The 144,179-nt window shown below is 43.3% G+C and overlaps 1 protein-coding gene across 1 annotated transcript; it reads right to left on the reverse strand.

Annotated features, from left to right (window-relative positions):
- Positions 1-9,351: 9,351 nt before the first annotated feature.
- On the reverse strand, positions 9,352-119,700 carry LOC126089288 (glutamate receptor ionotropic, delta-2-like). The gene is made up of 10 exons (XM_049906938.1): positions 119,488-119,700; positions 105,521-105,796; positions 85,446-85,570; positions 85,194-85,349; positions 70,897-71,096; positions 68,682-68,685; positions 53,475-53,634; positions 36,001-36,278; positions 14,871-15,065; positions 9,352-9,361 (listed from the first exon to the last, which is right to left on the reverse strand). Exons 1-10 carry the CDS (start codon positions 119,698-119,700, stop codon positions 9,352-9,354), a joined length of 1,617 nt encoding a protein of 538 aa, XP_049762895.1.
- Positions 119,701-144,179: the final 24,479 nt, after the last annotated feature.

A 144,179-nucleotide genomic window follows, 5' to 3' on the forward strand; every position in this document is an offset into this window, starting at 1 on the left:
CACTTTTCATGAAAAGTGCACTCTAATAATGCGCGACATTTTTTCAAACTTTTGTTCTACACCTTTGCTGTTCAGGCAAGTCATAGAAACATTCTCAGCGCTTGTATTCTAATTTTATTCAACCTGTTTCTCCAAGTCGAGGTCGCCCTGTCGTATCTCTCTCTCCGTAGATGTCTGCCACACTTGACTTTCATCTGAAGCAAGAGTGTCAATCTCAAAAACTGACATCGGCCAGATGAACATCTTCTCTGTTTTGGGAGAAGAATGTACTAATTACTTTCAAAATTGACCCATAGTGAATGTCTGAAATTCTGTATCTGACACATTTATACCCTTCTATAATTGGAAATAGATGCACGCATCTTCCAAACATGGAAACTAATTTCATCGCATCTTCCAAACAAGGAACGTAATTTCAGATGCAAATTTTCGTTTATTTTCTAACGGGGTACGCAAAAATTTGCAAAATGAGGGTATTCAAATTCCACTACATTTTGTCTTCAGATGTGAATCACCCTGGATCTCAGTTACCTACATTTGCATTTGATAGGGTGCAGATTCTTCATTTATTACATAAATCCAAGAGAACAATGAAAACTTCTTTTCCAATAATTTGAGATCTGCAAACTCATTTGTGACACTCAAGACTTTTTCTACAAATGTTTTGTGTCATGTTTATCCACTATAAATAAATCCGTTCATGTTTCCTGTCTCGCCGGCCGGGAGTTGGACAGCCTTGGTCTGAGCTATTATACACTGAGGTGGTAAAAGTCATGGATAGCGATGTGCGCATATACAGACGGCAGTAGTATCGCCTTGACAAGGTATACAAGGCCAGTGCCTTAAAGGAACAGTCATTTGTACTTAGCTGATTCATGTGAAAATATTTCCAACGTGACTATGGCCATACGACTGTAATTAACTGTTCAAATGTGTGTGAAATCTTAAGGGACTTAACTGCTAAAGAGCTTACACACTACTTAACCTAAATTATCCTAAGGACAAACACACACACCCATGCCCGAGGGAGGACTCGAACCTCCGCCGGGACCAGCCGCACAGTACATGACTGCAGCGCCTTAAACCGCTCGGCTAATCCCGCACGGCTGTAATTAACTAACTTTGAAAGCGGGATGATAGTTGGTGATGGAGGCAAGGGATATTCCACTTCGCAAATCGTTAAGGAATTCAATATTACGAGACCCACAGTGTCAAGAGTGTACTGAGAATACAAAATTTCAGGCATTATCTCTCACCACCGACAAAGCAGTGGCCGACGGCCTTCACTTTACGACCGAAAGCAGCGGCTTTTGCGTAGAGTTGTCAGTGCTAACATACAAGCGACACAGCTTGAAATAACAGCAGAAAACAATGTGGGACGTACGATGAGTGTATCTATATTAGAACGGTGGAGCGCAATTTAGCGTTAATGAGCTATGACAGCAGACGATCGACGGGAGTGCCCCTGAAACAGCGCGACATCGCTAACAGCACCTCCCTTGGGCTCCTGACTACATCGGTTGGACCCTTGACGCCTGGTCAGACGAGTCCCGATTTCAGTTGTTACGAGCTAATGGTACGATTCGAGTGTGGCGCAGACCCCACGAAGCCGTGGATCCAAGGTGCCAACAAGGCACTGCGCGAGCTGGTGGTGGTTCCGTAATACTATGGTTTGTGTTAACATAGAATGGACTAGGTGGAATGGGTTGAACCGTCTGGTCTACTTAAGCGATCCTTGACCATGTGCAGCCATTCATGGACTTCATGTTCCCATACAACGATGGAAGTTTTATTGTTACGAGCTAATGGTACGATTCGAGTGTGGCGCAGACCCCACGAAGCCGTGGATCCAAGGTGCCAACAAGGCACTGCGCGAGCTGGTGGTGGTTCCGTAATACTATGGTTTGTGTTAACATAGAATGGACTAGGTGGAATGGGTTGAACCGTCTGGTCTACTGAAGCGATCCTTGACCATGTTCAGCCATTCATGCACTTCATGTTCCCATACAACGATGGAAGTTTTATTGTTACGAGCTAATGGTACGATTCGAGTGTGGCGCAGACCCCACGAAGCCGTGGATCCAAGGTGCCAACAAGGCACTGCGCGAGCTGGTGGTGGTTCCGTAATACTATGGTTTGTGTTAACATAGAATGGACTAGGTGGAATGGGTTGAACCGTCTGGTCTACTGAAGCGATCCTTGACCATGTTCAGCCATTCATGCACTTCATGTTCCCATACAACGATGGAAGTTTTATTGTTACGAGCTAGTGGTACGATTCGAGTGTGGCGCAGACCCCATGAAGCCGTGGATCCAAGGTGCCAACAAGGCACTGCGCGAGCTGGTGGTGGTTCCGTAATACTATGGTTTGTGTTAACATAGAATGGACTAGGTGGAATGGGTTGAACCGTCTGGTCTACTTAAGCGATCCTTGACCATGTGCAGCCATTCATGGACTTCATGTTCCCATACAACGATGGAAGTTTTATTGTTACGAGCTAATGGTACGATTCGAGTGTGGCGCAGACCCCACGAAGCCGTGGATCCAAGGTGCCAACAAGGCACTGCGCGAGCTGGTGGTGCTTCCGTAATACTATGGTTTGTGTTAACATAGAATGGACTAGGTGGAATGGGTTGAACCGTCTGGTCTACTGAAGCGATCCTTGACCATGTTCAGCCATTCATGCACTTCATGTTCCCATACAACGATGGAAGTTTTATTGTTACGAGCTAATGGTACGATTCGATTGTGGCGCAGACCCCACGAAGCCGTGGATCCAAGGTGCCAACAAGGCACTGCGCGAGCTGGTGGTGGTTCCGTAATACTATGGTTTGTGTTAACATAGAATGGACTAGGTGGAATGGGTTGAACCGTCTGGTCTACTGAAGCGATCCTTGACCATGTTCAGCCATTCATGCACTTCATGTTCCCATACAACGATGGAAGTTTTATTGTTACGAGCTAGTGGTACGATTCGAGTGTGGCGCAGACCCCATGAAGCTGTGGATCCAAGGTGCCAACAAGGCACTGCGCGAGCTGGTGGTGGTTCCGTAATACTATGGTTTGTGTTAACATAGAATGGACTAGGTGGAATGGGTTGAACCGTCTGGTCTACTTAAGCGATCCTTGACCATGTGCAGCCATTCATGGACTTCATGTTCCCATACAACGATGGAAGTTTTATTGTTACGAGCTAATGGTACGATTCGAGTGTGGCGCAGACCCCACGAAGCCGTGGATCCAAGGTGCCAACAAGGCACTGCGCGAGCTGGTGGTGGTTCCGTAATACTATGGTTTGTGTTAACATAGAATGGACTAGGTGGAATGGGTTGAGCCGTCTGGTCTACTGAAGCGATCCTTGACCATGTTCAGCCATTCATGCACTTCATGTTCCCATACAACGATGGAAGTTTTATTGTTACGAGCTAATGGTACGATTCGAGTGTGGCGCAGACCCCACGAAGCCGTGGATCCAAGGTGCCAACAAGGCACTGCGCGAGCTGGTGGTGGTTCCGTAATACTATGGTTTGTGTTAACATAGAATGGACTAGGTGGAATGGGTTGAACCGTCTGGTCTACTGAAGCGATCCTTGACCATGTGCAGCCATTCATGGACCTCATGTTCCCATACAACGATGGAAGTTTTATTGTTACGAGCTAATGGTACGATTCGAGTGTGGCACAGACCCCACGAAGCCGTGGATCCAAGGTGCCAACAAGACACTGCGCGAGCTGGTGGTGGTTCCGTAATACTATGGTTTGTGTTAACATAGAATGGACTAGGTGGAATGGGTTGAACCGTCTGGTCTACTGAAGCGATCCTTGACCATGTGCAGCCATTCATGGACCTCATGTTCCCATACAACGATGGAAGTTTTATTGTTACGAGCTAATGGTACGATTCGAGTGTGGCACAGACCCCACGAAGCCGTGGATCCAAGGTGCCAACAAGACACTGCGCGAGCTGGTGGTGGTTCCGTAATACTATGGTTTGTGTTAACATAGAATGGACTAGGTGGAATGGGTTGAACCGTCTGGTCTACTGAAGCGATCCTTGACCATGTGCAGCCATTCATGGACTTCATGTTCCCATACAACGATGGAAGTTTTATGGATGACAATGCGTCAAGTTACTGGGCCACTATTAGTGTCTGGTTTGAGGAATCTCCTGAACAATTACAGCGAATTATTTGGCTTCCCAGATCGCCCGACATGAATCCCATAAAAGTCAGTTCGTGAAAAGATCCTGTACTGGCATCACTTTTGCAATTATGTATGGGTATAGAGGCAGCACGGCTCAATATTTCTGTAGGGAACTTCCAACGGCTTTTGAGTCCATGCCACGTCGAGTTGCTGCATTACGCCGGCTGGTAAAAGGAGGTACGACACGAAATTAGGAGTTATCCCATGAGTTTTGTCACCTCAGTGTAGCGTTGCTGTGTTGTGAGAACGATACAGTGCCAAACATTCACAGGAGATGGAAGTAGGTGTGTCGACGTGACGCGGTGGTAAAGCGGGTACGCCGATACTCAGGACCTTCCGCACCGCAGCAAACCGAACCCTGCAGAGCCCCCCTGTCAATGCGTGGTATATACACGTTGTGATTCTGTCTGACAGATGCATAAACGTGAATGCACTGTCAGGCCGGGTGGGTGCTGGAGCAGCGAGTGTGTTCAGAATACTGATACAGCTGAAAAGCTTTGCACCAGGTGGGTTCCCAGAATTCTGATGGATGCCCACAAAGAAACGCGGAAGACGTCCGGCCATGTGTCAACGAGAAAACCACCACCGAGACCACAATGACAACAATGAAATGCACATCTACCAGACCTGATTTGCCAGCTTGCGTACCGCAACTTCGGTAAACTGAAAGAATCCCTTCACGGCACGATATTTGATGATGATGTCTCCCTTGTGAACGCTCTAATACGCAGTCGTACTTGTACCGAGCTGGTATACCGGCCTTAGATCCACGGTAGCGGAAGGCAGTTAAAAGGGACGGAGATCACGTGAAAAACTGACGTACTGTAAAACATTTTGCACTTCCTTTGTTGTGATCCTCGTAATGTGAGTGCAACAGTATCATTGTGATCAAATGTAATATTTCTGGAGCCCAATTATCTTCAAGAGACCGGTCACCGTACTGAAAACTAATCTGTGTGAGTGGAAATGAAACCTTTTTGTTTTAATTCTGTTCAGTACTACGTGTTCCAGAAATGGGCTGTACGTTGCTCCAGAAGCAAGGTAGCATTTATTTCACGTAACATAAGACGCCAGCTTAACCCCAAAGACTCATCCAGAAGTTACAAAATCATCTCTTTTAAGGCGATTCGAATTAGACAAAGGAATGTACAATTAGTAGCTGGAAACCTGATGCATGCTACCTTAAAGAGAAGGGCCAAAATCTGTATTGCTGTTAGAAGCTGACTGAAGGAGAAAAGTGTGTTTATAATGTCGTTTTCAAGCTTCCATATCACCACCATCACCATCACCAATACCACCACTTCCTTTTGCCATTCCCTTCTGCATGAAGGTCTCTTCCAGAATTTTTCATATATTACGATCTTCACCTTTGATGTCATGTTCGACGTTGTTCCTGGGTGCAGTACGCGTTCCCATCTCTCGCCATATGAGGGTATGTCTAGCATAGTCGAACATGATCGTTTTCGTGGCCAAAGGGGTTACGATGTGGGGAGGCATAATGTTGCATGGATCTTTTTTTTTTTGTTTTTGTATCATCAGTCTGCTGACTGCTTTGACGTGGTCGCGCCACGATTTCTCTCCTCTGCCATGCTTTTCTCCTCAGAGTAGCACGTCCTAAATTATTTGCTGGATGTATTCCAATCTATGCCTTCCTTTACACTTTTGCGCTCTACAGCTCCCTCTAGTACCATGGTGGTCACTACCTGTTGTTTTAATAGGTGTCCTACTATCCTGTCCCTACTTCTTTTCAATGTTTTCCATACATCCCTTTTTTCGCCGGTGCTGCGGAGAACCTCCTCATTCATTACCTTATCACTCACCCTAATTTTCAATATTCGTCTTTAGCACCACATTTCAAATCCTTCGGCTCTCTTCTGTTTCGATTTTCCCGTAGCCCATGTTTCACTACCACATAATGCTGTGCTCCACCGTACATTCTCTTACACTTCTTCCTCAAATTAAGGCCTGTGTTTGATGATATAGTGAAGCGCCAAAGAAACTGGTATAGGCATGCGCATTCAAACACAGAGATATGCAAACAAGTAGAATACAGTGCTGCGGTCGACAACGGCTATGTAAGACAACAAGTTGGCAACGTCTATGTAAGACAACAAGTATCTGGCGCAGTTGTTACATCGGTTACTGCTGCTACAATGGTAGGTTATCAGGATTTAAGTGATTTTTAATGTGGTGTTATAGTCGGCGCACGAGCGATGGGAAACAGCATCCCTGAGGTAGTGATGAAGTGGGGATTTCCTGTCCGACGATTTCACGAGTGTACCGTGAATATCAGGAATCCGGTAAAACACCAAATCTCCGACATCTCTGCGGGCGGAAAAAGATGCTCCAAGAACGGGACCAACGACGACTGAAGAGAATCGTTCGACCTGACAGAAGTGCAACCTTTCCGCAAATTGCTGCAGATTCAGTGCTGGGCCATGAGCAAGTGTCAGCGTGCGAACCATTCAGCGAAACATCATCGATATGGGTTCTCGAAGCCGAAGGTCCAGTCGTGTACCCTTAACGTCTGCACGACACAAAGCCTTACGCCTCGCCTGGACTTGCCAATACCGACATTGGACTGTTGATGACTAGAAACATGTTGGCTGGTCGGATGAGTCTCGTTTCAAATTCTATCGAGCGAATGGACGCGTACGGGTATGGACCCTGCGTGTCAGCAGGGGACTGTTAAAGCTGGGGGAGGCTCTGTAATGATGTCGGGCGTGTGCAGTTGAAGTGATATGGGACCCCTGATACATCTAGATATGACTCTGAGAGGTGACACATACGTAAGCATCCTGTCTGATCACCTTCCTCCATTCATGCTCATTGAGCATTCCGACGGGCAATTCCAGCAGGATAATGCGACACCTCACACGTCCAGAACTGCTACAGAGTGCCTCCAGGAACACTCTTCTGAGTTTAATCGCTTTCGCTGGCCACCAAACTCCCCAGAAATGAACGTTATTGAGGGTATCTGGAATGCCTAGCAATGTGCTATGCTACACCCCCTCTTACGGATTTATGGACAGCCCTGCAGGATTCATGGCGTCAGTTCCCTCCAGCACTATATTCAGACATCAGTTGAGTCCATGCCAAGTCGTGTTGCGACACTTCTGCGTGCTCGCGGGGGCTCTATACGATATTAGGCAGGCGTACCAGTTTCTTTGGCTCTTCAATTGTAGTGGACGTCTCCTGGTAAGTGGTACTCTGCATTTCATGCCCTCCTCGCTCCGTCCATCAAGAGTTGCTGTCTAGGTAGCAGAATTCCTGAACATCGTCCACTTCGTGATCCCCAATTCAGATGTTAAGTTTCTCGCTGTTCTCATCTCTGCCACTTCTCATTACTTTCGTCTGCCTTCGATTTACTCACAATCCATACGCTGTCCATGGCCCCACTGATCTCTGAACACGATACACTCACCGGTCAACATTATTGTGTGCCTCGTATCAGTCATTCAGCTCTGAGTTCATTTTTAAAACTGACGATTCGCGACTGCATCGAACTGAGCAGGTGTAGGGGCTCTTGTAATGAGAGAATATTCGGCGAACTGACTGGACTGTCTGTTCCTCCAACTTCAGTTCCATATAGGACGTGTGGGCAGACGTACTGCAGGACATCCACGTGCACTGACGACCATCCAACAGTTCTCATCCGCGCTTGAAGGAATGGAACATCCAAACTCAAGAAGTCCTTGCTACCCTTACGGCCTGTATGGGATCATGTTGAATATGGCTCCGTGGTGATCAAACACCCCATTAAAAACAATGTCTTCTCTTTTGTGTGTCCAGTGAAGCATCACAAACCGCGGTGACTTGGGTATAATTATAGTCTTTGAATAAAAATATCATTTCTGTTCATCTCACTACATATTCCCTTCAGTTGCTTTCCGTACTATACTGTAGCAGTCATTTCTATATGTGATCCAAGTTTCATTGAGGTATGTTCACTGGTAGCGGCTCATCATGCCAAAGCAACTTCCTTTCTCAAGTCCTGCAAATCAGCGTATCTCGGAAAGAATCAGAGGTAAACGTATATTGCACCGGTCCGCCACGAGTCCTTGTGAACAGGCACTGTCGTCTCCCTACCAGGCCTGTGCAAGCCGAAAATTTGGTCACAGATTGACTTGTTCCACGACGAACAGTTTCTCGCCCATGGGAAGAGGACAAAACAGCCCCTGAACGCGCAAAAGTTTTCGTTTCCAACCCCCACGTAACTTGCCTGGTTGATATTTTCAAACCGTAAATCAGCGTCCACTTTGTTTTGAGGGAAGCCCAGCACTAAACAATTATACTTGTCGTCTGCTTTGTACATGTTTTGTTCAATTTCAATTACTAACAAGGATATTTGCAAACGTTTTCTATACCATTGACAAAATAGTTATAGCCTGTTGTTCCTGAGATATCGCCTTCTCCATGTTTTTGTGAAACTGATAAATTTAAGGAAAGCGGCAGTTTCAGCAGAAGCGAAGAAAGGTATTTTTTCCAGGCACTGTGCTTGTGATGTTATACCCTGCAAAGTTTGCTGTAAGACTTTACCATTGTTTTGATTAAAATGTATATGAAACTTGAGTACTTAATGAGTAAGCGAATATGCAAATTATTTTTGTGTGTGGTGCGAGAGCAGCTAGAAAATGAGAAACACAGAATGTGGATACAAAGATAGGTTTTTTCTCTTGATTTTCGCAGGTCGTTATCTAGTTGCATAAAAAACTTATTTACCGAAATGGCAATTCCTGTTGAAACCAAGTCTTTGTGGGACCATGTAGAGATACACCAGCAGGGTGAAGTGGGCCGTTTGAATACGCCATTGCCTGGCATATTAACGTCTCAGAGTGGTCCTTAGAGAACTGTTGCAAAAGAGCGAGTTAGGGAGTTAGGTTGGGCAAGAAGATTGTGCCATTTTAGTCTGTCAGCTGTTTTACTTTGGAGCCGAGGTTTTAAAAAGCGCCGAAAGTTAGTAGTCTGGACCACTTTGAAGAAGGAGAAACACGTTTCCGCGACAGGTTCAGTCAGCCTCCGACAGCTGAGGTGCCATGTTGAGCTTATGAGTGCTGCAGCCTCCGGCGGCTAGCGAAGGCTGCTGGTTTTCCAAGAGCGAGCAGTTTAAGCATCTTGTCCTTCGCTCGGTCGTGACAAATCAGTTACTATATACTCCTGGAAATTGAAAAAAGAACACATTGACACCGGTGTGTCAGACCCACCATACTTGCTCCGGACACTGCGAGAGGGCTGTACAAGCAATGATCACACGCACGGCACAGCGGACACACCAGGAACCGCGGTGTTGGCCGTCGAATGGCGCTAGCTGCGCAGCATTTGTGCACCGCCGCCGTCAGTGTCAGCCAGTTTGCCGTGGCATACGGAGCTCCATCGCAGTCTTTAACACTGGTAGCATGCCGCGACAGCGTGGACGTGAACCGTATGTGCAGTTGACGGACTTTCAGCGAGGGCGTATAGTGGGCATGCGGGAGGCCGGGTGGACGTACCGCCGAATTGCTCAACACGTGGGGCGTGAGGTCTCCACAGTACATCGATGTTGTCGCCAGTGGTCGGCGGAAGGTGCACGTGCCCGTCGACCTGGGACCGGACCGCAGCGACGCACGGATGCACGCCAAGACCGTAGGATCCAACGCAATGCCGTAGGGGACCGCACCGCCACTTCCCAGCAAATTAGGGACACTGTTGCTCCTGGGGTATCGGCGAGGACCATTCGCAACCGTCTCCATGAAGCTGGGCTACGGTCCCGCACACCGTTAGGCCGTCTTCCGCTCACGCCCCAACATCGTGCAGCCCGCCTCCAGTGGTGTCGCGACAGGCGTGAATGGAGGGACGAATGGAGACGTGTCGTCTTCAGCGATGAGAGTCGCTTCTGCCTTGGTGCCAATGATGGTCGTATGCGTGTTTGGCGCCGTGCATGTGAGCGCCACAATCAGGACTGCATACGACCGAGGCACACAGGGCCAACACCCGGCATCATGGTGTGGGGAGCGATCTCCTACACTGGCCGTACACCACTGGTGATTGTCGAGGGGACACTGAATAGTGCACGGTACATCCAAACCGTCATCGAACCCATCGTTCTACTATTCCTAGACCGGCAAGGGAACTTGCTGTTCCAACAGGACAATGCACGTCCGCATGTATCCCGTGCCACCCAACGTGGTCTAGAAGGTGTAAGTCAACTACCCTGGCCAGCAAGATCTCCGGATCTGTCCCCCATTGAGCATGTTTGGGACTGGATGAAGCGTCGTCTCACGCGGTCTGCACGTCCAGCACGAACGCTGGTCCAACTGAGGCGCCAGGTGGAAATGGCATGGCAAGCCGTTCCACAGGACTACATCCAGCATCTCTACGATCGTCTCCATGGGAGAATAGCAGCCTGCATTGCTGCGAAAGGTGGATATACACTGTACTAGTGCCGACATTGTGCATGCTCTGTTGCCTGTGTCTATGTGCCTGTGGTTCTGTCAGTGTAATCATGTGATGTATCTGACCCCAGGAATGTGTCAATAAAGTTTCCCCTTCCTGGGACAATGAATTCACGGTGTTCTTATTTCAATTTCCAGGAGTGTATATTGCAATGACAGCTGTATTCACTAAAGTATTTTGTATATTTATCTTTAATTACTACTATAGCACTAGATTGTTTACGTTGTGCGATGCCATTGTAAGTCATGCACTAGTCTGTCAGTTGTCGAGCTAATTAAATTTAGAGGCTTATCACTAGATAACAGACTTCGACAATTAATAATTGAATTTGGCAAGAACTGTGAGATGCCATATCCTTGGTATATTACAGAGATAAGCTCTCTCTTCGAAAAGCTGAAGATAAGTGTTTTTTAAGCACTGGCAATAAGCTATAATTTACTCAAGTATAGTCAGTAAAAGCACAAAAAATATCACAGAAGCCGTTATTTCCGAGGCACAAAATCCATTTAATCAGGTTGTTCGTGCACAGGCAATGTTTTTGTAATTAAGAACATTGTAGTAAAACAGAAAATTTAATCTAGAAACCTATACGGCCTTTATCGGCCATGAGGAGGTTTTCGATCACGTAAGCTGTGATAACCTGTGGGAGATTATGTCAGGCGGTAGTTGTGCTTATCAACTAGCAGAGGCGCTTCAGTCCGCAACAGCGCGACTGCTGCGGTCGCAGGTTCGAATCTTGCCTCGGGCATGGATGTGTGTGATGTCTTTAGGTTTAAGCAGTTCTATGTCTATGGGACTGATGACCTCATATGTTAAGTCCAATAGTGCTCAGAGCCATTTGAATCATTTTTTTAACTAGCAGAGGCAACAGTCTTCATAAGTGTAATAATCAAAGGTAGAAATCAATTAGAAGAAATATTTAGCAAGGACAGTGTAGGACAAGAAAGTGGACGATCGTCTGTTCTTTTTAATGTTTACATTGAGATCAATCTTCGTAAATGGAAATGTAAAGTAAACAAATGAATTAAGATGGCCAACGGTGAGTACCTGAGTGTCACTCTGTTTGCAGCTGATATCGTTATAAACGACCTCCGAAGATCAGTATGACAGCTGAATGAAATATTCAAAGAATACAACTTAAAAGTGTCCAGTAATAAAACCAAAATATGACATTCCAAGGAATATATTCAGTCAGATCAAAATTTCAGTTTTAGAAGAAATATCTCGTATCTCTTACTGAAGCTTTGATATAAGTTTTCTTTTGAATCCGATATTGAAAATAAAATACATAAATTCGTTGTACCAGTAGCGATACAAGCAGGCCACTAAGTACAAAAAGAGGACGCCATAAAACTTAAAATTTCATAAGGTAATGGTGGCTCCTGTCTTATCCTATGGAAACGAAAGCCGGGTTATTGTAAGGACAAAAAATGAAAGTTCAAATTTTCAACGTAAGTATTGAAAAAACTGGAGACAACATCTCACAGCAATGCGAGGTCATATAAATTCCCAGACCATTCTGAACTACAAGCCCAATGAGAAAAGAGAGAAATTGGAAGACCTTGGAAAAGATGGGAATGATTTTGTTTGTGAGTTTAAAACTTGCCATAGACGGACCCTTCAAAGGAAGACGAGGAAAACTCGAAAATACGATTACAACTCAAGTACAAAGTCACCGAGCTGCCACTCAGATAACGCTAAATGTTTTGCTGCCGTCGTGGCATTATTTGACAAAATCTCGCTCTTTTCCTCCTTCCGTTTCTCATATAGTATAGTAATAATCGCGTGTGATTTTCTCTTGTTGATTGAGCAGTTATTACCGATGCAGTAACTTGTGAAAGTTGGACCGTTTAAGCAAGCTTTCTCTGCCATTTGAGAGGTACCACAATCATTCATTGCGTTAGCTTCTTGTATCTGTATCAGAGGGTTTTATTTAATGCTGCTATGAGGTTTATTTACAGGGGTTGGACAAAAATATAGAAACAACCCGAGAAGTACTAGCCTGAACATCAGTGTAGATGCAAGACAAGCCTGCAAGTTACGCGGTTGTATTTGACCATGAATAGTACCTGTGAAATGTCCTCAATTTTTTTTATTTTATTTTATTTGCACGTCAAGTTCCGTAGGACGATATTGAGGAGCAAATCTCCGAGGTCATGGAACAGTACATGAAATTACAACATAAAAGTAATAACAAATAAAAATAAATGTTTATGAACACGAAAAAGGTCACTCCATAAGTTTAAGTAAACGCAATCAACAATTCAATAAGAATCAGCTTAATTTTTCAAGGAACTCATCGACAGAATAGAAGGAGTGACCCATGAGAAACTCTTCAGTTTTGGGTTTGAAAGCGTGTGGATTACTGCTAAGATTTTTGAATTCGAGTGGTAGCTTATTGAAAATGGATGCAGCAGTATACTGCACACCGGTCCAAAAGCAAGTTTGATTTCTGCCGAGTATTAACAGAGTGAAAGCTGCTTATACTTGGGAATAAGCTAATACTGTTAACTAGAAATGACAGGAATATTTATATTGAGGGGCCAATGTCAAAATAACCGTGAACTTACACCACATATTGCCAGAACCGCCCGTTTCTGAGCCAAAAATATCCCTTTCGAATGTGAAGAGTTACCCCGAAATCTAATACCATGCGATATAAGCGAATTAAAATAAGCAAATTAGAATAATTTTCGTGTCGAACGATCACTCACTTTTTACGCCGTTCGAATAGTAAAAATGGCAGTATTAAGTCCTTGAACATGATCCCTTTTCATGACAGCTTACTATCTGACCACCTAGGAATTTGAACTATTCAGTTTCACTAATAATATGCCCGTTCTGTGAAATTACAACGTCAGGTTTTGTTGAATCGTGTGTCAGAAACTGTAAAAACTGAGTCTTACTGTGATTTAGCATTAGTTTATTTTCTACAAGCCATAAACTTAGGTCACGTACTGCACTATTTGAAACCGAAGCATTGTTGCACACAACATCCTTAACTACCAAGCTTTTGTCATCAGCAAACAGAAATATTTTAGAGTTACCCAGAATACTGGAGGGCACATGATTTATATAAATAAAGAACAGGAGTGGTCCCAACACTGATCCCTGGGGCACCCCCCATTTGACAGTATCCCACTCAGACCCCACATCACAGCCATTATCAAAATTGTGAATAATGACCTTTAGCTGCCTGTTGCTGAAATAAGAGGTGAACCAATTGTGAGCTACTCCCCATATTCCGTAATGGTCCAACTTCTGGAGCAATATTTTGTGATCAACACAATCAAATGCCTTAGTTAAATCAAAAAATATGCCAAGCGTTCTAAACCTTTTTGCACCTCAAAGAAAAAAGAGAATACAGCATTTTCAATTGTTAAACGACTTCTAAAACCGAACTGTACATTTGATAGCAAATCGTGTGATATGAAATGATCAATTATCCTTATATACACAGCCTTTTCAATAACTTTTGCAAACACTGATGGCATAAAAATAGGTCTAAAATTATCTACGTTGTCCATTTCCCCGTTATGAAAGGGCTTTACTACTGAGTAATCACTCAGGAAACTGACCATTCCTAAGGGAAAATTGCAAATGTGATCAGAACAGTGCTCTGTGTAGTTGTGAGCGCACTATGTGGAAGCTAAGTGAATTCGAACGAGCGGATATTATTGGTGCTGGTATGGTGGGTGCTTCCTAAACCAAGTTAGTCGAAGTGTTTGGTGTTCCATGAGGCACCGTGTCGAAGATTCATACCGCAAACAGCGAAAGCGGGAGTTACGTGATGGTAACAGACGGTCATTGAAGAAGATTGTGACAATAAGCAAAAGAATGACAATTGCAAAAATCATTGAAGAACTGAATGTTGCTGTGGCGAACACTGTCAGCACCGAAACAAAATGAAGATGTTAATCTCTGTAAGAGGAAAGTTTAGTACCGAAGCCATTCCTTATTTTTGTTCCCCCCTGTATGTGCCTCTCTGATCTCCGCCATGTGTTCGTAGTGCCGTTTAATAGCTCTATCATCACGAGGATTAAGCTAGTAGTCAAGGGTAATCGCATCTGGAAATACTAGAGGAAGCTTATCTTTGCGTGATATTCAGGACAGAAAGCTGTGTGGCAAGTCCCCATTTAAGTAAGAGCAGACAACACATGGAGTACATCTGGTACAGGATATCGCTACCAACTGGTCGTTAGATGAAGACAGGAGGAGCGACACGGACACGTACCTGCGTGTAGAGAGGACCTCGCAGAGCAAGAGCAGTGGCGCCACCAGCAGCGCGGCGATGAGCAGCAGGAAAGCTGGCGCCAGTGTGTCGAGGCGCGCGCTGGCGAACTGCCCGTCCACCAGGCAAGATGGCCGCCGCGAGTGCCACTTGGTGCGCCAGTAGGCCACGTGGCCCGTCTCCCACAGCTTGCGCAGTCTGCAAGGGCGTCCCCTCCGTCACTCTAATTCTGCTGCAGACTGAACTCTGCTGCGAATCAATTTAAATGGCAGTAGCACTTAGTCTAACCTGATAATGACCACAACGTATAAATGACCAAATTAACTGCTACACAAGAGAAATGGAAAGTATATTGACGAAGTACATAATTTGCAAAGTTATTTGTTACAAAAAGTGATAACCCCCTTAAGAATTTGTGTCTCATCTGGAAGATTAGAAGACGGAATATCCAGAATCTACACACACCAAAGAAGTTTTGCATCACCGCGGTTCCGAGAGCTCCAGAACCTGTACAGGAAATTGGAATAGACATCAACATAAACATCATTTCCGCCATTTTTATTGCTCGTGAAAACCACACATTGCATGTTGTACCACCATACAGCCAGACCTGTACCCAGTTGCACGTCCTCTTGCATTCATGCATGCCTGTATGCGTTGTGGCATACTATCCACAAGTTCATCAACGCACTGTTGGTCCAGATTGTCCCACTCCTCAACGGCGATGCGGTGTAGATCACTCAGAGTGGTTAGTGGGTCACGTCGTCCATAAACAGCCCTTTCCAGTCTATCCCAGGCATGTTCGATAGGGTTCGTGTCAGGAGAACATGGTGGCCACTCTAGTCCAGCTACGTCGTTATGCTGAAGGAAGTCTTTACAAGAAGTCCACGATGGGGGCGCAAATTGTCGTCCATGAAGACGGATGCCTCGCCAATATGCTGCCGATATGGTTGCATTATCGGTCGGAGGAAGGCATTCACGTCTCGTGCAGCCGTTACTGCACCTTCCATAACCACCAGCGGCGTACGTCGGCCCCACGTAATGCCATCCCAAAATGCACTCGCTGGACAGTGTATCTGAGGCGTTCAGACTGACCGAGCTGCCTCCAAACACATCTCCGACTATTGTCTGGTTGAAGGCATATGCGACACTCATCGGTGAAGAGAACGTGATGCCAATCCTGAACGGTCCATTAGGCATGTTGTTGGGCCCATCTGTACCGCAGTGCATGGTGTAATGGTTGCAAAGATGGACCTCGCCATGGATTTCGGGAGGGAAGCTGTGCGTGACGCATTGCGAACAGTTTGGGTCGTAACACGACGTCCTGTGGCTGCACGAAAAACATTATTCAACATGGTGGCGTTGCTGTTAGGTTTCCATCGAGCCATAATCCGTAGGTAGCGGTCATCCACTGCGGTAGTAGCCCTTGGGCGGCCTGAGCGAGGCATGTCATCGATAGTTTTTGTCTGTATCTCCTCCATGTCAGAACAATATCGTTTGGTTCATTTCGAGACGGCTGGACACTTCCTTTGTTGAGAGTCCTTCCTAGCACAAAGTAACAATGCGGACGCGATCGAACCGCGGTATTGACCGTCTAGGCATAGTTGAACTACAGACAACACGAGCCGTGTACCTGCTCCCTGGTGGAATGACTGGAACTGATCGGCTGTCGAACCTCCTCCTTCTAACAGGCGCTGCTCGTGCATGGTTGGTTACATCTTTGGGCGGGTTTAGTGACATCTCTGAACAGTCAAACTGAATGTGTCTGTGATACAATATCTACAGTCAACGTCTGTCTTCAGGAGTTCCGGGAACTGGGGTGCTCCTAAACTTTCTTGATGTGTGTATTTCATGTCTTGTCCAATTCGCTGGAATGAGTTAATACTGAAACACGAAACATTTAATTTGCTTTGTAATTCTTTACTTCAAAAACACACTCCAGTTGCAAAAGAGTTAACACCAGGAATAAAACGCAACTCAAACAATCTTTGTTAGAGAAAAACATACCTTAAAATATAAATATGGCATAGAATTGCTGAAACAACTACTGATTTCAAATTAACTGTATTTGTAAAAACAAAAAGTATAAATCAAGCTTCCACATAAAAATGTTAATTACATAAAAACTGAATTAGTTCGCAGAAAGTACCATTATCTGATACGTTTTTGCCACAAATATTGTACTTTTCAGTTCGTGTAAGGATGGCAAAATGTAAGCACATAATTGATAACTTTGATATTCCGCAATTGTTTGACGTTTCGTCTCAACAAGGCAGAAGCTATTTGGATGTGTTAATAAACAAACGTGATTGGCACTCTATGTGTCTAAATATTGTGCAACGTTATCATGAATTATGAAGTGTATGACCACACTGTCCAAATGTTAATTTCCGAATAAGTGAATGAATATGTCTGATAAAATTTTATGGTCAGTACTTTTATTTCAAGTCAGCAGAGGTTATTAAATATTTCATATACAGAATAGAGGACGACTCCGGAAAAACTCATAATGGAGTTTCAATATGGATACTGAGAAGATCGACAAAACACGAAATAAATGATGTTTTATTTGGACCCTTTGGTCTTTCTCGTAACTCCTGAGCTATCATCACGTTTAATTTGACTGCATGTTCAGACTCTTGTCAAGACTGCCAAAGGCTGTCTCATCGTGAAGGTTATCGCCATCTTTCAGACTTTTTTTTGTCATCAGTCTACTGACTGGTTTGATGCGGCCCGCCACGAATTCCTTTCCTGTGCTAACCTCGTCATCTCAGAGTAGCACTTGCAACCTACGTCCTCAATTATTTGCTTGACGTATTCCAATCTCTGTCTTCCTCTACAGTTTTTGCCTCTAGTACCATGGACGTCATTACCTCATGTCTTAGCAGATGTCCTATCATCTTGTCCCTTCTCCTTATCAGTGTTTTCCACATATTCCTTTCCTCTCCGATTCTGCGTAGAACCTCCTCATTCCTTACCTTATCAGTCCACCTAATTTTCAACATTTGTCTATAGCACCACATCTCAAACGCTTCGATTCTCTTCTGTTCCGGTTTTCCCACAGTCCATGTTTCACTACCATACAATGCTGTACTCCAGACGTACATCCTCAGAAATTTCTTCCTCAAATTAAGGCCGGTATTTGATATTAGTAGACTTCTCTTGGCCAGAAATGCCTTTTTTGCCATAGTGAGTCTGCTTTTGATGTCCTCCTTGCTCTGTCCGTCATTGGTTATTTTACTGCCTAGGTAGCAGAATTCCTTAACTTCATTGACTTCGTGACCATCTATCCTGATGTTAAGTTTTTCGCTGTTCTCATTTCTACTACTTCTCATTACCTTCGTCTTTCTCCGATTTACTCTCAAACCATACTGTGTACTCATTAGACCATTCCGTTCGGCAGATCATTTAATTCTTCTTCACTTTCATTCAGGATAGCAATGTCATCAGCGAATCGTATCATTGATATCCTTTCACCTTGTATTTTAATTCCACTCCTGAACCTTTCTTTTATTTCCATCATTGCTTCCTCGATGTACAGATTGAAGAGTAGGGGCGAAAGGCTACAGCCTTGTCTTACACCCTTCTTAATACGAGCACTTCGTTCTTGATCGTCCACTCTTATTATTCCCTCTTGGTTGTTGTACATATTGTATATGACCCGTCTCTCCCTATAGCTTACCCCTACTTTTTTCAGACTCTCGAATAGCTTTTTCCAGGTCGACAAATCCTGTGAAAGTGTCTTGATCTTTCTTTAGCCTTGCTTCCATTATTAGCCGTAACGCAGAATTTCCTCTCTCGTCCCTTTACTTTTCCTAAAGCCAAACTGATCGTCACCTAGCGCATTCTCAATTCTCTTTCCCATTCTTCTGCATATTATTCTTGTAAGCAGCTTCGATGCATGAGCTGTTAAGCTGATTGTGCGATATTTCGCGCCCTTGTCAGCTCTTGCCGTCTTCGGAATTGTGTGGATGATGCTTTTCCGAAAGTCAGATGGTATATCGCCAGACTCATATATTCTACACACCAACGTGAATAGTCGTTTAGTTGCCACTTCCCCCAATGATTTTAGAAATTCTGATGGAATGTTATCTATCCCTTCTGCCTTATTTGACCGTAAGTCTTCCAAAGCTCTTTTAATTTCCGATTCTAATACTGGATCCCCTAGCTCTTCTAAATCGACTTCTGTTTCTTCTTCTATCACATCAGACAAATCTTCACCCTCATAGAGGCTTTCAATGTATTCTTTCCACCTATCTGCTCTCTCCTCTGCATTTAACAGTGGAATTCCCGTTCCACTCTTAATGTTACCACCGTTGTTTTTAATGTCACCAAAGGTTGTTTTGACTTTCCTGTATGCTGAGTCTGTCCTTCCGACAATCATATCTTTGTCGATGTCTTCACATTTTTCCTGCAACTTCCCTGCAGTTCGTATTTATTTCATTTCTCAGCGACTTGTATTTCTGTATTCCTGATTTTCCCGGAACATGTTTGTACTTCCTCCTTTCATCAATCAATTTCTTCTGTTACCCATGGTTTCTTCGCAGCTACCTTCTTTGTACCTATGTTTTCCTTCCCAACTTCTGTGATGGCCCTTTTTAGAGATGTCCATTCCTCTTCAGCTGTACTGCCTATTGCGCTATTCTTTATTGCTGTATCTATAGCGTTAGAGAACTTCAATCGTAACTCGTCATTCCTTAGTACTTCCGTATCCCACTTCTTTGCGTATTGATTCTTCCTGACTAATGTCTTGAACTTCAGCCTACTCTTCATCACTCCTATATTGTGATCCGAGTCTATATCTGCTCCTGGGTACGCCTTACAAAACAGTATCTGATTTCGGAATCTCTGTCTGACTTTGTTGTAATCTAATTGAAATCTTCCCGTATCTCCCGGCCTTTTCCAAGTATACCTCCTCCTCTTGTGATTCTTGAACAGGGTATTCGCTATTACTAGCTGAAACTTGTTACAGAACTCAATTAGTCTATCTCCTCTTTCATTCCTTGTCCCAAGCCCATATTTTCCTGTAACCTTTTCTTCTACTCCTTCCCCTACAACTGCATTCCAGTCGCCCATGACTATTAGATTTTCGTCCCCCTTTACATACTGCATTACCCTTTCAATATCCTCATACACTTTCTCTATCTGTTCATTTTCAGCTTGCGACGTCGGCATGTATACCTGAACTATCGTTGTCAGTGTTGGTCTGCTGTCGATTCTGATTAGAACAACCCAGTCACTGAACTGTTCACAGTAACACACCCTCTGCCCTACCTTCCTATTCATAACGAATCCTACACCAGTTATACCATTTTCTGCTGCTGTTGATATTACCCGATACTCATCTGACCAGAAATCCTTGTCTTCCTTCCACTTCACTTCACTGACTCCCACTATATCTAGATTGAGCCTTTGCATTTCCCTTTTCAGATTTTCTAGTTTCCCTACTGCGTCCAAGCTTCTGACATTCCACGCCCCGACTCCTAGAACGTTATCATTTCGTTGATTATTCAATCTTTTTCTCATGGTAACCTCCCACTTGGCAGTCTCCTCCCAGAGATCCGAATGGGTTGAGTATTCCGGAATCTTTTGCCAATGGAGAGATCATCATGACATAGACATAGAAAATTCTAATCATTGCCATGAGAGACATGAGAGCGTCATACCAAAAGGTCATACAGACAACTGGGTCTGGTGCAGCTGGTATAGAACTAATGTTGGCGAGGTGGACTCAGGACCACAGTATGGGAAGGAGAGTATGTTCAGATCCCTCCAGAAGACCTACACAACCAGGAGATCTGCGGCTTGTTCGACTGGATCTGACTAGACAGACAGATCACAATAGCTGATATTCATGTCACCATAAACTGTTGGGGACCGATTACTGGAAGCTGGGTTGAGATCTCGAGCTATCATGCTTCATTTACCACTGACATCAAACCACAGAAAAGAGAGACCTGTATGATGTAAGGCCAGAGTCAGCTGGGATACAGAGTAATATTTTGTGGGTTTGAATCTTAATTCTGTTGTGGCGTTCAGACTGACTCCATTGTGTCCATGGATAACCTTGTGAGAGATCATAGGAGGCATCGAGCTTTGAGGTCCTTATCTCTCCAGCTCCTGGAAACGTGGTGTACTTTAAATATGATAAAATAATTGATTTGGTAATTGTTTATAGACTAAATGCTCGTCCTTGTGCGTCAAGAATGGTATACCCTGTGTGTCTTAACTTTCACAACCAGGCCTCCAAATTGCATATTTCAGTAGGGTAATGCATCATCCTCATTGTAGTTCACAGTAAAAATACCATGGGGAATGTAATAATACTCGACTGACCTGCTGTAGGGAAGCAGCCTACTCACGCTGTAGTAAATTCACATCAGTTTCCATTGTGTGCCAGCCAGTCTGCTGTAACTAGCTCTGACGTCATAAATGTTGCGCAATACCTTAAAAATCAAGCAAATGACCTAAAACTTTTCTAGCATGTCAGGAATAATACTAAATTAATGTGTGTTAAATATCAGTTCGATAACTTCAGCCATTTTCGAAATTTGGACGTTTTTCTAAAAAAATCATTGGCGCAACAGAAAAGAGCTAGAGACTTCAAAGTTTATATTTAGATTCATCTTTCATAATGATTTAATAAAAACAGTACTTTGGATTTCACAGATTAAGACTTTAGTGGAAATTCATGATTTTCTGGTTTTCGTCTCAAAACTGAAGGAAGCAAGATAGATTAAGTAGGCTAATACATAAGGCTAGGATGTTTAGATTTAAATAGGTTGGAGGTCCGCTATGACTATGAAGATGTGAAAAGTTTCTTTTGAATACCTATAAAATTATAGCGATAGCGGATCTCAAAAGGGCCAGTTCAGAGCTCATCTGCTGCGTGCAGCGTAATTTAATTAATTCTCTCGCCCAAAATAGTTAACTTAGCCACGTCAAAATTTTATTATCAATACTTACCTGCGTGCTGAATGCACGTTGAAATTAAGAGCTTCATCGGCCATCAGCAAAAGAAGCTATAAATTATTATGTAACTTGAAGTGGTGCATTACTAGCCCAGCGGCTAGTCGGGAGAGCCGATTTGAACAGGCGTTCTCTTAGCCGTCCGCACCGCGGCTATATATATAAGAGCGCTGCGCGAGGAAGGAAAGCCCCAGTTCTCTCCAGACGCTGAATAGCACGTCAGCTGTGTCGGGAGTCGCGTCGCCTCGGTATCACTGCTACAAACAGCCTCGGGTGCCGTATTAAGTTACTAGAGATACGCGGAACCGTGAAAGCATTTCAAGTAAAGGATTAATTCTAAGATGATTTGCATTATCTAGCTTCAGTTAGCGTATTGTCGTATTTTCACGTGCCGTCGCGGGACAGACATTCTACCAATTATTTTAGCGTGGCGTTTGATGAAATATTCTCATCAAATTTTGGCGAGCATTCTTTTAACATTTAATTCGGACATTTATAGTTGCATCAGTGCATTAGACTCTGAACTGCTCTGTTAGTTAGGTTGTGGGGATACTTGTGTTTGTTATCAGTGAATTTCAGAATATACTCAACTATTTTGGAAAATCGTTTTGATTAGAAATCCCGAACAATCTCCTAATTCCTCAGAGCTATAAGCTGCAGCTATAATGGTATTCTCAGATGAAGTGGGCACTAGGAACTCTCTTTACAGGCTCCACGTTTTATTAAATCACTTTCTGGGTGCTAAAAGGTAAATAGAGAGCCAGTGTTGAGAACGGCGAAAGACAACATTAACAACATTTTAAAAGCCTGAAACTGATTCAAACATTTTGAATTGCAAGCATTTATACAGCAAAGGTATTTTTGCAACTCACTCGCCGCCCCACATATGGTGCATCGGCCGGGAAATAACTAAGTGAAAGTGATTTTTAACTATTCGGATTCGCGAGTGGAATGCGACACGCAGCTGAGTAATAGAACAGTGAAAGTGTTACGTGGGCATGTGGACAACGCAGTTGGATTAACAACGCATCTGGATTGACGGAGCTGGCACTGAGTCTAGCGGTGCTGCCGGCATCGCGAGAAGCCAGTTTCGCCGTACCGCAGTCGTCCGCCGCAGCAGCCGGAGTCGCGCCTGCAGTTACGGGCCACGCAAACACACAACAGCCGTCGGAGTGCCGTCTGCAGTTCAACGTGCCACGTCGCATCAGTAATCCTGGTACGCCGCACCGACAACGTCTTGCAGAAGGAACTAAGTTAAGTGAAAAACTGTTAAAAATTTTACTAACCTGCACTAAAAGACTGTCTGCGATGGAACCGCCAAAAGAAACTGAGGTTAAACTTAAATCAGAATCTATGTCTGTTGAAGGAGCTGTAAATCCAGACAGCGGTTCAAGTGTAAATATGCATGAAAGTAGTAATGTTAAAGTGAAATATGAAGTATTGTCTCCTGACAGTAGTGTGCGAAGGGGCAATGATTCAATAATAGAGACCCCGGTAGTAAAGCAGAAAGTAGAAATTGTAAATTTATTGGATGATAGTTTCTCTGATGAATTAAAAATGAAACACTCTTCAGAGATGGTAGAGTTTAAGAAGGAGAAGTTAAATATGACTAATCAATCAGAAGTTTCATTTAGTTTTAATGATTCTGGTGTTGGAGCTAGTTTTTCGTCACCAGAGTGTGATAAAAAGCCAGCTAGTGAGCAACCCAAGGATACTGGGGCTATTGATTTAAATGTTATATTACAAGCAATAGCTGCCGGTAATGCAAAAATAGCTGCCAGTAATGCTGAATTAAAATCTGATATAATTGAGGTAAATAACAGGATTGTGGCCAGTCAAACTAATTTTAATAAACGATTGGAGGTAATGGACGATACCTTCAAGGCTGGTTGCAATAAGTTGAAAGAGGATCTAGACAGTTTGAATTATAAAATTGACTACAACCATGAGGATATTAAGAAAAAGGTTGCTCAACAGTTTTCTGAAATGTATAAAACAGTTAAATCCGAAGTTGCTGAGGTTCGCAAAGACTTCCAAATGGAAGATGCGAAGCTGGAGCACAAGTTAACAGAAAAGATCGAGGCGGAATCTGAACTGTGCTCAGATAGATTTAAAGATGTTAATATTAAAGTAAACATATGTCAAGCAGACGTAGATGCAATTAAAACTGATACTACTCATATTGTACAAAGAGTATATAATGTTGAAATGAAAGTAGAAAATATCAGTACTAACATTGCTAACATTGAGAGTAAAGTAGCTTCAGTAACTTCTGGTAATGGTAGTATACAACAAGTTGTAGCTGCAAACGCCGCTTTTATCGGGTGTCGGCAGTTCTTGCTGTTTGATCCAGATAAAAATATCCACCCGCTAGATTTCTGGAACGATTTTGAAGATGTGATTCCACCAACTTGGTCTGAACGAGAGAAAATCTCATTTATTAAAAGCCATTTAGCAGGTGACGCCATGCGTTGGTCAGCTGATGTTATGTTGAAGTGTAAAACATTAGCGGAGTTTAAAACAGCTTTCATTAATGAATATTGGTCTAGCAATAAGCAAAATGAAGTGTTGAGAGAATTTTGGAGTGGAAAACGCTTCAATGCAGGCAAGGAATCAATTAAAGAGTTTGCTAGGTCATGGATTTCACGTTTGTCACATTTGGCGGAAAAGCTAAAACCAGAAATGATTATACTAGGTCTTGAAGCCAAACTGCCATGGTATTGGCAAACTAGAATTATATCTGCCCCTAGAGACAATCTGGATCGTTTCATTGAGTATCTGGAACGTGTGGAACGTGTTGCTGCCAATGAGGAGCAAGCACGTAATAACAGAAATGCCAGTAATAATAATAGTAATTTTATGAACGAGCAAAATGGCAATGTAAACATCAGAACAGTAGGTATTCGCCATCCTAAGAGAGGTAGGAATTGGGGAAATAATTATCAGAACCAACAATGGCGTCCAAGGGATAATAATTTTGTTCCAAACAGAAATATGCATGTAAACAACAGTACAGAAAGTAATGCTGTGCCAGTCAACTATAATGAAACTAAAGGAAACAGCAGTAGGCCGAGGCAGGAAAACTAGTTCCCGTCTATGAGGACACTGGCGCTCACCAGGCGGTTACTTTTCCTAAGCCAGTAGTTAAGGGAATTGATAAGACAGATCAGAATACTCAAACTGAACATGTGGATGAAGAGTCGGTAGCATCTAAGGATACAACAGAAAAATTAGATCACTCACAGGATTTGATAGATACCGTGTTAGAGACGCTTTCTAAGTGGGAAGAGAAAGAGAAGGCGCAGCAGTGTAACAATAGGGAGGAGCTACAAAATACTGAATTGACAGGTGAAGAAGCAGAAGAAATTCATGCTTATATTTACGATGAGGATGATATGCTCTTATCTAAAGTGCCTGTGCAGGATGTTAATAATGTACTAATAAATTTAGGACAGGAGATAAGTGAGAATGTAGAGGGTAGGCTGTTGAGGGTCGATGAACCCAGTAGCTGTGACCAGTTGTCACTTGAGAAGGAAACCGACGATAATGGTGAAAGTGGTTTAGCTGTAACTAGTGTTATGCCCGGTCTGGAGACGCAGAATCGCTCAGACTGCAGTAATTTGGGTTATGTTCAGCAAACTAAATGTAATGAAGTCGTGCGGTGTTTCGATTCAAAATTAATAGACCGACTGGAAAAGGCAGCTGAAAATGTAATTCAGGAAACCCCTACACACTGTGACCTAAATGTAATGAAGACAGATGTCAATCACTTTAGTTGGAGACAAATCCAAAAGGAATTACTAGATGAATTTGAGAAACCACCTGTACTACCTAGAATAAGCCACCCTATAATAATAGTGAATATGTTGGGTATCAATGTACGATGTCTCTTAGACAGTGGAAGTGAGGTGAGTGCAATATCTCAGTCCTTCTTTGATGCATTACCTGGTAAAGACAAGCTTACAGTAATGAGGGTATCAGGACTAAGAATAATTGGTGCTACTGGCAAGGTGTCAAAAACGGTAAAGCAAGAAGCTTTGCTGCCCTTTAACATTAATGGTAATTTAGTTGATCATCCATGTTTAATTGTAAACAATCTCAGTATTGAGGTTTTAATTGGCATAGATTTCTTGTCAAAATATCAGAGTGTTGTGGACTTTGAAAGAAGCCAGTTAAAAATGGTCTTACCAATAACCGGAGTAATTATAGTACCTTTTAGTAATAAACATGTAGTAACTGATGATGAAACTTGGGAGCTGCCTATACGAGTTCTGAAAAATAGGAGGTATTGGAACGAAGGTGTTAATCTTAGTAACAGTAAGTTGAACACAGAAGAAGAAGAAGCAATTATTTTAGACAAAATAGAAGCTAAATTGCAGGAAATCGATAAAATTTCCGCCAATCAAAAGGAAGAACTGAGACAGGTTTTAAAAAGGCATCATAAGGTATTTTCAGATCGACCTGGCATAGTCAAAGGTTATGAATGTCAACTAAAAGTGAAACCCGGCGAAGTGTTCTTCAGGAAGCCATACCAAATACATGTAGCTAGGAAGGAGGCGGTTCGAAAGGAAGTACAGAGAATGATGGAGTGGGGTGTGATTGAGAAAGCGGTCAGTGAGTACAATAATCCTCTTGTTGTTGTACCAAAAAGAGACGGGAGTGTCAGATTGGTCTTGGACGCTCGTTGGTTAAATGAAATAGTGGTTAGGGAAAGTGATAGACCGCAGAACATGGACGAGTTATTACAAAAATTCCGGGGAGTAAAATTCTTAACTTCTATGGACATCACGTGTGGATATTGGAATTTGCCACTGGCGGAAAGTTCGAGGAAGTACACAGCTTTCTTGTACGAAGGAGTTTGTTACCAATACCGTGTGGTACCTTTCGGAATTAATATCTCTGTTTGTGCCTTCGTACGTGTGATGTGCCATGTTTTAGGACCAGCTTTAAGTAATAAAATAACAGTCTACGTAGATGATCTGTTAATAGCAACTCCTACCTGGGAAGAACACATAGCTTTATTAGAGGAAGTGTTAGAAGCTATTGAGAGAGGGGGCATGAAACTAAAGATTGAAAAGACAGAGTGCGTTAAAGAGGAAATAGGTTTCTTGGAATATAGGATAAGTGGAAAAGGTATTCTGCCTGACCCAGGCAAGCTAGCAGTCATTGAAAAATTTGAGGCTCCCAGAAACAAGAAGCAGTTGAGATCAATGTTCGGTCTGTTCGGCTTCTATAGGCGTTTTGTTAGTGACCAGGCTTTTAATGCTCCCTGTCTTCACCTCCTGCTGAAAAAGAATACCCCTTGGGTTTGGACAGCAGAATGTCAACAGGCGTTTGAGGTGCTTAAACAATCTTTAATTAATAGTCCAATTTTACATCATCCGGATTTTGAAAAACCATTCTGTATGTCTGTTGATGCTAGTGGCTATGGTATAGCTGTGGAAAATTTCCAGGTAGAAATAGAGAACGAACAAGAAGTGCACAAGACTATAGCTTTCGCAAGTCGATCTTTACAGGCAGCAGAGAGAAATTATGGCATCTCAGAACTGGAAGCATTAGCAATTGTATTTGGGGTACAGAAGTTTGAGCAGTATTTATTAGGGCACAAAATAATTGTTTACAGTGACCATGAGGCGTTGACCTTTTTAAAGACCTGTAAGTTGAGGAATTCTCGTTTGGTAAGATGGTCATTGTATCTCCAGCAGTTTCACCTTGAGGTTAAATATATTCAAGGGAAAGACAATCTGGTATCTGATGGGTTATCTAGAAGTGCGGAGCTCTGTGATGACGCGGGAATTACAGCAACAGACCTAAATGAAGTTCGAATGTTTGCATTGCACGAAGTAAAGGAAGAAAGTGCATTAAAGAGAGTGATTAAGAACTTGAGACGTGAGCAGAATGAAGATGACCAACTGAAATTAGTGAAGAGCTATTTAGGAAATGCGAACTATCCTAAGGTTTCGCAATACTATTGTTTGCATAAAGGTATTCTGTTTAGGAGGAAAAAGATAGGTGTTTCTGAGTGGAAGCTGTGCTTTCCCTCACAACATGTAGACTTACTAATCGACTATGTACACCTGAGGTATGGGCACTACGGTGCAAAGAAGTGTATTGCAAAATTAAAAGAGAAGGTTGTGTTTGACAACATGTACCGCCGTGTGGCTAAGCGTCTAGCATCGTGTGTAGTGTGCCAGAAAGTCCGTGCTGCTAACACCAGAATACAAGGAGATATGCATTCAGTAGAGCCCACTGAAACCCTAGAATTACTGGCTTGTGATTTGTTTGGCCCTCTTCCTGTTTCGAGAGGTGGTTGTACCCATGTTTTTGTTGTTGTGGATGGATTCAGTAAATATGTTAAGCTATACCCAATTAAAAGAGCAAATGCAAAAACATTGGTTGAAAAGTTGGAAAAAGATTTCTTCGTGAACGTTGGCGTTCCGAAGAATTTGCTGTCAGACAATGGGCCTCAATTTACTTCTGATAGATTTAAGGAATGTCTAGATAAGGCCGGCGTGAAACATCTGAAAATATCTGCGTATTTCCCCCAAGGAAATATGAGTGAACGTATTATGAGGGAATTGAATAGGCTTTGCAGAAATTATTGTGCTCGAAAACACTCAAGTTGGGCAGAGCACATTAAGTATTTTGAGAATGTAATTAACAACTTAAGACATGATGCAACTGGTTTTGCACCTTGCGAATTGATGTTTGGCCAAGAACCTCACAATGTGATTGCAGATATGGTAGAATTCCCTATTCTAACGCAAATATCCACAGACGAGAAGAAACTAAAGGCTAGGGTTAATATCAGAAAAAGAGCGTTGGAAAGGAAGAAGCGGCATGACGCAAAAGCTGTACCTACTAGCTTTGAAATAGGTCAATTAGTCCTTGTTAAAACCAAAGAAAAATCAAAGAAAGTAAATGCAGAAACAAAGAAATTCATGTTCGTATACCAAGGACCTTTCAAGATCATAGGAAAACCACATGCCAATGCATATAGGCTAGAGTACCCTAAAAGTAAGAAGCTATTAGGTCTCAGGAACGTGATCGACCTAAAGAAATTCATAGGTAGTGAATGAATGCTGTAGGGAGGAGGTTGTTCTGTAACCTCTACACAGTGTGGCAGCTGTGCAGTCCCAGCTGTGTGAGATCTTCTTTCCCTTTCAGGTCTCACTCATTCTTCCTCTTTTCTATCCACTAAAGTTTCGACTACTTCTTTGCAATACTAAAATTTTCCGTCATGACTATCAAGTCAGCATTCAGCCAATGAATGCTGTAGGGAGGAGGTTGTTCTGTAACCTCTACACAGTGTGGCAGCTGTGCAGTTCCAGCTGTGTGAGATCTTCTTTCCCTTTCAGGTCTCACTCATTCTTCCTCTTTTCTATCCACTAAAGTTTCGACTACTTCTTTGCAATACTAAAATTTTCCGTCATGACTATCAAGTCAGCATTCAGCCAATGAATGCTGTAGGGAGGAGGTTGGTCTGTAACCTCTACACAGTGTGGCAGCTGTGCAGTCCCAGCTGTGTGAGATCTTCTTTCCATTTCAGGTCTCACTCATTCTTCCTCTTTTCTATCCACTAAAGTTTCGACTACTTCTTTGCAATACTAAAATTTTCCGTCATGACTATCAAGTCAGCATTCAGCCAATGAATGCTGTAGGGAGGAGGTTGGTCTGTAACCTCTACACAGTGTGGCAGCTGTGCAGTCCCAGCTGTGTGAGATCTTCTTTCCATTTCAGGTCTCACTCATTCTTCATCTTTCCTATCCACAAAAATTTCGACCTCTTCTTTCCAGACATGAAATTTTTCTGTCATGGCTATCAAGCCATGAGTTCTGTAACCATTCTATCCACCGATTAGTGAAGAAAAATACCTAATGTAACAAACCTAATAGTGACAAACAATAGAGGAGTATGATGTAATTAAGATACAATGTATTTGAGTAGCAAGTATGTATAGAACCCTGGTAATATAGTAAGTACAAAGTGTTGTTTTATTGGAAATGGTCCACCAACAGTAATTTAAAAAGATATATGAATTCATATACAAGCAGGATCTGAAGTGGTACTGAAACCTAATGTATGCATTAGAGCTAACTAAGAAATAGTAAAAGAGATTGCTTAGTGTTAGGAAAAATATGCAGATAAGTTGTAAGATTAAACTCACCTGGTGTAGCAAGGAAAGGCAGTGTAATAGAATTGAGCAGTGTTTGTGGTTGAGACGTGGACACGTCCCTGAAGTATTTATAAGGTTGGAGCTGGCCATTATTTTAGAGTAGTGTGTGACAGGATACACCTACACGTATTGAGGTTATGAGTTGGAGGCGTGAATGGGACCATAGGTACCCTTATGTTAGATGAGACAGAGCAGCTCATGGTGTCCTATAGGTTTAAGGAATTTAGCATTACGCTCGTCCATAATTACTTGATGCACTTTAGTGGTAGTTCTGAGAGAGACTACCTGAGGTTTCAGCGTCCGATCAAGTGGAAATGGATTGCCACGTGAGCAAACTAATCAGCTGCAATACACTATGAATATGAAATAAACGTGCTATCCTATGCCTTAAAAATTAATAGAGTGAGTGTTAAATAAGTACATACACTAGCAAAATAAGTAACATACTGACAGATGTGAAACATTAATTTTAGCTCAACATAAATACACTTCAAAGTAAGTAATTACCTAATTGCAGATGTGGAACTAACACAACAGCAGAGGACCAATAAGTGGATTTTGTAGTCAACTAAACGTAGTGTGTTTTGAATACTCAGAACTGTACTATTACCAAAAGTTACTCACATGTACAAAGAAGCTGAGAAAACAACCACTAATCATACTCATACTATCTCTAAGAATAAGGTAATCTAAGATGAGTCAGTTAAGTGCTTAATATACAAATGTGTCAGGAATGTACCGAGCATTGGTTCAGTGTTCCGGCCCAGAAATAATAAATTGATGTTAAATAGGATTCCTGATTGTATGCCTTGAACATAAATTTTCTCTAGTAAATGACTAACGGCGTTCTGAGCCATTTATTTACCGATTTTATGACATTTAAGTAACCGCGAGAGTAATGTTGAAAAAGTTCTGTTAACTTTGTTCCAGCAAAATATTGAAGGATAAAATGTATATATACCCATTTCATTGTGACCCACCCTTAGATATTAAGTGAACAGCGTCTGAGGCACTCTTTTTGTTTGTTCTACAGGACAAACCAGATAATGGCAGCCTGGTAGCTGCGTGAAAGCGTGGAGTGACTTGGACACAACTCACAGTGACCCCTCCCCTTTCCCCCATGTAATTTAGAGTAATAATCGAGCTTTGAGGTCCTTATCTCTCCAGCTCCTGGAAACGTGGTGTACTTTAAATATGATAAAAGAATTGATTTAGTAATTGTTTATAGACTAAATGCTCGTCCTTGTGCGTCAAGAATGGTATACCCTGTGTGTCTTAACTTTCACAACCAGGCCTCCAAATTGCATATTTCAGTAGGGTAATGCATCATCCTCATTGTAGTTCACAGTAAAAATACCATGGGGAATGTAATAATACTCGACTGACCTGCTGTAGGGAAGCAGCCTACTCACGCTGTAGTAAATTCACATCAGTTTCCATTGTGTGCCAGCCAGTCTGCTGTAACTAGCTCTGACGTCATAAATGTTGCGCAATACCTTAAAAATCAAGCAAATGACCTAAAACTTTTCTAGCATGTCAGGAATAATACTAAATTAATGTGTGTTAAATATCAGTTCGATAACTTCAGCCATTTTCGAAATTTGGACGTTTTTCTAAAAAAATCATTGGCGCAACAGAAAAGAGCTAGAGACTTCAAAGTTTATATTTAGATTCATCTTTCATAATGATTTAATAAAAACAGTACTTTGGATTTCACAGATTAAGACTTTAGTGGAAATTCATGATTTTCTGGTTTTCGTCTCAAAACTGAAGGAAGCAAGATAGATTAAGTAGGCTAATACATAAGGCTAGGATGTTTAGATTTAAATAGGTTGGAGGTCCGCTATGACTATGAAGATGTGAAAAGTTTCTTTTGAATACCTATAAAATTATAGCGATAGCGGATCTCAAAAGGGCCAGTTCAGAGCTCATCTGCTGCGTGCAGCGTAATTTAATTAATTCTCTCGCCCAAAATAGTTAACTTAGCCACGTCAAAATTTTATTATCAATACTTACCTGCGTGCTGAATGCACGTTGAAATTAAGAGCTTCATCGGCCATCAGCAAAAGAAGCTATAAATTATTATGTAACTTGAAGTGGTGCATTACTAGCCCAGCGGCTAGTCGGGAGAGCCGATTTGAACAGGCGTTCTCTTAGCCGTCCGCACCGCGGCTATATATATAAGAGCGCTGCGCGAGGAAGGAAAGCCCCAGTTCTCTCCAGACGCTGAATAGCACGTCAGCTGTGTCGGGAGTCGCGTCGCCTCGGTATCACTGCTACAAACAGCCTCGGGTGCCGTATTAAGTTACTAGAGATACGCGGAACCGTGAAAGCATTTCAAGTAAAGGATTAATTCTAAGATGATTTGCATTATCTAGCTTCAGTTAGCGTATTGTCGTATTTTCACGTGCCGTCGCGGGACAGACATTCTACCAATTATTTTAGCGTGGCGTTTGATGAAATATTCTCATCAAATTTTGGCGAGCATTCTTTTAACATTTAATTCGGACATTTATAGTTGCATCAGCGCATTAGACTCTGAACTGCTCTGTTAGTTAGGTTGTAGGGATACTTGTGTTTGTTATCAGTGAATTTCAGAATATACTCAACTATTTTGGAAAATCGTTTTGATTAGAAATCCCGAACAATCTCCTAATTCCTCAGAGCTATAAGCTGCAGCTATAATGGTATTCTCAGATGAAGTGGGCACTAGGAACTCTCTTTACAGGCTCCACGTTTTATTAAATCACTTTCTGGGTGCTAAAAGGTAAATAGAGAGCCAGTGTTGAGAACGGCGAAAGACAGCATTAACAACATTTTAAAAGCCTGAAACTGATTCAAACATTTTGAATTGCAAGCATTTATACAGCAAAGGTATTTTTGCAACTCACTCGCCGCCCCACACTGCCCATTCCCCTATAGACCAAGCCTGGTATCCTATGGGAAAATGTATACTTTGGAGACAGAAGTCTGACACACCATGTCAAGCAATTTTTCCAGTTGACAGCTGAAGGATGCTTGCGTTCATGTCCAGCTGAATACAAGAGTGCATTTGTGCTACAGGGGCCACACTCATACAGATGTTTAGTGGATATCACTACCGAATGTAACGAATGTTTGATGATTTCTGTCAAGGACATAATAAATTTCATATAACCAGTTACACTGCTGTCAGTACTATTTTTAATTGCAACTGTAGGCCTATTTGAGCTATACAGCCATCATCAGGTTATCTGTAATAGAACATCTTATAAATTTTGGTACATTTGTTGTATGACATGTAAGTTACTTATTGATAATATGACGTTACATACGTTTTTAACTTCTTACTTTCATGAAATATCGTTGATTCTGTTGCGGTCTGTTTGTTTACTGACTATATTTTTTCGTTGTTATTTGAGCAGTAATCAGTTGTGCATTTCTACATATTCTGAAACTTCATTAATTATGGTCAAAATTAAACTCTATTTGCAGTTGAAATTTCATGACAGCATTTGTGTCAGATGATCAGCGATGTTGTATGGTTATGTCAGCTTGTTTACAATTCTATCAGCAATGTCATTGGTTAGGTTGAATGGATATCTGTGGTGATGTGTTACTTAAATATTTTCTCTGATTGTATTATGATTTATCCAAGATATTTGTGGATAATGTCAATAAAGTTTTCGATGTTTATATTTTAGGTCAGTTTCTTTGTAGGGTTTGAATGTGGATACTCATGTTTCATATACTACTGATACCTCGATTCCCTTCATCATATTCACTATCCATCCTTCTGGTGTTATGTGTTAAATATTCACAGCGGTATTAAGTCTGTTGTATGTTGCTCATTTTTATGTGGTGGAGTATGGTGGATAGGTTGGTAACAGTCTAACATGCCGCATCCAGTGGCGAAGTTTCTACCTCTCTGTCAGACATTGAATTTTTCACAGTCTTTGCAGCGAATTTAAATATACCTGGTTTGGAGTGTATAAATGGTTTCCAGTTGCCTGACTCTATTTTCGTTTTTATATTATGTCAAGTGTGGTAAGCTAAAGGTGTGATGGTGTTTTTCAGTAAAACATTCATTTTGTTTGATATGTTTCCCAAGTATGTGGTAGATACATATGTAATTTTCTGTTTTCTTGGTGTATTTCTGATGACTGTTATTTCTTTATGTATAGAAAATCAGGAGTGTTTCGTGTATTTTTAGATCACTCTGTGATTATTTGTGAATTGTATTCATTATATTGAACCATATATTGCAGGGTTTTAATTTATTTTTGTATAGAGTCCTGTTTTAGAGGCAGGTTAATCATTCTACTGATCATGGTGTGGAAGCACACATATTTGTGTGTTGTTGGGTGGCAGAAATTTGCGTTGATAATGTTATCAGTTGCTGTTGGCTTTCGAATTTACAAGTGGTGTAACTATTACTTATGGTCAAATTGAGGAAGTTTATTGATTTTCTTTTTTCTGGTTGCATTGCAAATTTCATTTTGAGATAGAGTGTTGAGTGTTGTGAGTATGTGTTCCACATGCTTCATATTTCCAGCCATAAGCATTATTGTGTTGTCATCATGTCTGTAGTAATATATTACTTTATTTTGTGGTTCTAAAGGATTTTTCTTCTATTGTATTTAAAAAAATATCTGCTATGTGCCAGAAATGCTACATTCCATTGCTACATTACTGCTTTAACTGTTATCTGTTTTTGTTGTTTGAGTGGTACTTTAGTTCTCTCTATAGCTGTCTCAGTTGTTGCTGTAAGTTTTATTAATTTGTTTTTTTAAATTTAGGTTCTACATTATGTGTTAATCATGTATCTAGGATATCTTGTTTTTGTTTAGGAAATATATGAAACAGAATTAATGCACTACTGAAAAATGCCATCATATGTTTCGCTTACCAAACACGATGTAATATAAAAACAAAAATAGTCATGCAGCTTAAAATCACTAATACACTCACACCCACGTATGTATAAAATTCGCTGCAGACTGTGGAAATTTCTACACAGGACAAAGAGGTAGAAACTTCGCTACTAGATATCTAGAGCATGTTAATTGCAAATAACTTATTCTCCTTTTTCCACCACATTAAAATGAACAGCATATGACAGATCGACTGAAAAATGCTATGGAAACTTTATACATGACGTAAAAAGGACCGATAGTGATTATGGTGCAGGAAGTCAAATTACATTTACATCAAGAGATTATCCACATTTCATGCACAAGGAAAGAACTGATCAAAAATAAAGACACTCCATAACAAACTTTATTCACATAATGCCCAAGTTCCTGGATAAATCATAATACAACCATCCACAAAATTTAAGTAACAAAACACCACAGATATACATTCAGGAGAACCAGCACTGTCAATAATCAGATGTAATATTCAACAAAGCTGATCATCTGATATTATTGCTGTCACGAAATTTCAACTGCACTTTAAGTTTGCTTTTGATCAGTATTAATGAAATCTCAGAACATACTGGAACACACAACTCATCATTACTAAAATAACAAAGAAAGGATATATAGTCAGTAAACAAATAGATATCAACAGAATGAACGATATTGCATGGAAATCAGGACATAAACGCATTTGTAAAATCATATTATCCGTAAGTAACTCACATACCATACAACAAAGGTACCAAAATTCTATTACAGATAACCTAATGATGGCTGTGTAGCTGAAATAGGCCTATAGTTCAAATAGAGAATACTACTCATAGCAGCGTAACTGGTTACACAAAATTTATTATGTCCTTGAAAGACATTTATTATGCAGCAGACTCAGAGGATTACAAATTGTTTAATTATTTAATACACAATACGTTATGAACATCATCAAGAAGTTTGATGAAAATCGGACTGATGCTTTACGGTGTAACATTTACCATTTCTGACAGTGTATGATGCTGTGAGCAGTAAATACAATTGCCAGCGGCCAGCATGCACTAGGATAGTCTAGGTGGAATACTGGTAATAACATTACCCAACTGTGACCATCTCCTTGAGTGGCGACTTCTTCTGCACGGGCGTGTAGGTCATGACTGGCGGCAGCAGCGGCGTGACGACCAGCGAGCACTTGTCCTCGGGGCTGAAGATGCGCTCGATCAGCGGGTACATGTTCACCTCCTCCGTGTGGAAGGCGAACGGCTCGGTGGCCATCTTGTGCACGCCCACCTCCAGCGGGAAGTAGTTGGGCTGCTTGGCGCCAGGGGGAAACACCTTGGTGGCGAACAGCGCGCGGTCCACCGGATCCTCACTTTTCTGCACTGACATTGCGGCATTTGTCCACCAGTCTTACTGAGAGTCAAGTCTTTTACTCAAACATTAACAATTTGAACCAAGAACATTGCATTATGTATGGATTCAGCTGTTTCCAATCTTACTCACAAACTTGTTTGTGGCTCAAGAAACAGAGGACTGCCCTAGAATACTTTTTCCTGCATTTTCAGTTTACAAGTTGTATAGTAACGCCCTTCCATTCAGAGAGATTTTTTTTGTTCTAAAATACTAACTTTTCGCTATTAGCAACATTATTAAGGACGGAACACCAGCTCAGTTGAACAAGAAATGCTAAAGGATCTACTAGCAGCTTGCTGAAAAATCGTCCCATATTAATGCATAACGAGTCACGAAAACAGACTGAAGTCACAGAATGGTTAAGACGCTTGACTCGCAGTTCTGAGCAGTGCAGTTCACACCATCATGTGGCCATGCCATTTTAGGAGTTGTTTTGGTTCCCTAAATCATGTGCCACTGTATTTCCTTTGGAAAAGCCAGTCCGTCTCCATCCTTGTCTGTAGCCGGTCCGCGTGGCCGAGCGGATCTAGGCACTACAGTCTGGAACCGCGCCACCGCTACGGTCGCATGTTCGAATCATGCCTCGGGTATGGATGTGTATGATGTCCTTAGGTTAGTTAGGTTTAAGTAGTTCTAAGTTCTAGGCGACTGATGACCTCAGCAGTTAAGTCCCATAGTGCTCAGAGCCATTTGAACCTTGTCTGTACTTAACTTTAAACAATGTTTAATACTAAGTATTAGGCGGAATATAAAGTATAACTATACACCATTATACGCTACGCACCACTGCTTTCACTGTTGGCGTTGCCGCTCTGATTAATTGGCTTCAAATGTAATAATTAGAGGAGACATAACTGAATTTCCTTTCTCCTTGAACCCGCTAGGAACGCGAGTTCACTCTCTCAGTTTGAAAATACCGTTACTAAGGGACTATTTGTCGTATAAGATTTTAAAAAGACTCATCCTTATCAGAATCGATCCAAATATCCAACCAACACCCATCGAACAAGCGGAATTCAAACCTAAGAGAAGCTGTATAGAGACCAATTACTAAGCTTAAGCCAACACACAATAGCTGTGTTCTAACAATGACTTAAATCATAAGTGGCGTTTGCTGGTTTGTTGCTGCCTATGACACAGCACGGAAACAAGGACTCCTGCAAGTGTTACACACTGCGAAATCATAAACTACATGTTACCGAAGAGACACTTCCTACAAGTCACGACAATCGATTAAGCAGACAGGAGAAACGGTATAACGGTCTACTCCAGGCTTCAGTTTTGGCATGATTTCTGTTCAACTTATATAGTCCCTACATAGGATCTCTCTGAAACAGAGTCTAAGAAGAGGATGTGGTTTTCACCACTCAACAGAGTACTCTTGAAGCTGCTGAAGAGATACTCTCTGCAGCTCTGAGTAGTACGCACAAACACTTTGACAGGTGTAGATTAACACCGAATTTAACAAAGAGCGAAGTTAGCTGTTTCATGTTAACAACCAGAATGGCCAATGCAAAGCTAAATGTCAGTTTAATGGTCAAGTCCTCCACCACCAAGACTTCCCAAGACATATTGAAATTACTCTAGGTAGTCCATTGTACTAAAAGAAACACTTAGAACACAACACAGCAAAGATACGATCGTGGAATAACATCATGCAGAATCAAAGTGGTATCTAATGGGGCGCAAGAGATACAACACAACTATGTTTTTCCTTAGGACTTGTCTATTCTGCTGACAGATACTATACTCCATTGCGGCTTCTTAGTTCACGTTTGAGCAAAGTCAATGTTTAGCTATGTGCAGCAATGAGGACATTGACAGGTTGCATGAGACGTACTCGTCTTCGCTGGTTACCACCTCCTATCCGAACTGCGACATCAGATCTTCGAAGACAGAATGCGCTTCTCAAAGAATACGCCAAATTAATTAATATTCCACAGCTCCCAATCCACCCTGATACGTCTGCACTTGGAATGAGACGATTAAATGCATTCTGTCGCCTAACATTTCGATAGAATCGCTGGATTTCAACATGAGCAGAAACGAGGAACAGCAATTTCCATGAGGAATATCAGACCCCTGTAAGCCGGCATGGAATTACCGCGACGGTCTTGGAAGACTATTAACAGGATGCGTACAGGGCGTGGCCTATGTGTAGAAAACCTCCACCAATGAGAGAAGGTATCATCTTCTCACTGTGATTGTGGCAGTGCACTTCATACCATCAAACACATTGAAACAATCTGTAGTAGATGAGCATACCACGGATATCTACAACATTTCTATGAAGTGACAGAGAAAGACCATGAATGGATTAAATACTTAGATATTAATTTGTAGATTTAATGTTTTAGTTCTATTTATTTTGCAAAACTGTACAATTTAGCTATGGTAGTTGTACTTTAGTTATAGTGTCATACGCTAAATAAATAAGTAATGCATGAGATTTCGCGATCTTAAAGTATATCCTTCGCTGTGACAAGTTTCAGCATGCTCGACAGTACCAGAAGCCAAATATATTATTATAGATAAATTACTTCCGAATTTCTAGGTCATTAAGGTTTACACGATAGGTTAAACGTCCTGTTTGCACCTTTCCTCCTTTATCTTTCGCTGATGCATCAAAACTTATGCGTTTGTCGTGATATAATGCATAATTTCGAACTTTAACGTTCTCGTGAAATAATAAAACTACGAAACAAGGAAATGTTGATGTCAGTTCAGCAACATTTTCTGAATAAAACTGATATATTTTTTTACTTTTTTAATATTTAGGACATCCTGTTTTTAAAAGATGTAAAATAATAAGCTGTTAATTCATCTAATTCGATAAATAATCGCCATATGGCACCCAGTGTCATTTATTAGTTTCGTCTCCAATTTCTTTGTTAGTACTATAGGTTACAGCTATGTAACACTAGAGTGTAAAATTATTCCACTGTTTTCTAGATTATTCAAATTGGTTATAAATTTTCTGCTGTCTCTTTACAGATGATTTAGAAGAGTGGCAATGAGAAGCAAGCGTAAATTACCACATGACCCCTTTTGTTATATCTGTTGGTACTATGCTCGCTCTAAACAAGTTAGACAGCACGTATTACGCATAAAGTTTTGTGTTGTATGTAAACTTCACTCCATATTTCCTGGGCTCCTCTACTGTCATGTGAAAGTTGTAGGTCTACAATGGAAGGATGGCTCCGTGGGACAAAAAAGTGTATCTCTTTTACAATCTACTGAATTTACAGGGGGCCCACAAACCATCATGACAATTGCTGTAATTGTATTGTGGACATATAAAGTTACAACAGTACAAATAAAAGAACAAATTTAGTTCATCCTACCATAATTTCATCTATTGATCCACTGCCACATAGTGAGAAATTACCAGTTCCAGTATTACCAAGTCATTTACCACATGAAGAGGAACCAGATACTAACAGTGATTCCGATTTCAGCGGCTGTCGCGATGACTCAGCACTGGAATCAAATCTCCCCAGACAGGAAAGCTTGGATGAGTTAATGAGGGATAAATTTACGAGATCAAAAGATGAAATTATTGTGAAATAGGGGAAAAGACATAATAAATTTGCTTGCTTCTATGAAATGGAAGGAGATTCATCTTTGTGTCCTGGTATCACTGGTCTCTCTGAAGCAATTGCCATACATCGCAAGCAAAATGACAGGCGTCTTTTCAGTACCTTAAAGCTGTTATTTGGCGCAATGGGAATAATCTTCCTTACATACCATTGGCTCATCCTGTTCAATTGAAAGAAGATTAAGAGAGCTGTAAGCTGGTTCTGGAGAAAATAAAATAGGAACGCTACATGTTGGATGTGTGTGGAGGCTTAGAGATAGTGGGATTCCTTCCACGACTTCAAGGAGGCTTCACAGAGTAGTTTCCTCTGTCTTTGGAATGGCAGAGTAACTGCGAAACACTTTATTAGGAAACAATGACCTGTGAGTGAAGAGTTAATTCCAGGCACAAATGACATAGTGCGGAAACCTCTAGGAGCTCTGGAAAATATTTATTACCTCTACTGCATATCAAATTGGGACGAATAAAAAAGTTCTTTAAGGGTTTAGCTAGTTATTTTACTACTGTTTACTTTATAAGATTAATGTTTCGTCAGATGTCTGATGCAAAAATAAACGGTGGAATTCTTACCGAGTCTCAAATTCGGCTCATGTCTGAAGAAGCAATGACTGCAGAAGAACGTAACGCATGGAAGTGTTTTAAAATATTGGTGCATGGGCTTCTGGGCAAGAAATGATGTGAAAATTTCCTAGAATTCAACGCTAAAATGCACTTGGATGCAGAATATCCATCAAAATGGACTATTTGCTTTTATATATAAACTGAACTTGCGAGACGTGAGTGAAGAACATGGTGAACGTCATCAGCAACGTACTGGATCTAATGAAAAAAGATTTCCAAAGAAGGTGGCGTACAGGTATGACTGAGGACTATATCTGGTGCTTGGTAGGTGAAACGAAGGCAACACAACAAAGACGAAGAAACCTTTCTAAAGTTCATTTATAATTAAATTCTCTCCAAACTAAATAATATACTTCAGGAATGTTTCTTGTGTGTTACAAGAGCTGCTACGCTCGTAAATATTATTTTTTATGTATTATCCTGTTTGCAATAAACAGCAGTTCCTTGTGTTAGTCTAGTTTCCGTAAAATTGAATACTTTGATATCACACATAAGATATTGAAATCTGAGAAAGAAGTAGTTTAATATCCTTCATCAGCATGGTAAAATCATGTACAAACAATAAGATGAACAATAACCTAGTTAAATTTTGCTACCCAGTGATGATTCGTACAGTATCATTAGCTATAAATTGTATTTGTGCGTTCTACAAATTTCGCCAGTGGTATCATCATTTAGAGATTCTTCCTCTTTGATTTAATAGTACATATACGTGATTAAATGCATGTTTTAGGACCTTTCGAAAACTTGTCAATGTCGTGGCACCAGCATCTCTTCAGGAAATCGTTTTCCTCTGATTTTAGTGTAGGTACTTACGGAAACAGTTTAATATTCCCTCCTTTTCCGATTCATTGTTCAGTTGGATATAAGGAAGCTATCAAAAGTTTACTACCCCCACGTAAATGTTGGTCATACGAAGTGGAATTGTATTGTGTTCTGTGCGTTGTACACTGAAGATCCAAAGAAACTGGTAGACCTGCCTATTATTGTGTAGGGCCCCAGCGAGCACACTGAAGTGCCGCAGCACGACGTGGCATGGACTCGACTAACTTATCAAGTAGTGCTGGAGGGAAGTGACTCAATGAAAGTTGCGGGGGTAAGAGTACGAGGGGGTGAAGGTGTCTTTTGAACAGCACGTTGCAAGGCATCCTAGATATCCTCAATAATGTTCATGTCTGGGGAGTTTGGTGGTCAGAGGAAGTGTTTAAGCTCAGATGAGTGTTCCTGGAGCCACTCTGTAGCAATTACGGACGTGTGGGGAGTCGCACTATCCTGCTGGAATTTACCAAGTACGTCGGAATGTACCATGTATATGAATGGATGCAGGTGATAAGGCAGGATGCTTACGTAGGTGTCACCTGTCAGAGACGTATCTAGGTCCCACACCATTACAGAGCCTCCACCAGCTTGAATAGCCCCTGACGACAGGCAGTGTCCATGGATTCATGAGGTTGTCTCCATACCAGTACACGATACAATTTGGAACGAGACACGTCGGACCAGGCAACCTGTTTCCAGTCACCAACAGTCCAATGTCGGTGTTGACGTTCCCAGGCGAGGCGTAAAGCTTTGTGTCGTGCAGTCATCAAGGGTACACGAGTGGACCTGCAAATGATTCTACCCTGTTACTTCAGTGGATGCCACAACACTGTCTACAACAGAATTAATGAGGCGTTTTTAGTACTGAGTTCACAGGGTGATCAGCCTTATATTCCACTGCCATTTGCATTAATCGCAGCATTTTCAAACTGCCGAAGGTCAACGGTTCCCTTTCATTTTGGTTTGCTTTCTTGCCATTGGAATGGTGTTTTCAGGCCTGAGGTGAGTTGGCAACTCATCACAGGTAGTTGGAAATCAGAATGACTGCTGTAAAAAGATAGGAAACTACTGTCAATGGGTTTGTTGGGCACGATATTGAGAGAATCATACCAGAAGTACCAGAGATATCTCAGCTACTCGTCGACTTTTCTGTGAATGGCGTGTCAGTAGTTGGTTAAACTGCGCTAAACTGGGGAGAAATCGACTTTATGATCACGAACCCAGGAGAGCCCCTGCAGGCGATGTCGTGCACCCGCGTCTATCGTCTGCTGCTGTAGTCCGATAAAGCCAAATTTCCCCGCACTTCCCTAACGGATACGCTCGTCGTAAGTCCCACATTGATTTCTGCGGTTATTCCACGCAGTGTTGCTTTTCTGGTAGCAGTTACAATTCTGTGCAAACGCCGCTGCTCTCGGCCATTAAGTGAAGGCCATCGGCCACTGCGTTGTTCGTGGTGAGTGGTAATGGCTGAAATTTGGTACTCTTAGCACACTCTTGACAATGTGGATTTTGGAATATTGAATTCCCTAATGATTTCCGAAATGGAATGGCCCATGCGTCTGGGTCCGACTGCCAGTCTTCGTTAAAAGTCTGTCAATTCATAACCATGTCGGAAACTTTTCGTATGAATTACGTAAGTACAAATGGAAGCTCTTCCAATGTTATGCCATTTCATACCTTGTGTGCGTGATACTACTGCCATATGCATATGTGCATATTGCTATCCCATGATTTTGTCACCTCAGTGTACGTATTTTCAAAGAATTACTCGACTGTTAGTATCACAGTTTTTTTATAGAATACAATAAAGAATTATAACATAACCTTAAGTTGACATATGTAAGGAAATGTTACAACTGCTCTCCTTTGTTTCGTACACACAGTTTGCCCAGATAACTTTGTTATCACTTAGATACGTCAAATAAGCAGAATCAATGATGGTTCGTAACTTTTCCAATATTAACAATCGTTTTGTATTTTACACAGAACGTATCTTTATTGATTTGTTTACATGTATTGGGTCTCATTGCTTCGCAGTGTCTCTAAGAATTTGGAAAACTAGTGAATTTAATTATGCACGTAAGTTAAGCAGATGATTAATAGCTGTACATATGTTAATCCAAACTTCGTTTCATGTGTTTTTTCTGACAAACGAAGATGTGTAGCATCGTATAACATGGTTTCATTATATGTAAATTAGAGCAGAATGCGATAATTTCAGATGTTCCTACCAACTGACTGAGTTCTGTAGGTTTCATATATTGATATTTCATAGTCATTTAGAAACTATATGAATCACAAAGTAGAGATTACTGGTTCTGACATTATAATTACCTTGTTCACTGGAATATGGGCGATCAATTGCTCATAATGAACCGAGAGATGTGGTACTGGACTATATAATTACCATATCGAACTTGTATGTTACGTATCAACCTGGAATACATTTCTTACAGAGTATTACCAAGTACTGTTTCATAGCACACATACAGTGCAGTTTGAGTTAACAATCCACACACATCAAACAAGCTAGTAATGATTAGTTTATACAAAAGTCTGATTGGCTGTTCACTAGAAGAAATTTTCACCAATTTTTCACAATGATATTGACTGCTATTGCCTACCGTTCTGAAAGAAAACAGGTACATATTTCAATTTTTTTGGTAATATTAACCAGAAGGCATACCGCTGAAGTAGACGCCCAAATACCAGAAAACCAGTTTGGTTTCAAGGAGGGAAGAAGAGCCCTACATGCAATGAGCTGCTTATCACAAGACGTACTATGACATCCAGGGAAAAAAATATTTTGTAGTCTTTACAGACTATAGCAAAACCTTTTACGCCATTAACAGAAAAACATGCACTCGTAAACTCAGTCTATTAAATGGTGACACACACCTGCTAAGGAATATACTTTCAGAGATCCTAGGATACAGCCACATAAAGGCATTTGATGATCTCTCGGTATCTAAGAATTTAACACAAACAAATGCAGTACCACGAAGAGACACCATGAGTCCGACACTATTCAACATCATGACAGGAGACATCACGCAGATCATCATAGACAGCTCAGAAACACTCATACATCATGCACATGACATGGTAATAGGTTCAGAAGACAAAGAAGCACTTAACGTGCCAAACAGACTTACTTCATGGGCTGTGGAAAATAAGTTACAAATAAACCAAAGCAAAACCAAATAGATGATTTTCAGAGGTGGTAAACTCACATCAAAAGAGACGCTGGACCTTTAAAGCAGACAATTAAAAATAGTGCCAAAATACTAAAACCTCGGAGTCAGTCTGCAAACAACACTTGCATCATTTAATAGCCATGTGAAAGAAAGAGCAACAGCAGCAACAAAAGCAACAAAAGCAATTTACAGCATCAGACAGCCTCAAAAACTATCAATAAAAACGGCAATGAAAATATTTAAAATGGTCGTAGCACCAATAGCGACTAATCGTATCCACATAATCTTAAAAAACTAAAAGTCAGTGTCCTAGTAACAGTAGAGAAAGTCAAGTCCCGCTACCTAAAAGGAATCCTGGGCATCGGGAAGAGAGCAGCTTCAAGTCTGGTTTACATCTTAATGAAAGAAACCTTCTTCATAGAAGGCATCAGAATACAGACGCTCTTATGCAAAAGCAAGGCATACGAAAGCACACGCCAGATGCTCATAGAAACGCACGACTGTAAGAGGGACGACTTCTACTCAACCGACGACATAATAACAGAAGAGTGGAAAGAAACAAACTACTACAAGTAGTAACACGATACGCAACACATGGATTCCACCACAAGTTCTGCCTAAACAAGAGATTCCACGAGTCAAATGACGACGGCGTATGTGAACTGTGCAGTGAACACTGTGGAAGGAATCATGGGAAAAAAAATGCAGAGAAAGAACAATTTCAATAATAAAACTACCGCTAGAGTAACGTATAGGTATTTGCATTTGTATTTGTTTGTATTTGCGCATTTCATTAATGATAAAAACAGCTGCTTTGCCTGATTTAGACGAAATAAAAGTTTGGCCATAACGAAACGGGCTTCCCGTCACGATATTTGCCATGTTTATAGTGGCACACTGGGTCAATGCCAGATATTTACAAAAATTGAAGGTGGGTTGTTTTGAGATAGTCAAGGTCAAATGCAAGGTCATTGACCTTGAGCTGTGTTCTTAGAAAACCACAATGTTGCATGTAAATGTAAAGCTATACTCATTAGATTTTCAGTGATATAAGTTTCATTGCTTTATATGGATTAGAACCAGAATTATAAACATTTATGTTGAGACAGATGCGTGTAAATTTCACCTAATTTCCAAACACTGCAGACCTGTAACTTTTTTCGCAGTTCTCAGTTACCTCTACAAGTAGGTAGATTTCCATCTCTCATATGGATCGCTAAATGAACCATACTTCAAAGATGTATGGGTTTTTCAGGTTGGTTGCTACGTTGAATTGACATAGAATTGCCCTATAGTAAAATCTGTCAAACCTCCTGTAATGATCCATTTTTGTTAATTTGTGCCCTATGCTGTAATTAAGTTGAAACATAATTCACCATACAGGTAAACACGTCTTTTACAGCAAGACATGCTAGTGTACATAGACGCACAACACATCGATACGTGACCAGTTATTTATCCTTTGGTATGTAACCAGATTACGTGTTTTTGAACCTCCACATTAAAGTACATTTTCTTAGTAGGAATAAGGAATCTTTGTTCTGAAATGACATGTGAAGAATATTTTTAGTGAGAATGATAACCGAGTTTTTGTTTTGTGAAATTAGTAGTATTTATTATATTTGTGGATTGTATATGATCTGAGTGAGAAAAACAACGTATCTATTTTGGAAACCGATTTGTGTATAAACTTTCTTAAAATATTAGTGATCATTCCGGTTCTGAAGAATTTTTTCAATTTATGATACTTGCCCTGTTAAAAAAATGAAGAGTTTTTGTGTTGACTGCAAGGGTTAACATTCTCACTTGTTTCCTCATCACTGTGAGGGTGAAGAACAACCCAAGAGACAATCGCTATATCGCGATATGATGTATCAACTGCAGCGCGATTTTTCTTCCCTACACTGAAGTAATAAAAGGCGTCTGTTTCACCTACAATTCATGAAATTATTAGTTCCAATAATTAACTTGGCTTCATTTAGATCAGCAGAGCGCTTTTCTGCTACTTAACGTATAGTCATGGCTGGGAGAAGGACTACATGGCGAACCAGATTTACTAATATTATTTGCTATGTATTTCATATCAGCAGCCAGTGTTACCCCTTAAATCATCCTAATAATAGATAGCTCTACCGTGGATGAATGTCTGGATGATTGGAAGTATATGTGCGATCGCAGATTCAGAACAGGGTTCTTGGTCTTAAGTGTAGACGTGTGGGAATGTCCACTTAATTCAGTTTTAAAAGCTGGTTTGTTCCGTTATGTCCTACTCTATTTAAAATGCACATCTTGTGGCTTGTAAGGTATACCAACACGCAATCTGTGCAAATTTCCACCAAGCTCTTGTTCAAATATTGTATTTCATCAAGAGACTCTAAAGGAAGGAGGTGTGCCGAAATATCAAGAGAATGGAGAAGCTTCGAGAAAGTAAAAGGAGGATACTGAGTTCTCTCAGCTTCCTGCTGATATGTTGAGATGGAGGCATAGTACCCGCTTTTGTCAGAATAAATCATCATATAAACTCGAGGCTGGCGCACAAGATAAAACGTCAGGCCCCATGGCACATGTGAGAGAGAGGAGCCAAGAAATGAGCCACAGGTTTGATGTGTTGACCAGGGATCTACAAGGGGCAATCAAATGAAAACGAGACAGACTGAAAAAAGTGAACTTTTTGTTATTTCAAACGTTATTACTATAAATGTTAATACACGTATCACGCTGTTAGACAAGGTCACTGACTTCATGGAAAAATGTTTGTAGTTGCTAACAGAGCCAGAGATGTTCCTCTTCGTCATTGGTAGCGAATGTCTTTCTTCAGAGCTCCGAAAACATGGAAATCGCATGGAAAGAGGTCGGGACTGTACGGAGAATGCTTAAGAGCTTCCCATCGAAACTTCTGCAGCGTTGTCGAAACATCCTGCCAACAAAATATCCCCATAGATGTTGTGAAGATTATTTCGAGTATGCTGTAGTAGTTTCCCTGGAAGGCCCATATACATTCTCCATAGAGACCCGATCTCTCACCGTACTATTTACGTATTTTTCGAGACCTAAAGAAAGACATTCCTGGTTGTCGATTTGCTTTGGATGAAGAGATGCTCGCTTGGGTACAATCACGGTTCCACAGGAAACCATAAACGTTTGTGCGTAAAAGCACTGACCGTCTTGTCTTTTAGTGGGATAAATTTGTTAACAGTTATGGAGATTACTATTCAAGTAATAAACAGTTTACTTATCTTTTTCTCCACTGTCTCGTTTTTAATTGACTGCTTCTTATATAAATATATGCACCTGATGATCTCTCGTGTGTACTTTACGAGCTCCGTATTAAGTAATAAATGGCACCAGTTTCTTTCATTCACTCTTTCTTTTGCAAATGTTTTATGGTTCTATTGTTTATCACAATTAATGCAGAACATTTTCTAAACAAATTCCGATGTTCTGAACTATTTAGAATTTATTAATGTTTGTAAACAGATGTAACAAAGAAAGTGAAGTGTAAGTTTTTCTGATACGCTCCCTGAAAATCAGTTACCATTTAATCACATAATACACATGTAAGGGATACAAAATATTTACCAAATGCTGTGTGTATGACGTGATGACTGAGATATTACACCTGTTTAATTCTGCATATCATTTACATTACTCCGAAAATATTTTTATTTTTAGAATATTTTTCCTAAATGAAAATTTTATTTCTCTATGTTTTAGTTGAAAGTGCAGTAAAGTTTACAGCTAGTAGATAGATATAGATACTTGCAAATTAAAGAGGAAAAAAATGCAAAGCTTTATAAATATAGGAAAATATGTTCACAAAATTGTGGAAAATATGACGCAAGGGAAACTGTGAATGAAGATACGAGTCATATTAAATTGTGCCTGGGAACATTCTCAAAACATAGTCTTCTTCCTGTTATATTGGTTCATCTTCAAGCTACCTCTTCGCATTCCTTCTAGCATTTTTTGGTTCTCTAATGAATCTATAGTAATTACATTTATGTCGATTATTAAAGTCCTCTTTGTGCCGTGAAGTTACTCGGGAATAACAGCATTTTACATTAATGAATATATAATTGCTTAAAAGAACTTAGATCAGCCTAGCAGTACAGTTCTACACTTAATTCGTTGTAACATGTGAAATATGGGGGAGGGGGGTTGTACTGTGATATAATTTCATAATCTGTTATCGATTGTCAAAGCATTCCCTTTGCTAAAGTAAGTGGGTAAAAGTTAAAAATTCAGTAGCGTAGATTGCCCCCCATGAACCATGGACCTTGCCGTTAGTGGGGAGGCTTGCGTGCCTCAGCGATACAGATGGCCGTACCGTAGGTGCAACCACAACGGAGGGGTATCTGTTGAGAGGCCAGACAAACATGTGGTTCCTGAAGAGGGGCAGCAGCCTTTTCAGTGGCTGCAGGGGCTACAGACTGGATGATTGACTGATCTGGCCTTGTAACACTAACCAAAACGGCCTTGCTGTGCTGGTGCTGCAAACGGCTGAAAGCAAGGGGAAACTACAGCCGTAATTTTTCCCGAGGGCATGCAGCTTTACTGTATGATTAAATGATGATGGCGTCCTCTTGGGTAAAACATTCCGGAGGTAAAATAGTCCCCCATTCGGATCTCCGGGCGGGGACTACTCAGGACGTCGTTATCAGGAGAAAGAAAACTGGCTTTCTACGGATCGGAGCGTGGAATGTCAGATCCCTTAATTGAGCAGGGAGGTTAGAAAATTTAAAAAGGGAAATGGATAGGTGAAAGTTAGATATAGTGGGAAATAGTGAAGTTCGGTGGCAGGAGGAACAAGACTTTCGGTCAGGTGAAAACAGGGTTATAAATACAAAATCAAATAGGGGTAATGCAGGAATAGGTTTAATAATGAATAAAAAAAATAGGATTGCGGATAAGCTACTACAAGCAGCATAGTGAACGCATTATTGTGGCCAAGATAGACACGATGCCCATGCCTACTACAGTAGTACAAGTCTATATGCGAACTTGCTCTGCGGATGATGAAGAAAATGATGAAATGTACGATAAGATAAAAGAAATTATTCGGGTAGTGAAGGGAGACGAAAATTTAATAGTCATGGGTGACTGGAATTCGAGAGTAGGAAAAGGGAGAGAAGGGAACGTAGTAGGTGAATATGGATTGGGGCTAAGAAATGAAAGAGGAAGGCGTCTGGTAGAATTTTGAACAGAACATAACATAATCATAACTAACACTTGGTTCAAGAATCATGAAAGAAGGTTGTATACATGGAAGAACCCTGGAGATACTAAAAGGTATCAGATAGATTATCTAATGGTAAGACAGAGATTTAGGAACCAGGTTTTAAATTGTAAGACATTTCCAGGGGCAGAAGTGGACTCTGACCATAATCTATTGGTTATGAACTGTAGATTAAAACTGAAGAAACTGCAAAAAGGTGGGAATTTGAGGAGATGGGACCTGGATAAACTGACTAAACCAGACGTCGTAGAGAGTTTCAGGGAGAGCATAAGGGAACAATTGACAGGAATGAAGGAAAGAAATACACTAGAAGAAGATTGTGTAGCTTTGAGGGATGAACTAGTGAAGGCAGCGTAACAGAAGAAATATTGCATTTAATTGATGAAAGGAGAAAATATAAAAATGCAGTAAATGAAACAGGCAAAAAGGAATACAAACGTCTCAAAAATGAGATCGACAGGAAGTGCAAAACTGCTAAGCAGGGATGGCTAGAGGACAAATGTAAGGATGTAGAGGCTTTTCTCACTAGGGGTAAGATAGATACTGCCTACAGGAAAATTAAAGAGACCTTTGGAGAAAAGAAAACCACTTCTATGAATATCAAGAGCTCAGAAGGAAACCCAGTTCTAAGCCAAGAAGGGAAAGCAGAAAGGTGGAAGGAGTATATAGAGGGTCTATACACTTGAGGACAATATAATGGAAATGGAAGAGGATGTAGATGAAGATGAAATGGGAGATACGATACTGCATGAAGAGTTTGACAGAGCACTGAAAGACCTGAGTCGAAACAAGGCCCTGGGAGTAGACACCATACAATTGGAACTACTGACGGCCTTGGGAGAGCCAGTCATGACAAAACTCTACCATCTGGTGAGCAAGATGTATGAAACAGGCGAAATACCCTCAGACTTCAAGAAGAATATAATAATTCCAATTCCAAAGAAAGCAGGTGTTGACAGGTGTGAAAATTACCGAGCTATCAGTTTAATAAGTCACAGCTGCAAAATACTAACACGAATGCCTTACAGACGAATGGAAAAGCTGGTAGAAGTCGACCTTGGGAAAGATCAGTTTGGATTCCGTAGAAATGTTGGAATACTGACCTTACGCCTTATCTTAGAAGAAAGATTAAGGAAAGGCAAACCTACATTTCTAGCATTTGTAGACTTAGAGAAAGCTTTTGACAATGCTGACTGGAATACTCTCATTCAAATTCTAAAGGTGGCAGGGGTAAAATACAGGGAGCGAAAGGCTATTTACAATTTGTACAGAAACCAGATGGCAGTTATACGAATCGAGGGACACGAAAGGGAAGCAGTGGTTGGAAAGGGAGTGAGACAGGGTAGTAGCCTCTCCCCGATGTTATTCAATCTGTGTATTGAGGAAGCAGTAAAGGAAACAAAAGAAAAATCGGAGTAGGTATTAAAATCCATGGAGAAGAAATAAAAACTTTGAGGTTCGCCGATGACATTGTAATTCTGTCAGAGACAGAAAAGGACTTGGAAGAGCAGTTGAGCGGAATGGACAGTGTCTTGAAAGGAGGATATAAGATGAACATCAACAAAAGCAAAACGAGGATCATGGAATGTAGTCGAATTAAGTCGGGTGATGCTGAGGGAATTAGATTAGGAAATGAGACACTCAAAGTAGTAAATGAGTTTTGCTATTTGGGGAGCAAAATAACTGATGATGGTCGAAGTAGAGAGGATATAAAATGTAGACTGGGAATGGAAAGGAAAGCGTTTCTGAAGAAGAGGAATTTGTTAACATTGAGTATAGATTTAAGTGTCAGGAAGTCGTTTCTGAAAGTATTTGTATGGAGTGTAGCCATGTATGGAAGTGAAACATGGACAATAAATAGTTTGGACAAGAAGAGAATAGAAGCTTTTGAAACTTGGTGCTACAGAAGAATGCTGAAGATTAGATGGGTAGATCACATAACTAATTAGGAGGTATTGAATAGAATTGGGGAGAAGAGGAGCTTGTGGCACAACTTGACTAGAAGAAGGGACCGTATGGTAGGACATGTTCTGAGGCATCAAAGGATCCCAAATTTAGCATTGGAGGGCAGCGTGGAGGGTAAAAATCATAGAGGGAGACCAAGAGATGAATACACTAAGCAGATTCAGAAGGATGTAGGTTGCAGTAAGTACTGGTAGATGAAGAAGCTTGCACAAGATAGAGTAGCATGGAGAGCTGCATCCAACCAGTCTCAGGACTGAAGACCACAACAACTACAACAGTGTAGATTGCCTGGAATTAACTGAGCAATAGAGTAATAGGATAAGATTTGAATCCAGCACAAGTAGTATGAATGTTAACATTAAAAATTTAAAACATCAGAAGGTGAGAGTCCTTTCCGGGAGAACTGTTTCATAGGATCTTCCCAGTAGTATTGATAGCTTTGTAAACTATGGATTTTATTTTATTAAATTTCTTGGTGTGTGACACTGTTGGTATTTATTGCACACTAAAAATATGTACACCCACAAAAATCCATAGCACTTAGTCAATAAACTTTCAATAGGATATAAACAAAATACTTCACCACAGCCAAGTAAACAGGAGCAAAGATGATCATCCACAGATGGTACAAACTGGCAGTGTTACCAACATATAGAATATATCCGAAACATAATCGCTGGAAGCTTGGCAGCACAAGTTCTGCAGTCAACGACTGTCGCTCTGTTATTTAGGTAAGCCCATGCACCACGGCAAGATCGTACCACATCGCACGAGAAAAATCAGTTTTTCATTATACTGAGGCTAAGCACCACATAAAAAGCAAAATGAAATCGGTTTTCAAATGTCCTGGTACAAAAATGGCATAAAAAGCGAAATGAAATCGCTTTCTAATTATCATGAGACCGTTTTCTGCCACAAGTTGAAATCGAGAAATAGCTATTATAGTTTTTATTATGTTTTGAAAGGTTATTCAGTGCTGAATATTTTTTATTGTTATTCACGACGTCTCTGAGCTTTGGCGGCCGTCCTCAGAAAGTTGTTTGTACCTGTGAGTTCGAATTTTGCCATCAGTTTTCCAGACCCTTTGCAAGCACCGGAGAAATGCCTTGCTTCAAAGCCTTGAGCGTACAGAAATTCGGCAAGGCTACTGGCGGAAAGTCACCTTTCTTGTAAAATAGCTTTACCAACAGCGTGCGAACCTTAATTGGAGACAGTCATTTTGAGCATCTCGGAGACAAACTGAGAAACATACGTGTCCCAAACGACAATGACATCTACTGGTCAAATTTTCTATACTTTTCCCATTACGTTTCCCCCTGCTTCAGTAATATACAGTTCAAAAAAATGGTTTAGCACTATGCGACTTAACATCTGAGATCATAAGTCCCCTAGAACTTAGAACTACTTAAACCTAACTAACGTAAGTACATCACACACATCCATGCCCGAACCTGCGACCGTAGCGGTCGCGCGGTTCCAGACTGAAGCGCCTAGAACCGCTCGGCCACAGCGGCCGGCATATACTGTTCAAATTTGACTTTATTCTGAGCAGCCCTCTTTGGACTGTGTTTTGAAACTGGAATTTAATTATGGACACCCTATATATCAATGTAACCAGGAAAGACAATAGAATATGATAAATATGTAGAAAAATTTCGATTTTTCTTTCACAAGTACTGCCCCACTAGGTTATCAGATAGGAAGCAGAGTAGGCTAGCTGGTACCTCGAAGTACTCCTGGACGTTGCTGAGGTTCTCGAGGCCGAACGCGAGCGGGCTGTGCACGAGGTCTACCTTGGTGTTGATGGTGCGCGGCGGCGGCAGCAGGAGTGACGTCACGATGGCGGCCGAGTAGTGCGTGTCCAGCAGCAGCGCCGCCAGCACGCTGCACAGCAGCAGCAGCCGCCAGCTCGCCCATCGCGCGGGCACCGCCGCGCCTGCGCACATACGTCGCTACCACTGGCTCATCAGCACTGCATGCACTCCACACTTTGCTCACGTTCCACAGTCAGATGGACGGAACGCTTAGTGAAAGGCTTAGGGAAAATACATCCAAAAACTAAAGTTAGTAACCCGATCATTCACGCATTAGTTTAGACAGATATGAATATCATAGTGCAATGCAGACCTTTCCTAGGCTGAATAAAGGAAAAGTTATAGTCATTCTCAAGGATATTACGGAAATTATTGTAATATACTTAATTTCATTACTGTGGGCATATATTTACACAAATACAATTTACAGACTGGTATCACATATCAGTACCACCCCACGGGCGTCAAAGTTTGCAACGGAATTGCAAGTTTCCGTCAGAGGTCGATAGCTGTCGTGCAGGATATGGCGGACCCAATGGAGCACGCTGGCTGAGCCACGCCTCCAGTGGCTCTGGACTGCGAGCGCCCTCTGCCGTCGCAATATAGGATGGAGGGCTGCAGCCAGATGGCCCAGTCGCACTTGGAGCCTCTCTGCTATGACACCATCTTTTGCGGTTCGTTCAAAGAGCCTCATCTTTGTTGACACCGAGAACTAGGCATGTTACCTGCTGCATTATTTGTGAGTCTTCATGCGCTTGGAGAAATGTAAGTTAAGTAAATCTGCCCACCCGGTTAGCCATGCAGTCTAACGCTTTGCTTTCTGGGCGGCAAGGAGTGCCGGTCCCTGGCACGAATTCGCCTGGCGGATTAGTGTCGAGGTCCAGAGTGCCGGCCAGTCTGTGGGTGGTTTTTAAGGAGATTTTCCATCCGCCTCGGCGAATGTGGGCTGGTTCCCCACGTTCTCCACGTACACCATAATTACCCTACCACGCAAATATTGGGGTTACACTCGTCTGGTGTGAGAGGTTCCTGGGCGGGGGGGGGGGGAGGGGGGGGGTCCACTGGGGATCGAACCTCACAATAACCCTGGGTTCAGTGTGGGGTGGCGGTGGGGTGAGTGGACTGCTGTAGCCTGTTGTGGGGTTGTGAACCAGTGAGGGCTATGGCGGAGACGAAGCTCTCCGTCGTTTCTAGGTCCCCAGTTCCATAAAATACAATACAGTACAATAAGTAAATCTTCTCTTGGTTATCTTAAATTGTTCACTTATCATTTATGCTCCTGTCTAGGCTCGCTATGACACCACTCTGTAGCCCCTCACTCCTCACCAACATGTACAAAGTCGTACACAACATAGATAACCGCATTGATTGACTGTTCTGTTGGTTCTTGGTAGAATGATGTACATTATGAACAAAAACACACATGACACTGTTGTAATATTATGAACTGTTATGAAGTACTAGCTGAATACCTAGTGTTGCCTAGGTATGCATTTATTCCAGTCTTCTATTTCTCCATCTCCTCCTTCCCTATTTCTGAGTCCATCTCCAACACCTCATCTCTCTGTCCAACTCCTGCACCCTATACTCTCTGTTCATCTGCACCTCCGCCTTTCTCTGACCCTCTCCTCTGCCCCCTCTCTCTCTCTGTCAGTCTGCTGCTCCTCTCTGTGTCCATCTGCTGCTTCCCCACCTCCCTCTGCCCATCTCATCTTCCTGCCTCTAATTCCATTTCCTCCTCTCCCTCTCTTTGTTAGTCTCATCCTCCCCTCTACCTCCGTCTCCATCTTCCACTCCCCCTCTTTCTACCCATCTCCTTCTCCTCTCCCTGTTCATCTCTTTATTTTTTTGTCCATCTCCTCCTCTCCCCTCACTCTGTCAAGCTTCTTCTCTTCCTTTTCTCTGTCCATTTCCTGCTCCCCCATCACTCTGCCTGTCTCTTCCTCCCCCTGTCTCCATCCATTTCCTCTTATGTCCTGTCTCAGTCCATCACCTTTCCTCTCCTCCCTCTGCCCATTTCTCCCTTCCCTATCTCTATCAGCTCCTCCTCCTGTCCGTGCCTATCTCCTCCTTCCCTCTCACCATCTGTCCATCACCTCCTGCCCCATTCCGTCTTATCACGCTCACCCAAGTAGGAGGCTGGTGGTACTTAACCCTACAGAATTTCTTTCCAGATTGTAGCTAATATGTACCGAATTTGCGTCTGCTCCAACTAACGTTCTGCGTTCCAATTCTGTTAATTTTTGTCGTGAGACCACAATGAAGTAGGAAACTTTTCCACATGAATCAGCCGAGTACAAACAACAGCTCTACTCGCGCGCTGCCCTTTATATCTTGTGTACGTGATACTGCCGCTATCTGTATGTGTACGTATCACTAGCGCATGGCTCAGTGTATGTGGATACCGTCTGCAAAAAGTGTGGCGGATAGAATTTGTGCCAACGAAGTAATGAATTGAAAGGTCTTCCATGATGGAGTAGTTTTTCATGCATTCAGTGTTTATGACGTCATATTCCTGAACTGTGTGTCGTATATAGATGTAATTTTTCAGTGATGTAGTTTTTTCTGGTACATGCAGCGTTATATGTGAATACTGTCTGCAAAAGGCGTCGCGCATACAGTTAGTAGTAATGAAATAATAAATTCAAACGTCAACCTTCATGTGGTAGTTTTACTACATGAACAGAAAAAAAATGTAGTAAGCGATAAACTTTTTCCTTACATCATTTTGTGCGTTTTGTCAGTGAGAAAAAGTTTCATAAAGGTGTGAAATTATATGTAAAGCTTTTTGCAAGTCTTTAAGTACTCTCATTCTCAAATACCAGATGACTAAAGTATGGGTACTCCCTCGTCATGGGCTACACGGTTGTTTAACTCCCACCCCCACCCCTTCGATGGGTGAGTGGTCCTCGCCCCCTTAGTGGTTCTGACATGTATACCAAGTTTGGTAGAAATCTGTCGGCCGGTCTAGGAGATATGAAACATACATACACACAAACATACATACATATGCATGTACATCCATTCTTATAATTATTATGGATTTTGGATAACTGTTCTATTCACATTTTCTTCGCCGAAAAACCAAACACAAATTTACGTATTAAAAACTAAATCACACAAATGGCTCCCATCATTGATGATACATTGCTGAAGACGTTTGCGGAAGCTTTTCGTTACGTTTTCAATCAGTTCTTGAGAAATGATCTCTCTCTCTTCCCCAATTGCAGCTTCCAGGTCATAAGTATTGTGCAAGAACTGTGCGAAATGTTTCTTTTTGAGAAGATGCCATAGAAAAATTAGTGTCTGAAAGATCAGGTGCTTTTACCAACCATGTGATATCACCGAATCGTGAGAGTAATCGATGTGGGATGTGGCGCCTCAGCGTACTCACTGAACTACAGGCACATCTTCCTTAAACCATTTCAGGTTCAGATTACATTGTCCTTGCACCTGTGGAATGAAGAAACTTCAATCGTGGTCGCATAGTGCTCGGAACCGACACACACAGGCCGACCATTTTTGTCTTAAAAAATACGTTTCAACGATTGCAAATAATTGTGTAATGTCACGCCAGATGAAGATCTTTTTATGAATGAGCTATGGGTTTTTGTCTAACACTGAAATTTTTGTTTATTGACAAACTCATTCGGATGAAATTTTGCACCATCTGACATCACTAGATCTGACAGAAATGCGTCAACCTGGTCGATTGTGTCCGGCAATATTGTGCATAAATTGCTCTCGAACACCGCCCGATTCGAAAATAGCTGAGAGTGACCGTTGACTGTACGCATACACAAAAGAAGCGCTGCCTAAACATGAAACAGAAAGTGTCTGCCAGAAACAATGTATTGTGTAAATTGACAAGTACTACATGGGGACCTCGCCCATGCACCATGGTAATTAGGGCACTAGCGCTGTGTTACTCTAGTGCTGAATATCCATTTTCGTCACGCTCCAAGTGCAGCCATGCCAGAGAAATAGGTGTGCCGCATAATGAGACTTCTCGCATTATCATGGGTTGTTTAAGACTTACACTCACTGACACAATCGTCTTGCTGGTATAGCCCCTTCCGAAATTAGACGCGAGATAGCTGGTTGGTGCGAGAAAAGCAAGACCATTTCCAAGGAAGCTTCCCTTCATATCGCCGTCAGCCAGACACCCTTGGCTGAAGTCAAGGAAGAACTTCCTGACAACTGCTGAAGCTCTTACGGGAACACCACAGCAAGCAAGGCTTTTAAAATAACGGGGTGCTCCGTCGTCTAACAACCATCTAACTGAAGGTTCTCCAGCTCCAGCCACATGCATCTTGAAAGACATGACGAGGGGACACCGAATACATTTGATGTGTAAAATTTCTGATCGAACAATGCCTAAACTGATGTCAACGACCGATATCCTTTTTTTAATAATATAAGTAGGAACACACTACTATTTCTGGCTGACATAACGATTTTATCTCAAGGTCAATGATAGGGACATCTGGTGTCAGGTTGTATGGTTGGCTCCTTGGTGCTCCCACTCCCTGTTTCCAGGGGAATCACCGCCAGTTGATAATTCACCCAGGGGAATCAGGCAATTGTGTCATGTGAGATAAAAATGGCGGAAGCCCCTCTGGATCAATAAGGGTTATGCACTCCTCCATACCATCTCTTCTAGTTGGGGTAGTTGTATCGGAGGGGTTACTCTGCAGCTCGACAAGATAGGGATGGGATGTGGCTATTTGTTAATAACAAATTACGACATTCCAATGCTATTTGTTAATACAAATATTACGTGACACCAGTAGAGGCTAAACCCAGACAGATTTGTAAGTAGTTTCATTTTTACACATTTTTCCATAGTCTCCCCAATTATACGTACATTTCACAATTTTCCTATTTTATAACTGGATGCACTTCGGGACATAGGACAAAGTTCTGTCTATTTGTTTATAGCAAATTGCGTCATTTAAGTCCTATTTGTTAATAACAATATTACTTGGCACGAACAGAGGTAATTTCCAAGAATGATTGCCTATCGAAGTCGCGGTGTCCAAACGATACATATCGAACGTGCTATCGTAAATCGATCATGCGACATCGTGTCACAATGCCGCGTGACAGCGTCGCGTCACGCCTTTCTGCGTCACTACGTCGCATATTGTCCCGTCGAGGGTCATATTGTTATCATCTATGGTTCCGATTTACGTATCATTGCTTAGCGACCACTGCCTTACTATTGTGTGACGCCATAGTGCTGGTAAAGAGCACGGTCGTACAAATAATGATGTCACAGAGAGTTCTATGAGCCAAAGATGTTGTATAAGAAGTACTACACTACATTGATAGAGTACGGGACGTCATAGAAAAAATATGATTCCTCCAACCAAAGATACTGCACTTGCAGTACACCTTTACAGAGATTCGTCCAGTATCTGCAACAATCCCAGTGAAAATCTGTCGTCTGCTAGAGGGCATAATCGCCCCCCTCAGGCTCCGACGTGTGGGTGTGTAGCCGTGAACGCCATCGATAGCCGACATAGTGGCCAGAAATTGCTGAGAAAGTTACAGTTAGTGCCTAACGTCGAAGGCTGCGAGACCTTTTACGTACGATAATGTCGACAAACAGATCTTAAGACGTAAACGAAAATACCAAACACAGGTATACGCCTAGACTATAAGGATCTCCTCCCCTGTGTTCGCCGGATAATGCCCATATGGAATGGAACTGATTGTACGATCGTGGCCATCAGGTCACGAACAGGTGTGCCCAACATGTCTAACACTATACCAGACCATTTCCCCTATGTGTGGTAAAATAAATATGAACAAAATATAAGGCACTATGGACACTGAAGCTAGCACAAATGGCGCTTAATCGTTCAGGGAGAGTGTGTTCCGCCACAGAAAAACCTGTTGTAATGTGTCGACGCTTTTGCAGATAAACAATGCTAAGAGTTTAAGCGCCAAACGCTTTCTGTCACCACTCCTCCATAATTTCTTTATGGAAACCAGTTTTAACTCGTCGACACCTACACGCTCATCAGAGGAATTCTGTGGACTCTTTTGCGTATAAAGGTTGCTTATGGTTTAAGCACCGGGTACAAACCTTCCCATCACCACCGTTTCTTCCTCGACTAACCAAAAACATACTCCCTCCTCCTCCTTCCAATCGTCATGCTTTTGAAACTAACGTGGGTGACTCCATATTCAGCTAGGCGGCCTACTGCGTGGAATGAACACACTTAACAAAATAACCCCAACAAGTACAAGTGACATTATTATAAATCTCAAATGGTACGTAATTTTGACTGATCCATAGAATTCCAAAGACATGCGCTGGACAGCTAACGCAGTGCTGTATTTGCTACGAAAATAATCTGTGGATTAATAATGAGTATGTCTCAAGCGTGAGGTTGACTGGTGCAACAGGCATACCTCTTCCTCCCACTACAAGTGAACCAAACAGAGTATATCCGAAAAAAATCTAGTGACTAAAAGACAATTCCAGGACCATGTCGACAGTTGGATAGATCTTCCACAGTATTAGTATACGACGTCACTATAGTACTCATGAGTAAGTGTGGAGATAATCATATATGACTTTGCCACACGCTAACGTGACTCAGAAATGGCCATAGTGCAGAAAAAAAAATGAACGCAACATACAAAGTCATAGACTCACAGAAGTAACGATGCTATAAAATGCGACCTTCGAGACCGAGCACCGTATATCGATAAGCAAATCCTCCACGGACCAATTATCAGTGTGATTCAAAAATGCGAACAACACACACACATGTTGCATATACCTGATAACAGAGCAGTCAGCAACATATTTATGACGAAATGCTGCTAGTACCTGCCAGTGCTATGGATCTGGAGAACACGACGGCCGATGTCGAAACTTTGAGTCTGCAGACAGTCCTAAGAATACTGACCTGTATTTGGTCTTGTCAGACCTATCTCGCATGTCCCAGAGGAAGTACCTATTCATTGACTCCAAGTAACCAGGGGAAAAATCATACGTAAACTGAGGTGAGGAGTATCACTGAAAAGCCCAAAATTGTTTTCAAACGGCTTCCGTCTTAAAATTTAACACCGCCTCGGTCACAATCAAGCAATTGAAAGAATAGTTGAGGGTGGCCAAGATGTCGCCGGTATCAGAGGAAGTCGGCGATTGATAATGATGACAGTTTGCCACTGGAACAGCCACAAGAATAAAAATGTACTGAAATGAATTTATACCACATTGTGGGATGCTTTATACAGTTTTATTAACAAAATAGCATTATTTAGTAGCAAATACATTCCATATATGGACTACTTACAATAATATCAGCAGATGTTGGACGTTGGTGTGCTACACGAATCCGCCTCTCATATATCGTCAGAGTACCGTCAACACAACGTTGTTGATGACAAATCGCAAATCACGTAATACTGGAGGCTAATATTTCTGAGAGTAATGGTTGCATAGCCTATCTGCGGAGCGATATTTTAGAAACTCGATTGTACTAGGAGAAAAACGTTCTGAGGCGAACATGCAGTAACATGGGTTATGTTTGCACATTGCAATGGGACTCAATAAAGAAAGAAGCATTCTGACAACGTACGTAGTATTATATTACGATCGATGTATCACAAGATAGACTCATACACTGTTTCCTAAGAAGAAGAATGAAAAAGGCTATGATCAACCAACGTGATTTATGAGGCTGTTGACCAGCTTTGTAGCAATGCCTTTTTTGTGACTGTAACGCATTTTTTTGAAAATCGTAATAGGTCTTGACTGTCTTTTTAAGTAGAGCATGAAGGTATAGCATCCTGCTATTACTGAATAATCAGCGGTGTTCCACAATGTGTACTCAGCCAGGTAAAAGTATAAGATGTATTCGAATTTTAGGATCCATAATCAGAAATAGGTCATGATCAATTCCATTGGAGCCGGTTTTACTCACCTCCAGTAGACAAATTGCGAAATGATCTGTGTAATTTTAACAGATCTGCTCGACAAACAATATCTGCTATACGTATCAGGAAAGCACAGTTTATTTTATGTTGCAACCAGCCAGACCCTCTAGAGCAAATGCGTAGTTGTTATTTGCATCCTCAGATTTACTCTCACTAGAATTTCCCACACTGATTTGCTTACGACAAACAGACAGTCATTTGCATGTGCGACATAGAATGCTACGAAGATACAAATAGACTACAATACAACTGTCAGTAACCCGTTTGGTATTTTGTGTAACCCTTTATCAGTGCAGTTTGGTGAGGGTATACGTGCTTCCACCCAGTCAAAACTACATTAATTCTCTTTATGATGGGGGGTTGAAACGATGTTATTCCGTCTATCTCAATAGTTTTTTATGTCTGTCACTTCGCTGTCGCAACCCCTGGAATGCACATCTCCACGTTAAATAATAAAACTATAAAGATACGATTCTGTAACCGATTATTCGACCTGATTGCCAGGAATATGCGTGGCTCTCTACATGTTACCCATATCTACTTCAACTCCCCAGAAAGTTGTGTTTCAGATCTCACATAGACCTGTATTTACCAACTCTCTCTCTCATGTGTCATCTATAGTACGTTTATGGTAAACACATGAAGATGATTATTCGTACCGATGAGGGAAAACACATGTGAGCAAAAATAGAAGTACTTTCGCTCATATAAGGTCGCTAAACTTTAATCTACTTAATATATACCTGCTCGAGACATTACGTGCTTTACACATCTATACAATCACCAGTTAGGCCTCTCCTTTACACTAGCAAATTTTCTTTCCGATCACCCCCCCCCCAAAAAAAAAATATTATTGACACACTAGTGAAATCCTCTTGGAATGATGACGTTTCTGATAGTTTCAGAAAGCGTAAACAACTACGACGTCTCCCAGTCTTGATTCAAAAAAATGGTTCAAATGGCTCTGAGCACTATGGGACTTAACATCTGTCATCATTCCCCTATAACTTACAACTACTTAAACCTAACTAACCTACGGACATCACACACATCCACGCCCGAGACAGGATTCGAACCTGCGACCGCAGTGGTAGCGCGGTTCCAGACTGAAGCACCTAGAACCGCTCGGCCACCACGGCCGGCCAACTTTGATTCAATAGCATGTACCAGGCCCCCAGCCATAACAAGTCGGACGAACGGACTCTCATTCCATTCCTTCCCGTTGAGTGAGGGAAAAAATATGTTTCTGCAGTGTACTAATTTACTTACAAATAATATCCAGCAGTGCTCGGAAAAAAGAAATTGATTTATAAGCAATTAGTTCTCAAACACTTTTACAATCAGTGGACTATGATGGTGGAAGCCCGCAGGATGGCAGATAGAGCAGTCGCCTACCCTGAACGATTCAGCAGTGATAGGCATGAGCTACCGCACCCAGCAGCGATGAGATGTGGACTGTTGGGTGGCTCACGAATTCGGCGTCCCTGAAGGTTCAGTTACAACAGCAGCTGTGACCTTCCACACGTATCTGCTGTCGTGGTCAGTATTGTTTGTGGGTGCCAGTACTAATTTGGCGATATCCTTAACTGACGCTATTGTGGAGAACAGTGCTCTGCACCGAGAGAAATACACTCCTGGAAATTGAAATAAGAACACCGTGAATTCATTGTCCCAGGAAGGGGAAACTTTATTGACACATTCCTGGGGTCAGATACATCACATGATCACACTGACAGAACCACAGGCACATAGACACAGGCAACAGAGCATGCACAATGTCGGCACTAGTACAGTGTATATCCACCTTTCGCAGCAATGCAGGCTGCTATTCTCCCATGGAGACGATCGTAGAGATGCTGGATGTAGTCCTGTGGAACGGCTTGCCATGCCATTTCCACCTGGCGCCTCAGTTGGACCAGCGTTCGTGCTGGACGTGCAGACCGCGTGAGACGACGCTTCATCCAGTCCCAAACATGCTCAATGGGGGACAGATCCGGAGATCTTGCTGGCCAGGGTAGTTGACTTACACCTTCTAGAGCACGTTGGGTGGCACGGGATACATGCGGACGTGCATTGTCCTGTTGGAACAGCAAGTTCCCTTGCCGGTCTAGGAATGGTAGAACGATGGGTTCGATGACGGTTTGGATGTACCGTGCACTATTCAGTGTCCCCTCGACGATCACCAGTGGTGTACGGCCAGTGTAGGAGATCGCTCCCCACACCATGATGCCGGGTGTTGGCCCTGTGTGCCTCGGTCGTATGCAGTCCTGATTGTGGCGCTCACCTGCACGGCGCCAAACACGCATACGACCATCATTGGCACCAAGGCAGAAGCGACTCTCATCGCTGAAGACGACACGTCTCCATTCGTCCCTCCATTCACGCCTGTCGCGACACCACTGGAGGCGGGCTGCACGATGTTGGGGCGTGAGCGGAAGACGGCCTAACGGTGTGCGGGACCGTAGCCCAGCTTCATGGAGACGGTTGCGAATGGTCCTCGCCGATACCCCAGGAGCAACAGTGTCCCTAATTTGCTGGGAAGTGGCGGTGCGGTCCCCTACGGCACTGCGTAGGATCCTACGGTCTTGGCGTGCATCCGTGCGTCGCTGCGGTCCGGTCCCAGGTCGACGGGCACGTGCACCTTCCGCCGACCACTGGCGACAACATCGATGTACTGTGGAGACCTCACGCCCCACGTGTTGAGCAATTCGGCGGTACGTCCACCCGGCCTCCCGCATGCCCACTATACTCCCTCGCTCAAAGTCCGTCAACTGCACATACGGTTCACGTCCACGCTGTCGCGGCATGCTACCAGTGTTAAAGACTGCGATGGAGCTCCGTATGCCATGGCAAACTGGCTGACACTGACGGCGGCGGTGCACAAATGCTGCGCAGGTAGCGCCATTCGACGGCTAACACCGCGGTTCCTGGTGTGTCCGCTGTGCCGTGCGTGTGATCATTGCTTGTACAGCCCTCTCGCAGTGTCCGGAGCAAGTATGGTGGGTCTGACACACCGGTGTCAATGTGTTCTTTTTTCCATTTCCAGGAGTGTATGTTTCCCATCTTTAATATATCTCTTCTGAGTAATATTTACGTTGTCTTCGTTGGAGTCAATTAAGAGTCTGCACATAGTATATAATTCATAATGGTTCAAATGGCTCTGAGCACAATGCGACTTAACATCTGGGGTCATCTGTCGCCTAGAACTTAGAACTAATTAAACCTAACTAACCTAAGAACATCACACACATCCATGCCGGAGGCAGGATTCGAACCTGCGACCGTAGCGGTCGCTCGGCCCGAAACTGTAGCGCCTAGAACCGCACGGCCACTTCAGCCGGCAGTATATAATTAAAAATATATACAAACAGAACATAATTAATACACTTCCACTGCAGACAAAGTGTTGCTGTTCTGCAAGTTATCCGTTAGCTGACACCACGTGGATGTAGCTGGCACAGAGGACAATGGAGACATTGTAAATGCCTAAATGACTTTTGCTGTAGTTCACAAACACACGATACACTCTATAAGTTGTGTATTTTAGCCTCCAGCCTGATAATCTTTAGCCAAGAAGTACGTAATAGCTCTTCGTAGTTACATGGCTGGAGGCTTCATAAGATCTATACGGTGGTTACCAGTAACTTTGAAACTTCCTGGCAGATTAAAACTGTTTGCCGGACCGAGACTCGAACTCGGGACCACTCCGCTGCAGAGCGAAAATCTCGTTCTGGAAACATCCCCAAGGCTGTGGCTAAGCCATGTCTCCGCAATATCCTTTCTTTCAGGAGCGCAAGTTCTGCAGGGTTCGCAGGAGAGCTTCTGTAAAGTTTGGAAGGTAGGAGACGAGGTACTGGCAGAAGCAAAGCTTTGAGGACGGGGCGTAAGTTGTGCTTGGGTAGCTGGGTGGTAGAGCACTTGCCCGCGAAAGGCAAAGGTCCCTAGTTCGAGTCTCGGTGTGGCACACAGTTTTAATCTACCAGGAAGTTTCATATCAGCGCACACTCCGCTGCAGAGTGAAAATCTCGTTCTGGAACCAGTAACTTTGTTAACTCCTGGGCTTGTGATCTGACGTATAAATTTATTACGTATCTCTATCCTAAAGTACAAGGTCATCCACTTTCAACAGGCCATTCCAACGACCTTATCGTTGTCCGCAGTGAGAATGCTGTTTTCATGGCAGTCTCCTTGCATGAAGAAGTCGTGGTCTGATATTATGTAATGGGTATATGTGACGTGACTATTGCTTCTGTATCCACTCGACCGATTACCACATCTGCATAATATTTTTGCCTAAGCACATCTGTGACACCATGTCCATCACTCATTTTGTACATGTAACTACAGCAAAATCCATAAATTTTTTTCCAAGAAATCTTCGTTGACCTCTCTGTCTCTCAACCTTTAGCACAGATCTCTCTCTATTAGCAGACAGATTGCGCAGTGATTCTAATAGATTACTCATGCTCATAGTTTTGTAGGAAAGCACCGAAGAGACCTCCCGAGACGGTTTGATCAGGCATTTATGGCACATTCCGACCACAATCTAAGATAAATGCAGGTATCCTGTGTGACCATATCGTATTTTTTTACCGAAGTCTTTTATATTTCCGGGCAATGGCCTTGCCGCAGTGGATACACCGGTCCCCGTCAGATCACCGAAGTTAAGCGCTGTCGGGTGACCATCCGGGCCACTGTGCGCTGATGCCATTTTCCGGGGTGCACTCAGCCTCGTGATGCCAATTGAGGAGCTACTCGACCGAATAGTAGCGGCTCCGGTCACAGAAAACCATCATAATGACCGGGAGAGCGGTATGCTGACCACACGACCCTCCTATCCCCATCCTCCGCTGAGGATGACACGGCGGTCAGATGGTCCCGACGGGCCACTTGTGGCCTGACGACGAAGTGCTGAATGCCTTTTATATTTCCATCATTTTTCGATATTTATCCATCTCTCTATATGTAAGTATACAGGTATAAATATGCTCTTATTGCTTACACGACCAGAAGTGGCTTGGTATTTTTTATGCCATCCAACTTTGATACAAAGGCCAAACCCAGCCAGTGTATATACTTATTCTTCCACTAGCAACAATAAGTGTCAACATCAACGTTAAGCCAGATGTAATTGTGTTGGAGATAGTGTGTCGCCGTTATTGTGCTTTAAACACACATTTATGTTATTTCAGGTCTTCCCACTCTGTCCCTCCACCGACGCTGGAGGCGTCAGCGGAGGAATACGTATATACCCTTTTTATCTTAGAGCGTATTTCCGGGGCGTCCCCCGCGTATTTCAAACAGGCTTCGGAAATGCAAAATCAGTAAATGGAACTAAAAACGGAATGTTCATGGTAAACTTTTGTCGTATGCAGCGTACTGTATAACACATCACAGCGTGTGACACTTTTATTCTCACACAACGTACAATGTGTTTTTAGTGTCAACGACACATTGGACATTTTATAATCTGTACAAGTACCGGGAGCTCGTGGAGACGGGGTTGACACAGATGTGTTACTCTATTTTCTTGTACACATCCATTTTTTCACTTTTCCTAAAACGTTACTAATTACTGAATGGTTCATTCGTGCACTTTCGTGAGCAGAGCATTGGTAGTTCAAAGATGCTTGTGTTGCTTGATTGCCTGGGACAAATGTTTGGCAAAGAGGGAGATCAAGTCAGAGATACTTCTGTAGTGGAGAGTGGTGAGTTTGGATGTGCGTACAGGTTTGGTTGGCCCAACTACCCAGCCCCTCCGGCTAGCTCAAAGAAACAATTAGGGGACTCTCCGTCATTTTTGACTTTATGGTTCCGACTTGATAAGGGAATGGACGGACTCTCTGATCGTCTCAAAATGGTTCAAATGGCTCTAATCACTGTGAGACTTAACATCTGAGGTCATCAGTCCCCTAGACCTAGAAACTACTTAAACCTAACTAACCTAAGGACATCACACACATCCATGTCCGAGGCAGGATTCGAACCTGCCACCGTAGCAGCAGCGCGGTTCCGGACTGAAGCGAATAGAACCGCGCGGCCACAGCGATTGGCTGTGAACATTTCAATCAGGGTGAATGGTCTATCAGAATGTGATATATTGCAGCTCAGATTATCAATTCGTTCTTTTTCAGCTCAGTTTGAGTTATGAAAATGTTCCGATCCCATTTTTAATAGTATTTCTCATAAATTCAATGTGCCTGACTTCGTTTTCTGGCTAAAATGGCTCTGAGCACTATGGGACTTAACTTCTAAGGTCATCAGTCCCCTAGAACTTAGAACTACTTAAACCTAACTAACCTAAGGACATCACACACATCCATGCCCGAGGCAGGATTCGAACCTGCGGCCGTAGCGGTCTCGCGGTTCCAGACTGTAGCGCCTTTAACCGCTTGGCCACACCGGCCGGCCACTTCGTTTTCTAACGGGTCTTTTGTGCTAACGCTAAACCAACACTGTGTGTCTAATTGTATGGCGCCTTCGGCACATTTAGCGTGTGCTGAGTTACGATGGCCGTTCAATAAGTAACGCAAAACATTTTTCTTCTGAGAGTAGGTTGGCTTTATTCAAAATTCCAATACACCATATTACTCCCCACTCTTTTGGCTACAAACCTCTATTTTTCAACAGAATCGCCATTCAATGCGACGGCCTTACGACATCTTTCTGGGATGACCTGTATGCCCACGTGGTATCACTCTACTGCTCGACGGTGGAGCGACCGTGTTGCTGAATCAATAACCTCCCTTGTTATCCACGTACTGCTTCCCGCAGAGTGATTACTTCATTGGGCTGAACAGATGGAAGTCGAAAGGAACGAGATCCGTGCCTTAGGGTGGATGAGGAAGAACAGTCTATTGAAATTCTGTGTGGTCCTATCGGGTGTGCAGACTTGTTTGAGGCCTTGCGTTGCCATGGAGAAGAAGTTCGTTTGCATTTTTGTGTCGACGAACAACTGAAGTCGTTTATCCAAATTCCTGAGGGAAGCCCAATAAGCTTCAGAGTTGACCATTCTACCAAGAGGGAGGACATCACAATAACCCCTCTAGAGTTGCCATGACTTCACCGGCTGGCTTTGAACTTTTTCTTCGTAGGAGAGATGGTGCGGCACTCCATGTATTGACGTTTTTTTTCCGACTCGAAGTGGTACACACGTACACTCCTGGAAATTGAAATAAGAACACCGTGAGTTCATTGTCCCAGGAAGGGAAAACTTTATTGACACATTCCTGGGGTCAGATACATCACATGATCACACTGACAGAACCACAGGCACATAGACACAGGCAACAGAGCATGCACAATGTCGGCACTAGTACAGTGTATATCCACCTTTCGCAGCAATGCAAGCTGCTATTCTCCCATGGAGACGATCGTAGAGATGCTGGATGTAGTCCTGTGGAACGGCTTGCCATGCCATTTCCACCTGGCGCCTCAGTTGGACCAGCGTTCGTGCTGGACGTGCAGACCGCGTGAGACGACGCTTCATCCAGTCCCAAACATGCTCAATGGGGGACAGATCCGGAGATCTTGCTGGCCAGGGTAGTTGACTTACACCTTCTGGAGCACGTTGGGTGGCACGGGATACATGCGGACGTGCATTGTCCTGTTGGAACAGCAAGTTCCCTTGCCGGTCTAGGAATGGTAGAACGATGGGTTCGATGACGGTTTGGATGTACCGTGCACTATTCAGTGTCCCCTCGACGATCACCAGTGGTGTACGGCCAGTGTAGGAGATCGCTCCCCACACCATGATGCCGGGTGTTGGCCCTGTGTGCCTCGGTCGTATGCAGTCCTGATTGTGGCGCTCACCTGCACGGCGCCAAACACGCATACGACCATCATTGGCACCAAGGCAGAAGCGGCTCTCATCGCTGAAGACGACACGTCTCCATTCGTCCCTCCATTCACGCCTGTCGCGACACCACTGGAGGCGGGCTGCACGATGTTGGGGCGTGAGCGGAAGACGGCCTAACGGTGTGCGGGACCGTAGCCCAGCTTCATGGAGACGGTTGCGAATGGTCCTCGCCGATACCCCAGGAGCAACAGTGTCCCTAATTTGCTGGGAAGTGGCGGTGCGGTCCCCTACGGCACTGCGTAGGATCCTACGGTCTTGGCGTGCATCCGTGCGTCGCTGCGGTCCGCTCCCAGGTCGACGGGCACGTGCACCTTCCGCCGACCACTGGCGACAGCATCGATGTACTGTGGAGACCTCACGCCCCACGTGTTGAGCAATTCGGCGGTACGTCCACCCGGCCTCCCGCATGCCCACTGTACGCCCTCGCTCAAAGTCCGTCAACTGCACATACGGTTCACGTCCACGCTGTCGCGGCATGCTACCAGTGTTAAAGACTGCGATGGAGCTCCGTATGCCACGGCAAACTGGCTGACACTGACGGCGGCGGTGCACAAATGCTGCGCAGCTAGCGCCATTCGACGGCCAACACCGCGGTTCCTGGTGTGTCCGCTGTGCCGTGCGTGTGATCATTGCTTGTACAGCCCTCTCGCAGTGTCCGGAGCAAGTATGGTGGGTCTGACACACCGGTGTCAATGTGTTCTTTTTTCCATTTCCAGGAGTGTATTTCATCGCCTGTGACAACGTTCGACAAAAACTTGTCACAGTCAGCCTCGTAACGCGAAAGCAACTCTCTGTTATCAGATTTACGGTCAATAAACGATCTTTTACCTGAAGTTAAAAATTACGAGATCATTTGGAGGAAATGGGATGCCGCAAGGAAGAACATTTGCCTGGCGCACTGGAGGGTAGCAGACCAGTACAGTAAGGACAGGCGTCCCGTTAACTTGCAAATCGAGGATGTAGCTTCCTTAAAAAATTCCTGGCCTCAGGGTAAGGGAAAGAGGGGCTAACCAGCAAAACGCTATCCCTTCTGTCTTGCGAGATTATTAAGCGACTATCTTCCAAAAGTTATCTGATTCAGGATCATGCCAATAATAAGGTGGTGAGAACTCATCTGAGCCAACTCAGGGAGTCAGGACGGCGTGAAGGCTGGCGACTGGTTAAAAAGTTTCTCCCTGAAGGCCTGCTCCCCCCCCCCCCCCCGCCCCTATGTTTTCTTTAAGGAGGGGAGGACTGATCCGATTAAGCTTGTGGCAAGTAAGAGACATCTGTTCTTGATAGATCGGTGGATCTTCGGATGTTGTTGCCAAGGGGCAGGTGGAAGATATAGAGGTATACGTGCACTGGTAATATTGTCCAGTGACAGTGCTCTTGGAGCGGTAACAAGTTACAGTGCTTTGGTGTGGAAGCAGTGTGGAAACGAAGTCTGCACGTGATGAGAAACAGTCTTATGTTTTTATGCCTGCAGAACTCTGCTGACGCCGGTGAGCGGCTGTAGAGGGCGCCTCTACTCACTCTGCAGAGTGAGGGCAGAGAAGACGAAGAGGATGGCGCAGCTCCAGCTGCCGTCGCTGTGCACCCAGTTGACCAGTCTGGCAGCGAGCAGCACCAGCAGGAAGGTCAGGCCGCAGCATGCCCACAGCGACGCTCTGAATGGCTTGAACAGCGCCCCGTATATCCCCACGATCTTCGGGTGCCGGAACATGATCTTCGAACTGGAACATACCCACAGTGCATGTCCCATAGTGGTACCACCTTGCGTCGCAGTACGGGACAAATCATTAGTTTCCTATCACTTATTCTTCTTGCCAAAAGAAAACTAATTGAACATGCGGGGTGTTTACAAATATTTTCACAATTAAACCTCTTTGTTGTTGTTGCGGTGGTTTCAGTTTGAAGACTGGTTTGGTGCAGCTGTCCATGCTACTTTATCCTGAGCCTCTAAATAACTACTGTATCCTATATCATTCTGAATCTGCTTACTGTTGTCATCTCTTGATCGCCCTCTACGATTTTCACGCCCACACTCCCTCCAATACTAAACTCGTGATCCCTTGATGTCTCAGAATGTGTCCTATCAGCCGATCCCTTCTTATAATAAGGTTGCGCTCAAATCTTTTTTCTCATCAGTTATATTCACTACTTCCTCATTAGTTACGTGATATACCCATTTAACCTTCTGCACTCTTCTGTAGCACCAAATTCCAAAAGCTTCTATTCTCTTTTTGTCTAAACCGTTTCACTTCCTTACATGGCTACACTGCGGACAAATAACTTCAGAAAAGACTTCCTAACACTTACATCTATTTGCGATGTCAACAAATCTCTCTTTTTCAGTTACGCTTGCCTTGCCAGTCTACATTTCATATGCTCCCTACTTCGGTCGTCATGAGTTGCTGCCCAAATAGCAAAACTCTACTACTACTTCAACTGTCTCATTTTGTAATCTAGTTCCACCAGCATCACCTAATTTGATCCTATCAGATTCCATTACCTTTGTGTTACTTTTGGTGATGTTCATCTAATGTCCTCCTTCAAAGACTCTGACCATTGCGTTTACCTGCTCTTCAAGTCATTTGCTGTCTCTGACAGTATTAAAATGTCATCAGCAAACCTCAAAGTTTTTATTTCCTCTTCCTGAAGTTTAGTTCCTACGTCAAATTTTTCTTTGAGGATAGGCTACAATCGTGTCTCACTCCCTTTTCAACCACTGCTTCCCTTTCATGCCCTCGACTCGTGTAACTCCCACCTGATCTCTGCACAAGTTGTAAATTCGCATCCACTGCCTGTATTTTAATCCTGTTACCTTCAAAGGTTCAAAGAGAATGTGCCAGTCAACAGTATCAAAAACTTTTTCAACTTCTACAAATGCTATAAACGTAAGTTTGTCTTTCCTTAAACCTATCTCGTACAGTAAATCGTAGGATCAGTATCGCTTCGCGTGTTCCTATATTTCTCCGAATTCCAAATTGACTTCCCAGAGATCGGATTCTAACAGTCTTTCCGTACTTCCGTAAAGAAGTCCTGTTACTATTTTGCAACCATGTCTTATTAAACAGATAGTTCGGTAATTCCACACATAACGGCATCTGCTTTATCTGAAGTTACATTATTCCTGAAGTCTAACGGTATTTCGCCTGACTCATACAACTTGCGCACGAGATGGAACGATTTTGTCATGGCTGGCTCTCCCAAGGCCATCAGTAGTTCTGATGGAATGTCGTCTACTCGCAGGGCTTTCTTTCGGCTTAGGTCTGTCAGTGTTCTGTCAAATTCTTCACGCAGTGTCATATCTCCAATCTCATCCTCATCTACGTCCTCTTTCCTTTCTATAATATCGCTTTCAAGTTCATCTCCCTTGCATAGACCCTCTATATACTTCTTTCAACTTTCAGCTTTCACTTTTTTTGTTTCGGACTGGTTTTCCTTTTGAGGTCTTGATGTTCATTCAGCTGCTTCTCTTCTCTCCGAAGGCCTCTTTTATTTTTCTGTTGGCGATCCTGTCTTTCCCCTAGTGAAATATGCTCCTAAATCCTTACATTTGTCCTTAAGCCGTTCGTGTTTAGCCATTTTGTACTTCCTGCCAGCCTTATTCTTTAGATGTTTGTATTCCCTTTAATATGTTTCATTTGCTCCATTTTTAAATTTTTCCGTTTCACCAATTATCTCTTGTGTTATCCAACGATTTCTGCTAGGCTTTGTCTATTTTCCTATTGGATCCTGTGTTGCCTTTACTATTTCATGTCTTAAAGCTACCCATTCCTCTTCTACTGTCTTCCTTTCCCATGTTATAGTCATCCGTTGCATAATGCTCCCTCTGAAATTTCAACAACTTCAGATTCTGTTAACCTATACAAGTCCGTTCTCCTTAATTTCGTAGCTTTTTACTATTTACTCAGCTTTAATCTACAGTTCACAACCAATCCATTGTGTTCAGAGTCCACATATACTCCTGCAAATGTCTTACAATTTAAAATCTGGTTCCGAAACCTCTGTCTTACCTTTATATAATCAAACTGAAACCTTCTTGTGTCTCCATGTCTGTTTCACATATACATCCTTCTTTCATGATTCTTAAACGATCTGCCATGATTAAATCATGCTCTGTGCAGAGTTCTAGTAGGCAGTTTGCTCTTTCGTTCTTTTCTCCCAGTCCACATTCAAATATTGTTTTTCCTTCCCTTCATTTTCCTCTACTATCGAATTCCACTCCTGCATCACAATTAAATTTTCGTCTCCCTTAACTATCTTATTAGTTTCTTTTATCTGGTCAAACATTTCTTCAATCGTTTCATCACCTCGTACATGGAAGAAAACAGAAATTTGGATCAGTTTTAACTTATGCATCGAAACTAAAAGTTCACCTTAGCGCTAGTTGTAAGTTGCAGGTTATTTGGTTTCCTGAATATGCCTCCCTGGTACAACTAGCTCGCTTGCCCGTCGTGTATTACTCAGCGTGGTTCATGGCGAGATGGTGATAACACAGCAACAAACGGCATTCTGAGATCTCCATTTCAAGAAGTGCAATTCAGTTACAATCGTGCGGAATAATTTTTAGCAGGGTGTACAGCACTGCATCTCCTGTGCAAGTGGCATATGGATCTCACATTACTCCATTGGTCCACAAGGCCGCCTGATGTCAGGGCTTGTAAATTTTTCGTTGGGTTTGTGTAACTAAGTCTATGTGCCTCCACTTGCAATAACTTTGAGCGACTGCAAGGCTGCATAACAACAGACGTTAACTTAGTAACTCTAACCATGCTACAAAGATACAGAAAGACTTAGCTACTTTCTGGATGTTTGTTGAGCGCCTCATTGAGAGCACATTAAATATTTCTGAAAGGTAAACGAAATGTCTGATCCTGAACCTAAAAGCAAAAAGTATCCCAAGGTCGTATTTGCATGCATGTGAAAGATATATAGTAAAATTAGCGTTAATTTTTACAATGAAGCGTTTTAGTCCTGTATGTAAATTGAAATTTACGACGTGTTTTGGTATACGTTTAGGTGCAAGACATAATTTTATGAAATCGTTTGAGTCATTTTGAAACATCGTATATATCTGTTATTCCCACTATTTCGAATCTTAATGGAGTACTTGCAGAGAAAAAAGTGCAGAAAATCTTGGGACAAAATAGAACACTATTCGACTAGACATTTATCAGCATGTGTTCGAAACAACATTCATGAAGCAGCGGAATGTAACAGAGAACAGTTAGTCTGACATCTCCCTGACAACTGCACTCATAAAATGTTTTGAAAGTGTTTTTATTATGTCTTTTGTCTTCTGTTTGGTACAAATGTTTCATATGACTTTAAGCTAACTTCTCAATGAATAAGAGATTTAAAATTTTATATGTAGCTCAGAACTTTATGGCAACACAGTATTAACCAGCTTTAGTGTAGGTCGTTTTGGCAGGGGTAGAGACTGGGGTGTTTTAATTTGGTTACATCTGACATCTAGGCTGCCCTGCATGACTGCCATGTTCTGTGAGTAGTATCGGAATGTGCTTCAGGAACTATATGACCAGAGAGTGTCGTGTGAGCAGGGACAGAGATGAACAATGGCAGAGAGGAGGGGGAAATGAACAGGTGGAGGTGGAAAGATGAGATGGATAGAGAGATACAGGAAGAGGAAGTAATGGAGAGAGAGATGAGGGAGACAGAGAGGAGGATGAGAGAACAGAAGAGAGGGTGGAGGAGATGTGCAGAGAGAGGTGATGGGAGAGGTGTTCAGGACGAGTAGATGGGGGCAAAGAAAAGAGATGGAGAGAGGTGTGAAGTGGGAAATGATCAGAGAGAAGGGTAGGAGGTAATGAAAAAAGAGAGGGGAGGAAATGAACAGAGAGTGAGAAAGGAGGATACAGTAATATTGAGGGGGAGGGGGAGAGGAGATGGGAGGATAGTGGGATATGAGGAGATGGACACACAGAGGGGGCAGATGAACAGAGTGAAGGGAGAAGCAGATTGAAAGAGAAAGTGCAAAGGAGTATGTGGAGAAAGAGAGAGGGTAGGAAGAGAATGATAGAGAGTGGAAGGAGGGGCAGATGGCCAAAGAGGGAGGGGAGGAGGAAATGTGTGTGAGGAGGAGATGGGGTGACGGGAGACAGAGATAAAAGTAGAGAGAAGGGAAGAGATGGACACAGGGAGGTGGTGGAGAAGGCGATGGACAGAGAAAGAGAGGAGGGAGAGCTGGCCAGAGAGAAAGGAAGAAGGCGATGGACAAAGAGAAAGCGAAAAATGTGGGAAGGAAAAGATGGACAGAGAGGAGAGGAGAAGATGGACAGAGAGGGCAGGAAAAAAAGGAGAGAGCGACAGAGAGAGAGAGAGAGAGAGAGAGAGAGAGAGGCGCGATGTGACCACACATTCAAGAGAAAAGCAACTGGTATAAAATAGTATTGAAATAAAAATCTTACAAATATAAAATTAATTTTGCTTGCTTCTTTATTTTATTTCTACGAAACTAGCAATCAAGCAAATTGACATATTATTAGAAGAAAACTACACCACTAGTCTGTTTCAGATATTTTGCTGTGAACACATAGTGTGTAGTGAGGCGATCACTCTGTTGTAGAAATAATTCAAAAGTCAAGATCGTTTAAATACTGTTTACTGGATAACCGGTTTCAACACACTAAATGTGCCATCATCGGATCCGAATGTAGATTAACATTTTTTATGCAAGTGGTTTATAAATGTTATTCTACATGAAGATCCGATGATGGCACCTTTAGTGTGTTGAAACCGGCTATCCAGTAAACAGTATTTAAGCGATCTTGACTTTTGAATTATTTCTATTTCAGATATGATCAAGTGAAGAGACACTGAAATAAACCTGTAATTTAACACAATCTCCTTAAAATGTTTCAAATCCACTGAGAAATCAACACACATAATTCTAAACAGCAGAAACTAATTAATTAAATGAAAATAAATTTATAATACACGTTGTTTGAAAATGAATATCCAAATTTTAAGGTTTTGTATCATATATTCCGCTTGGATTGTAAATAATGCATCAAATAAAAGAGCGTCTCGAACACTTTTCCTTAGGAGTGTTCAATATGAGCACCATTCACCACATGGCTCACATAGAGTCGATACGTGCCGACTTAGCAAACGAAACGTTACCTCATGACGATGAAGATTTTTTGGAACGTGTCGTCTTTAGTGATGAATCGACACTTCGTCTCAGTGGAAGTGTGAACATACGTTGTTGTTGGTTGGTTGTTTGGGGAAGGAGACCAGACAGCGTGGTCATCGGTCTCATCGGATTAGGGAAGGATGGGGAAGGAAGTCGGCCGTGCCCTTTCAGAGGAACCATCCCGGCATTTGCCTGGAGTGATTTAGGGAAATCACGGAAAACCTAAATCAGGATGGCCGGACCCGGGATTGAACCATCGTCCTCCCGAATGCGAGTCCAGTGTCTAACCACTGCGCCACCTCGCTCGGTCATGTGAACACACGTGATGTGGTCTTCTGGTAGTCAGGAAATCCCAACGATATTGTACAGTTCTAATCGTATTTTTTTTTTTTTGTGCTATGTCCTGGCGAAAAATTTATGGGCTTTTCCTTTTCAAAGCAGTGTAACTGCCGTTTGTATTCTTGAGGTGCTAGGACTATGACTCCTTCCGCAACTGGAGGAAGCTGATCCACAGATCTTTATTTGATAGCAAGACGGTGTGCCGCCGCATTAGCGTAACGTCAGTACCCCGTTGGTTAAAGGACGCTGTAGCCGACTGCGGGACTGTCTGCAAGAGGCTGGATGACAGAACTTGTTTTGCATGAGTCCACGTTCACCCGATTTGACGCTATGCCATTCTAGCTTTGGGAATTCATAAAGGATCATGTGTATGTGCCTCCGCTGTCAGCTGATCTACCCGAGTTACGAAATAGTATTGAAGCACGTGTTGCACCAATTACTCCGGACACACAGATCAAGGTTTGGGAAGATCTCGCCTATCGACTCGATGTGTGCTGTGTGACGAAGGGTCCTCACACTGAACACTAAAACAAGCTGTTTCGTTGCTCTTTCGTTTGATGCATTATTTGCAGTCGTAATTTGTCTTTAATAAATGCTACAAAGCCTTAAGACCCGGATATTCGATTTGAAACACTTTGTATAACAAGATTTAAATCGGACTAAGAAGGATACAATATTTCTCCTTGCCGCATACTGCTTCCTAACCCCGCGCAGATATCCCTGAAAATTTGTTTATGTGAATTTTTGACAGCTATGAAAATACTCACAAGATTTAAAACGACAAACGTGGGAGGCATGCAATAGATGATAGTCAGGAGATGAACTACTCATGCAACAGTTATGTGCTGTATGTACTCCACGTTTTTGTATGAAATTTGGAAAGTTTTTCATTGCAGTTACCAATTCATAATCACACATTTTCATTACTGTCTGTGTAGGATTCGGAATCTGTATGGGGCTAGGGAAAATTATTTTATGATTTTTAACCCGACTGAAAAACGTGCTATATTAAAAAAATATTTTTATTTAATTATTTATTTTGCTATACGGCAGGCCCTTTGGCCTCTTCAAAGACTTATTAAGGGCCACCAAACCAGCCTATCTCGCATTTCTAAAATCTGAATATGCAGAAATGCAAATTAATCTCATTTCGCAACCATACTACTCTGTAATGCAAAGAAGGTAATGAGATGCTATATACCGGCATGTACATGGTTGGGAGTAGGATGCATGCATATCAAAATTCTGTTCATTTCACGCTGGAGACGAGCGGTAACTTGTAGGCAGAGAGAAGGCCAGGATGCGGGAATAACATCCGGTAACTGGGCATTATGACGGAGTCCCTTTCTGTAGCTAGTGGCCTCTTCTCTCGATGTCGGGTAACAGGGGGTCTATACGAATTTTGTTTCAAATCCATAGTTAGTGAAAGCTTTCTTAATCGACCACGATTGGCCGAGTTCTGACACAGCGGAGAAGTCGCACACCGGGTGCTGGCGGGAAGAGAATCTGAGTAGTTGTTGGTTCCTGGCCGCTGAAGGAGTCGGTCGCGTACCCTGCTGCCCTTGCTTCAGAGTACTTTCATTCGCAGCTTCATTTGTCCGAACATCTAGACAAACAGAGTCTTGCGCAGTTCCGGCCTGTAGAGTTTCAGTTGATTTTTCAGCCGCCCAGAATTCAAGGTGTGGTTTCTCAGCGATTGCATCAGCTGAAACACTTTGCCTCCTTAATTGATATCGAGGCACTGCATCCGATTACCCTCTTGTTTAGCGATATTTCACTTGTTGTCTTTGCTCCCCCTTCCTATAGTAAAGAAGCATACTAGATTCCTTGCAGTGTCACTTGTACAAGGTCTTGCAAACACCTCTATTAGATAAGGACTGTTTACATGTTTTGTTTCCGCTCATATACTTGATTGTTCCTTGTACAAATTCATGATCAATTCTGTGTTTCATTAAAAAAAATTCTGTTGTAATATTTTTTATGATGACATTTATCTGTTAAACATTCAGACTCACCAGAATCCTTTCCCGTCACCATTTTTGGAAGGGAAGTTTGAGAATTTAATTTAGTGAACAAATTATATGAAAGGCTAAACACCCCATGTAGGATTTATATCAGGATCATTATAAGACTGCGTTACACACCATGTGCTGATTCAATATAAACCCACTTGGGTGTGATTTACATAACATCGGGATTCTGCCCTCTGACTTGCATATTGTGACTGGGCTATTCTTACTTTCCTTATATTTCAGATGGTGAGAGATCTCTTAATTTACGCAAATTCATGTATTACATTTTATTTATCAAACAACAAGTAATGAAGTCACACGTTCTGGCGCGCATTCGCCACCCCAGTAGACAATCAAGCAGAGGATCGCCCGCCGGAGGGACGACAGCCACATAAAAGAGCCCATCCAAATGTGCTGCCGTGTGCAGACGACACGTTTAGCGTCATTTGGTCGTACAGACTGATCAGTATTTTCTAATGACGTTACCTGCCTGCTACAGCACGTAGGATGGCTTGGCAATAGTCAGGGCTGGTAGCGTCAAGAGCCAGAAATATTACGCTAGCTACGTACAGATTAAGTTTTACCACACTAACCATCTAGGCTACGGATGCTGTAATCCGGAGACGGAACGTGAACAGATGGGTCGTTTTTAACGGAGAAATTAGTATCCGGCGATACTGTGATAATGACCCTGTCGATCAGGTACACATATATGACCTGGTGGAAAACACTTGTAGCCCCTGTGTACGCAGGTGATGCAGTAGTGTACAGAGAGGTGATATACACTCAAGCTCATAAATTAAGAATAATTGCAGAATGTGGTGTCACACAACGTTGCACTACACAAATATGGCGCTAATGACATACGCACATACGGAACACACACAACACAGATCTGTAAGTCCACGGTACCCGTGATAAGTTGAGAAAACCGACCTGAAACACATGTGCTTCTAAACTCCACTGTTTACTGCGCATGTACCCCAACATCAATATGGGATGTGATCACCATACACATGTACACAGGCCGCACAACGGGTTGGCATATCAGGTGCTCGAGCAGCTGCTGGGGTATAGCCTCCCATTCTTACACCAGTGCCTGTCGGAGCTCCTGAAGTGTCTTAGGGGTTTGAAGACGTGCAACGATACGTCGACCGAGAGCATCCCAGACGTGCTCGATGGGGTTTAGGTCTGGAGAACAGGCAGCGCACTACATTCGCCTGATATCTTCTGTTTCGAGGTACTCCTCCACTATGGCAGCTCGGTGGGGCCGTGCGTTATTATCCATCAGGAGGAAGGTGGGACCCACTGCATCCCTCACAAGGCGGACATACTGGTGCAAAATGACGTCCCGGTACACCTGACCTGTTACAGTTCCTCTGTCAAAGACATGCAGGGATGTACATGCACCAATCAGAATTCCACCCCACACCATCAATCCATGACCTCCATTCAGGTCCCTTTCAAGGACATTAAGGGGTTAGTATCTGGTTCCTGGTTCACGCCACATGGAAACCCGGCGAGAATCACTATTCAGGCTATACCTAGACTCGTCCGTGAACATAACCTGGGACCACTGTTCCAATGACCATGTACTGTGTTCTTGACACCAGGCCTTACAGCCTCTCCTGTGGCCAGGGATCATTGGATGCACCTTGCAGGTCCCCGGGCGAATAAACCATGTCTCTTCAGTCGTCTGTAGACTGTGTGTCTGGATACAACTGTTCCTGTGGCTGTGGTACGGTCCCGAGCAAGGCTACCTGCAATACTCCGTGGCCGTCTGCGAGCACTGATGGTGAGATTCGGTCTTCTTGTGCTGTTGTACACTGTAGACGTCCCTTACTGTAGCTCATGGACACGTTTCCTGTCTGCTGGAATCGTTGTCATAACCTTGAGATCACACTTTGTGGCACGTGGAGGACCCGTGCTAAGACCTGCTGTGTTTGACCAGCCTCTAGTCGCCCTAGTATTCTACCCCTCGTAACGTCATCAATATGTGTTCTTTGAGCCATTTTCAACACACCGTCATCATTAGCACGTCTGTAAACGTCTGCACACTTACTCTCTGCACCGTACTCTGACATGTATCAACACACCTCTCCATATGTGGACTGCTGCCAGCGCCACCATGAGACGACCGCAGGTCAAATTCACGGCATTGTCATACCCCGAGGTGATTTAAATCCGCAAACCGCCCACCAGAGCGATGCTTCACCATGTATCAGCATTATCCTTAATTTATGTGCATGAGTGTAGTTAGAAACATGAATCGAAATGGAGAGAGAAGATGATAAGGCCTGATGCAGAGATTCACAGATGAGTCTTTATATGTCTTACAGTAAGCCTACAGTTAATTACTTTCAGACTTTTAGGTACAATGTCGTTTGACTACGCAATCGACTATTGGTCAACAGAACCTAGTCGTGATACTGGTGCGTCTGTGCGGGATAATTTAAGGTCAAACTTCGACATGCCTTGGCAGAAGGTTACGGATTACTCCTCGTTTCAGATCTCCAGGAGAGGACAGGAAGGTGGAGGTGACGTCGGTGGGCCCACGATTTTTGCACCTTTGCAGAGGAAGGTTTTAGGCTCCTTCGAGGCAAATTTAAAACTTTCGTGTCGCACTGGGAAGCAGTTGCAGTGTTTAGAAAAAGTGATTCTTTGATATTGTTGCGCAGCGTATTTAGGCGTCATTGGAATGCGTAGTGTCATTGGTCGCCATTTTGGAATCGCGTTTGTGTTGCATTTTGGGACTTGTTATGGCGTCATTGGTGTCGAAGAGTTTAGTTTATCCCAGTTGTATGTAGAGATATACTAGAGAAAGAATGGCAGAGAAAGATCGTATCAGCCAAACCTCCAAAACATTTGTCTACATCTACATCCATACTCCGCAAGCCCCCTGACGGTGTGTGGCGGAGGGTACCTTGAGCACCTCTATCCGATCTCCCTTCTGTTCCAGTCTCGTATTGTTCGTGGAAAGAAAGATTGTCGGTATGCCTCTGTGTGGGCTCTAATCTCTCTGATTTTATCCTCATGGTCTCTTCGCGAGATATACGTAGGAGGGAGCAATGTACTGCTTCCTCGGTGAAGGTGTGTTCTCGAAACTTTAACAAAAGCCCTTACCGAGCTACTGAGCGTCTCTCTAGCAGAGTCTTCCACTGGAGTTTATCTATCATCTCCGTAACGCTTTCTCGATTACTAAATGATCCTGTAACGAAGCGCGCTGCTCTCCGTTGGATCTTCTCTATCTCTTCTATCAACCCTATCTGGTACGGATCCCACACCGGTGAGCAGTATTGAAGTAGTGGGCCACTGTACTCTAACCTACATCCTTTGTTTTCAGATGGCATTTCCTTAGGATTCTTCCAATGATTCTCAGTCTGGCATCTGCTTTACCGACGATTAATTTTATATGATCATTCCATTTTAAATCACTCCTAATGCCTACTCCCAGATAATTTATGGAATTAACTGCTTCCAGTTGCTGACCTGCTATATTGTAGCTAAATGATAAAAGATCTTTCTTCCTATGTATTCGCAGCACATTACACTTGTCTACATTGAGATTCAGTTGCTATTCCCTGCACGATGCGTCAGTTCGTTGCAGATCCTCCTGCATTTGAGTACAATTTTCCATTGTTACAACCTACTATATACTAATCATCCACAAAAAGCCTCAGTGAACTTCCGATGTCATCCACCAGGTCATTTATGTATATTGTGAATAGCAACGGTCCTACGACACTCCCCTGCGGCACACCTGAAATCACTCTTACTTCGGAAAACTTCTCTCCATTGAGAATGACATGCTGCGTCCTGTTATCTAGGAACTCCTCAATCCAATCACACAATTGGTCTGATAGTCCATATGCTCTTACTTTGTTCATTAAACGACTGTGGGGAGCTGTATCAAACGCCTTGTGGAAGTCAAGAAACACGGCATCTACCTGGGAACCCGTGTCTATGGCCCTCTGATTCTCGTGGACGAATAGCGCGAGCTGGGTTTCACTCGATCGTCTTTTTCGAAACCCATGCTGATTCCAACAGAGTAGATTTCTAGTCTCCAGAAAAGTCATTATACTCGAGCATAATACGTGTTCCAAAATTCTACAACTGTTCGACGTTAGAGATATAGGTCTACAGCTCTGCACATCTGTTCGACGTCCCTTCTTGGAAACGGGGATGACCTGTGCCCTTTTCCAATCCTTTGGAATGCTACGCTCTTCGAGAGACCTACGGTACACCGCTGCAAGAAGAGAGGCAAGTTCCTTCGCGTACTCTTTGTAAAATCGAACTGGTATCCCATCAGATCCAGCGGCCTTTCCTCTTTTGAGCGATTTTAATTGTTTCTCTATTCCTCTGTCGTCTATTTCGATATCTACCATTTCGTCATGTGTGCGACAATCTAGAGAAGGAACTACAGTGCAGTCTTCCTCTGTGAAACAGCTTTGGAAAAAGACATTTAGTATTTCGGCCTTTAGTCTGTCGCCCTCTGTTTGAGTACCATTTTGGTCACAGAGTGTCTGGACATTTAGTTTTGATCCACCTACCGCTTTGACATAAGACAAAAATTTCTCAGGATTTTCTGCCAAGTCAGTACATAGAATTTTACTTTCGAATTCATTGAACACCTCTCGCATAGCCCTCCTCAAACTACATTTTGCTACTTGTTATGACGTCACTGGTATCGAAGACTTTAGTTTATACCAGTTGTATGTACAGATTTACTAGAAAAAGAATGGCAGAGAAAGATCTTAACAGCCAAACCTCCAAAGCATTTGTCTGAAGTGTTTGGAAAGAGAATGGTAACACTAGAACAGGATAGCTGGATGGCGAGGGGCCTCCGTTCCCCACATGGGTAGGGTGTAGAGATGGGGGATCCGCTCTTGAACTGATTCATAGAGTTGAATCTTTCAAAGGAGTGAACAATCAGTAATTCAGAAAAAAAGAACGGTAGCTCCAAACGTTTCCCACGGCAGAGAGAGAGAGAGAGAGACGGAGCATATCAGCAGCGCCTCTGCTGGTCACAGCACAGTGCACACCACACAACACAGCCAGCGCCGGCCTCTGCCCTGCTTCTACCTTGGCTGCCTGCATTGTGCAGTGCCCCATTGTATTTTGTGTTTCACATATGCCGTGCCGTCTCTGTGCATCGTCTGCCGCGTGCAGTGTCTGGCGCAGCTTAACTTCGCATCGCACTCTGTCGGCGATCGTTTCAGTCGCACGTCCTGCCCTCTGGGCAGTTGATGCGAGCAACAGGACAGAGAGCCACCTAGCGGATAACATAGGAACTACTTGCAAAAACCTGCTCGCAAGGGAACGGACGATTTGTCTCGGAGCGGGTGAGTTCACCGCTCCCCCCACCCTCGGAACTCGCCCGCTCAACTCTCACCCCACCGTTCTCGACTCTAGCCAGAGCGTTGAGCAAAGCAACTCAGGTGTCACTCTGGTCTCTGCGGTCTTAGCTCACGCAGTAATACAGCTCGCGGCTCGACCTGCTCGACTCAGTGCTTCTGCATCGGAGTTCGTCTCTATTGGATATTGTTCTTTGTAGTAATACCGCTATGTATATTACATTATTATGTTATGTATACATCATTTGTTTTTATTTTATTTTTATTTGTTTAAACTGATCAGATTAGGTTCCTGACGACTCCTCTTACTATAGGATTTTTATTATGGACACTCGAATTTACGCTTTAATTACGAGCGAACCGATAAACGTATCGCAAAATGTGATACACCAATATTTACCTTGTTTTATTCTGCGTAAGGCTATATGCAGCACTTTCGTTTTACAGTCAAATTTATTTTTTTTCTTATTCTGGTACGGATTTTGCGATTTTAGGCGTCTTCAGAAGGAAACGTTCACTTTAAAAATATATGGCTTGCGATGTATTTGTATGAGGTTAATGAAATTTTAATACATTATAGCCAAATATATTGTTAATGTAAATCTCAAGTTACAACATTTTCCGATCACCCAAAAAACCACGATAGTGCAAAATAAATCAATAATCAAAAACTTTGTCATATCGTGGAAATTTCAATAAACAATACAAAATTCTTACTCATTATCTGTGTTACTTCAAAATAGGATCAAATAAGATCACAATACAGGTATACTACTGGAATAAACCAAGTTTAAAGGGCAATGTGCCTTCCATTTATTTTCTATTGTAAATGAGTGGTGAGTCATGAAAAAGAGCTAATTCATTTCAGGGAGTGAACAGTTCTGATCCGATCTCTGAAAAGAACAGTTTTGCCCATCTCTAGTAGGGTGTCAGGGAGAGGGAGAGACGGACAGTCCCGCTTACGTCCAGAGACGCGACGGCCCGGTGAAGTCGACGTAGCCCAGCCGCTTGGCGCTCATGATGAGCGCGGGCACGCCCAGGTCCGCGGAGCCGTTGTGCAGCAGGCCCACCACGCCGTCCGTCGTGAAGCCGAACGAGGGCGTCGCCATGAGCACCAGCCTGCGCAGGCGCATGCGCACCAGCGTGAGCGCGGGCCGCCGGCAGCGCAGTGCGTTGCGGGTTGCGGCAGCCGTCGTGAAGGGGTTGCGCGCTTACCGGAAGTTGTACATGTGCGACAGCGTCGTGCACACCGACCAGCCGTAGCGCGTGATCGTGTCCAGGTGCTTGTCCTTCACGTTCCTCAGACGATCGCTGAGGTGGTCCAAGGGAGTGTTCACCACCTGCCCAAATAATAAACGCAGTACAGTTGTGCAAGTATGTGCAGGCTGTCGAAAATCGTATCTACGAGGGGCGTTTGAAAAGTCCGTGCAAAAATAAAACTACTTACGCGTTTGGGGTAAACCCTCTTTTATTTTTCGACTTAGTCTCCTTTTAGACCTATACACTTCGTCCAACGCTGTTCTAATTTTCTGATTCCTTCCGAATAATAGGAATTGTCTAAGTCTGGAAAATAGCTATTAGTTGCTGCAATCACCTCCTCATTTGAATAAAATCTTTGTCCCGCCAGCCATTTCTTCAAATCTGGAACAAATAGTAGTCTGAGGGAGCCAAGTCTGGAGAATAGGGGGGGGGATTTGAAACGAGTTTGAATCCTGTTTCCAGTAATTTTGCGATCGCAACTGCTGAGGTGTGTGCTGGCGCATTGTCGTGATGGAAAAGGACTTTTTTGCGGTCCAGTCGCCAGCGTTTTTCTCGCAGCTCGGTTATCAGATTGTCCAATAACGATGAATAATATGCACCTGTAATAGTTTTATCTTTTTCCAGGTAGTCGATGAGGATTATCCCTTGCGAATCCCAGAAGACGGTCGCCATAAACTTTCCGGCCGAAGGAACGGTCTTCGCCTTTTTTGGTGCAGATTCTCCCTCGGTAACACATTGTTCAGATTCTTGTTTAGTCTCAGGAGTATAGTAATGCATTGTCTGCCCCCAGTAGCTGAATGATCAGCGTGACGGATTGTCAATCCTCTGGGCCCAGATTCGATTCCCAGCTGGATCGGGGAATTTTCTCCAACGAGGGACTGGGTGTTGTGCTGTCCTCATCATCATCCTACCATCCTCATCGAGTGCAGGTCGCCGAAGTGGCGTCAAATTGAAAGACCGGCACCCGGTGAATGGTCTGCCCGATGGGAGGCCCTAGCCATACGATTAAAAAAATAAATAAGTAGTAACGTATCCATGTTTCATCCACACTGACGAAACGACACTTAAGGGCCCGCGGATTCTTCCTGAACAGCTGCAAACCATCCTTGCAACACTTCACACGATTCCGTTTTTGTTCAAGCGTGAGTAATCGCAGAACCCATCTTGCAAATAGCTTTCTCATGTTCAAATGTTGATGCAAAATATTGTGTACCCGTTCATTCGAGATGCCCACAGCACTAGCTATCTCACGCACCTTAACTATTCTGTCATCCCTCACCATATCATGGATTTTGTCAATGATTTCTGAAGTCGTAATCTCCACAGGGCGTCCAGAACGACCAGCATCACTTGTGCCCATATGGCCACTCCGAAAATTTTGAAAACACTTATAAACTGTTATAATCGAAGGTGAAGAGTCACTGTAATGTTTATCAAGCTTCTCTTAAGTCTCCTGAGGCGTTTTGCCTTTCATAAAGTAATGTTTAATCACCACACGAAATTCTTTTTCGTCCATTTTTTGATAAGCACTCGACTTCCTTGATTCACACGAATGCCAAACACAAAGAAATAGACCAATATGGCCGAAACTTGGTGTGCGTTCTTTCCGAAGATGCTGCTAACTAAAGATAACCTCTATACGCGCCGGTGGTGCCAGCTCTCGGACTTCGCACGGACTTTTCAAACGCCCCTCGTAGAGTTGAAATCTTGATTTGTTTTTCCGTTAATTTCATTGGTGAGGTTCCAGACAAAGTGTAGCTCCCCTAGGGGGCGCCCTCCTTGGAAGCATGTAGCTAAATCTGACGTTACTTCCATTAACTTGCATCAGCCTTCTTCTGTTCTTTTCTTTTTCTTTTCTGTCGGCCTCTCTTGGCCAACTCTTGTTTTCTTCGACCCCTGCAGTAACAGGTTTCGATGTCTGAGGATGTCTTTCATTTCCCTTTTCCTTTTCTATCTCTAATGGTGAAAGTTTGGCAAAGGCTCTTAGCTTGTTCAGGCTGCCAATACCTAGTCACAATCAAAACTCTTAAAAACATCCACTGAAATTTGATGAATGGATCAGGCCTCGAATAATTCAAGGCAGCTCTGACAACAAACACTGCTCCCACGTCCAGGAAGACATGAGTCATGTTACTTCTGTCTAATACATGGCATACAAAAAAATGGTTCAAATGGCTCTGAGCACTATGGGACTTAACATCTGAGGTCATCAGTCCCCTAGACCTTAGAACTACTTAAACCTAACTAACCTAAAGACATCACACACATCCATGCACGAGGCAGGATTCGAACCTGCGACCGTAGCGGTCGCGCGGATCCATACTGAAACGCCTTGAACCGCTCGACAACTCCGGTCGGCTGCATGGCGTAGAGTGGCTGTACATCAAGTAGACAATAGGATAGGATGGAAGCGGGTTTTCCGGCACCTTTAAACGACCAGAACATACTGACCAAGGAAGATAATCCTTAAAGAAAACCCTGGTCCTTCTAGAAAGTGGGATGAGCACATGACTGGTAACCAACTCTCGGAAAACACTCACTACTCCAAGTACACCAAGAAGCCACGGAAATAGAATGATCTCAAAGATAAGTGAGAAAGCTGTGAAAAACGACAAACGAAAATGGATCAACGGATATATCAGAGTAGCGACCTGGAATTCAGAGTAATTTCCCAGACATAGCACTAGCAAATATACTAAGAGAGATTAATTTCGATGCTGCAGCAATCACAGAAACGAATATGAAAATGAGAGGTACTAAACATGTAGGCGATTGCATTATGTTCTATAGTGGAGCCAACAAAATGAAAGAGCAAGCAAGGATGTGGCATTACTCTTGCATAAAAGATGGGGAAAAGACATCAAATATTGCACACACATAAGAGATAGAAGACTCATAGTTAGAATGAAACTGAGAAGAGGCAACTTCACATTATAAGTATATATGCAGCTGATGAAGGAGAAAAGGATGAGTCTAGAACCTCCTATGGAGAACTACAGAAAACTCTGAATAAATACAGTGCCAAATAAAACTTTTTTCCATTGTGGATTTGTAACAATGCGACTGTCTTGTTAAAGGTTTCAGGAATTAACGGCGATTGGTTGCAGTAATTCCTGAAACCTTAAATACAGTGCTACTGATCAGATTATTATGATGGGTGACTTCAGTGCCAGAACAGGAAATGTCCCAGTAACGAATATTATGGGGCCTTTTGGAGAGCCGGTATGTAAGAAAATGGAAAAAAATACTAAGAGGTCTTACAGCTTACAATAATCTAATAATAACAAACTCACTTTTTAAGAAAAGAGATGTATATAAGTATATTCGGGCCTGTAGAGGTCTTCGATCAATAACTGACTACATTTTAGTGAATAATACGCTACCGGGTTAAGTAAGGGATAGAAGAGTTCATAGAAGAAAAGATATAGGTTTAGACAATTTTCTGTTAATCTTCAGAACAGATCTTTTAGGGAAATGGAAGAAAATGACAAAACAAATAAGTAACTAATAACATCTAAGCGTTTATGAAGTTTACTTGCTTTAAGAGGACAGCATCAAACACCTTTATCAAAGCAGATTGAATCAAGAGCTAGAAAACTTGCAGACTAAAGATAAAAAAGACGAAGGAAAAAATCTAAATAACGTGATATACAGGGCGATTTTTTCCACCTTGTAGAAACTTATGTCCGGAAATGCATCGTTTCCAGGCTAGAGACCATTTATTCAGTCGTACTTTGTTACAGAGACTCGATCTAATACGTGCTGTACCACGCAGTCACAGTTAAGTATGTACTGAAAATGGTTTCCATGTGCCTCAACGCATGCGTGTATGCGCCGTAGCATGCGCAGTCTTACATGTTCACATCGACGAGGCTGCATCCGAACAGTGTCAAAGGCAGCATGAATACGGTGCTCCAGTGTCTCCACATGTGGAATAGGCTCTGCATAGACGATGCTTTTGAGATAGACCCATAACCAGAAATAGCACGGTTTGAGACCCGGTAGACGAGCAGGCCATGCAACTGATCCATCCATGAGATGTGATCGGACGTTAACGGCGAAGTGGGCTGGAGCACCATTCATGTGCCACATAACCCTTCGAATCATCAATGGCCCTTTTTCCAGCAGGGGAGGCAAAGTAACCCGCAAGAAACGCCGACAGTTCTGGCCTGTTAGGCTATTGGTGCCCGAACATTTCGGACACGTCCTTCATGATTTCCTGCTTCTTGAAACGACCCTGTCTCAGACAAACGGCGAAACTCTGTTGTAAACACTGAAAGCTGTGAAACTTCCTGGCAGATTAAAACTGTGTGCCCGACCGAGACTCGAACTCGGGACATTTGCCTTTCGCGTGCAAGTGCTCTACCATCTGAGCTACCGAAGCACGACTCACGCCCGGTACTCACAGCTTTACTTCTGCCAGTATCTCGTCTCCTACCTTCCAAACTTTACAGAAGCTCTCCTGCGAAACTTGCAGAACTAGCACTCCTGAAAGAAAGGATATTGCGGAGACATGGCTTAGCCACAGCCTGGGGGATGTTTCCAGAATGAGATTTTCACTCTGCAGCGGAGTGTGCGCTGATATGAAACTTCCTGGCAGATTAAAGCTGTGGTTGTTGTCGGCATGGATAGGGCTTCTGATACAACCTTCCTACCCGCCGCCAGACGCCATTTGCCTTTCCGTAAGTAAACACCACGTAGGCATGCTGTCGATTCGAATGCGAAACCATTGTGTACAACGCTATATCACATCCACTACAAGGTGAATCACCAAGAAAAGTGATTCGGACACAACATTCTCAATTACTATGGCAGGAGAGGGTGTAAGGGCATGACGTATGAAGAACAGTACCACCCTCCAGGAAGAAACCGTGCATACTATAACAGTGGCTGCATGGTACATCGTGTATTAGTCTGCAGTCCATGTAACAAAGTATGACTGAGTAAATGATATCTAGCATGGAAACAATGTGCATTTCCGGATGTAAGTTCATTAGACATTTTTTGTTCTGTATCCTCTCACCGATCAATCCCTAGAGTTTGTTCACGTTGGAAATAATCACCCTGAGCCATGTATCGACTCGTGCTACGCCCTGTGTTTAGATTGCATTGGTTTTCCTTTTTCTTCCCCTGACATGTTTGTTTGATATGTTGTCTGTCATTAAGTGCCTACTTGGTTGTCTTTTCCCTCTGTTATCGATATCTGCGTCTTTGCATCCGGGAAACTGCTATGGAGGAAGTGAGATACTTGACCGGTTGTAGCCTCGTGTGGTGGCGTGGAAGTAGGGGCGTTGCGGGCAAAGAGTGTGGTGGACACGGGAGGGCAGTGTGGCTCTCCAGCGCGGAGCAGGCGTGGTCGGCTGTACCGAGTCGCCACGTGATGTGTGACGGTTGGGTGTAACGAGCGGGTCGAGATGACGGAAGAGCTCCCCACGTGTTGGCTGTATACAGAATCGCCCCACGAGTAGTTGCTGTTCATTTCGCCTTGGTGGGACGTTAACAAGCTTCTTTAAATCCTCCGTTTCAACACTGGAGTTTGAAAGGAGACACCTAACATGAAGTGCGGTCACTACCCGTCAACGTTGCAGAGAAGACGTGAACTCCGGTGACCGTGGCGTGTTGGGTACGCTGGCGACGTGTGCGTGGTCCGATGTGTGGAGGTCGTGTACTGACTGTTCGAACATAACTGCAAGTTGAGTTCGTGGAAGGTCTAATCATTAAGGAATAATTTTGTGTAACCAGCGTCTCTTCTGCCTTGTGGCCTCCGGCGACCGGGTTTCCTGTCCCTGGCACCGGTGGTGTAATCGAAGACAGTGATCTTTCCTCCTCCTCTCGTTACCGTCCGATGGGAGGTGTAGTTTTGGCAGTATAATTGTTTCGCTATTCTGTCGTGGGTTATAAGTAAATTCATGCTTCTTGTTGGTTGATCAGGTGCTCGCTCATTCAAAACTGTGTGGTGTAATGTTTCCTTGCACGAGGTTAGCTCTAATTCTGTCAGCAAGTTAAGCCATCTTATAACAAGTTTTCGCTGGCTAAAAGTCGGTGCAGTGACCAGCCTGAGAGTAGCAATTGTGTTTACGGGCGTATTTAAATTGGTCAGTATTCTGTCTAGCCTGAGCATCCCTGAGTGGGTGATTTGTGGCCGCCTTACACGGGCCCGTCATATCTGTTATGTTCTAATGATATTCCAGGACACTTGTGTTTAATTTTTTTTAAATTCCTCCAAGTTTGTAAATTCCTTTTATTGCCAATAATCGTGTGCTTGCTGAGATCTGTTTAATTTTTTAATGGCAGTGTTGGTAGCTTCACAACCTCGCCGTACTTTATTAACAAGGTTCTGTATTTACTTTAGTAGCCTGTTTACTAATGTTCTTTAAATTTTTTTAAATTGTTTTATTGCTATAAATTACTTTGATTGGCATTAGTGGCGTATTTTAAAAGGTAGTTTATTGCCGTACTGCTAGCTGCTGTGTTTTTTTTTTAAATTTTTTGAACTGTTGTATTGCTATAAATTACTTGATTGCCGTTAGCGCCGTGTTTTAAAAGGTTGTTTATTGCCGTAATGTAAGCTTCTTTGTTTTTTTATATTTTTTTCCGTTGTTGTATTGCTGTAAGTTACTTGATTGCCGTTAGCGGCGTGTTTAAAAGGCTGTTCATTGCCGTACTGCTAGTTTACGTAAGATACGAATAAAACATTTGTGAAAATCTCAACTCGACAGTAAACTACGAGAAATTTGGCCCCGTTTCCCAACTTTTGGTGTGGCTCGTAGTAACCGTAACCACTGTGTGTGTCACACCCTATATAGAATAGCAGGAGAAGCTCTCGGTAAAAAGAAAAAAATGAGGAAAATAAAGGGCTTAAATTTGGATGAGCGTATAAGGAAAGCTGTTAAAGAAAAACAGAATGCATATATAAAACACATAGCAATCAGACAGCTGAAAAGATGTAATCTTATAAGGAGAGACAAGATATTGCTAAATGTGTAGTAAGAAAGGCACACCAGTATCACTGGGATATATTTATTTCTAATATCGACGATGACGTTCACAGGAGACAGGAAATGGCCTATAAGGTTTTAAAAAATGTAAACACAGCAGATAAAGAGAAGATGCAAATAAACAATATTGAAGAAGAACACTGGTTAAATTATTACAAAGCATTATGGTATCGCCATACAGCACAAGAAACTGAAATTGAAACAATAGACGACACGGGATTAGATGAAATACAAACTGCCGAAATTAAATCTGCCGTGACATCACTCAAGAGTAGAAAAGAGGAAGAGATGCTATTAAATCTGAATTGCTAAAACGTGGAGGAATGATTCTACATCTACGACTGTTACGTCCCTTAAGCGAATGTTGGAAGAGCTAAAGTATACCCAAAGACTGGAAGATTGCTAGAGTGATAACAATATTTAAGAAAGGAGATAAAAGCCTACGCAGCTACTATAGAGGAATGCATTTACTCTACTCAGCATACAGATGAATGCTAAGATTTTGAACACAAGACTTAAAAACGTAACGGAAGCAGTACTGCATAAGGAACAAATGGATTTTAGGAAAGTCTGCTCTGCAATAGATGCAAATTTCATTTTACAACAGATAATACGAAAACGCAGACAATATACGAGAGAAACACACATTGCTTTTATCGGTTTTAAAAAAGCTTTTGACAGTGTAAATAGATAGAAACTTTGAAAGATAACGACCAAGTGCGGATATGCAGAACATCTAATAAATGCAATAAAAAGTATTTCACTTTAGATCTCGACGAAAAAATGATTAATGAGGTACCAACTAACAAAGGAGTATGAGAAGCCTGCTGTATCTCCCCAACTTTAACATTTACATACATGAAATAATGCACGTATGGAAAACAGAATTTCAAAAATGTAGATACCTAGACAGGACAACTCTTTTAAATAACTTATGATATGCTGAAGATGCAGCGATTCTAGCAGAAAGGAACTTACTTAGTGAAACATAACTGCGAAATATGACATGGAGATATCAACAGAAACAATTAATACAATTAGCCTCCATGGTGAAGGAACACATTGGAAACAAAATAGTGGTAGGTACAAATATTTTAGAACACTTAAACCACTTCAGTTACATAGGATGTGAAATAATGTATGGCTATAGAAATTAAGCTCAGTAAATTTAAATGTGGAACAATTAACAGAAACCTTAAAAACAATACTAGGAAAGACATTCATATTAAACTCTACAAAACAGTTGCAGACCCACACTGCTCTATGGAAGCGAAGAAAGTTGTATTTAGGCACAAGAACTGATATTTCTGAGACGAGTGCACGATAGAAGACGCACTAAGGAATTAAGATATTAGAGAAGAACGAAAAAAAAATTTCGGTCTAATTGATAACACTGTAGAGTACAGGAGAAAATGGAACGAACAGCTAAAAAGAATGGAGACTGACAGACTCCTCTTAAGGGCTAGATAATATAAGTGCTAAGGTAGAAGAGATAGCGGAAGACCCCGGCGACAATGGGTACAGGCAATTTCGTCAAGTACCTGAAGAGGAGGAGAAGAAGAAGAAGGAGAAGATAATTTCATTATACACTCTAAGACCAAAAAAAGCGATGCACCACACAGAAAATACGCAAACTGGTCACAAATTGACATTGACACAGGTATCAACGGAAAATGCAAAATTGTTGGCAGCCGATGCATGTATGTGCGACGCTGTGGCACAGTTTCACCGCGCAGCAGGCAAGGGTACTAAACAGGGGACATGTCGATACTGGGGCATAAAGACTTTGCGAATTTCGTTCCATGTACTCAGTTGGACAGTAACTAGGCATCGCAGACGCACGAACAATACACGAGGGTCACTCCAAAAGAAATGCACACTAATTTTGTAAAAACACAGTTTTCATTCTGCATGTGTGAAAGTTTCACAGTGTGTAGATACATCCTTTCCGCTTGTTATCAAACTTAGTTGAACCTCTTCCCGTGAGTGGCGCCGTCACAGCATGTCTTCAAAATGTCTGCTGCACTTGACGTTCGTCAGAAGCAACGTGCTGTCATAGAATTCCTGTGCTGTGAAAACGAGACAGTGGGAAACATCCACAAGATGTTGAAGTGTATGGAGATGCTGCTGTCGATCGCAGTACAGTTAGTCGGTGGGCAAGCAGGTTACGCGATGAAAGCGGGCACGGCAATATTGAGGATTGTCCTCGCACCGGCAGGCCTCGTACTGCACACACTCCAGGCAATGTGCAGAGAGTTAACGAACTGGTGACTGCTGACAGACGCATCACAGTGAACGAATTCTCACGCTACGTTGGGATAGGGGAAGGAAGTGTTTGCAGAATACTGAAAGTGTTGGCGTTAAAAAAGGTTTGTGCCAGGTGAGATCCCAGGATGTTGACAGTGGCTCACAAAGAAACTAGAAAAACGGTAAGCAGCGAGCTTTTGGAACAGTACGAGAATGGTGGAGATGAATTTCTTGGAAGAATTGTGACAGGTGATGAAACATGGTTCCATCATTTTTCACCAGAGACGAAGAGGCAATCAATAGAGTGCCATCATGCAAATTGACCCAAGAAAAAAAATTAAAAACCACACCTTCTGCTGGAAAAGTTATGGCTACAGTGTTTTTCGATACCGAAGGACTCTTGCTTCTGGACATCATGCCAAGTGGAACCACCATAAATTCTGATGCACATGTGACTGACACTGAAGAAACTTCAAGTTCGACTGAGTCGTGTTCGACCACATCGGCAAAAGCAGGATGTTTTGCTGTTGCACGAAAATGCACGGCCACATGTCAGTCAAAAAACCATGGAAGCGATCACAAAACTCGGATGGACAACACTGAAAGACCCGCCTTACAGTCCTGACCTGACTCCATGTGACTATCATCTCTTTGGGAAACTGAAAGAATCTCTTCTTGGAACGAGGTTTGAAGATGATGACTCCCTTGCGCACGGTGCGAAAAAGTGACTCCAACAGGTTGGTCAAGAATTTTACAGTGTGGGTGTACACGCGCTGGTTCCAAGATGGCGTAAAGCAGTTGAGAGGGATGGAAATTATGTGGAGAAATGAAAATATTGTTCCTAAAGGATGTATCTACACAGTGTAAAACTTTCAAACATGTAGAATAAAATGATTTTAGAAAAATAGTGTGCATTTCTTTTGGAGTGACCCTCGCGCTTAGATTTCAGCACTTCAGAGACGTCGTGCAGTTGGGCTGAAAGATGCTGGTTGCAGCAATCGGCGAATCACTTAAGTCTGAATGGGAGAGATGGCACTATTCGACGATGTTGGCAGGAATGTGTGAAACATGGCCTTATACAGTGTTAAGAAGAAAGCAGCGACCTAGAGAGACTACAGAATGCGAGGACCGAGCAGTCGTCATAGAGGGACCAGAGTCCCCACCCATCATCATCGTCGATCCGACGTGCAACAACTCGTCCTTCAGTGACCACACTAAGCCTTTATATGCGGCTCGTAGAAACAGAGCTAGGCTCACTGCGTTCCTTGCGCCAACTATCATTGACCACAGTAAACCAACAACACCCTTTGCAGTGGCCGCGGATACATTCACTTTTAAATCTCATTCATCGGAGTACAATAGTCTGCAGTGATGAATCCCGCTTCGAACTGAGCCCCGATGAGCAGCGAAGACGTGTCTGGAGACTCCCTGATGGCGGTCGGATACCAGCCTGAATGTCCCTCAAAAATGGCTCTGAGCACTATGGGACTTAACAGCTATGGTCATCAGTCCCCTAGAACTTAGAACTACTTAAACCTACCTAACCTAAGGACGTCACACAACACCCAGTCATCACGAGGCAGAGAAAATCCCTGGCCCCGCCGGGAATCGAACCCGGGAGCCCGGGCGTGAGAAGCGAGAACGCTACCGCACGACTACGAGCTGCGGACGAATGTCCCTCGCCATACGGCCCTACAACCAGGATTGATCGTCCGGGGGTATCCACTTCATTTCATAGTAGGACGCCTTTGGTTGTCATCCGCGGCACCTCTACGGCAGAGTGGTACATCGACAATGTTGTACGTCCCGTTTTGTTATCCTTCACGGCGAGCCATCCTGGGCTTACTTTTCAGCAGGATAATGCCTGCCTGCACACGGCATGTCTTCATGCTTGGCATACCCTACCTTGGTCACTGAATATTCCCCCAGTAGAGAATGTTTGGAGCAACTGGATTTTAAGAATCAAAATGGAGCGAATTTGGTACAGTATCCCTCAGAAGGCATCAGGCAACTCTTTCAATCAATGCCAAGCCGAATAACTGCTTCTATAAGGGCCAAAGATGTACCCACGCAGTACTAAAAATGTTCAAATGTGTGGAATTCCTAAGGGACCAAACTGCTAAGGTCATCGGTCCCTAGACTTACACACTAATTAAACTAACTTATGCTAAAAACAACACACACACCCATGCCCCAGGGAGGACTCGAACTTCCAGCGGGAGGAGCAGCATCCAGTACTAACCTGATCAATCTGAGAAGCTCTTTCTCTTGAATAAATCATCCAATTTTTCTGAAATGGTTTGTCTGTAGGTACGTGTACATCACAACTACGGATTTCCGTCCCATTCAGAGAATTCCTTCGTGGTGCGTCTTAGAGAGTATTTCATGGTGTAGTAAGAAAATGTTGATGTCACATTCTTCTGCGACAGTAAAATAAAGACAAACGTACGTCTGGTGAGTCGTGGTACGCCTTTCCTGGCACACCAGCTCTCTGACACGTCACTATCGATTACCCGGCTGTACTACGATCTGTGCCCCTGTTGTGATCTTGGGGCTGTTTCTGCGGTCGCGGCAGTCGCGTTCGGACACGCTACGAGGCCGAAGGACGTGCTCGCGGGGGCGAATGAGGAAAACACGTGGGAACCTTGCAAGACGGTCGCGAGTTTGGGGTGGACCTGCCTGATGTCAACTCCGGGCGCTGCTCGTCGCATTGCCTTGGTGCCTGTTTTCTCGGGGAGACCCATCCCTCGAGACCATCTCGAACAACGCTCTCCATCGAAGGTGACAGTCATTTTGGTGCATCCGTTCCGTTGAACGATTTGCGTTGCAGCGAGTGTACTTGGTGGTTGGTCGCCCTAACGTACGTGTTGCAGAAGTAAGAGCAGCCGGCAAGATGTATGACCGCGTGGAGAACAGCAGTCACTACTTCCTTTTTAAAAAAAATGGTTCAAATGGCTCTGACTTAACGGCTGTGGTCATCAGTCCCCTAGAACTTAGAACTACTTAAACCTAACTAACCTAAGGACATCCCACACATCCATGCCCGAGGCAGGATTCGAACCTGCGACCGCAGTAGTCGCGCGGTTCCTTTAAAAAATCAGTTAACCAAATGAGGTATTAACTTTAAGGTATTGAAGATATCAGGTCATAGTCTAGTTGTAATTTTCAACATACCAAGATTACACAATAGGCAGCTACCTTGCAGACCTATGCAACCAAATTAAAGTGCACAAAACCTGGTATCGTTGTGAAAGTGTGCATTTGAATAAATTGATATTATCTTGAATTTTTTTCCATTTCATATTTGTACACATAGTCGGCCTCAATCATATGTGGAAATACCGTTTGGCAAACTACGAGAGTGTGGAAGCCTGATGCTATATTTTCAGCAGTGGATTTGTGTACAGTTCTTAGTTTAAATTTTTATAGCAGTGATATTGCTGTAAAACTTTCTATTGAAAGCATTTATTGGTTCTTCGTTTATATTGTTGTTTATTGACCTCTTCACTTACACTACTGGCCATTAAAATAGCTACACCAAGAAGAAATGCATATGATAAACGGGTATTCATTGGACAAATATATTATACTAGAACTGTCATGTGATTAAATTTTCACGCAATTTGGGTGGATAGATCCTGAGAAATCAGTACCCAGAACAACCACCTCTGGCCGTAATAACGGCCTTGATACGCCCAGGCATTCAGTCAAACAGAGCTTGGATGGCGTGTACAGGTACAGCTGCCCATGAAGCTTTAACACGATACCACAGTTCATCAAGAGTAGTGACTGGCGTACTGTGACGAGCCAGTTGCTCGGCCACCATTGACCAGACGTTTTCAATTAGTGCAAGATCTGGAGAATGTGCTGGTAAGGGCAGCAGTAGAACATTTTCTGTATCCAGAAAGGCCCGTACAGGACCTGCAACATGTGGTTGTGCATTATCCTGCTGAAATGTAGGGTTTCGCAGGGATCGAATGAAGGGTAGAGCCACCTGTCGTAACACATCTGAAATGTAACGTCCACTGTTCAAAGTGCCGTCAATGCGGACAAGAGGTGACCGAGACGTGTAACCAATGGCACCCCATTCCATCACGCCGGGTGATACGCCAGTATGGCGATGACGAATACACGCTTCCAATGTGCGTTCACCGCGATGTCGCCAAACACGGATGCGACCATCATGAAGCTATAAGCAGAACCTGGGTTCATCCGAAAAAAATGTCGTTTTGCCATTCGTGCACCCAGGTTCGTCGTTGAGTACGCCATCGCAGGCGCTCCTGTCTGTGATGCAGCGCCAAGGGTAACCGCAGCCATGGTCTCCGAGCTGATACTCTATGCTGCTGCAAACGTTATCGAACTGTTCGTGCAGATGGTTGATGTCTTGCAAACGTCCCCATTTGTTGACTCAGGGATCGAGACGTGGCTGCACGATCCGTTACAGCCATGCGGATAAGATGCCTGTCATCTCGACTGCTAGTGATACGAGGCCGTTGGGATCCAGGACAGCGTTCCGTATTACCCTCCTGAACCCACCGATTCCATATTCTGCTAACAGTCATTTGATCTCGACCAACGCGAGCAGCAATGTCGCGATACGATAAACCGCGATCGCAATAGGCTACAATCCGACCTTATCAAGGTCGGGAACGTGTTGGTACGCACTACTCCTCCTTACACGAGGCTTCAGAACAACGTTTCACGAGGCGACGCCGGTCAACTGCTGTTTGTGTATGAGAAATTGGTTGGAAACTTTCCTCATGTCAGCACGTTGTAGGTGTCGCCACAGGCGCCAGCCTTGTGTGAATGCTCTGAAAAGCTAATCATTTGCATATCACAGCACCTTCTTCCTGTCGGTTAAATTTCGTGTCTGTAGCACGTCATCTTCGTGGTGTAGCAATTTTAATATCTAGTAGTGTATATTAATTGATGTTTGCTGGTTGTTTGCCGTGTTTTCTGCGATCTGTTTGTGTTCCAGCTTTCTGCGTGATGAGGTGTGTGGGAGCGGCGTCACGTTCTGCTTCGGTGCACAGAATCTGTGATGTCGTCTAATGGGAAGTGACTCCCGGTTGAGCCCCGGAGTTAAGGTTTTGTTTTGGACGGCTGGTCTGCTGCTTCCAGACCGGACGGAGTGGCCGAGCGGTTCTAGGCGTTTCAGTCTGGAACCGTGCGATCGCTACGGTCGCAGGTTCGAATCCTGCCTCGGGCATGGATGTGTGTGATGTCGTTAGGTTAGTTAGTTTTAAGTAGTTCTAAGTTCTAGGGGACTGATGAGCTCAGATGTTAAGTCCCATAGTGCTCAGGGCCATTTGTTGCTGCTTCCAGCATTTTAAGTTAAGTCATCTTTTGCCCAGGGCTCCCTGGCGTCACTGCCCGTTTGGTAGACATTTAAAAAATGGGTTTTTAATTTGCTTGTGAATCCATTGTATTAACTAACTTGTTGTGCTCCTTGTGTTATTTGGGTTCGTAACCAACTGGTGTGGCTTGTAAGTCACTTTCATATTGCTGATTATTGTGAAAAAAAAATACTATCTGCGCCACCTTTAAAATCGCCTTCAGATTATAATTTATGTTTCGTAAGTATTGAAATCTCCGTGTCTGATCTTTTAAGTCACTTGTTGTGATTCTATATTTGATATTGTCTTAAACACGGTCACGTGTTGATTGCGTCTTATCCGTTTTATAAAAGCTTGTTTTGAATAAATTGTTACTCATTGATTTGCTACTTGTTGTGTTAAGGAGTGACATAGTTTGGGGCCTTGACCCTCCATGCTAAGTGTATCCCTCATCTCGACTTCCTAAGTCACAAAATGGTTCAAATGGCTCTGAGCACTATGGGACTCAACTGCTGTGGTCATAAGTCCCCTAGAACTTAGAACTACTTAAACCTAACTAACCTAAGGACAGCACACAACACCCAGCCATCACGAAGCAGAGAAAATCCCTGACCCCGCCGGGAATCGAACCCGGGAACCCGGGCGTGGGAAGCGAGAACGCTACCGCACGACCACGAGATGCGGGCTCCTAAGTCACAGCTAGATTTGAACTCAAGGCACGAAATTTCGAAACTGTGCACGTACCAACTATGCTATCAGCGCAATTGAGTTAGCGATGTGCGAGTAGCCTGAGGAAGCCGCGTTGAGACTTTGACCGTCATTTTCTCGGAAGCTATTGTACGTTGGTACCTAAACCAAAATGGGTGTCTCTTTATTTTCATCCTTATGTGAACCTGAGGAGGTGGAAGAGATTAGTTTTAACGTCCCGTCTACAACGAGGTCATTAGACAGAGCACATGCTCGGATTAGGGAACAATGGAAAATGAATGCGGCCATGCTATTTCGAAGAAATCAGCCTGGTATTTGCTTTAAGCAATTTAGGGAAATCTTGGAAAACATCTAAGTTAGATGGCCAGACGCAGGTTTGAACCGTCCTACTTCCAAATGCGAGTCCGCCACTGCGCTACCCCACTCGGCCTCTCTATCATCCTGCCAAGTTTCCACTGCGCCGGAGCGCGAATTACGGCGGGTTCCATTTGTTAATTATAGTGGGATTAATTTGTGACAGTGACAACGTTGCAGAATGTCGGGGGGAAAGGCACTGTCAACTAGTGTCCTTTAAGGGGAGGTTTACTATCATTGGTCCGAAAAAAGCACGGTCTTTGAGAATTTTTTTCTCGAGATGTGTTACAGATGTAAATGTCAAATTTGGTAAAAATGTTTATTGACATTTCCTCGACAAACTGGAATTTTTTCGAGGGGAAATGTCGAAGAGTAAAGGCAGAAGTGCCGAAAGGAACGAAACAAAATTTCTATACAGACCTCCACGCGTGGTATGTCATATGTCAGCTGGCTCGTCTGAAATCAAAATTGACGTTAGCGCAGTGTTGGGTTGGCAAAATAGCCAACACCGTGTTACTAGTGGAGGCCGACATGCACGCGTTTTAGCTCACGCAGGCTGGCGTGAGGAGGGAAGGACTTTACTGACGTGAGGTCTGGAACATGACAAGGAATTAGAATTTAGAAAGCGGACGTAGCTAGTTTGATACTTAACTTTAATCCATTAATGATGAACGTCGCTCTTGACGGTACATGAGTCACAATATTATCTGTTCAGAAGACATAGTAACTGAATATGGCGCCTTGCCAGGTCGTAGCAAATGACGTAGCTGAAGGCTATGCTAAATTGTCGTCTCTGCAAATGAGAGCGTATGTAGTCAGTGAACCATAGCTAGCAAAGTCGGCTGTACAACTGGGGCGAGTGCTAGGGAGTCTCTCTAGACTAGACTTTTCGTGTGGCAACGCTCGGTCTGCAATCACTGATAGTGGCGACACGCGGGTCCGACGTATACTAACGGACCGCGGCCGATTTAAAGGCTACCACGTGGTGTCTGGCGGCGACACCACACGAGGTATATAAGATTCTTTAGGAGTTGTAGCTCGCTAAAGTTATTTGGATCATACGAAACAAAATGGAGGCCCTATAAAAAATAGGGATTTTTTCATCTATTTTTCGACTTCATCGACCAAGTAAAAATATTTATAGTTGATGGATCGGAAAAAAAGTGGTACAACTCCTAGACAATTTAGTTAGTGTCGTCGGAAACAAAGAATCATGCCAATCGGTTCAATAGATTTGAAGTTATCATACCACGCGATAAAAAAAACGTCATTTCCAGAAAAACGCGTTTGAAGTTTTGACTACATATAAATGCAATATTTTGCAACATTCGCTCAATCTGATATTCCGGGTCCATAAACTAGTCCTTCCTCTTCCTCATAAAGGGCGTTCAGCTCGATCTGGGCCATCCTGCGCTGCTCCAGAATCGCTCGTACGGCCGGTGACAAGCGGTTTTCGGCCGCTTGAATCCGGTGGTCGTCCGAATGCTTGGCGAACTACGTCGAACAGAGTCCCAGGGTGACGTCCATCGTTGTCATTGTCTTCGGAATTGCTGAATACCCTTCGGTGAAGCTGCTCACTGCCACGAAAGTCGCAATCTCCACAGTCTTCGCACCAGAATGCAAGTGCTGGGAGGCTAACTTCCGAACACACGCGTTTAGACTCTCATTTGCATTTTGTGTGATTCTTCCCAAGCACCGGTACAAGAACTCGTCCTCCGGAAGAAAAAAAACTGGTGCGTGAAAAAGGCCGAGCGCGGGATTAGCCAAGGGCTCTAAGGCGCTGCAGTCATGGACTGTGCGGCGGAGGTTCGAGTCCTCCCTCGGGCATGGGTGTGTGTGTTTGTCCTTAGGATAATTTAGGTTAAGTAGTATGTAAGCTTGGGGACTGATGACCTTAGCAGTTAAGTCCCATAAGATTTCACACACATATGAATTTTTTTGAAAAAGGCCGATTTCAGGCAGTTGCTTTTTCTTGTTCAACCGCGAATAACAAACATTTCTGTTCCGTATTCGGAAAAACCGTTTCAGGGGTGGATTGTAAACACTTTTATGGGTCCAAAAATAAAATCGACTTTTTGAACCAAATGATAGTAAACCTTTTAAAATAATTGAAAAGCCACGATCACTTCAATCGTTTATTAGATGACCGGTTTCAGCACTCTGAAGGTGCCATCATCAGGTATGTGAATGTATAACATAACAGGTTTGAGGGAGGGCTTACTTGACATAACTGTATACATTTCAATTATTACAGAACCACATACCTGAAACGTGGATTAACATTTATAGGACCATCTGGACATCATGGCATATGAGGCAGACTATCTGATAAAATCATTATCACGACGAATAAAAAATAATAAAAAACTGCTCTCATGGTCGTTCTTTCCATAAAATATAAAACGGAAGTCACCAGATGAAACTACCACTGCTCGCCTAACACCGATCGGCGTCATCACTGCTCTATTCCGCGCAGGCTTACCTGCTGTGATTCTAGCGCTTATTGGTTGTGACAATGATTTTATCAGATGGTCTGCCTCATACGCCATAATGTCCACACGGTTCTATGAATGTAAATCCACGTTTGAGGCATGTGGTTCTGTAATAACTGTAATGTACAGGGTGTTTCAAAAATGACCGGTATATTTGAAACGGCAATAAAAACTAAACGAGCAGCGATAGAAATACACCGTTTGTTGCAATATGCTTGGGACAACAGTACATTTTCAGGCGGACAAACTTTCGAAATTACAGTAGTTACAATTTTCAACAACAGATGGCGCTGCAGTCTGGGAAACTCTATAGTACGATATTTTCCACATATCCACCATGCGTAGCAATAATATGGCGTAGTCTCTGAATGAAATTACCCGAAACCTTTGACAACGTGTCTGGCGGAATGGCTTCACATGTAGATGAAATGTACTGCTTCAGCTGTTCAATTGTTTCTGGATTCTGGCGGTACACCTGGTCTTTCAAGTGTCCCCACAGAAAGAAGTCACAGGGGTTCATGTCTGGCGAATAGGGAGGCCAATCCACGCCGCCTCCTGTATGTTTCGGTTAGCCCAAAGCAATCACACGATCATCGAAATATTCATTCACGAAATTAAAGACGTCGGCCGTGCGATGTGGCCGGGCACCATCTTGCATAAACCACGAGGTGTTCGCAGTGTCGTCTAAGGCAGTTTGTACCGCCAGAAATTCACAAAGAATGCCCAGATAGCGTGATGCAGTAATCGTTTCGGATCTGAAAAATGGGCCAATGATTCCTTTGGAAGAAATGGCGGCCCAGACCAGTACTTTTTGAGGATGCAGGGACGATGGGACTGCAACATGGCGCCAGTTCTGTTTATTGACGAAACCGTCCAGGTAAAAATAAGCTTCGTCAGTAAACCAAATGCTGCCCACATGCATATCGCCGTCATCAATCCTGTGCACTATATCGTTAGCGAATGTCTCTCGTGCAGCAATGGTAGCGGCGCTGAGGGGTTGCCGCGTTTGAATTTTGTATGGATAGAGGTGTAAACTCTGGCGCATGAGACGATACGTGGACGTTGGCGTGATTTGGACCGCAGCTGCAACACGGCGAACGGAAACCCGAGGCCGCTGTTGGATCACCTGCTGCACTAGCTGCGCGTTGCCCTCTGTGGTTGCCGTACGTGGTCGCCCTACCTTTCCAGCACGTTCATCCGTCACCTTCGCAGTCCGTTGAAATTTTTCAAACAGATCCTTTATTGTATCGCTTTTCAGTCCTTTGGTTACATTAAACCTCCGTTGAAAACGGCGGTGGAATTCCAACACCAGAAAAATCCTCTGTTCTAAGGAATAAACCATGTTGTCTACAGCACACTTGCACGTTGTGAACAGCACACGCTTACAGCAGAAAGACGACGTACAGAATGGCGCACCCACAGACTGCGTTGTCTTCTATATCTTTCACATCACTTGCAGCGCCATCTGTTGTTGAAAATTGTAACTACTGTAATTTCGAAAGTTTGTCCGCCTGAAAATGTATTGTTGTCCCAAGCATATTGCAACAAACGGTGTATTTCTATCGCTGCTCGTTTAGTTTTTATTGCCGTTTCAAATATACCGGTCATTTTTGAAACACCCTGTATATGGTTAACTCATGTAAGCCCTCCCTCGAATCTGTTATGTTATACCTTCACAGATCTGATGATGGCACCTTCAGAGTGCTGAAACTGGTCATCTAATAAACGATTGAAGAGATCGTGACTTTTCGATTATTTTAAAAAACAGAGTGATCGCCCCACGACATACCATGTGTTCCCTGCAAGATAGTAAACCTCCCATTAAGTGACCCCATTGATGGTAAAGGTGCAGCGTGATGATGTAGGTCAGTTTCTGGAAGAGCAGCCCAACTCACAACGGCGGCGGCGTGCAGCACGTGCCCCTCCAGGTCCCACCTGGGGTTGCGGCCTCCGTGCAGCCGCAGGTCCTGCAGAACAGAGGCGGGCAGGCTGTGGAGCGGCAGCGCTGGGTGCGGGCGGTACACGGACGCCTGCCGCAGCTCGCCGCCCGCGTCGTCGCTCGTCGCCCACGCGACCTCACTGTCCATCCGCAGCGGCAGGCCCTCCTCGGGCTGGCTCGCACTCACCACCAGCCAGCGCGCGGACGTCCCCAGCAGGCCTGCCGATGCGCTCTGGAAAAGTCACGCGTCACCCTTCAGCACAGGCGTGGTACAGTGCCCAATCCCGCACGTCTAGGCACTGTTTGCAGTCTGACGCGCAGGTAGGGTGGGTGGGGCGGGGAAGGGGGGGGGGGGGGTCCCGAGTTCGAGTCTCGCTCCGGCACACAGTTTTAATCTGCCAGGAAGTTTCATATCGGCGCACACTCCGCTGCAGAGTGAAAATCTGATTCTGGAAACATCCCACAGGTTGTGGCTAAGCCATGTCTCCGCAATATCCTTTCTTTCGGGAGTGCTAGTTCTTCAAGGTTCGCAGGAGAGCTTCTGTAAAGTTTGGAAGGTAGGAGACGAGGTACTGGCGGAAGTAAAGCTGTGAGGACGGGGCGTGAGTCGTGCTTGGGTAGCTCAGTTGGTAGAGCACTTGCCCGCGAAAGGCAAAGGTCCCGAGATCGAGTCTCTGTCCGGCACACAGTTTTAATCTGTCAGGAAGTTATAATCTTAATAATGTACGTAGGTAATAATAATGGTTACAGCTGCAATTTCCATAAAAATCCTGCGAGACGACGAGACTATTTGGTTGCACTTTTAATAACTTTTCTTGTGTCTTGACCATACTTTTATTTTTCCAACAACTCGTGATCTCGTGATCGAGAATGTTGATGTAATCTAATGTATCTAATGAACAATTTTATATGACTGCCTTTGAAAATGACGGAAAGTCAAAATGCGTACGGTTGTTTCAAAAACAAAAGTATGGTCAAAACATAAGAAAAGGTATTAAAAATAATGATTTCGTGTGGTTCAGTGACCTGATGCAAATCTTTCAACTGGACGCCACTTCGACTACTTGTGTATCCCTGACCTACGACAGATATTCACCGGTGAAAGAAGACCTACAGTTTGAGGTCCCACTGAGACTCCATACCGCGACCTTTTGGTTTCTAGTCACGTGCTTACCGCTTTTTTCTTATCTCTTTATTCTACGTTTTTACGTCAGTGGTTCTCTGCGAATGTCACGTGACGTCTTTTAAATTTCATCGGTTACAACTTCACTCACATTTTCATTGCATAGGGGAACCGCTAGACCACCAAGCCCGACATGTTATTACGTAGATCATCTACACAGGGTGTTACGGGTACAAGGGGCAGATGCTTTTACATCGGTATACTGAACAACGTTACTTCACTATGTACTTCATTTGCAGACTGTTATAGCAATTAGGAGTAGTATATTTTTAGGTTCGTTAGTACCTGCAAGTACATGTGGCAGGAGAAAGCCATTAATGCCTAATGGGCAGCAGGTCAGGTGTTAAATGTGGACGTGGGGACGCAAAACGGTTAGTCTATACTGACAGGGATAGTCCTCTTAGTGGTTCACTTACGGCCATGCAGAAATGAGCACGTAGTAAATTATGTGACACGTTTGTGGGAAGAGTGTTAGCACAGAAAAAGAAACTAACAGACTGAAGTGGATATACATTAAGATACCAATGATTGCAATATCTGCACTTATACCCCTAAGACCCTTCAGGTTCTGATAAGTGAGTTTGCAAGTATCAAAAAGAGTGACATAAACAGCCATACCTTTTGTCTGTAGTGACTTAGAAGCACAAATGTTTTACACCGCCAAGGGCCCTTTGATCTTAGTATGTGACTTAAATTTGAACTTGATACCTCTACCCATTCCTAACAAACAGGAACTAGACCAGAGAACTTATTGTGTAAAAAGTCACTACTCCCTCTCTGATAGCTTCCTGATGGTTCCTGCCAATATTCTCCTCCATAAAACAAAAGTGAAAAGGCAAATACTTAATGCAGTAAAAGCCAGACTTCCAATTTCCACAGTATGGTACCGCGTGCTGCGGAATTTGAATCCGCGCCAGACGGCATGGAGGTCGAAGACCCCTCGAGCTCTCTGCACCATAGCGCCGTAAGACGTGGCGGCGCGCGCCTCCTGGCCTGCGTGTAGCGTGAGGGCGCCACAGTGGAACACGTGGTCCCAGCGGCCAATTGCGGCGCCCCTGATCGTGTATTTAAGCGCCGGCCTCTCGCTCGGCCGGCCCCAAGGCTCCGTCCTCTCCCCCCTTCTGTACCTTTTGTACACGGCGGACATGCCGCAGCCGTCGCCCCCCGACAACCTCCTCCAGTTTGCCGATGACACCGCCTTCCATGCCCTTGCCCCCACCCTGCAGCGCTCCCAACACCTTCTCCAATCCCATCTTGACCGGTTCACCGCTTGGTGCAACCAGTGGTTGCTCAAGGTCAATCCCTCCAAAACCCAGGCGATCATTGCAGGCAACACCACCACTTCCTTCCGCCTCCTTGATTTCTATCTCACCATCTATGGCCGTCCTATCGCCCTCACTCCCACGCTTAAGTACCTTGGCGTCACCCTCGACCGTCGCCTCTCCTGGACTCCCCATCTCCGGACAATCCAAGCCAAGGCACGCTCCCGCCTCAGTCTCCTCAAGCTCCTCTCCGGCCGTACGTGGGGTCTGGACCCCTCCACCATCCTCCACACCTATAAATCCCTCATCCGTCCTATCCTTTGTTATGCCCATCCGGCTTGGATCTCCGCCCCCCCTACCTTTTACAAATCCCTCCAAATCCTTGAACGCCATTCTCTCCGCCTCGCCTATCGCATCCGTCTCCCCTCCCTCACGCGGATCCTCTACGATCTCATCCCCTTCCCCCACCTTCTCCTCTTCCTTGAAAGGCTATGGATCCTGTACACCTCACGCAAACTCGATCCTCCTCACCCGCTCGTCTCCCCCCTCCTCTCCCACCCCCGCCCGCTGCCGCTCCTGTACTCCCACGTCCCACCCGGTCTCCACCTCTCCACCCTCCTTACCCTCTCCCGAGGTGGCTTCCGCCAGTTCCCCCTCCCTGATGATGTCCTCCTCCCTTCCATTTACCCCTCCTATCAACTTTGATCCTCCCTCCCCGTTTCCTTTCCTTTCGGCACCCTCCCTCCCTTCTCTTTCCTTTTTCCCCTGTCCCCCGTCCTCCACCCCTCTTCCCCTGGGCTTCCCCTCCCCCTTCCTCCCTCCCCCACTCTCCCCTGCCCATGGCATCTCTGCTCTCCCCTATCCCTCTCCCACTCCCCTTCCTCCTCCTCCTCTCTTGGCAGGTCCCCGGACTCGCACACGCTCAGTGAACATTCGCGCGCCGGAGATCATCGCCATTAGTGTCTCGTGTGTGTGCCTTCGTTTGTGTCTAGTGTTTGTTCGTCGAAACGCCGCCACTGTTCACGTGTACCGTCGCCATCATCCCTGTTTTGTGCGCCGTGTCCACTAGTGTCAGTGATGCTTTCTCGTCAGGCGTGAACGGCTCCGTGTTTTTTTTTTTGTTTTTTGGTGTCTACATTGTTTTGCCCACCATTTTTGATTGTATTCTCTGTGTCCCCTCTATTTATTACTTATTGTAAATCTCAAGGCTGAAGAGCGGCGTACTCAGCTGCTGACAGCCCGCCTTGTGTAAGGTGATAAAAATTACAATAAAGAAAAAAAAGAAGAAAAAAAAGAAAAAAAAGCTCGGCCAGCCCCCCAAATTCTATGTCCCTCCAGATCCTTGAGCGTCATGCACTCCGCCTCGCCTTCCGTATACGCCTCCCGTCCCGAACGCGGATCCTCTATGATCTCATTCCTTTCCCCCTTCTGCTCCTATTCCTCGAACATATCCGCATCCTCTACACCTCCCGCCGCCTTGAACCCCCTCACCCCCTGATTGCTCCTCTCCTCTCCCATCCCCCCCCTGCCATGTCTTCACTGTTGTGTCCCCCCTACCCTCCATCTCTACACTGTGTTACTTGCCGGCCTGAGTGACCGTGCGGTTCTAGGCGCTACAGTCTGGAACCGAGCGACCACTACGGTCGCAGGTTCGAATCCTGCCTCGGGCATGGATGTGTGTGATGTCCTTAGGTTAGTTAGGGTTAATTGGTTCTAAGTTCTAGGCGACTGATGACCTCAGAAGTTAAGTTGCTTAGTGCTCAGAGCTCAGAGCCATTTGAACTATGTTACTTGTCTGATTCCTGTGTAGCCGGCCGGAGAGGCCGAGCGGTTAAAGACGCTACAGTCTGGAACCGCGCGACCGCTACGGTCGCAGGTTCGAATCCTGCCTCGGGCATGGATGTGTGTGATGTCCTTAGGTTAGTTAGGTTTAAGTAGTTCTAAGTCCTAGGGGACTTGTGACCACAGCAGTTGAGTCCCATAGTGCTCAGAGCCATTTGAACCATTTTTTTTTATTCCTGTGTCTTTTATTAACGTTGCTAACCCCTTTAGCTCTCTGTTTTAACTTTCCGCATTTTTCCGCCATTTTACACTTGACGTCACCGTTTTATCGCCTGTTTTTCTTGTTTCTTTTCTTCTTCCGTTTTTTAAAATAAAAGTCTGTAGGCTGTAGAGCAGCATATTAAGCTACTGCCAACCTGCCCCCTTCGGGGGGAATTGAAAATCAATAAAGGAAAAAAAAATACTCGGCCAGCCAGTCTAATCTTGCCTGCGCTTCTGGACTTATCTCCTCACCTTAGATAGCGTCTTTACTTTCTTGTTTTTTTGTACGAGTGGACATGGTTTTCTTGTGATTCTGTTGTTTCGATCTTGATGTTGTTAGTTAGGTCCTTCGTTCGTCGTGTCTGTGCTCTATCGTTTGTGTCGGTAGGTGGGTCCCACCGGGCTTCCGTTCCGGTTCCGGTCTCAGTTACAACACACAGAAATAAATGTAAGTTATTTGTTTCTTCAGGAATAAACGAGACGACTCACCGAAAGGCAGAAGCCCTGCGTCCTCAATAGATACACCAACAAAAGGTACAGAGATTCGTTGGCTTTCGGAATACACTTCCTTTTTCAAGCTTGTAGGAAACACATGCACACGCCTGTTTCCCAACACTGAGCGCAGTCGACTGAGCACAATTTAGGGTCGGTATGTTAGTGAGTGTGCGTGCGTTTGTGTACAACCTTGTAAAAGAAGTGTATTCCGAAAGCTAGCGAATCTCTGTACCTTTTGTTTGTGTAATTATCAACGACTAAGCACTTCGGCCTTTCGGTGTGTCGTCTCCTTTATTCCTGGACAATTTGTAATTCTCAATCAGAACTTTCAGCACATTATCATTTATTTTACTCACTTAAACCTCGCCATATTAGTCTCTTTTGTCGAAAATCACTTCCAACCAGACAATGGCTATAAAGTCGGATATGAGGCCTATGCCTACCGAGCATGTGCTTACATACTAAATCGCAACTCTCGTCCACAACGCCGGAAAACAACTACGTCAAACTCCATACTCTAACGTGGGAACTCATTTCAAATTCCGGTAGGCCTTTGTACCAGAAGAATAATGTTTTCAATGACTGACTCACTTTCGACTTCGTACACGTACGCTCTACCCTTAAAATTTCGCCGGCCGTAGTGGCCGAGCGGTTCTAGGCGCTACAGTCTGGAGCCGCGAGACCGCTACGGTCGCAGGTTCCAATCCTGCCTCGGGCATGGATGTGTGTGATGTCCTTAGGTTAGTTAGGTTTAAGTAGTTCTAAGTTCTAGGGGACTGATGACCACAGCAGTTTAGTCCCATAGTGCTCAGAGCCATTTGAACCATTTTGAACCTTAAAATTTCACCTCCAGCTCACCCGCTCCACAACTTGATTCCTAAACCCCCCAACAGCCTCCAACAGACTGCTCGATTTCCCGAGCTCCAATGAAGTCCACGAAAATTCTTGCTGCATCTAGACCTTTCAGCCAATCAGCTTCACGATCACAGTGCTATCAGTTTCAGTGGAAGTTACACGATCATACTAATAAAAGCTGTTTCCAGCCAGGGCTTTCCAAGAGTTTATTTCGAACAGGTGCTGGGAAAAATCTAGCATCATTGTAAACTCACCAGCAATCATGCGAACATAGTAGACTCCAAACCAAAACGTACTTACAAGGATTACAGATAGATCATACCGTCGTCTCCGGGCATGACGAATTTCCTTTTCTGCAGAGCCTGGAAACTGGGCCCCGTGTCTACAACATCTGCAATGAACCTTTGGTTCTTCCAGGAACGATATGTCACATATAGACCTATTGAACTGCGAAGTCTTCATGCCTGAAGTTCATGGCTTAATCAGCTATGAATATCACAAGGAATTCTTTATTAGCCAATGATTTCGGTGTTGGAACTGAAAAGGTTTTGTAAACCTGAGTATTTGGGAAAACAACTAGGCTGAAGGAAACCTATAAGCTATTACTTGAAAAATAAAAGATTATTGGCAATGTGTAACGAAGGCTTACAATTTACTTTAAACACAGTATACGGAAAAATCATGAATACAGATGGGAAACACAGGCTATAGGTGTTTAGTTTAAGTACTAATGGGGACTGATCACACGTTGTTGTATGTGCTGAAAATGATGGTTTGAAGGGTGTTTACTACATTAGAGGACATGTGAAAAAAACTGTTTATAAACCTATTTTCCCATATGCATCTGCAAAAAAATAGGTGAAATAAATAATAAAATTAAAATCGCTGAATCCTCTTGGTTACTGTGAGGCGTGGTGCACACGGTCTGTTTAATAGGTCTGTTATATCTTATACATTTTCTGGTAATAAATCATGATACTGTTGTGATATATAGGAATAGACATTAGTTTACATGATACTTTGCACACAGACGGTGACACAAAAGATAAGTAGACATTTTCGATATTATACACAATTTACATTGCATTAGAAATAGACAGTAACAGATCTTAGAGTAGAGTTATCGAAATGCTGTATCATTAAATATGCACAAAGGATATAACTGTTTTGTTAAAGTGAAACATCAACTGTCTATATTCAAGCTGACGAAAACTAATTAAGTCAACTCTAAATATGATAGCTATGATTACAACAGAATTTTAGCACTGCCCCTGAAAAAACTGACCAACATAAAAAAACCATGAGTTTAGTGCCAAAACATTGGATTTGCAGACAAAAGTCTACGCAATATCATCATTTCTCGATGTAGACAGTATCCTATAGGGTCAGAAAACAACGTTTTTACTCCCTGCAGAGTAAAGACATTGGAACCCTACTACACAACTCCACATCATCTCTTCATAAGTGAGAATGGCACACCATGTAGAATCCAATTATAGCACATCAGCAAGAGACAACATTCACACCACTAACCTAATGATGCAGTGAGTTAGCAGCAGGATATATACTATAGAACATATTGTATTCTGTTACCATACAAACCATTTGTACCATAACAATCATAATTTGTTGCCTACAACCATATGTCAGAATCCTCTACAATTCTGTCTTTAGTGTTATTGCATTGATGAATAGATCCACTTGGAAAAATGCTGTATATGGAGGAAGTAATTGGAATTTGTAACATAAGCATAAGAGGGAGGTGACACCACATATGTGCATTTTAATAGAGGGAACATTCGAAATTATATATCAGATTACTCAGCAAATGCATTGAATAAGCTGTCAAATAAGATTATACTAAAATATAGCAGGAGAGATGACACCACACATCTATACTTTAGTCGAGGAACAATGAAGCATTCGAAGTTATACATCAAATTACATATTACATAGACTGAACAGACAGTGTAAACACTAATTGTCAAGATTACGCTACAATATAGGGGGAGATGTCCTCACATATCTATACTTTAATAACAATATGACACTAAAAATTTTCTCCTGCATATTTTGTAAAAATATGCGACAGAACCTGATTTTGGCAAGCTACTAAGGTAGGAGAATTATGCACTAAAAATTATTTCTAATTGGATTAGACTCCTATAGACAGAAATCGCTGTTGTGTAAGTTGGAAACATGCAGGTATGGATGAGATCTTAAATCGGTATTTTCCTTCATCACATATTCCAGATTAATGCTTTCTTGCTGCTACTGGCTGAATTCAAGACTCTTCACAGCTGGTTCACTAATTATCAAATAATATTCTGCTACAGTCATTATACTAAAAATTCAATGGAATGTCTATAAAGACTTGTATGTGATGAAGAGTGTAGGTGTGTTGCCTACACATTATCCACTTTTCTACATATTATTTTTCCCAGAGACCATTTATCATATACAGGGTGTTAGGGGTATAAATGCAGATATCTCTATTGTTTACTAAGAACAATGTACTGAACAGCATAACATGAATATTTACTTCTTCTGCAGACTAATAGTTATAGCTATTATGAGTAGTATTTTTGGGTCTGGTTAGTACCTCCAAGCAATTGTGGCACATGAAAGCCACTAATGTTTATCTTTCCAGCACAACAGTTCAGATATTGAGGTGTGAACGCATGGAAGCAAAATGTTTAATCTATACTGACTAGCTTAGACCCCTTCACAGCACAGTTACGAGAAAAAACGCTAACATATTGAAGTGAGTACATATTACAGCACCAATAATCACAATATTAGTATCTATAACCCTGCAATCCTATACTCTATTACCTTGCAGCTAAGTATCAATATGCAGAAGAAATGTTGTCTCACAGAGATATACTTGTGGAATTTACCGTGTAGATAGCAGTTAAACACAAATTTCCTTCTTTAACGTTACAGAGCTGTCCTTTATAAATTATGGCAAACATTAATCTTAGTTCTAGGCTCTAACCAAACTCAAACTTACCCATTTACTCGTATTATAGTGACTAACCTAGTGTGACTTCCAGTATTTGCAGTTGGTTGTCATTATCTTGTCTTTTACTTCAGTTGTTCTATGCAGGGGGGGGGGGAGCTATTATGACCACTTGTGGAGGCAGCTCATACTAAAAAGACCCTGAGGATAACACCACTAAATTTCCTATTTAAGCAGGTGTTTTTATGTGTAAAATGTGTAAAGTAACACTAAACTTACAAAAAATACACATGTTGTTGTCTAAAAAATGCATCTTTGCATCCAAAAATAAAAATGTCTGTGTTATGTATCAAAATATGTATTATTTTTAGTATAAAACAAATATTTATCACAACTGTTGTAACTTAATTGCTCTATAGTAGAAAAAAATAAACATGGGTTACATGTTGGCACTGCTGGTATAACATACAAGCTAAGCAGCGCTTGTTGATGGGTTTAGTTGGATTTTTGTACCACGCATTGCTATTGATTCTAAATACAGCTTTTCTCAGGATTTCATAGTTTAAGTCAGAACACTTTTATGCATCCCTGATGGTGTATTAATGATATGGTGTTTTGTCTCACATACAAAAGTACTAGAAAAAATATACTTCTATGCATATTTGAAAATTAAACACATGTTGTAACATTTTAAAACCATATTATGTTTATTACTCGTACATACAATGGTATTAACACATGGTTGTTGTTTCATCACAACTATACTGTTCACCATGTGAAAACATTTAGCAAGTTCTTGTCTCTGTACATACTAAAATCAGCATGTATGTGATCATTTCACATACAGCTATGCAGTCATCCACCTAAATGCCTACAGAAACTTTTGTCACAGTATATATTCAACCAAATGTTTGAATATCTTTTTAAAACTTCCAGTTATCTAATAAATTCTGTGGAAAAACAAACTACATCATATCCTCTATGTACGTTCATAACATTTTGCTTTTTTAAGTATATGCTATGTGTTCCCTCGTCATCTAGCAGTTTCAGTACTGTACCATCAAACACTGTTACTATTGAGGCAGTTGACCTCATGTCCGCTGTGTACTGTGGTGAGCTGACTCTCTATATATGATAGATTTCTGCGCAAACATCTCCACTCTATCTGACTGAACCAAACAATTTCACATTGCTGCACATACAATGACAAAATTGACATCTGATGCAATTCCTACATTGATGCCTTTTGGTGTGTAAGTGGTCAGATAAAATGTACTTCTGAGCTGCAACATTGCTTTGACACCTAACTAGATGAGCGAACTGTTAGGCTCTAACCTGCCATTCTTTAACTAGAGAGACTTTGTTCCATCTTTGGAAAGAAATGTAAGTATTTAGTGCATTTATGCTACTTTTCTACCACCAGTCACAGTTTTATTTTAAACATGGTGTATATTTTGAGTGGTAGACACTCACCATATTACTGTCTACTGCAAGTATCCAGAGATTTTTGGTCAGGCAGTATATGCCTAGTGCAGATCACAGGTGTACAAGCATCTAATATGGGAGCAAGATCGTGCATGTCCACTACCCAAGTGGCAGGATATGCACCCAGTTGTAAAATGATATCAGAGTCAGACATATTCATGATTCAATACTTGAATACCAGGAATGAGGGTCAAACAGTGGAAGTATCTCCACTATACACCATAATATAGCTTGTGGGTATTACACATCTGATTTTAGGGGCAGTCTTCACATAGACAGCAGAACCATGTTAAAAAGCTGTATGTAGCCTACACACAATATTATCTATTGAAAACAATGCAGTGAGCTCAAATGTTGATTAGGTACCGATGGTGAGGTAAATTGGTCATGTCATTCTCTAAGGCTCTATCAGTTCTACCTGTAAGCATTCTATAGCATGCAGCAATACTGTGTAAGAGGAATGACAGGCAAAATGTAGGCAATCTCTTTTAGTAAAGATTTCCTGCATCTGATATGTATGTGACAATAATACACAGCCTTTTGTTCACCCATCCATGCGATCTAAATACTGTCATACAGTATAATCACGATGTTTCACTGGATCTTTGTATGTATAGATGCTATCTAGAAATTTATGATTACTACAAACTTAAATGATGGAAGTTAGTATACTTTTCACAAATGTCTAGAGGATATACTTTATTCTTAATGGAATTGATGATGCCTGTGTTACACATCTGATACTTAACTTTCAGGGATAGATTAGTGGTATGGGGTGTTAATGTCCAAGGTTTCGTGGTAATAGCAATCTGCATGTAAACGCTAGATGTCAGAGAGATACAAAATCACATATCTATACCTCAATTCATGAATGACAAAACATTGTACAATCATTGTAACATGTTATACTTAGCAGAGAGGGATGATATACCAAAAAGTATGTGGTTGTTGCAGTTCCTATGTGGTTTCTGTACAGATTTCATACTTTTGGAGACCAAAGTATGTGGAAACCTATACAGGAGAACATTGCTACATATAGTATGCCAAGGTAATGGGAAGATAATGATGTCTCATCCCTGGGAATATCCCAAATGGTTAAGAGGAAAGCATGTTAACGCAATATCACTTTCCAAGTGATACCCAAAAGCTGATATAAAAATCTATAACGTTATTACAACTGAAAAGTCTCTCCGTGTGCCTGTGCTTAAAAAAAACGAGTCAGTATTGAAGCCATGAGACCATTAGTTGTAATATTTAAACTTGGAAGGAACTTCTATGGATGTTACTGTGTTTGAATGAAGTGTAGACGTAGCACCCATCTCCTTTATGCACCCAAAGACTATGACAAGGCATGGGGGCTCTCTGGAACATTGCACCACAAGATAAAGTGGTGGGACCACACTGTCTAAGGCGTTAAGATATATCTCACCTGCTCTTGGCTTGGAATGAGGTGCTTTATGTGTTATTCAGGTGTGTGGCCAACAGCTCCCCACCTTGTCATTCCACACTGGATCTCTAAATCGACCAGATGTGGCAGTGGGTGGCAGGCATTTTCACCCCAAGTGATGTATCGCATTAACATGTAGTGATGGCCTTTGATCTGAGGTAGGAGCATCTGTTGGCACTTGGTCGCCAAAGCAGTAAGAGTCCAGAGTGGTATTTGCTTAGTTAAATGAAATTTCCTATCCCACTCTCTCCTACAACATGCACACAGATGCTTAGCATTAAAAGTATTGTATTTACGATAATCTACGTGTGCCCTTAGCTGACAACTTGAAAAGTGACTCTGATAATGTAGTCTAATGTGAGCAGAAGCTTCTTGCAGTTGTTACATTTTCAAAAAAGTACTGAACCATGTTTGACAATGCTAAAATATAATCATACACTGAAGTATGGCAGCAATTGTTTTTATAAGCAAACTATCTCGCATTTCATGACTTTTTATACTTAGCACAACACTGAACATTCCTAAATAAACAAACCAGGTTATTTCACTTGGAGTTTCTCAATTTCCAACCATTTTTCTGCTGGATATGTCCAATTTAATGTCATGCTGTCAGATTTACCAAGGGCAGCTGTGATTGATTCTGTCAGTCATAAATTATACTGATAAAGATAAAAGTGACATATATAAGGATGCAGCCATTTTATGTAATATGTCAGAGCATTAAGTGTCCTAAATACAGAAAATATACAAACCATGCAGGCTGTGCTTCACATGCCTCCGCCAGTAGGAGAAAAGCCCACCACTTTATATGTAATGCAATTGGCCTAGATGGAAGGGTATGGGGAAGGGAGAGACGTGTCTGAGACAGCACTGTCTCTGTCCCACTACTGAAGAACAGGTTACAGTTGAGTATTTGAATGGTTTTAAGAGTACACAACAACATTACTGAGTATTAGAACTGCACTGTGGTAGTACCAGATGACGGTAGTATCATGCACACAAGGTATAAAATGGCAGTGCATTGGCGGAGCATCATTTGTATTCAGGTAATTCATGTAAAATGGTTTCTAACAGGATTATGGCTGCACGACAGGAATTAACAGATGTGGAACATGGAGTAGCAGTTGAAGCTAGATTTTAGTGAATTCAGTATTCCGAAGTCCACGGTATCAAGAGTGTGCTGGGAATACCAATTTTCAGATACTACCTGTCGCTATAGACAGAGCAGTGGCCAACAGAGTTCATTTAACAACCAAGAGCAGCGGAGTTTGCTTAGAGTTATCAGTGATAACAGACAAGCAGAACTGCGTGAAATAAACACAGATATCAGTGTGGGACGTACGACAAATACATCCGTTAGGACAGTACGGCGAAATCTGGCGTTAATGGGCTATGGCATCAGACGACCGACACAGGTGTCTTTGCTGACAGGAAGACATTGTCTGCCGCGCCTCTGCTGGGCTGGGTGACCATATCAGTTGGTCCTTAGATGACTGTAAAACCGTGGCCTGGTCAGATGAGTCTCGATATCAATTCATAAGAGCTATTAGTAGGGCTCCAGTGTGGTACAGACCCAACGAAGCCATGGACGCAGGTCGTCAACAAGGCATGTTGCAAGCTGGTGATGGCTCTTTCTACAAGGAATACACTGGATCCTCTGGTCCAACTGAACCGATCACTGACGTAAATGGTTATGTTCGGTTACTTGAAGACAATTTGCAGCCATTCACGGACTTCATGTCCCCAAAAGAGCGATGGAATTTTTGTGGATGACAATGCGCCATGTCACTGGGCACAGTTGTTCCCTAATGGTTTGAAGAATATTCCAGACAGTTCGTTCGAATGATTGTGGCACCCAGATCGCATGAATCCCATCGAACATATATGGGACACAATCGAGCGGTCAGTTTGTGCATAAAATCTTGCACTGCAACACTTTCGCCATTTCCATATTTCCGCAAGTGATTTCCAGCGACTTGTCGAGTTCATTCCACGTCGAGTTGCAGCACTACGCCGGGCAGAAGGAGGTCTGAGACGATATTAGATGTCCCACGACTTTTGCCACCTCAGTGTATGTTTCAAACCGTTTCTTTAGCTGTCTATTCAATAATCGGACTGGTACTAAACACTTCACTTACTTCTGCTACAACACTACATGGGTACTTGCAGGAGTTTATGTAGAGTACAGTACCTGCTGGAAGATCGCGCGGTTCTGCGGACAGTCGTAGTGCAGGAGGATGAGCGAGCTGCTGCAGCGCGGGATGGCGGACAGCGGCGGCGCCTGCAGCAGCCACACCCCCTGCTGCTGGCCCAGCACACGCCTGGCCAATCGAACGCTGTCTGCGGCAGGAGGGCTCGTCTCAGACAGGCGCAAGCGGCGCGTGCGCAACACATTATCTGACATCCTGCTGTTCGTCAAATGACCACTGGTTGAAACTTCCTGGCAGATTAAGACTGTGTGCCCGACCGAGACTCGAACTCGGGACCTTTGCCTTTCGCGGGCAAGCGCTCTACCATCTGAGCTACCGAAGCACGACTCACGCCCTGTACTCACAGCTTTACTTCTGCCAGTATCTCGTCTCCTACCTTCCAAACTTTACAGAAGCTCTTCTGCGAACCTTGCAGAACTAGCACTCCTGAAAGAAAGGATATTGCGGAGACATGGCTTAGCCACAACCTGGGGGATGTTTACAGAATGAGATTTTCACTCTGCAGCGGAGTGTGCGCTGATATGAAACTTCCTGGCAGATTAAAACCGTGTGCCCGACCGAGACTCGAACTCGGGACCTTTGCCTTTTGCGGGCACGACTCACGCCCGGTACTCACAGCTTTACTTCTGCCAGTATCTCGTCTTTCAGGAGTGCTAGTTCTGCAAGGTTCGCAGAAGAGCTTCTGTAAAGTGGTTGTCTGCCAAAACTAAGTCCACAGTGTCGCAGCACCTGGAAAAGCTGGAGATGTCCTATAGGGCGCGCGTCCGACTCGCGGGTGGGCAAGAATACAAGAAAATGGTTCAAATGGCTCTGAGCACTATGGGACTCAACTGCTGTGGTCATAAGTCCCTTAGAACTTAGAACTACTTAAACCTAACTAACCTAAGGACAGCACACAACACCCAGCCATCACGAGGCAGAGAAAATCCCTGACCCCGCCGGGAATCGAACCCGGGAACCCGGGCGTGGGAAGCGAGAACGCTACCGCACGACCACGAGATGCGGGCAAGAATACAAGAGAGCGGGCCCAGCGACGGGTGGCCGGGTATATTCGACGCACCACGCGGCTTCCTCCGCCCTGATTGGTCAGGACCGAGCAAACCGTGCGGGCGGCATGGAACTTTCCAGAGTGTTGCCTGCTAAGCGACGCCTGGGGCGGCGTTACCTCGTAAGCATATGAGAGAGGCGCGTGGCCAAGGTGCCCTTCCTTGGTGCTGACTTCCTGTTACTAGACCGTGGGACGAAAGAATCTACATGCAGCTAACACTACCGCCGTGGCTTGGCCGCAATGGAAAAATGAAGTTACCGTTTGGAAGCTCATATAATAAAGTAAAATCTCCTACTTTCTGGCTCATCCTTTACAATAGGAAAGAGCAACCGTTGTCAGGAGATGCACTTTGATGCCCAAAATCTAAACTATCTTTCTTAGAAAGTGAGGAAGGAACCAAATGGACCTTCACGGTTTGGGTGGGTGTGTGGTGTTATATCAGTGATTACAAATTCGAATCAAATTTTCAAAGAACTTGACAGTATGATCCCACTTACCAGCATGACGTTGTACCCGGTCTGTCCTATCGCATCTACCGATTCAATTAAGATGGGTGTCAGAAAGTCCTTTACCCTTTCCGGACGCAATATGGCCCACAACTATTGTGAGGTCGTTGATGACCTGCATACTGGCATTGGCTTCTGAGCTGGTCTCACACATGTTCTACTGGAGACAGATCTGGTGATTTTGCTGGTTACAGGAGTACCTCAACACAACGCACGAAGTTCATAGAGAAACGTGCCATTTTTGGACTATTTTCTAGTTGATAAATTACGCCACGATACTGCCGCATGAGGATGGGAGGACACAAGGTGTGTGGTACTCATCACTGTGCTGCAGTGAACACATAGTGCGTAGTGGGGCGATCACTCTGTTGTAGAAATAATTCAAAAGCCAAGATCGCTTAAATACTGTTTACTGGATAACCGATTTCAAGACACTAAAGGTGCCATCATCGGATCTGTGAAGACATAACATGACTGGTTTGAGGGAGGGCTTCCATGAGTTATACGTACTATATGCATTACTCTTAGTGTAGTACCACATACCTGAATGTAGATTAACATCTATAAACCATTTGGATATAACGATACATGAGGCAGACCAGCTGATATAAAATCATTGTCGCAAAAAATCAAAAAACACCTGCTGTCATGAGATAATACTATTTAGTACATGACTGCTGCTCGACTAACAACGGTCGGCATCACACTGCCCTATTCCGCGCAGGTATACCTGCTGCAATTCTAGTGGTTCAAAACCAGCCACTAGATAGCGCTGCCTCAGCAGTTTATAGCAAGTTAGTGTTTTTTTTTTTAGCCAAGCATACAGGTTTTAATCACTCGTCACATTGTATCTAAGTCGTGTTATAAACAGCTTACTATGTGTGACTTCAATATATGAATAAAGGTAAATTTTAATATGCACGTTTGTATAGCACTAATATGGATAATGCCTTTGCTTCAGATGTTTTACTCTATAAATGGCGTATGCATAGTATGCATAGTATGTATAGTATGTACAGTAAGTGTATGCGAAAGTGTTCTATGCATGGGTATTTGATAAGTGGTAATAGTAAAGTTATATTGTAGTAGTAATGGAACTGTGTGTGCCAAATAGTGTTATCTTGTGACTTCGGTTTTACATATTTTATGGAAAAGAATGACGATGACAGCAGGTGTTTTTTGATTTTTTGTGACAATGAATTTATATCAACTGGTATGCCTCATGTATCGTTATATCCAAATGGTTTATAAATGTTAATCTATATTCAGGTATGTGGTACTATACTAAGAGTAATGCATATAATGTAACTCATGTAAGCCCTCCCTCAAACCTGTCATGTTATATCTTCACAGAACGGTTAATGATGGCACCTTTAGTGTGTTGAAACCGGTTATCCAGTAAACAGTACGGTATTTAAGCGATCTTGGGTTTTGAATTATTTCTACAACACATCACTGTTTCGTCAGGGTTCCATCAATAACAACGAGGCAAGACCTGTCATACCAGTCATACCCGACTGCTGCCCCTGCCTTGACGCCGTCGTGGATATCCAAAACACTGGAGCATGAGACCCCCTCCCGGGCTGCCGCTGTAGTCGCCGACGATTACGAAGGGTACTGCAGAACCGTGATTCATCGCTAAAGATAATACGATGCAGCTTATTGGCAGTCCATGCTTCCAGGCACAGAAATATTCCAAATGCATCCCTAGCTTTTGTGATGTTAATGACATTGTTTTCGTTTTGTTAATGACAGCCTATACAGGGTTATTACAAATGATTGAAGCGATTTCACAGCTCTACAATAACTTTATTATTTGAGATATTTTCACAATGCTTTGCACACACATACAAAAACTCAAAAAGTTTTTTTAGGCATTCCCAAATGTTCGATATGTGCCCCTTTAGTGATTCGGCAGACATCAAACCGATAATCAAGTTCCTCCGGCACTCGGCGCAGCATGTCCCCATCAATGAGTCCGAAAGCATCGTTGATGCGAGCTCGCAGTCCTCGCACGTTTCTTGGTAGAGGAGGTTTAAACACTGAATCTTTCACATAACCCCACCGAAAGAAATCGCATGGGGTTAAGTCGGGAGAGCGTGGAGGCCATGACATGAATTGCTGATCATGATCTCCACCACGACCGATCCATCGGTTTTCCAATCTCCTGTTTAAGAAATGCCGAACATCATGATGTAAGTGCGGTCGAGCACCATCCTTTTGAAAGATGAAGTCGGCGCTGTCGGTCTCCAGTTGTGGCATGAGCCAATTTTCCAGCATGTCCAGATACATGTGTCCTGTAACGTTTTTTTCGCAGAAGAAAAAGGGGCCGTATACTTTAAACCGTGAGATTGCACAAAACACGTTAACTTTTGGCGAATTGCGAATTTGCTGCACGAATGCGTGAGGATTCTCTACCGCCCAGATTCGCACATTGTGTCTGTTCACTTCACCATTAAGAAAAAATGTTGCTTCATCACTGAAAACAAGTTTCGCACTGAACGCATCCTCTTCCATGAGCTGTTGCAACCGCGCCGAAAATTCAAAGCGTTTGACTTTGTCATCGGGTGTCAGGGCTTGTAGCAATTGTAAACGGTAAGGCTTCTGCTTTAGCCTTTCCCGTAAAATTTTCCAAACCGTCGGCTGTGGTACGTTTAGCTCCCTGCTTGCTTTATTCGTCGACTTCCGCGGGCTACTCGTGAAACTTGCCCGCACGCGTTCAACCGTTTCTTCGCTCACTGCAGGCCGACCCCGTTGATTTCCCCTTACAGAGGCATCCAGAAGCTTTAAACTGCGCATACCATCGCCGAATGGAGTTAGCAGTTGGTGGATCTTTGTTGAACTTCGTCCTGAAGTGTCGTTGCACTGTTATGACTGACTGATGTGAGTGCATTTCAAGCACGACATACGCTTTCTCGGCTCCTGTCGCCATTTTGTCTCACTGCGCTCTCGAGCGCTCTGGCGGCAGAAACCTGAAGTGCGGCTTCAGCCGAACAAAACTTTATGAGTTTTTCTACGTATCTGTAGTGTGTCGTGACCGTATGTCAATGAATGGAGCTACAGTGAATTTATGAAATTGCTTCAATCACCTGTAATAGCCCTGTATGTGGGTTGGTAAAAACCTCGTCCGGCTGCTGCCAATCTCCGACCAATGGTCTCAGATAAAAGCTACATCTATTACTTGTTCTCAGACAGCAGGAACAATTGTGAAGGGATTATGATGTGCTTGATGCAAAATAGTGTCATGTGGTGGCCAAACGTGGTTGACCATAACCTTCACGACCAGTATGACTGCGCTCGTGTTCCTATATAGTCCCTCATCAGGCCACTGTCACATCCGAATGCCTCACACAAAACCTGGGTACAGAAAAATCCGAGCAGCCGACCAAATGGAGACCTAGTATGAGGTCCCTTTAAAGCTCTGTCAGATGGTGATAACGCTGTCACACACAAGTGCGTGGCATCTCCATCCCATTTATCACCTATGTCCGGTGCTGTTCTCGACAAAAATACACCCCAAGAGGTCTGGTAACAACAAGAAACACAAAAAACAGTAATGCACGTTGGTGGCTACTCTGTCATACTTCGTTTTTTTGTCGGAGGTTGAAATACAACTTCACCTGTGGCTGACGGTTTTACTGTCTACGTGAATGGTAAAACTGTTCCATTCGACAATGATGTCATTCCAAAGACATCACTCGCCGGCCGGAATAGCCGTGCGGTTCTAGGCGCTACAGTCTGGAACCGCGCGACCGCTACGTTCGCAGGTTCGAATCCTGCTTCGGGCATGGATGTGTGTGATGTCCTTAGGTTAGTTACATTTAAGCAGTTCTAAGTTCTAGGGGACTGATGACCTCAGAAGTTAAGTCCCATAGCGCTCAGAGCCTTTTGAACCATTTGAACCAAAGACATCACTGGAGTGCACGTTGAAGGTGTGTCAGTGGGACTTGAGCTCCCATACCAAACTCTGACGGAGGAAGTTCAGGTTGCAGGCAACTACTAGCTAACTACTAATTACATTAGGTATCAACAGTGGCGGCTTACGATGGTCAGTACCCATCGAGTGGTCAAGTTAACACTAATCCTTTGTGAGTGGCCGTAACAGGGCTATCTTTAGCCACGGTCAGTATTGGTGTCGTCAAGGGTGGTGAGGGGAACAGGGTGTTGGTGCCAGTGCTGGGGAGTCGTGGTGTCAATGCTTTGTAAGCCAGCGACCGTGCCGCGTAGGGATTCTACTTGGACATAGTGACGCCCTGCCTTCTTTCGCATGAACGTCTTGAGAGTAGCCACGTCCGTTTCCTCGTGGAGGGTAACTACCCTCGTGAGGGGAGGGGCATGCACGCTCCACCGATACACCTTTTTGTGTGGCGCTGGATTGGCAGCAAAACGACTGTTCACTTCGGTGTGTAGAATGTCTGAGTGTGGCGATACACCATCAGACTTTCGGGAAAACATCATTCACACAATTCCGAAGATTGCAAGAGCCGACAAGTGTGAGAATTATCGCACAATCACATCTGCTCATGAATCCAATTTGCTGACGTGAATAATATACAGAAGACTGAAAAGAAAATTGAGGATGTGTTAGGTGACGATCAGTTTGGCTTTAGGATAGATAAAGGCACAAGAGAGGCAGTTCGAACGTTGCTTTTGATAATGGAAGCAAGACTAAAGAAAAATCAAGACACGTTCGTAAGTTTTGTCGCCATGGGAAAAGCGTTCGACAATGTAAACCTATGCAAAACGTTCGAAATGCCGAGAAAAATAGGGGTAAGCTATAGGGAAAGACAGGTAGTGTGCAATGTGTACAAGAACCTTGACGGAATAATAAGATTGGAAGGCCAAGATCGAAGTGCTCGGATTAGAAAGAGTGTGAGACACGAATGTAGTCTTTCGCCCCTACTGTTCAATCTGTACATCGAAGAAGCAGTGACGGAAATAAATGAAGGGTTCAAGAGCGGAATTAAAATTCAAGCTTGGAGGATAGAAATCAGATTCGCTGATCATTGCTATCCTCAGTGAATGTGAAGAAGAATTACATGATCTGTTGAATGGAATGAACAGTCTAATGAGTGCATGATATGGATTGAGAGTAAACTGAAGAAAGACGAATGTAATCAGAAGTAGCATGAATGAGAACAGCGAGAAACGTAACCTCAGAATTGGGAATAACTAAATAGACGAAGTTAAAGAAGTCTTCAATGTTTATTCCGATGGTCCGCAGACACATTGATCATCACTGCTAATTCCCCATTTCTGTCACGTTGCTTTGGTCACGGTGCGGCCAGTTCTGTTACGGTTGACGAAGCTCCATGGTTTTGGTTGGTTCATACCCGGGAGCTGAGTAGTCGGATCTTTGGTGCCAAACTTCTTATGACCATGGAAGAATATCCACTGATTACTCTATTTATTTTCAGATTATAGCTGTCTGGGAGGAGTTGGCCAGTCTTGACCCAGATTTGTTCACCAGATTTTGTTCAAATGTTCAAATGTGTGTTAAATCTTATGGGAATTAACTGCTAAGGTCATCAGTCCCTAAGCTTACACACTACTTAACCCAAATTATCCTAAGGACAAACACACACACCCATGCCCGAGGGAGGATTCGAACCTCCGCCGGGACCAGCAGCACAGTCCATAACTGCAGCGCCTTAGTCACCAGATTTTAATCGAGTATGTGGTAGATAGTTCAATGTTTCATGAATAGGTAGGTCTCTGGGTATTTTGTGCTTCATGCTTTCAAGTGTTAATGCTTGTTGTCGTCGGAGGCTTGAAGGGGCAATTGCCGAAAACTGACAGCCATGGTGTTGGTGTGGATTTGGGAGTTCCTCTCACGATCCTCATCCCGTCATTTAGATCGATATCTCTTTTGTCGATATGGCGACTTCTACTTCAGACGGGAGAATGGGAGAATGGTTTTCGGGGAGAGGATACGTAAGTGCTTGTGCTATAGTTCTTAAGGTGCTTGCATTAGATCCGCAGCTCGCACCAGCCAGCTATGTTGCTTCTCGCTGTCGAGAGTCACACCCAGATGTTCGAGGTATCGACAGTGTCGTGCTTTTTTGCTGTTTTTGTTGGAACGAGCTGATTTCTGTTTTATTGTGGTTCGGGCGAAGAGATCACTTTTTGTAATAATGGTCGAAGGTTCCAGATATTAAGTGTTTCTTCACCTCCTTCGAATGTGTTGCTTTGAGCTGCAATCGCTAGATGGTAGGCGTAGCTAAATTTTAGAGAATCGTTGGTGACTATGTCGCTGATGTACAAGTTAAATAAAAGTGCGACCAGAATCGAGAACTGTGTGAGCCCATTCTTTATGTTACAGCGTTTACTTGTGGTTTCGCAAATTTTAACTATAAAAGATCAGTTTTTAAGCATTTTTTCCATTAATGGTTTAATCTTTGAGCTTGGAACGGTTTGTCTTACACATTAATCCATCCTGCCACACTATCTAAAGGGACCGTATCAGTAACAGCATACATTTCACTCAATCATTTCGACAACACTACGGCTTTGATAAATTGATGACGTGAAAATGTGTAGGATTAGTGTCTGTAGTACTATTTAAAAAAGAAAATGGTAACTGAAAAGTAAAATACATTACCTCAATTAAAACTGCCGGGTGGCGAGAGACATATTCATAGGTAAAACAGCAACTACATCAAGGACTCAGATGTTTCCGAATTTATAGAGCTGCACAGAAGACATAGTGGTCACACGATGTCGACTACGTGATTATCTCTGGCTAGCGCCTTCGATCTTGTTTAGAAGTATTCCTTCTGCTGGCACGAAGTCGACATCCATATTTTGTGTTATTTAACACCTTCATCTTTCCTGTTCACTGCGCAAGATGGGCGCTCAACATCTCTGTATGCACAGTTTCCTTTTACGCTGCCAGCGTATTCCACAGTTCTAAAGGTGAGGTGGATGTTTTGTTCGGCACAAGTTGCTCTTCTTTTCAACAGTATGCAACTAGCGATGTTACGAGAGTAAATACATCAGACACGGCGCCTAACGTTCGAGACTGTGGTTACAACTAATACAAGGGAAAGTTTACTGCCTTTCAGAATAATAGACAAGAAACTCTAATTGCTGACAGTTCCCGAACAGTTACAAGATATCAAGTAGAAAATTTACTAAAGATGAAAGTTCACTACCATCTAATGGAGGTAATTGTGCTGTGATGCCACTGAAGATACCCACGGAGGACATTGTAGTAAAGATTGAGGCAGCAATTCGTCTGTCGTCAAAACTGTCCTCTGATGGGATCAGGACAAAAACCGCTAAAATATTACTTAAATCCAAGTCATCTGGCAGTAATTTCGCACAAGGGGCAATACTGGCCTTGAGGGACATTCGTCCTTACCGCTGACAAAGATAACGCCATATTTATGATGAAGATTGAAGATCATAAGAAGAAGTTTAACGACCTTTTGGATCCGACGACTAATAAAAAGTTGCGGAAAAATCCCCAACAAAAGTTTTAACAATTACCAATCATCTGGTATTTTTACTCTTCGGACGATAACAAACACTTCTGTACGACAGCTTATCCACCCGTACCACCTCTGGCCTCATTACTGCAGCCTTACGCGGACAGAAGACATTTATATTAAAAACTACGTGCATTATTAAATTGAAAAACATTGTATGGGCCCGGGATATCCTTCTCATCTGTGATATTATGTCCTTATTTACGATGATTCCCGTGAAAGATTCTACTTCATATACAGCAGATACTTTTCCGATCGAAGTAGTAGATTTATTTAGACTCTGTCTCACTACAACCTGTGCCCAGTACATAATTGTATTTGACGGGAAAATTGACGGGATGGTGAAGAGCAGCCCTCTTAGTCCCGCTGTTGTCGAATTTTTATCGAGCTTTTCAAACAATGGCTGCTGCAGACAGTCAATAAAAGGCCAAAAGATTATGACCACGTGCTTAATAGCTTATTTGTCCGTCTTTGGACTGAAATACGTAATTGATTCTGCGTATCAGGTATGCGACAGTTTACGAACTTCCAGCATCTGTATGCTCTGTAACTGTTGCACATTTTTGACATGGTTTTTACGTCTTCCGAAATACCATTTTTGACTATGATACGACGTTTTGGAAATGTATCTCGGCCCTAAACTAGTCGTCTAGTGGTAAAAAAAAGTATAATTTGCAAGTTTAGACTGTTTTTTCGTAGTACCGTTCCGACGGTTTGTTGGTAGGTTTGTGGAGGTATGTGGTATTAGGAGTCTCTGCACAGGTCATGTAATTCGTGTAAATTACGGGCCGCTGACATGCGCACGCAGTGATTGCGCCCCATAGCTACCGGACTTGGAAGAGCAGTTGAACGGAATGGACAGTGTCTTGAAAGGAGGATATAAGATGAACATCAACAAAAGCAAAACGAGGATAATGGAATGTAGTCAAATTAAGTCGGGTGATGCTGAGGGAATTAGATTAGGAAATGAGACACTTAAAGTAGTAAAGGAGTTTTGCTATTTAGGGAGTAAAATAACCGATGATGGTCGAAGTAGAGAGGATATAAAATGTAGACTGGCAATGGCAAGGAAAGCGTTTCTCAAGAAGAGGAATTTGTTAACATCGAGTATAGATTTAAGTGTCAGGAAGTCGTTTCTGAAAGTATTTGTATGGAGTGTAGCCATGTATGGAAGTGAAACATGGTCGATAACTAGTTTGGACAAGAAGAGAATAGAAGCTTTCGAAATGTGGTGCTACAGAAGAATGCTGAAGATAAGGTGGGTAGATCATGTAACTAATGAGGAGGTATTGAATAGGATTGGGGAGAAGAGAAGTTTGTGGCACAACTTGACTAGAAGAAGGGATCGGTTGGTAGGACATGTTTTGAGGCATCAAGGGATCACAAATTTAGCATTGGAGGGCAGTGTGGAGGGTAAAAATCGTAGAGGGAGACCAAGAGATGAATACACTAAGCAGATTCAGAAGGATGTAGGTTGCAGTAGATACTGGGAGATGAAGAAGCTGGCACAGGATAGAGTAGCATGGAGAGATGCATCAAACCAGTCTCAGGACTGAAGACCACAACAACAACAACAGCTACCGAGAAGAATTACTTAGGGTTACATGATGCAAATTTGGTCGCGGAGACAACGTGAGTTCACTATAATGCTCTTCAAATCACTGTAGCACGGTCCTGGCTCCGAGACACGGACAGTTATACTGTTGAAAGAAGACATCAAGCATGAAGGGATGCTGTTGGTTCGCAACTGTCAGTGTGTCTTCGATTTCTAGCACAGGTCCCACGCAAGCGCAGGAGAATGTCAGCCATAGTGTAATACTGCTGCCAGCAGCCTGTGTCCGTGGCACGTAGCACGTTTACAGCCGCCATTCGCCTCGGTGACGGCGTTTGTGGAGACGGCTGTTTACCTAGCGTAGCAAAAATATGGTTCACTCGAAGAGCCGACACTTTTTCATTGATCGATGGTCGAATCCCGATGGTCTCGCGCCCACTGGAATACTAACTGAAGATGTCTTTGGGTCAACATGTGAACACGTAGGGGTGGTCTGCTGTGGAGCTCCATGTTCAACAACGTACAATGAACGGTGCGCTCCAAAACGCTTATGCAGGCACCAGCACTGTGCTCTTCCGGTGGAGACGCCACACATCACCATCTGCCCTACTTTACAGAGCAGACAAGCCTCCGAACCCCACGTTTTGTGAAGAGTCGTAGACGTCCAACCGTTTGGCGCATAGTGGTAGTTTCATTGTTCTTCTACCTCTTTCCGTAGATGCTCGCGACAGTAGTACAGGGTTATTACAAATGATTGAAGGGATTTCACAGCTCTACAATAACTTTATTATTTGAGATATTTTCACAATGCTTTGCACACACATACAAAAACTCAAAAAGTATTTTTAGGCATTCACAAATGTTCGATATGTGCCCCTTTAGTGATTCGGCAGACATCAAACCGATAATCAAGTTCCTCTGGCACTCGGCGCAGCATGTCCCCATCAATGAGTCCGAAAGCATCATTGATGCGAGCTCGCAGTTATGGCACGTTTCTTGGTAGAGGAGGTTTAAACACTGAATCTTTCACATAACCCCACAGAAAGACATTGCATGGGGTTAAGTCGGGAGATCGTGGAGGCCATGACATGAATTGCTGATCATGATCTCCACCACGACCGATCCATCGGTTTTCCAATCTCCTCTTTAAGAAATGCCGAACATCATGATGAAAGTGCGGGCTACGCGTGAAACTTGCCCGCACGCGTTCAACCGTTTCTTCGCTCACTGCAGGCCGACCCGTTGATTTCCCCTTACAGAGGCATCCAGAAACTTTAAACTGCGCATACCATCGCCGAATGGAGTTAGCAGCTGGTGGATCTTTGTTGAACTTCGTCCTGAAGTGTCGTTGCACTGTTATGACTGACTGATGTGAGTGCATTTCAAGCACGACATACGCTTTCTCGGCTCCTGTCGCCATTTTGTCTCACTGCGCTCTCGAGCGCTCTGGCGGCAGAAACCTGAAGTGCGGCTTCAGCCGAACAAAACTTTATGACTTTTTCTACGTATCTGTAGTGTGTCGGTACCATATGTCAATGAATGGAGCTACAGTGAATTTATGAAATCGCTTCAATCATTTGTAATAGCCCTGTACGTGAAAATTTGGTCAGGTTCGCCGTTTTCGTGATACTCGTTCATAGGCTTTGCGAAATAACTATCTACCCTTTGTCAAAGTCTCTTATCTCAATGGGTTTCCCCATTTGCAGCCCATATATTCGCAAGAATAACACGTACAGGCTTTGATTCTTCTGCAACACGGATCAAGTAAATATACTGTACGTGTTCAACAATGACAACAGGAGATACAATTCAAAACACTACCTTATCCACCCTGACAAGGAGACCTCACTTACCGTGAGGCCATTCTCTAGGAAGACCTTCGGCTGTGCGTCTGAGAAGGACTCTTGAGGCTTTAATTCTATTGAGGCTACAATATTTCTTTATTCCTGCCTCGAATGCACGATAGACAGAAACGCTGCGCCGCAAGCGACGTCGCCATTCACGTCGCCTAGGCATTGCAGTGGAACGTTAATACCTGTACTAACGTGCCACAGCAATGCCTAGGCGACGTGCATGGCGACGTCGCTTGCGGCGCAGCGTTCCTGTCTATCGTGCTTTGAAGGCTATAGACACTGATTTAGCTGGACAGTTTAGTAAGCAACAACTGATTGGAGGTCCGAATGTGTGTCGAGGCCTCCGTCTGAACTTCACAGCCCGCATCTCGTGGTCGTGCGGTAGCGTTCTCGCTTCTCACGCCCGGGTTCCCGGGTTCGATTCCCGGCGGGGTCAGGGATTTTCTCTGCCTCGTGATGGCTGGGTGTTGTGTGCTGTCCTTAGGTTAGTTAGGTTTAAGTAGTTCTAAGTTCTAGGGGACTTATGACCACAGCAGTTGAGTCCCATAGTGCTCAGAGCCATTTGAACCATTTTTTGAACTTCACATGTGATGTACGAGGGCATTTCAATAAGTAATGCAACACATTTTTTTTCTGAAGCAGGGGTTGTTTTATTCAGCATTGAAATACACCGGGTTATTCCCCAATCTTTTAGCTACACAACACTATTTTTCAACGTAATCTCCATTCAATGCTACGGCCTTACGCCACCTTGAAATGAGGGCCTGTATGTCTGCACGGTACCATTCCACTGGTCGATGTCGGAGCCAACGTCGTACTGCATCAATAACTTCTTCATCATCCGCGTAGTGCCTCCCACGGATTGCGTCCTTCATTGGGCCAAACATATGGAAATCCGACGGTGCGAGGTCGGGGCTGTAGGGTGCATGAGGAAGAACAGTCCACTGATGTTTTGTGAGCTCCTCTCGGGTGCGAAGACTTGTGTGAGGTCTTGCGTTGTCATGAAGAAGGAGAAGTTCGTTCAGATTTTTGTGCTTACGAACACGCTGAAGTCGTTTCTTCAATTTCTGAAGAGTAGCACAATACACTTCAGAGTTGATCGTTTGACCATGGGGAAGGACATCGAACAGAATAACCCCTTCAGCGTCCCAGAAGACTGTAACCATGACTTTACCGGCTGAGGGTATGGCTTTAAACTTTTTCTTGGTAGGGTAGTGAGTGTGGCGCCACTCCATTGATTGCCGTTTTGTTTCAGGTTCGAAGTGATGAACCCATGTTTCATCGCCTGTAACAATCTTTGACAAGAAATTGTCACCCTCAGTCACATGACGAGCAAGCAATTCCGCACAGATGGTTCTCCTTTGCTCTTTATGGTGTTCGGTTAGACAACGAGGGACCCAGCGGGAACAAACCTTTGAATATCCCAACTGGTGAACAATTGTGACAGCACTACCAACAGACATGTCAAGTTGAGCACTGAGTTGTTTGATGGTGATCCGTCGATCATCTCGAACGAGTGTGTTCGCACGCTCCGCCATTGCAGGAGTCACAGCTGTGCACGGCCGGCCCGCACGCGGGACATCAGACTGTCTTGCTTGACCTTGCGGCGATGATGACACACGCTTTGCCCAACGACTCACCGTGCTTTTGTCCACTGCCAGATCACCGTAGACATTCTGAAAGCGCCTATGAATATCTGAGATGCCCTGGTTTTCCGCCAAAAGAAACTCGATCTCAGCCCGTTGTTTGCAACGCACATCCGTTACAGACGCCATTTTAACAGCTCCGTACAGCGCTGCCACCTGTCGGAAGTCAATGAAACTATACGAGACGAAGCGGGAATGTTTGAAAATATTCCACAAGAAATTTCCAGTTTTTTTAACCAAAATTGGCCGAGAAAAAAAAAGTGTTGCATTACTTATTGAACTGCCCTCGTACAAGCTCTGTTTGGAGGTAGTACATGGCTCACACTTGCTGTAGTGTGGGGTAATCTTTGTGATTATGGTGGCCTCGAAGCATTTCCAGATGCTAACATTTTATGTTGGAAAACATGGAGCATAGCTGAGACAACAGGACTCTTAGCTAAAGTTCCATATGGCACACTTGTTCCATCTATGCCATTTGTGTTGAGTACCAGAAGAAAGAAGAAATTAAATGCAGACGAGTATCTGTTTATATGGGGCAAACGGTCTGTGTCTTCACCGTTTACATGCCTTTGTTACCGCGTGACGTCCTGCACCGCCACCAGTTTGCATCCAGCGTTGCAGTGGTCAGTGGTCATAATGCAGTGTTATTTCTTATCGCTACGTGGAAGATATTTTTGTAGTTTGAACGCACAGTGAAGAAGAGTCGGATGTCTCCTTAGTACATCTCAATGGTTTAAACCCAAAAATTCCGTTTACCATGGAGAAATGGACAACATTTTCTGAATATACCGGTGGTCAAACGGTAAACGAGACTTTGGGCAAGAAGGTATACAGGAAAGCTACGAACACTCAGCGGTATCCTCACAATGAATCCAACCCTCATCCAAGACTAAGAAGAAGGGTCATTAAATCCTTGATGTCCAGGGCTAATATACACTCCTGAAAATTGGAAATAAGAACACCGTGAATTCATTGTCCTAGGAAGGGCAAACTTTATTGACACATTCCTGGGATCAGATACATCACATGATCACACTGACAGAACCACAGGCACATAGATACAGGCAACAGAGCATGCACAATGTCGGCACTAGTACAGTGTATATCCACCTTTCGCAGCAATGCAGGCTGCTATTCTCCCATGGAGACGATCGTAGAGATGCTGGATGTAGTCCTGTGGAACGGCTTGCCATGACATTTCCACCTGGCGCCTCAGTTGGACCAGCGTTCGTGCTGGACGTGCAGACCGCGTGAGACGACGCTTCATCCAGTCCCAAACATGCTCAATGGGGGACAGATCCGGAGATCTTGCTGGCCAGGGTAGTTGACTTACACCTTCTAGAGCACGTTGGGTGGCACGGGAGCACGGGATACATGCGGACGTGGATTGTCCTGTTGGAACAGCAAGTTCCCTTGCCGGTCTAGGAATGGTAGAACGATGGGTTCGATGACGGTTTGGATGTACCGTGCACTATTCAGTGTCCCCTCGACGATCACCAGTGTTGTACGGCCAGTGTAGGAGATCGCTCCCCACACCATGATGCCGGGTGTTGGCCCTGTGTGCCTCGGTCGTATGCAGTCCTGATTGTGGCGCTCACCTGCACGGCGCCAAACACGCATACGACCATCATTGGCACCGAGGCAGAAGCGACTCTCATCGCTGAGGACGACACGTCTCCATTCGTCCCTCCATTCACGCCTGTCGCGACACCACTGGAGGCGGGCTGCACGATGTTGGGGCGTGAGCGGAAGACGGCCTAACGGTGTGTGGGACCGTAGCCCAGCTTCATGGAGACGGTTGCGAATGGTCCTCGCCGATACCCCAGGAGCAACAGTGTCCCTAATTTGCTGGGAAGTGGCGGTGCGGTCCCCTACGGCACTGCGTAGGATCCTACGGTCTTGGCGTGCATCCGTGCGTCGCTGCGGTCCGGTCCCAGGTCGACGGGCACGTGCACCTTCCGCCGACCACTGGCGACAACATCGATGTACTGTGGAGACCTCACGCCCCACGTGTTGAGCAATTCGGCGGTACGTCCACCCGACCTCCCGCATGCCCACTATATGCCCTCGCTCAAAGTCCGTCAACTGCACATACGGTTCACGTCCACGCTGTTGCGGCATGCTACCATATTGTTAAAGACTGCGATGGAGCTCCGTATGCCACGGCAAACTGGCTGACACTGACGGCGGCGGTGCACAAATGCTGCGCAGCTAGCGCCATTCGACGGCCAACACCGCGGTTCCTGGTGTGTCCGCTGTGCCGTGCGTGTGATCATTGCTTGTACAGCCCTCTCGCAGTGTCCGGAGCAAGTATGGTGGGTCTGACACACCGGTGTCAATGTGTTCTTTTTTCCATTTCCAGGAGTGTAGATTAATGAGAACATGATATCGAGATTGCAACCGTCGCCACATCCACGACTCATTTACTTTGCGAGAACGCTAACTACATGACCACAATGACTACTTACGGCTAGCAGCTTTGCACAGATACATCATGTACATAATAGACGCGTAAATATTTTCTCGCGATTTTCTCGATATTGCCGGGGTAATGCTCCTTCCGACTTTCACATTTTGTTGTTTTAATTGCCTACTAAAGGTTGAACAGAGTCTGAAGTAAATTTCTGACCCTAACGTCGTGGCCTCCCTTATCACTAATGGTGTCGATGGAGAATTTGGTTCATGATACTACTGCGAAGAGCGCAGCATAAACCAGAGCTCTTCCAGATGGAAGTAAGAGCTGAAAACCAACCTACCGGGGCTACCTCCTTACTGGGGATACCCCATTCTCCCCTAAACTAAATTATATGTACTTCTAAGGTATAATACTGTAAGCCGTACGGTAAATAAATAAATTAGTTATACACTACTGGCCATTAAAATTGCTACACTACGAAGATGACGTGCTACAGTCGCGAAATTTGACCGACAGGACAAAGATGCTGTGATATGCAAATGATTAGGTTTTCAGAGCATTCACACAAGGTTGGCGCCAGTGGCGACACCTACAACGTGCTGACAAGAGGAAAGTTTCCAACAGATTTCTCATACACAAACAGCAGTTGAGCGGCGTCCCCTGGTGAAACGGTGTTGTGATGCCTCGTGTAAGGAGGAGAAATGCCTACCATAACGTTTCCGACTTTGATAAAAATCGGATTGTAGCCTGTCGCGATTGCGGTTGATCGTATCGCGACATTGCTGCTCGCGTTGATCGAAATCCAATGACTGTTAGCAGAATATGGAATCGGTGGGTTTAGGAGGGCAATACGGAACGCCGTGCTGGATCCCAACGGCCTCGTATCACTAGCAGTCGAGATGACAGGCATCTTATCCGCATGGCTGTAACGGATCGTACAGCCACGTCTCGATCCCTGAGTCAACAGATGGGGACGTTTGCAACACAACAACCATCTACACGAACAGTTCAACGACGTTTGCAGCAGCATAGGCTATCAGGCTGCGGTTACGCTTGACGCTGCATCACAGACAGGAGCGCCTGCGATGGTGTACTCAACGACGAACCTGGGTGCACAAATGGCAAAACGTCATTTTTTCGGATGAATCCAGGTTCTGTTTACAGCATCATGATTGTCGCATCCGTGTTTGGTGACATCGCGCTAAATGCACATTGGAAGCGTGCATTCGTCATCGCTATATTGGCGTATCATACGGTGTGATTGGTTACACGCCTCGGTCACTTCTTGTTCGCATTGACGGCACTTTGAACAGTGGACGTTACATTTCAGCTCTACCCTTCATTCGATCCCTGCGAAACCCTACATTTCAGCAGGATAATGGACGACCGCATATTGTAGGTCCTGTACGGGCCTTTCTGGATACAGAAAATGTTCGACTGCTGCCCTGACCAGCACATTCTCCATATCTCTCACCAATTGAAAACGGCTGGTCAATGGTGGCCGAGCAACTGGCTCGTCACAATACGCCAGTCACTACTCTTGACGAACTGTGGTATCGTGTTAATGCTGTATGGGCAGCTTTAGCTGTACACGCCATCCAAGCTCTGTTTGATTCGAGTCTCAGGCGTATCAAGGCTGTTATTACGGCCAAAGGTGGTTGTTCTGGTTAATGATTTCTCAGGATCTGTGCCCCAGAATTGCGTGAAAATGTAATCACATGTCAGTTGTAGTATAATATATTTGTCCAATGACTACCCGTTCATCATCTGCATTTCTTCTCCTCGTAGCCATTTTAATTGCCAGTAGTGTAGAAGCGGAGCTAAAAACTATTGCCTCACGGATTACGTCACTGACCGTATTTGCTGCAAGTGTACGTGACGAATACCCGAGTGTAGGTGCGACTGCACAGGTGGCTAGCGAGCGCCAGAGCGTTTTCTCCCAGCTGGGGCTCGCACCACACGAACGGCAAGTAGTTCGTGATTGCGCCCGCCATCAGAGCTACCACAACTGGCTCCATGGTGGGCACTGCTGCTATTCTGCTGCTCCCGACTGTGTAACGGCCCCGCACGAGGCACTAGCTGCAGGGCGAGGGTATAAAGGATTCTGTCCGCTGTCACGAAAACACTGCTCGCGGAGAACTGTTGAAATATTACGTAAGTTATTTCGTGAAGGCACTCCTCTGCAACTGACAAAAGAGTTACGGTATTCTTCGAAACCTTTTGAACGGTTACCCGTTAATATTTCGACTGGCCAACGACTGTCCTCCACGGACAGCGTTGTGCACGCCAAGGTTCGGATTTAATGTCGTCGAGGCAGTGTGTTTATCTCTGCGACCTACTTTTCTGCCTCACTATTTGCAAGTTGCTACTTGGAATTCCTCTGCAGCAGGCACTATTCTCTCTGGTGAATTATAAAAACCAAACCCTGTGATCATCTAATTCTTTTTTATCTCCCTTTCTTTAAGGAACAGAAGGTGCTTAAGACTATTACCGTTTATCAGAGAGGTTACAAGATTCCAGTACATCGCATGTTTCCCTTTATTTAGACAATGAGGGGAATAATCACGTTATTATTTTCTGATTTAATGGCGAGCACAGAGGTTACGCTATGGGAGCGCTAGCAGATATTATTGTCAGGAAGACGTCAGTTCCACGTTTCCACGAAAACTGCGCTAGGACCACGTTTTACGCTCCGAAAGCAGTTCTTCCGTATATTAAGTATGCACTGCTTGTTATCAACTCTTCGTTCTGATATTGAGCAAACAGACGGTTAACGTACATCTCAAAAATCTTGTGAAATGATTGTTAGCTTCTCTTCTAGCTTAATGACGACCACTAGTAGAGAATTAATGATGACCGAACACACGCGATAGCGGTTTATTAATTACCGAGCACGACATGGAAGCTCGCCGGCATGGAAACTTATCATGTCATGTTTTCAGGAAGAAGCAGAGCGAAAAATGAACGAGTACAAACTATAATTTGCTGATTAGTCTTCACATTGCTATTATAGCTGCCTCCATGTGAAGCTCCTAGCGATAATTTACTCTGAACAAGTAGTTGCGTAATTTGGCGTACCGATGTGCGTACTGTCTTCTTGACCGAGTTCGAGCCTTGGTTCGGCACACAGTTTTAATCTGCCAGGAAGTTTCTTTACGAACCAGTTGGTAGAGTGACAGATATGTGGAACGTAGAAGTAGTCAGCATTCGAGTAGTCAGCACTTTCTTTTATAGAACTTCGCGGAAAACAGATTTCAAACTTACAAATGAGAGCTAACGTTCAGTAATGAACGAAGTGTTTCAGACCACTGAATAGAAAAAGATAAAGAAATTAAAAACCTTTCTCTTTGCCTGACACAAAAGTTCTGAGTGTGCCCATTGATAACAACTTTACTTTAAATTTACAAAATGAATATGTCCTCAGTTTCTCTCACAGCAGGCCGGCTGTTGTGGCCGAGCGGTTCTAGGCGCTTCAGTCTGGAACCGCGGTGTTACTACTGTCGCAGGTCCGAATCCTGCCTCGGGCATGAATGTGTGTGATGTCCTTAGGTTAGTTAGGTTTAAGTAGTTCTAAGTGTAGGGGACTGATGACCTCAGATGTTAAGTCCCATAGTGCTCAGAGCCATTTGAACCATTTTCTTACAGCAGCTTTACAGAATTAAATTCTGTTGGTATTCGTGTCGCTTCAAATTTAATACAATATTTATGATTTTGACAGCTGTCACCGGCACAGACTTCAAGGGTTTGATCACTGAGAAGCTAAAGAATTTTATTCGAATCGACGCTTTGTGAATACCGAGAGTAATTTACTGAGTTTTAAGTAACATTCTAGATCCTACGAAATTTCGGAGATGAAAATGTGACACATTTTCCTTTTTTTTCATTCGTTAATGGCATGCAGTAAAATATTCGAGGGCAAATTTCATTCAAGGAAAAACTATCCATTAAACAGAAACACCCAATCTATTTAATACATCTGTAAGTAGGCTGTTTATGTTTTCTTTATGTAAGTTTGATGTTTATGTTTTCTTATTGGCAACGTTACGTAGCGCTCTCTGTATGAAAATCACTGGCTGTGCTGTGTGCAGTATGTGGCTAGTTTGCATTGTTGCCTGCCATTGTAGATATTATTTTCAGTGCTATGTTAATGGTTCTCTTATTTTTTGCTATTCAAATTGTGCTTTTCTGTGTCATCGTGTGAAATATTGTGACAATAATGGCGTGTGAAAAACGTAACACTCGGCTCCAAAGTAAACTAAGAAATGACAGTGAAGACGAAAGCAGTGTGTTGGCCCCACCATGTAATGAGTTAACTAATGTTCAAAGTAGTAATTTGGTAACTGTGCATAGGGAAATGGAGCGGGCGTCAAACAATGGCGTAGACAGTCAAACAGGTAGTGAACAGGGAAGCATTATCGATCGATCGGTCGGCAACAGCTCGCCTCAGGAATCCGAAATGATAGGACACAATTTTGCAAATACTGTAGATTCAGGTTTTGCGTCCTCACCGTTTTCTCAAATGAGTCAAGACACATTTTCTGCTTGTCAAAATGTGAATGCTGCCGGTGAAAACGCACTGCCAAAAAGCATAGAGAAACAGATTCCAGACACTAATACATTATTATTGCAATTAATGCAACAAATGGAACAAAATCAGAGACAGATGGGACAAAATCTTCAAAAGTTAGACACAATGGAACAAAATCTTCTAAAGTTAGACACAATGGAACAAAAGCTTCAAAAGTTAGACTCAGTGGAACATATGCTTGAACAAACACGTGAAGATTTAACTACTGAGTTACATAAAATAGAATCGAAATGTCAGAAAGTCTGTAATGACGTAAAAACAAATTTGTGAGCATTTCCAACCTATTTTTTCGCGTCATGAGAATGTATTACAGAATCACGAAGCAGCCATAAAAGAGCTGCAAACCATTGTTCATGAAAATCATGAGACCTTGTGGGCTAAAATTGACTCAGTTGCATCTACCGATTCGGTTACGCAACTGGCAAAAACTCAGGAAAACTTAAAGAACACAGTAGATTCGATTTCAACACAAATGGACACTCTGAAACTTGGTTCAGAAAAACACACTGAGGAAATGTGTTCACTATCGGAGAAAGTAGCCGAACTTTCGGATCAGGTCACTAACTTATCTACAAAGGTAGATGATGATCTGAATGACACAAGACCCGTAGCCTTCACTGACACAGAAGACTATGAACAAATTAGAAAATTCAAACAAAATCAAAATCAAATCAATACACAGTACAAAAGAGAAATCCGGGAAGTACAAGATCAGTTGACACAGGTAATACAAGAATTACATATTTCAGAGGATACTCGCGCTCCAACACGGGAAGAGGAACTTAGAAATACGGAAAAGCCACAAAATAATAACACAGGGCATTTCGGTAATTATGAAAGAAATTGGCAAGGTACACCGAATTTTGAGATGGAACCGCCGAAACGACGTAACAATGACCGATATGTGACTCGCCGACATGATGATTTTGACTATAAGCTGTTCATTACTACACGTAAATTCAAAACATTCAAGAATTCTGCCAACGACATTCATCCACAAGCGTGGCTCCATCAATTCTCTCATTGTTTTCCTCCCAACTGGTCATTAGAACACAGATTAGAATTTATGTGTGGCTACTTAGAAAATGAACCAGCTGTAAGAATGCGATCGGTCATTCACGATTGTCACAGTGAAGGAGAATTTTACCATGCGTTCCTCTCAGCATATTGGTCACAAGCTACACAAGATCACGTAAAACATAGCATCATGATGATGATGAAACACTTTGAACAATCTGAATTTTCCAGTCTTGTCAAATATTTTGAAGACATGTTGCACAAGAATCAGTACCTATCAAACCCATACAGCCCCTCAGAACTCATCCGCATTTGCTTAATCAAACTGCCTGAACATTTACGACATATTATTTTGGCAGGACGTTGCAAAGACGACATTGAAGCTTTTCAGGGACTGTTACAAGAACTGGAAATTGACACAGACAGTCGCGGGATGCGAAAACAGGAAAACAATCACTATATGTCACATCCGTCACAATTCCGTGACGACAGAAACAATAAATGGCCACGACAAACCTATTCTTACAACGTAAATCGTGACCAAAACAGACACCACCCATATGACAACCACTGGCAGAGTAATAGTTACAGGGAAAGATCACCTTTCCGCGGTAATGACTATCACAGAGACAATCAGAGAAACAGACAATATGGGAACCAATATAACTATTATCAAGGGAGACAGAATAACTTTAGACGCAACGGTCCAGCACGCAGTTACGACTCAGGCAGAAATTCTCCACCACATGACCGACAAGAAAGAAACTATCGAACCTACCGACATGACGACAGACGATATGATCGTAACGACAGACCTGAATTGCATCAGAACTGGCGAGTTTTAAACAGAGCTGGGCCCTCTGGGCAAGGCGAATTTGTGGAAGTTAGGTCTCCAAATCCCAATAACGACGCGCGCCAACAAAGAGACAATAGGCGATGACTCACACCGCTGGCAGCCACAATATGTACTTATGAAACTGATGACGCTGCTGCCGTAGCTAGTAATTACGTAAAAATGGAAGACATTAGAGACATCTTACTCCAGGAACACGACGTAAAACATAACAACATTGCATATCCTGTGATCCACATTACTGTAAATGACGTAAAATTTACGGCAGTACTTGACTCTGGCAGTCCCATTTCAGTAATTAGTGAAACAGCTTTTAGCAAATGCAACAAATCGAACGATTCCCCCACACTTCCGTTACGTAAGATTAAATTACAAGGTGCAATCTTTGGAAAAAGTGTAGATGTACGCCAACAAACCAATTTAGAATTCTTTTGCCAAAGCCACAGCTTCTCTATGAACTTCCTTATTGTTCCATTACTGTCGACGGAAATTATACTGGGAGTAGACTTTTTGAATGAATATAAAGCAATCTTAAGCTTTCACGATGCTGAAATAGGTTTAGAGAAAGAAGGTAAGTCAATAGCTTTGAAATTTGAAGACTGGCTCTCAAACCATGATGAGGAAATTAATCGGCTCTACGTTCTGTTAGACAACAGTTCGGAATTTTCTACGGAACTAGACACTAACAATCACTCTGCAAGTACTGACAGGGATGACATCGACGGCATATTTGAAATTAATGAGTTAATTCAGAATAAAATTCAGACAATTGAGAATTGTAATGACACTGATAGGCAGGACCTTTTTGAGATTTTACAAGCACATTCCACAGTTTTTACTCACAAAACAGGAACAATCAAGGGGTTTCAATACCAATTTCGTGTTCGTGAGCATACTAAATTTTGTGTTAGACCATACGTAATTCCAGCACATTATAGGGACCGTGTTAGAACAGAAATACAATCTATGCTTGACGAGGGCATTATTGAGCCTGCAGTAAGCTCATACAACAATCCGTTACATGTTGTTGAGAAGAAAAATGGATCGATCAGACTTGTCTTAGATTCGAGACAAATCAATACTATCATTATTCCTGAAACAGACAGGCCACAGACGATGGAAGAACTTCTTCAAAATTTTAATGGTGTAAAAGTGTTGTCTTCCATTGATCTCAGATCCAGCTTTTAGCTACGACGATTTTGAGATTTGACTGAGGTTTTATGATGTTATTTTTACGACGACGATGTGTATTATGCTGTTGCGGTAAGTTTATGATCCATAAGCTGATGCTATATGAGTTATTTGATTATGCTATGTATCTGTTATGATGAAATATGGAAAAAGTGTCGACGAATAAGGTAAGGAGTAATGAATAGTGGTTAGGGACTCTTGACCTGTGAAATATTTTTATATGAGACTGTCACTGTAGCGGAAACTGCTGTCGTAAATATTTCCGTAAGAAAGTTAAGTGACCACCTGCAGATAATGTGACGTGGGCACCCAGGTGTGTCAGACACCTGGAGAACAAGCCTTTTCAGACGCTCAGGTAGAAAAGAAAGCCATTAGGGTGTGCCAGAGGCACAGGTGGAATAGAAGGACAAAGAGAGGGCTATACTCCTGTTAATGACATTCCTTTGTAGAGGGCATCGCTAATGCGACACGCTCGCTACTTGAAAACATATGATTTTTGTAATGCGTTGTGGG

The sequence above is a fragment of the Schistocerca cancellata genome, chromosome 1 (genome assembly GCF_023864275.1).
Source record: "Schistocerca cancellata isolate TAMUIC-IGC-003103 chromosome 1, iqSchCanc2.1, whole genome shotgun sequence".
Lineage (NCBI taxonomy): Eukaryota > Metazoa > Arthropoda > Insecta > Orthoptera > Acrididae > Schistocerca > Schistocerca cancellata.

What these genes read in the sequence shown, in the direction of transcription:
- LOC126089288 (XM_049906938.1), bottom strand. Translation starts at nt 119,700, where the DNA reads ATGTCAGATAATGTGTTGCGCACGCGCCGCTTGCGCCTGTCTGAGACG. An exon ending in TCGCACATGTACAACTTCCG is followed by an intron (nt 85,350 to 85,445) that starts GTAAGCGCGCAA and finishes GCGCCTGCGCAG; the next exon opens with GCTGGTGCTCATGGCGACGC. An exon ending in GGGCCGTCGCGTCTCTGGAC is followed by an intron (nt 71,097 to 85,193) that starts GTAAGCGGGACT and finishes GGTATGTTCCAG; the next exon opens with TTCGAAGATCATGTTCCGGC.